Source organism: Cydia splendana, chromosome 24 (genome assembly GCF_910591565.1).
Source record: "Cydia splendana chromosome 24, ilCydSple1.2, whole genome shotgun sequence".
NCBI lineage: Eukaryota > Metazoa > Arthropoda > Insecta > Lepidoptera > Tortricidae > Cydia > Cydia splendana.
Window position 1 is genome coordinate 10,784,615 of NC_085983.1, and position 129,664 is coordinate 10,914,278.

A 129,664-nucleotide genomic window follows, 5' to 3' on the forward strand; every position below is an offset into this window, starting at 1 on the left:
ATTGTTTACACGTTTGTATAATGCATTTTGCCAGAGCTACACTCTGGAGATGCATTGTCATAACAATAAGTTTTAATTTACAGTTAAGTTATGTCGTGTGAACGATTTGCCAGGGCTGCTCCCTGGAATTGTTTACACGTTTGTATAATGCATTTTGCCAGAGCTACACTCTGGAGATGCATTGTCATAACAATAAGTTTTAATTTACAGTTAAGTTATGCCGTGTAAACGATTTGCCAGGGCTGCTCCCTGGAATTGTTTACACGTTTGTATAATGCATTTTGCCAGAGCTACTCTCTGGAGATGCATTGTCATAACAATAATTTTTATTAACAGTTAAGTAATGTCGTGTAAACTATTTGCCAGGGCTGCTCCCTGGAATTGTTTACACGTTTGTATAATGCATTTTGCCAGAGCTACTCTGGAGATGCATTGTCATTACAATAATTTTAATTAACAGTTAACTAAGGTCGTGTAAACTATTTGCCAGGGCTGCTCCCTGGAATTGTTTACGCGTATATATAATGCATTTTGCCAGAGCTACACTCTGGAAATGCATTGTATACATAATAACTTGCTCTAACCATTTATTTAATTCCCTAAATCGGTTAACTGATATAAAAACATAACTATTCACTATGTGTAACTTTGCGACTACAGATCATGAACAATCGGGGCGAAAGCCCGTGCGGCAGCGTCAGCAGTAACGCGGAGGGTGAGCCAGTCAGCGTGGGTCGCCGCAGTCGCGACCCAGCAAGGCAGACTCCGCGGCGACGCAGCATTCAGAGCGAGGGAGCGGATGGGAGTCTGATTACCAGGCAAGTCCGCAAACGCTCAACTAATAATTCAAGGAGTAGGGAGCCGTCGAAGGTCATCTCGAGGACCACTCGTTCACGACGGCAAAGCTCCAAGATAAATTATGACAATCAAACTGTTAGGAGTCGATCACGGATTCGCAGACAAGAAACTCCGCAACGGTCTAGGAAACGATACCGCGATCGCCGTAGCAGATCATGTGCAAGCTCCTCAGATAATGCGTACGAGGCGAGAGGTGCGCGACGTCGCCGACGTAGTAGTACCAGCAGTTACGACAGCCCGGTCAAAAGGTTGTTAAAACGGAGACGATCACGTGCACCCTCGCGTCGTTCGCATCGTAGGTTATCTAGTGGCTGCGAGGATATACCAAATTATGATAAAAACATTCTTCATAAGTTCTTAGATGTATTAGCAAATGTAAAGGGGAATTCGACCTCTAAGCTTTCTTTAACAAACGTTGTCCCGGAATTTGACCCCATGTGCAAAGATCAAACTATTATAACCTGGCTTACCAAAGTAGAAGAATGCGCAGAAATTTATAATTGGAATGAACGTGAAACTATACACTTTGCTATACCAAAATTGACAGGCGTTGCAAAACTGTGGTATCAGGGCTTAAACTCTGTGCTTTATAGTTGGACCGAGTGGAAAAGAAAGCTTATCGAGTCGTTTCCTTGTAGGCAAGATTATGCAGACTTATTAGGTGATATGCTGGCTAAGCGTGCGCGTTATGGAGAGTCTCTAGAGCAGTATTATTACTCCAAAATAAACTTGATAAATAGGTGCGGTATAAGTGGTCGTAATGCTGTAGATTGTTTGTTACATGGCATAGACGATCGCGCGGTTAGAGTAGGTGCTCAGGCAGCACGTTTCCGGGCGCCTGAAGATGTACTAAAATATTTTAAAACTGTTAAAGCGAGTAGCAGTAAAGAACAGAATGACAAACTAACCCGAGATAGGAGATTCGATCGTAATAATGACAAGAATAGACCTGAAGGTTTAAGAAAAGTAGGTATGAGTAGTATCACAATAAAGTGCCATAATTGCAACGAAGAAGGCCATAAAAGTTTTCAATGTAAAAAACCACCCAGCAAGTGTACTGGATGTAATAAATCAGGACACCTGGACACATACTGCAGACTTAAATCTGCCACTAGGCCACAGAATGTCGAAAGTTCCAATAATGGCACTCCAGCTGAGAAACATGTAGCCGTAGTAGACGGGGCGTCCGGATCCAATCGCAAATACGTGATTGAAATATATGTGAACGACACCCCTATAACTTGCTTAGTGGACTGTGGTAGCGAATGCACTCTTATACGACAATCCGAAGCCAAACCAGGGGTGCGAAACTCCTGACTTCGGTCAAACTCGGCTCCGCTCGGCTCATCATTGCTCCGAGCAATTATTAGGGTTGGCACCACTTGACTTCCTTTTGCGTGCACGACCACAGATAAGATAATCACTTGATTTTTGACAACCCTAAATAGCCGAAAGGGATAGTGCCATATATTAGAAAGGGACAGCATGATTCGACCCTGAACCGCTGTCAAACTTCGTTTTTGTAGGAAGTTTCCTTTCTGTACGGTAGTACTATTAATTATTCTGTGGCCAAACGTTTAGGGCTAATCATAACAGACGACGAGTTGCCGTCTTTAGTAGGCATCGGCGGTGTCACTAGGGCATTAGGTAGATGTTTCACACACGTAACAGTTCAAGGCATACGAGAAAACATCGAGGTTATGATTGTAGAAGATGCCGCCATAAGATACCCTGTTCTCTTGGGTCATACGTTCACTGAATTACCTCACATCACAATTATTAAGACCCCCGATCAAATCTTCTTTGAAAAAGACAGTCAAACAAAAATATATCTAACGGTTCTCAATGATGTAATCATTCAATCGGGACAGATATCCATTATCCCAGTAGAATCTGTAAATATGTATACAGGGCAGGTATTTGTCAATGGTACTATTAGAGGCACAGATGATAATAAACACTATTTGCTCCCCGGCGAATACAAAGTAGTAAATGGAGTAGGGCACTTACTTGTTCAAAATATTTGTAGCTACTCCATCTCTTTTAAGAAGGGTTCTCTACTAACCCGTTCTATCCCAATTATAAAGGAGCGTAATGTTTGTTCGGTGTCTTTCGATGAGAACGGTTTTGACGAGAGTGTTCAATGTGGAAGCCAAATGACCAACCCAGAACGGCAGCAACTAAAAGAGTTGCTTTCCGAATTTGCAGACTGCTTCTCATCCGGGTTGAAGGACATAGGGTTCACTAAGGCAGGCGAGATGGTGATAGAACTTAATAATTCTGAGCCGGTAGTCTATAGACCATATCGAATGTCATATAGCGAGAGAACATTAGTTAATGATATGGTCCAAGAAATGGTTGATGCCGGTATCGTAAAGGAGTCCTCTTCTCCATACGCCAGTCCAATTGTGTTGGTCAAGAAGAAGACAGGCGAAAAACGTTTGTGCGTAGATTATAGGGCTCTTAATAAATGCACAAAAAAGGACCATTACCCTTTACCGTTGATATACGACCAACTTGACAGATTAGCCGGAAATAGCGTATTCATATCATTAGACCTCGCATCCGGTTACTACCAAATCCCCATAGAACCAGCTTCGCAAGAAAAAACTGCTTTCATTACACCCGATGGTCAGTTTCAGTTTACTAGGATGCCTTTTGGCCTTGTTAATGCCCCATCTGTTTTTCAACGAACAATAAATAAAATCTTAGCAGAGGCCAAAATAAAGTATGCCCTTGTATATATGGATGATATTTTAATCCCAGCACACTCTTTTGAAGAAGGGCTAGACCGACTGAGGGAAGTCCTCTCTCTGCTTCGGCAGGGGGGGCTCACCCTAAAGTTGACAAAATGCCACTTTTTCATGGATAGCGTAGAGTTCCTTGGATTTGAGATTAACGCAGACGGCATCAAACCAGGACAGAGGAAGACTGAGGCGGTCTCAAAATTTCCTGTTCCGAAAAATCCACGTGAGTTACAGCAGTTCCTTGGCCTCGCCAGTTTCTTTAGGAGATTTGTCCAAGGGTTTGCGACATTAGCACGACCTTTAACAGACCTTCTAAAAAAAAATGTTGATTTTACTTGGGGGCCCGAACAAGACAAGGCTTTCGAAGCCATAAAATTGCATTTAACCCAAAGGCCACTCTTAGCCCTCTATGACCCCAAGAGAGAAACGCAAGTCCATACTGATGCTAGTAAATTTGGGGTAGGCGGCATTTTATTGCAAAAGGATGACTCGGGAGTATTTAGACCAGTCTCGTATTTCAGTAAGAAAACTACACCAGATGAACGTAAATTCCATTCGTTCGAACTGGAAACCCTCGCAGTAGTCGCATCTCTTAATAGGTTTCGAGTTTACTTACTGGGTATCCCTTTTAAAATCATAACGGATTGTAACGCGTTGAGGACGACTTTGTCTAAGCGAGACCTTGTACCTAGAATAGCGCGTTGGTGGGTGCAATTACAAGAATTTGACTGCGACATTGAGTATCGACCCGGATCAAGAATGTTGCACGCCGACGCTTTAAGTAGGAACCCGGTAGGGGAAGCCAGGGAAGAGCCGCATGTTTTAGAAGTACTTACAGTTGGTACGGAGGACTGGATCACCACTGTTCAAAATAGTGATGACGAAATATTACGTATTAAAGAAATACTTAGCGATCCAGCTTCTAATAGGGTCAAAGAAACCGTTAATAATTATAAAATAAAGAATGGCAAGGTGTACCGTATTGTAGGTAAAGAGGACAGTGATATTAGATGGGTCGTTCCTAAGGGCGTGCGATGGCAAATTGCCAAAATGTATCACGACGATATAGGACATTTCGGGTTCGACAAGACTTTAGGACGTATACAACAAACTTATTGGTTTCCGAAAATGAGTAAATTCGTAAAAAAATATGTAAGATCATGTTTAGAATGCGCTCGAAACAAAGATACGACCGGCAAAAAACAAGGGGAATTGCATCCAATTCCAAAACCAGAAGTACCCTTTCACACAATACATGCGGATCATTTGGGTCCGTTTGTACGAAGCAAAAGGGGAAACTGTTATCTTTTAGTAATTGTTGACGGGTTCACCAAATACACTAATATTAAACCAGTAAGGGATACTAAAACTTCTACTACTATTTGGGCTCTAAAAGAACATATAAGTTGCTTTGGGGCACCAACAAGACTAATAACGGATAGAGGAACGTCATTTACTAGTAACAAATTTCGCTCGTTCGTAAAAGAAAAAAATATTAAACACATATTAAATGCAGTAGCGACCCCTAGAGCTAACGGACAATGTGAACGGTACAACAGGACCATCCTCAGTGCGTTATCCACAAAAGCAAGTGACAAAGATGATAAAAACTGGGATGAGTACATATGTGATATTCAAGTGGGACTTAATACTACTTTACACAAAACAACAGGGAAAAGCCCCTCAGAGCTCCTCTTTGCTTTTAACGTTAACTGCAGCTCTGAAAATGTTTTGAGTGAAGTAATAGACGATACTAGAGAGGGTACAGTAGAGGACGTACAGGAGATTAGGATAGAGGCAGGAAAACGTATAGCACAGCAACAAGAAAAAGACAAAGCAAGGTTCGACTCTAGGCGAAGAGTAGATCTCATTTACTCAGAAAATGACTTAGTTAGTGTAAGACGTGAGGTTCCTAGCGATGGTACATCAAAAAAATTGGCTGCTAAATTTCAAGGCCCGTACCGAATTTCGAAAGTATTACCTAACGATCGTTTCTTGATATAAGACACTCCATTAACACGTAAGCGTGGTCATCGTAAATATGAAAATATAGTCGCAATAGATAAGCTAAAACCTTGGCTAGCATTTAGTAGGGATCTTGAAACTTCAGAATCTGAGTCTGAAGATCGCACAGATTCGGATAATATATCAGCTCCCAACGTTCAATAAACCTATAAACCTGTATACTTCAAAGGGTTATGATTGAATCATAATTATTTTAGATTCAATTATACATATATATCGCAACTTCAATTTTCATGTATTGATCAACTATTAGGTACTAGATGGTTAATTTGATAAAGTAATTACATAAATATGAAAGGTTATAGATTACACTGTGAACATCTTTAAAGAAAAGTAGAGTATATCAGAACTTATATCACGACATATATATGATTGAAGCGAAAATAATTTTATTTTAAGTATGTAGTATAGAGCTTATGAAAATGGTTGTATTGTTAATTTATCAAGTAATAATTTAGTTTCCAGAGCCTGTTAATTTGGTGTTTAGTAATATATTTATATAAATAGAAAATTGATTATTACAACAATTAATCGAATTTATAGCCGCGAAGGGACTCGCTTGGGTAGGACGGCCGAGCTGTTAGCGTTTATTTTTGTATAAGTAGATTATTACTTAAATAATAATTGTTTTTTTAATATAGGAAGATTTTTCGCTTTAGCAACATTTATTGTACTATTTGGCAACACTACCTCTCACCTCATTGGCTGTCGCTCCTGATTGGTCGAATAACAGCCAATCATGATTCACTAAGCAGGTAGTCGGTAAAATGGCGGGAACGGTAGTTAATAAAAAGGCAAAGAGGCCGTTCGTGCGGCATTCTGTCATGGTGCGTCAAGCAGTCATAACAAGAGTGGTGAAAGATAGTGTTGCCTGATATTAACTAAGGTAAGAGGTAATTGTTTTGAATTAAAGTGCATAATTTAAAAGTGTCTGTAAAATTATTACATTTATTATGGAAATAAAATATTTTAACTAACTTGGTGTTCCCTTTTAGCTGTACATTGTAGGCACCTTGACTTTGCTTAAGTGCATGCACAATCTTATTTAATATATTGGTATTTAATAGTGACAGCAGAAACTTTTGAAATAGCAACGATTCAGAATGTAAACAAACAAGATGGCTGTCATTGACGATCCACATTCCACAGATACAACACAGATGACACGCGATTTTGGAATTATTCGAAAACAGTGTTGCTAACCCGCGATTTTTCAAATTTGCCGCCTTTTGCTAACTGACACGCTTTGCTTGAAGTATAATCAATAGAGTCAGACCAAGAAAAGTCTGCAGCGGATTTGATAGCCCACGCAGTGCAAGTGTTATTTAGGTATACGTCATAATTTCATAGAAGCTTGGCGTTTAAAATAACACTTGCACTGCGTGGGCTATCAAATCCGCTGCAGTCTTTTCTTGGTCTGACTCTAACTGTGTCATGTTTTTTTTTGGTAAAAATCTGTGATATTTTGATAAAGAAAGATAGCAACAGCTAGTACTTCCAGTTTTATTACCAAAAGGGTCCCGTATAATACGGCGGGGTCTGAAAGGATTTTACTCCCAATACTGTAATGCATATCCTATGTACGCTAAGAGGTAGGTTTCTATTCTAGGCATACTTTTCAGACAGACCTAAGATGGCATTCGGACGACGTTTTTTGCGGCAGCCATGCAGCAAAGAGATTGGTAGTAGCATCGAACTTGTTAACTTTAAAGGTAACATTCGGATGTATCATTTATTATACACTATATTGACATGATATCTAAACTCAAATGTTTTTAATCGTGTATTTCATGCAAAAACCAAAACTTTTCACAGTGAAACTCAGAAGCTTCATAGCTTCAAGAGACATTTTAGACCTGGGAATTTGGAATTACATAGTTTCAACTCGATATCTTATTGGGTAGGATTTGAGAAAAAGAGTCTTAACATACAGACCGGCGGACGGACAAAAATTTGAATCTACACACACTGAGAAGCGTGTATAGTTCATAAATAAATAAGTAAATATTTTAGGACATTCTAACACAAATTGACTCTCCCACGCTAAGCTCAAGAAGGCTTGTGATGTGGGTACTAGGGTGTTTCATTTTTCCGAATTTACGATTTTCATCTGACTTTGCTCGAATTCTTGTTCTAACTGATAAAAATATTATACGTTAAAAAAAATTAAAATCGGTCAACATTTAGAGGTTGCACAACATCAACAAAGATTTTTCAAATAACCAACGACTCTACATCGGAGGGTAGAAAATGGTTTAAGCGGCTACCATCAAAGCGGAGAGTAGTGTGATACTGAACCTTCTACATATAAATAAATTTTAAAATTAGTAGTAAACTAAACATGACGTATATTGATTTATTTAGGTTCGCCAACAGGTGCAATACAAAAAATACTTATAATAAGTGACAAGTAAAAACGACCTAAAATTAAAAACTAACTAAAATTAAAAACTACCTAAAATTAAAAACTAAACTAATCTAAACTAAAGTAAATCTAAAAAAGGCCCCCGCGGCATTGTGCCAAAGATGCTGGCAGCATTCCCTCGCTGAATGGCAATACTAATGCGTTGCGAGAGAAAGCTGCCAGCTCTCTGGTCACCGGTGGTATCGGCCAGCTTTTTCGACAGTTCTTTAAAAAGAACATGAGCGCTTGGACCCCACGGCCCCAGTGTCTCGACACCGAATGCCACAAAATGGTATTGGGGGCCGAGACCTTGATACTTTGAAAACTTTTTGTTTTCAGCCGCCTCGGCAGCCGCCCCAGCCCTGGTCGAAGTTCTTGGTAGATGGGACGGTGCCAGTGTATCGACGCATGTGGCGTCCCAGACTAGCACTAGTAAACTTGGATTTTGGTTATACCTACTCGAAAAATGATCTAAATAAGATGTTTCAGTTTTTCCACCTGTTTCCAAAGGAAAAGTGTTTTTATCGTGTTTTAGACGCAAAATTCAGTTTTCTCATTCGATTTTAGTATCAGTTCATTATATTTTGTCATTTTAGAACATACATAGTTCATTTTCACGCAATGTATGGGGTTCTCACTCTACCTTTTCAACTTGTGCAACCTCTAAACGTTATTCGATTCTTTTGAAAATTGAAATAGATAGTTTTTAGTGTGGGGAGACTCCATTGGTGAGCAAGGTCAGGAAAAATATTACAACTTTTTTTTCTCCATACAAAAGTGAATCACCTAGTGGGTACCCAGACAACGATATATATGATATATAAATACATAGAACACATCCATGATTCAGGAACAAATATCAGTGCTCATCACACAAATAAATGCCCTTATATATATATATATATATAATATATATATATATATATATATACCAGGATTCGAACCCATGACCATCTGCTTCATAGAATAAAATAAAATATAATCAATGTATTTGATTCAAATGTGCCACATACATAAAATGTAGGTAAGAATTGAATACGTAATTCCGACGCAAGCTCTTAGACTACTATATCTTATCTTGATCCTTGCATTATCTGACACATATTCTCTCTATAGATAAGTATAGAATATCCTCTCTAGAATAGAATTACAAACTTCAACCTAGGTATATGGATAGTTAAGGTGACAGTCCATTTCCAACGATAGCAGCACTACCTGCACTACCATTCATTTTACTATGGAAATTGACAATAACACCGACGCGTTCGTACTAGTAGTGCAGCTGCGGTCAGAAATGGAATGTTACCCTTAAGGTGACGTTCGGTTTCCGACCGCAGCTGCACTACTGCGGCAGTGTTGCAGCGAGACATTACTGCCTCAAATGTCACAAATTTTGGCAGCGACATCATTTTGTCGCCTAAATAGTGTTTAGTTTTTAAGTTTATAAAATGCGTAGTTAGATTTTATTTTTTTATAAAATAAACGAAATAGAGCAAAAACAAGTTTTGTATGAAAAACTTAAATTCGATGCCGTAAAGTCGGGCTACTTTAGCCCTAGAGGGTAACTTTGGCCATTGAGATTTACTCGGTCCAGGCCGCGTAGCCAAGATGCCAATCGCTTACGCTCCGTAGCGATCGAAACACAACTGTCAGTGTCACGCTAATATGGAAGAGTGATAGAGAGACATAATGCTTTTCGTTGTCGAAGCGATAGCGATTGTAACCTTGGCTAGGCCGGCAGGTTATATTATTGCACTGTAATTATGGAAAAATGCCATGAGCTAGGTTTTAGCTAGCCTTTGACATTTTTATGTTTTTTATTAGACCCTTTTAAATGAGGTTTTCATGTGGGTCAAAGTTACCCTCCATTGGGTCAAAGTAACCCGAGTTTACGGTGTATTTTTTAACTGTGGTTTCTGAAGTTTCAGAGCAATCTAGCAAGTAATTTTAAAATGAAAGCGTAATAACGTTTGTATGGAGAACCGAGCTTGCTGCGGACTCTTAAGTATTTATTAGTAATAATAGCTAATTGCCAAACAGACGGAGGTACCAATAAATTAATCAAGGAATCCGTACACTAATATTTAATTATGTTACTGTTCGTGTTACTCGTCAGGACATTTATGAAACGACCAATTATGTATCTCTGTATCATCATATTCATCATCTTCCTCGCGTTGTCCCGGCATTTTGCCACGGCTCATGGGAGCCTCGGGTTCGATTGGCCACTAATCCCGAGAATTGGCGTGGGCACTATACGAAAGCGACTGCTATCTGACCTTCCAACCCAGAGGGAAACTAGGACTTATTAGGATTAGTCCGCTTTCCTCACGATGTTTTCCTTCACCGAAAAGACACTGGTAAATATCAAATGATACGTATAAGTTCTGAAAAACTCATTGGGAGCCGGGGTTTGAACCCCCGACCTCCGGTTTACAAGTCGCACGCTCTTACTGCTAGGCCACCAGCGCTTACAAAATACTAATTATTATAAACTAAACTGTTAGCTTAAACCAGTCATTTTTCAAAAACACTGTTTTCCAAAAATACCCGCAACACGTTGAATGTATAAATGAACGGTATCGGCGTCGCTAAGGCCCGATTTACGTGCAAATTATCCCGGGCATTACGAGCAATGTCGGATAATCACGGTGACAGCGTTCGATAGTTTTACCGTGGCTTAAACTTCATAATTTATCTCTTTATACAGGGTGATTCATGAGACGTGAGCAGGACTAATTCTGTACACTCAGGAACTGATAATTGATCGATCACCGTCGTATTTAGGTGAAACAACCACACTTTTTCCAATTTTTTAACTTTTTGGTGAGGGCAAATTTAATTCTCTACAATCATGGTCACCCTACAAGACCTAATTAATAAACATAAAACCTCTTTAACCGTAATGACATCATTTTGATTACGAAGAAAATAAACTGTCAAACTTGAGTGAGATACCAGTTTTCAAAAGTAACCATAGACCGCGATGACTGTGATGACATTCAATTTGACACAGAATATCGGTAGTTTAGTATTCTAATTTTAGGGTGACCATTAGTTGAGTGTGCTCAGAGCATAAAAAGGTCAACCACGGCGTTGCATGAACAAGAGATTTCCTTTGGCAGGATTGGTCCTTAGGACCCAAGGATGGATTTAAGAAGTGGAGCCACCCAGATTTTTGATGTAGGTGGGGGGTGGGGGAGTTTTAAGCGTCGGCGACGTCTCATGTTAATAATTGTTTAAGTTTAGGTTCTATGTCAAGTTTAGTATCATTTTCAAGTAAATCGAAGATGTAGACATAGATTTCATCTAAATCGGTTCAGCCGTTATTGATTTCCCATACAATCTTACACCTTCCTTTTCACTTTTAAGAGATTTTTTTGAATAAAAACTATCCTTTCTTCTTCCCCGGGACTCAAACTATCTCTAAACCAAATTTTATCTAAATCGGTTCAGCGGTTATTGAATCTCCATACAAATTTCCACCTCCCTTTTCACACCCTTAAAGGACAAAAATCATCCTTTAAGGGTGTGAAGATTTAAAGTAGGCTATGTTATTCCCTGGAACTCAAACTATCTCTGTACCAAATTTTAACTAAATTGGTTTAGCGGTTTAAGCGTGAAAAGGAATTAAAAAAAAAAAGTATTTTTTTCATATTTTATGTGTTTTTACTTCGGAATGGTGTCATTATGATATCAGAAATGAATTCGGCATCCCCGATTTATACGAAAACGATACCAAACTTGGCCTAGTAGCTTAAATGATATAGATATCAAGATCAAGTTGAGAGCCCCCCCTCTAAAAATTTACATCAAAAATCTCGGTGGCTCCACTTCTTAAATCCATCCTTGGGTCCTAAGGACCAATCCTGCCAAAGGAAATCTCTTGTTCACGCAACGCCGTATTTTAGGCCCAGCACCTTCCGCTACATGTCGTAAAAAAATTATTAACTTTTTTTTTCAACACTACTAGAAAATTAACGTTAACCTCACTAATACTGATACGAAACAGTTGCTTATAATTAACGATATGAGCAGTGTTAGTCCTGCTCACGTGTCCTGAATCACCCTGTATATACGTATTCTGACAATTCATACAACCAAATTCAATTGTTACCCTGAAATTAAATTCGGTTAAAATTCGACACACAGAGCCAGAATATCTCAACAACTTTCAACCCTATTCCTTTGTGAAAACGCGATGTATGTGTAGATATTATTGACGCTGTAAACGCTGAGTCACATACATGTTCAAGCTTCGTAATCATTTCAACAATAGAACAAAAGGGTGGGGGTGGGGGGTGAAATGGATATTCGATGTACCGGTATTTTTGGGGAGGTGTAGGAAAAAGGTCGCTTGGGGCACTATGGAGCATGAACCCTTGTTTTCCAAAATTTGTCTAATTTTCAAGTGGCTGGCAATGAATGTGTTAAAGTTCATCAGTTGTTTAGGCTGTAAAACATGCCATAAAATAGGTAAACATACAATCGAACATTAACTTAGCTTAGCCATATATAAGAAATAGTGCTATATATAAGAAAGGGATAGCATGATTCGACCCTGAATCGCTGTCAAACTTCGCTTTTGTAGGAAGTGTCCTTTCTGTAGGTTCTATTATTTATTCTGTGGTAACCTTCGAGCAACACCGGCTTCCGACACATCGGAAGGGAAGGGCCCAAGCGATATCTCACCGTACAAATCTTTCTGCCATTTTTTGCGGGGGGGAAGGTGCACACAGTCGCACTTCTCACACACTTACATACAAAATCCAATCTGTAATGACGACACAAATACATAGAAAATGACACACGTCAAAGACAAATCTTGCAAACCTCGATCTCTTTTTGTGTACGGACGAGTCACAAGTGTCACAACACGCACACTAACACATTTTCGTCGAAGTATTTTAGTAGTAGTAGTAGTAGTAGTAAAATACTTTATTGTACAAAAAGAAACATAAAACATGAAAGAACACAATTATTAGTACAAAGGCGAACTTATCCCTTTCAGGGATCTCTTCCAGTTAACCCTTGAGCAATTTTTTGTATTGTATTTTATTGTATTCTGACAGATGAGAAGTCGTATTTGTCGCTCGACCGATCCGCAATTTGTACTGGGCGAGCAAAATCGATAAATCCAACAATTACATGAGACTAAAATATAATAATTGTGTTTAAATGTAATTAAACGTATGATATGTAAAAAAAATATTACATGTGAAATGTAACACCTTCTTTTTGTAAATCTGATTTCTCTGACCTCTTTTTACGACAAAAAACCGAGCAATTAGGCATTTTTTCTGCTGCTGTGTTCACGCGCGCGTCTGGAGTCGGTCTAGTGAAAAATCTGAGCGCAACTAGTTCTATTACCCGCGCTAGATCAGTTGATCTTGTAGCTAGGCAGAGGGGAAATAGTGCGAATGCCGCCTCCCTTCCGTGTTGCTCGAAAGTGGTAAAACTTATTTACGCTGAACCAAATTTAACAGCGTCAAAAGTACCAGGGGATAAGAAACTATAAAAGTTCCAACCAAGTATTATTTCTTATAATCCGCGAGGGAAACCAACAGAAAATAATATCTTACATAAACTTACTAAAAAACGCCTCAACTAGACATTGTCTCAAACGAAATTGAACCATAAATACAATAAATAAAGATTAAAACAAGAAAACACGTTAAAGTCGATAAAAAGATCTATTTAATTCCGAATTTCCCTGTTAATATTTTAATTCGATAATTGAAAATGAACTTTATTAAGTTGACTTAAGATTAATTTTAATTTGCTGTAACTCCCAATGCTACGTTCTTTTATTAGCTCGTATTTCAGGCTTTCTTAAAAGTGTACTAACGAAAAAGGACTTTAATGCTTTAAGTTAAAGTTCAAATTTGAATGGAGGGTTGTGATGGAATAGTTTCCAAATTTGAAATGGCAGCACGCAAGCGCGTTTTCGCGCGTGGGGCGTTGTTATGTTTAGGAGGATTGTCAGGATTCATAATGTACAAGTGAACCATGTTTTCCTATTACTTTTTTAACCCCCGACGCAAAAAGCGGTAATGAATTACGATTACGATACTAATAGTTCTTAGAGGGTCATTGCGCTAATTTTCGTCCGGCTCTAGTTTTCGTCCCATTGACGAAATTGGAATATAAACCTTCATTGCTGCACAAATTTGGACTGATTGCATTCCTTAATATTTAAACAATTTATCTATCTACATAAAAAATATTTCGCAAGTAACAAATTATAAATGAAATGTAACAATAATACATTGCTAATCCGTCAAGTGGATGGAAACTGACACCGGACGGTAAACTGACGCAATTACCCTATGTTTGGAGTAAATAAAAGCAGTCGTTTTAAAGATATTCATTGGATCCAGTGAAATGACTTCATTGACTTCATCCAATGTGAGCTGAGTTGTGTTAAGGTATTAATTTATTAAATCATAAAAATGATAAATCATAAATTATTTCGACGCTGGAAAGGAGAAATTGGATAAGCGACATTTTCAGAGATATTGAGTTATATACATCGTTGGAATCGCCAGATTTTTCTGCATCGAATGGACTAGGTTTCGTACACATCTGACGACTTTAGTGTCGCTTATCCCGTCGGTGATTTGGAGAATCACTGGTACATTTAAGTTACTAAACGACTTTGTTTTCAACAATTTTTTGAAAAGTGGAGATTAGATGAAAAGTTATTCAATGTAATGAACCTTAGAGTTTTTTACTTATTTGCCAGTTCAGCTTAACCTTAACTTGGATAATTTTGCCTTATGACAACTAACCTTTCAATGTCGGTTAACTATTTGTACTTGGCCGGATAATAGGTTTTAATGTCATATAGATAAATTTACTTGCCTGTCAAATGTGAACTATTCGCGTTTATGATCATTTACCTAATTTCAGATGTAAAACTTTTGTCGTTTATTCCATTTTACCTAAATTTTGTTGGAAGTTACCTAGTAAAATTTTGAACTTACTTTCTTTTTGTTATTATTTTTCATACTATCAGAATATGCCAAGTTAGGGAAATAAACAGACAAAATAACATTACATATTTTAATCTAAGCTATACACGAGATAATATTTTTTCCTATTTTGGTTTCAAATACAAAGTTCCCATTCTTACTGGTACCTTGTAATTAAGTTGGCACTTGTTATCTTAAGACTCGTTACATAGCTTCTTATTTGAAATAAAGCTATATATACAAATTCCTTAAAGGGTATTTTTTATTATGCGTAGGTATGACAACCCTTTCCTTGTGGTCGATAACTATAAAACTCATAGAATCTAGATGTATCATAGGTTGAATGTGTCGCATAAGCAACTTATCGAGTTTGAAATTGCTTCTTAAAAAGTGATTAAATAATTTATCTTGATTTGTTTCATGTCAAATTGTACGTATATACTTTTTTGCTTGACTATAAAATAAGCATATTTTGCAATAAGATAGTTTTTACTCGATCAATTCTGACGACAAATTAAGCTTGGACTTTTTTACCTGACTAATTTCTTGTGAAACATGTTGGTAAGATAATTTTACCAAAATTTATTTATACGATCATTTTGCTTAAGCGACACTAAATTCTAAAATAACTCATTTGAAGGTAAAATAATAATAGGATAATGTAGAATACATCACTATAACCATATAAAGTTTCTCATTTAAGAAATTAGTCATGATAATGAATTTTAATGTTTTTTTTTTGGAGGGTTGCAGTTTTTTGGCTCCCCCGTAAAGTTAGCTGCGTGTCGCTTATCCAATTTCTCCTTTCCAGCGTCGATTTATTTGCGTGAATGGGGTCAGATTACAGTTATTATATATATGACGGAGGCACGGGCGACGGCAGTGGGCATAGTACCTCAATGTATTACTTCACAGCTAAATTAGTATGCTACCAGTGCATGAAATAAACATTCGAACTCGTTAACCATACTAGTGCCTACTTTATCTCAGTACTAAATGATAAAATATCTAGTCGCTATTGGGATGCACTCAAATAAAAGGATCACATAGAATCGTTCAAGTCTTTATTCAAGTCAAGCTAGGCCGGCTCCAACCGTACACCTCTGACCCGAGAAGATTTAGCCCTATTTGGGACCGGCAACAAACTCGGCGGGACACATCTTTTCAAAACAACACTTCTTCTCTTTATTTTACAAAAGTAAGCTTCTAATGAAACATAAAAAATCAAAATAACACTTGGAATAAAACACTTAGCTAAATGGATAAAGAACGTTGGATTCTAATAAGCTTTCAGAATAATCCTTCAGGTATAAGCCATCAGGAACGTGGCGAGTTAGGCACGAGGTTGGCTAACGAGTACGTCCGATCTCTAGCGCGGTCCGATCAAGAAGAAACACCAGCTGCTGCTCCAGTGCTCCCGCCTCAACGTCAAGTTGGTCAACCTGCTTGACCAGTCTACAAACATAACGACAAAAATGCCAACTCGTGCCTACGTTCACCCAAGAGAAACCTCTTGACGTTCCAAAGCCTTCTACCTGTCATCTTAGTTCAACAACACGCCAATAGATGGCGTTACTCTCTACGTTATGAATTTTGTTACAACTTCCAAACAGCAAACATTGCTAGTAGCCAAACATTGCTAATCAATTGTATACAGGCGTCTAAAACTATGAACTGTAACGCTGCAATACGTCCTTCTAGAGTCTCGCCCCGACATATACATAAAGTTTCTCCTAATTCAACCGTCCACAAACAGCATGCAAATATTTGTTGTATTTAGTCTAATAAGTATCAGGAGTATTACTTGTCTAAGGCTGCGTTCCCACCAGAGATGCTACGCATCCTTGCATATCTCTGGTGAAAACGCAGCCTAATCGAAAGAGAATCGCATTTGGGCACCTACAGTCCTACATAACATGCAATTGTCTCGGCGCCACTCGGGCGTATCCAGAATGTATTATACTTTTCATATTGCTTTCACGGGTGTCTCAATAGCTTTATTTTAGATACAGAAAGTTGGTATTCTTTTTATAAAATGGAACATCAAAATATGACGTAGAAGAACGTTTATTTGTTCGTTCCTAACAAAATACTGTATTTGCACCTAAAAATATAAAAGTGATTCTTGCCATCTAATTTCATAGACGTTTGACGTTCTAAATAACACTTGCACTGCGTGGGCTATAAAATCGTTGCAAACTTATCTTGGTCTAACTCTTATACATTCCATTTCACTCAATACATAATTATGCACAAAATTTAATATAAAAATTTATATATAAATTTAAGATACAGACGCCAAAAATTTCACCCGTACCTTGCCACACCCTGTATAAACCATCTCTTTCCCACATCAATCCAGTCACAAAACCTACCCGTCAACGTTGGACCCTCAGTCCGAAGCCAACTCCACGCGGGGCGGTCGCGCGCTCGCCCGCCACGCGAAAACCACTTGTTTGAGCATAAGTTTAAAGCTCATTTTACATCAACAAGTCTGCGAACCAGGTTGGTGCGAGTACAATTTGAAAATGGAATGTCTTGGGCGTTTTTGAACGTTTAAAACGTTCGATGTCTGAATTTCGCCTGTTGCTTTTTGGGTAAACGTTGAAGTATTGATGTAATAAATCAATAATTTTAGTGACGAAATTGAAATTTTCACGCTTAATAAGAAAATCTTTAATAAAAATCTTCATCTTAAATGTTGGATGAGTAGGTATTCATTTTGTACAAATTACCAGTAGGTTACGTTAGGTCTACGTTAATTTCTTAAATAATTAATATTCTTTTCACCACACCAGCTCGGAAAGGCATACTTTGCACTTTAAAAACGGATAGCAAAGTTGCACTTTGCTATCAGTAATTCACATGTGAGGCAAAGTAATCAAATGCAAATTCTGAGTTGTTTTCTTATGTTTGCTGGTAGAATTGACTTTTAAATGATGACTTTGGATGATAAATATTTAATAACATTCATTTAAATTTGATTTTGTTTGATATTTTACATTTAATATTTGCTTCGGGTTGGTGTGGTGAAAAATTTTGTGTTTCACTCGGGGCCCTCGGGGGCAAAGTTTGTTTAACCCTCGTGCTTTGAAACCCTTGCAACGCTCAAGATACCATTTTAGAATTTCATTTTTGGAATCTTACGCTTACTCGGGTATCAATATTAGCACGAGCGTTAAACAACAACTTTGCCCCCGTGTAAAACAAATAACTATTACTATTCCAATTTTTATAATATAATATTTCATTACCATTTTTATATCGTCATTACTAGAGTTACACCACGAAAAGTCTGCAGCGATTTTGATAGCCCACGCAGTGCAAGTGTTATTTTAAACGTCAAACATCTATGAAATGATGATGTATAAATAACAGTTGCACTTCGTGGGCTATCAAAATCGCTGCAGACTTTTCTTGGTCTAACTCTAATGTCATTACTTACTAAAGAGTACCTAATGTTATTCTTACCGTGTCTGATTCGCATTTCACTCAAAAAACATGAATACTCTAGCCACCCAGGGACCTATTAAACGACCTTTTATCCCACTGTATTTGAAATATTTAATTTGACAAATCATAATTGCATTTGTCTCGTCAAGTTGTGATTTCTGGGTGGCTAGGCTGGGTGGCTAGGCTGGGTGGCTAGGCTTGGTGGCTAGAAGTTAAAAAGCTTCATTTATATATCATTATGATGTCTCAATGTACGTTTGAATGGGCCTCCAAGTACTAAAGTAAGTGGCGCAGTCGGTAGGATAGAATAAGAATTTTACGAAATAATCTATCACAAATCGATCTTTTTTTTATTATGAATGGGCTTACTCATGGCCACAGACTAGCCGAGGCGTAGACGTGTCCTACGACTCCTACGATGGAGCGAGCTCGCCCAGAAGATCTTATCTTGGATCTTATTAACCCATTAGATAAAAACACAGATACGGCACGATTCGGGAAATGAATTACAGATTCACTAGATATGAAATAGTAAAGATATGTGACGTTCCACGGCAAAAGGTACCATTGCCCCGGCTGAATATTGGAGCGGCGTTAATAATAGCGTAAGCGCCAGCCTCCATAAGGTATCTTTTGCCGTGGAACGTCACATATCTTTACTATTTCATATCTAGTGAATCTCTAATTCATTTCCCGAATCGCGCCGGTAGTTTATTATTCAAATAGGCATATTACAATGCGCTTATGAACGTCAAATAAAGCTACACCGGCTCCAACCCTACACCTCTGCTTCGAGAAGATTTAAGTCCCCCCTCAATTGGAGGAGGGTATCCCAATATGGGACCGGCAACAAACTCGGCGGGACACATCTTTTCAAAACATTACATCTTTAATTATTGCACAAAGTAGATACAAAAATGTACAAATGGCGGACTTAATGCCAAATGGCATTCTCTACCAGTCAACCATAGGGCCAAACAGACATCTACAATTGGTGCAGAGAGAGAAATATACCTATTCAGTGAATAAAAAAAAGCAAACTATACATATAAACTACATAAATAAATAAAATATATATAAAGTACTACATATTTATACAATACATACTATAAATATAATAATGATGGATATTATTCGAACTTTTAGCAAATGCTTGCGCAACAACCGCTTAAAAGAAAACTTACTTCGAGCTTGTCTAATATTTAGAGGGAGTGAATTCCAAAGACTCTTTACACTGCATTCAGCACTAATCACTTGTCGTTTTGCTTCGACGAAGAATTTTCACTAAATACCGGGAAATCCATGTTATCGGCAACGATGTAGCGCTACTATTACACCTTATAAAACAAAGTCCCCCGCCGCGACTGTTTGTGTGTTTATATGTTCGCGATAAACTCAAAAACTACTGAACGGATTTTCATGCTGTTTTCAATTATCGATAGAGTGATTCTTGGGGAAAGTTTGTGTATAATTTGTTACCCCGTGCAAAGCCGGGGCGGGTCGTTAGTAGGTAGATAAATAAATATATAAGTACATAGATTAGAAGTACAAAATCTAATAAATTGCTCATTTTCTGTATGTTAGTGTACAAACGCTAAAAACACAAATATGGCACAGGATAGGCAGTACAGACGCGAACTTATCCCTTTAAGGGATTTCTTCCACCTTTGAGTAAGTGAGAATTGATAAAGAATGGTAGACAATATAGCACTGAGTACAATAAGTAGATTAGAGGAAAATAAAATAAAAAATAGAAGTAACAGTATAACAAATATATAGAATACCTACGTTACATATAATGAAGAGACCGAGCTCGGAAAACATATAAAAACTCAAAAATGCTCGTTTTCCCAGAGATAAGACCTAGCTAGATCGATTTGTCACCCCCGAAAACCCCATATAGCAAATTTAATCGAAATCGCTAGAGCCGTTTCCGAGATCCCCGAAATATATATGTAAATAAATATACATATAAATAAATAAACAAGAATTGCTCGTTTAAAGGTATTAGATAGATTTTCATTATTTAACTAGATTTTATTATAAAATTCAACATGTATTGTGTCGTCATCCCTACTCCACAATTAGGGTTGCATAGGAACCCGTACACGTTACCCTAATGGCCACCTCCGTAATGACTCAATTGGCATTCTGGTCGCAGGTAATCGCTGCATTTACATAATGTCCTCGTACAGTCACCTGCAATAATATGTTACACAACAAAGGCCGCAAAAATATCTGACACGATCTTATTTGTAGAGTCATAAGAGCGTGTCACATATTTTTGCGGCCTTCGAAGAGTAACATATTATTGCAGGTGACTGTACCAATGAGTTTTTAGGAACTTATTCGTCGCTACAACTGCATGCGGCCCGCACCAATTTTGGTGTCTAGCCATAGTAGTTGCCGCGCACCGCTACGGAACGGACGCCTGCTCGCGCTTGCGCCACCTAGCGGCCATATCTGTCGTAATAGACGCGTTTTGTTAGAGAGTGAACCTTCTATACCTATACTCTCTATCTTTAAGTATTTAAATAAAAGTAAACAAAATCTACCCTCAAATGGATTCTTAAGCCAGTTGAAGGTAGATGAAAACATTACATGAACAAATAATGTAGGTTAAAGTCAGGTCGTTCAGTGACTGGTCGGTCCAGGCGGTTTTGTATTTGGTCGGTTAACCAATAAATGTTATAACTACCCGAAAATTTACAAATTGTTTGTTTACTTTTATTTAAATACCTAAAGATACAGACTATAGTAAGTACAGTCGCCATCAGATATATCGGAGCGGCCAAGGTGCTCACAAATATCGGAACACGCCTCTATTGTCAGGGCGTTAGAGCGCGTGCTCAGATATTGTGAACACCTTGGCCGCTCCGATATATCTGATGGCGACTGTACTACTCGTATTATTCTGTGATGTAGTTAAATTTACCATGAATATTCCATGTCATGTGTTGGTGCAATTTAATGCTTTAATGTCAAATTCCCTCTACACCCTGTATGCCACGACTTAGCTAGTTGGGTCCCCTAGGATCCATGTAATGGCTAGACCGCCTCGTTCTAGGACATAACATTACACTGCAGATGGGAGACGTTAGGTATATTGTTAGCAGTTAGCTTTCATCTCAAAATGATCTCAATTTGAGATCAGTTGTAAGTTCGAATAGGGATCTTAACTATAATACTCGTATCCAAGATAAACCCTTAAAAATCGAGTGTGAAAGGATAAGTGCGAGTCGGACTCGCCCCGCCGAGGGTTCCGTACTTTTTAGGGTTCCGTACCCAGAGGGTAAAACGGGACCCTATTACTAAGACTCCGCTGTCCGTCCGTCCGTCTGTCTGTCACCAGGCTGTATCTCACGAACCGTGATAGCTAGACAGTTGAAATTTTCACAGATGATGTATTTCTGTTGCCGCTATAACAACAAATACTAAAAACAGAATAAAATAAAGATTTAAGTGGGGCTCCCATACAACAAACGTGATTTTTGACCGAAGTTAAGCAACGTCGGGCGGGGTCAGTACTTGGATGGGTGACCGTTTTCTATTTTCCGTTTTTTGCATTATGGTACGGAACCCTTCGTGCGCGAGTCCGACTCGCACTTGCCCGGTTTTTAGTATTTTTTGTTATAAAGGCAACAGACATATAGTGCGTCAAGCAAATCTTGTCAGTAGCAATGTAAAGCAAACTAAAGTAGGGCAACACTCAAAGAGCAGTATTGCGCTAAGAAAAGCAGCAATGTACATCGAACCAAAACGAATATGATTTTTTTTCCGCTGAGCGCGCCCTACGTACGTCAATTCAAATTGTCACTTGCGGCTTATTGAAAATTTTAGAAATTGTTATTTAATATGGACGGACAATTTAAAAGCCATGTTAGTCAAAATGATTAACAAATTTGAAGATATCAAATTACAATTAGAAACGGACTATGCCATTAAACCATTCTGAGAGAACTCAAAATCACCAAACGACAATCTGCCAGGAGAGGGCTCTTAGATTCTTTGGGCACATACTGCGGTCGCCACACCACAGCCTCGAACGTGACATCATACCGGGGCAAGTTGAAGGCAAGCGCGCTAGAGGAAGAGCCCCTGCAAGATTGTCGGATTCCATAAAACAAGCATGTGGTTCCATGCAGAGGGCAGCCCAAATAGCCCTTGTTCGCGATAAATGGAGGGACATAGTTATTGGTCACGATCCTCAGTCATGAGGGAACGACAAAGAAGAAGAGATGCCATTAAACTAGAATGTATGAATAAAATCATTGCTTCCGCAGGTAGATGTCCTACTGAATTTTAATATTTTATTAGATTTCTCAGTTGGAATTCAATTTTAATCATAGCAAAATGGAAATTGTGGAATATTTGATACTTACAATATAATATGCTACTTGTTAATGTAAATTAGTGTACTTTGCTGGATCAATATCACATACCTACCTGTGTAATATTTTGATTGGTATATATTGTACAATATACATAATAAAAATAAAACAAATGATATTTGGGTGCTTATTTAATTTAAATGTAAGAGAAGATAAGGGTCACTTTAACCTACCTACATTTTAATTCAGGGCATTCATTGAAAAAATATGAAGTTACCAAGGTTACCTGGTCACTTCAACCAAGCATCATAATACTCTGTAGTCATCTATTGCATCTTAAGCATAAAACAGATTTGTTACAAAATGTGTAATTTAAGTTTCCAAACATAAGGAGTTAACTCCTTTTATCTTCCCTATATAACTTTAATTAACTTACAATAAACATTTCTTGGGTAAACTAAATATTTTTAGTTTAGTTTAACAATAATTTGTCTAATTTAACCCTTGGTACCTATTTTATTTCATGGTCTAAGAAATACTGTTCTTCTATTCAATTTATAATTTGTAGGGTTCTGTGGCAGGCATAAAAAAGATTCTTTATGTAGTTTGGCCCAGGACTGACTGTCTAAAGACAGAGGGAATCATACTCTTTTTCTTATGCTAAAGCTATGAGTATAATTTTCTTGGATCTGACTAACTGGCTAGTTGTGTTTGCCCGGCTAAAGTTTAGGAAATATGTTTGAGAAATATAACACAATTATAATATTATATAATAAAAATAAAAAATACTGTTAGGAAATTTTATTAACTTGTACATTAGGCTATTCAAGACTTGTCATTTTGGAAATGTGAAAATACTTTTCTAAAATGATACCTACACTGCGTCTAGTGCTCCATATGAATGCTGACTACATTATTTTCTTTTATTGAACAAACAGGTATGTAAAGCGACTTAAAACTTCTTTTAAAAAGATACATAGGTACAGTCAGCAGCAAAAGTTACTAAGCGGGCCAGGTATTCAAAATTACCTTGACACACTCTTATTCTCTTAATAATAAAGTTGCGTCAAGATCATTTTGAACACCTGGCCCGCTTAGTAACTTTTGCTGCTGACTGTACCTGTTTCAGCAAGTATAAACTAGGATTTCCCATCGGTATATATGTGCAGTAGCTGAGAGCATGCAACAAATTAGCCTAAATAATATACTTTCTTAATGACTAACATAAGGACAACTTATACAAGAATAATCTATTCCATCAATATTTAAGCTCTCAATATTTTTGTTACATTTTTAAATTATAAATTTATTTTTCGTCTTGGTTGCACTGTACACGTATATAAACCGCCGTAGGTAAGTATTGTCTGACTGAACTTCTGAAGAGAAACTATCTACTACGAACGCCTCATATTGAGCGAGATTTAATCCTGCAACAAACATATGTAAGGATTAGGTAATGTTGCGAAAGAACGGCGATATAATCAAAGTTCTTAATACTGTTTTAAAAGTTTACCTTTGTAAATGATGTAGTCGAATCAGTCGCTGAAAATAGTAAGATATGTGGGCCTATGGACGGTTTCCAGGACACAATGTGTGGTCTTATTGGATAGATTTAGGCATACGTTTTAATTTTATTTATGCCTTTTAACCCTAAAACAAAAAAAACTGCACATAATCTTAAAAGTTCCCAAGTTCTTCCCATGTTCTTCCAGTACTTGTCATAACCTAAAATTTTAGTAATGTTTACTATGAACGAGTATGATTATACATTGCAGGCTTAGCTTTGCTTAAGGTAATGCACAATCTTATTAAATATCAGAAAATATCACAGGTCACAGCAGAAATATCTCTTGAAATAAAAACGATTCAGAATGTCAACAAACAAGTTGGCCACAGATAAAACACAGACGACAAGCGATTTTGGAATTATTCGAACACAGTGTTGCTAGCCCGCGATTTTTCAAATTTGCCGCCTTTTTCTACTGACAAGATTTGCTTGACGCAGTATACATCATCTGTGAAAATTTCAACCGTCTAGCTATCACGGTTCATGAGATACAGCCTGGTGATAGACAGACGGACAGTGGAGTCTTAGTAATAGGGTTCCGTTTTTACTCTTTGGGTACGGAACCCTAAAATATACACGATTGTTCGTGAGAAGTTTCGCTAGTTCTAATGCTTAAAATTAGTTCACATACGTGTGGAGGACCTATTTAACCCCCGGCACAAAATGAGGGTTGTTATATATTTGACGGCAATGTCTACCTGTGTGTATGTCTGTGGCATCGTAGCTCTCAAACAGATGGACCGATTTCGATGCGGTTTTTAGTTTAGTTGGTAGTTTTAGTTTCGTAGCTAGTTTTAATTTTTAGTTACATTTTATTCTAATAAAGTCGGACTCAGCTAACACTGCATGACATTTACAACAAATTGTTGCATTGTCGTCATGTCTAATTTCTATAAAAAATACCGTTTTTGCTCTGCCGATAGATAGGAAAAGTAAGTAGACATTCTCAATAAGTACTTCTAATATTGCTATTAGGTAATTAAGTATGTTTTTAATAAAATACATTTCAATTCAAAGCTCTCCGAAACATGTTGAAATTGTTGAACACGTTAAATAAATAATGAGCGTTTGATAAAATTACCAAACGTGCCGAGTTAGCCCTTGGGGGTAAGGGGTCATCCATTAATTACGTCACACGTTTAGGGGGAGGGAGGGGGTCAAGAAAATGTGACATATTGTGACATGGGGGAGGGGGGAGACACAAACTTTGTGACGTCACTTTAACTTCATCAGTAACCGAAATTTTTTTTTAAAATATTTCGCTGTACATTTAAATAACAAGTTTTTAAAACGATAATCGTTTTTATTCTTTTAATTTTCTTTCCTAAGCAGTTTTGGGTTATAAAATTACTAATATTTATATCGTCAAAAATATTTTGATAAAATATTAATAATACTTAGGTACTTACTTAATTCGATTTGGCGATTTCGTAGAAAAAATGTGACGTCACACTAGGGGGGAGGGGTTTGCCAAATGTGACCAAATGTGACAAGGGGGGGGGGGAGGGGTCAAAAAACTTAGAAATTCGTGTGACGTAATTAATGGATGACCCCTAAAGTGAGAGTTTACCCCCAAGGTACGTTATGATTGGGAAAGTTGCTAATTGTCGCACACTGTTTAAATATTTACACATGTTTTAGAATGTATGTACAATAACACTTTAAACTCTCGCGTTTTGTACACATAATTAATGTCATTATAGGGTTTAACGCGATTAATTAAGTATGTACAGTTAATTAATGAAAAGAGTTTAAAATGCTGCCATGACAGATTCAGTTCACCAAATGGTACCTACCGTTATTTTGGTGGTAATGGTATTTTCCGTGATAAAGCCGACCACTGACTAACAGGCCACCGGACGATATCGGCCTGTCAGTTAGAACAAAAATTTGACAGCTCCGAACAACTGACAGGCCGATATCGTCCGGCGGACTGGTAATCAGTGGGCCCCTTAAGATAAATAAAAAATAAAATTATTTTTACACAATTTTTTTTTTTCATTTTTAAAAATTTCAATTTTTTAAGGCGCTAGAGTTAGTTAAAAATATCTCAGATAACGTAACAAACACTCTCAAAGTCTTGCAACACATTGCAATATTTGGCATATTCAAACTGCACACAGTACCACAGAAGAAATAATAGTACTACCGTACAGAAAGGACACTTCCTACAAACCCGAAGTTTGACAGCAATTCAGGATCGAATCATGCTATCCCTTTCTAATCTAGCACTATCCCTTTCGGCTATTTAGGGTTGTCAAAATTCAAGTTATTATCTTATCTGTGGTCGTGCACGCACAAGGAAGTCAAGTGGTGCCAACCCTAATAATTGCTCGTAGCAATGCTGAGCCGAGCGGAGCCGAGTTCGACCGAAGTCAGGAGTGTCTCCCCACTGACAGTACCTACAGTATAGTGGCTCGCGGCACAATAGGTACCTACACGTGGGATCATTAGGGTTCCGTACCCAAAGGGTAAAAACGGGACCCTATTACTAAGACTACGCTGTCCGTCCGTCCGTCCGTCCCTCCGTCCGTCCGTCCGTCTGTCACCAGGCTGTATCTCATGAACTGTGATAGCTAGGCAGTTGAAATTTTCACAGATGATGTATTTCTGTTGCCGCTATAACAACAAAAGTACAGAACCCTCGGTGGGCGAGTCCGACTCGCACTTGTCCGGTTTTTTTTTAGCACTAAACGCTTAGTGTACATTTCATTCGACAGCGTGACTTGCATTCGCGTTGCGTTGTCTATTTTTGTATGAGATTTTGAACAGCGCGCCAAGCGGGATGTTTTGGAAACTCAAAATCCCATACAAAATGACTCTTAACGCAAACTGTTTACCAAAAGCTTGTAACTTGTAATACAAGTGGAAGTCCCTTTTTGACAGCTTTTGTTAGAAAGGGACTTCCACTTGTATTACAAGTTACAAGCTTTTGCTAAACAGGGCACAGGTCAGACTTTTGTAATAGTTAAGTCTAGTTCGTTTATGTTGTGGCTCATTGTTTATTTTCTACCGACATAACTATTAATACATTCACCGCTGAGCTACGGTCTTAGCTGATAACATGGGTTTCCCGGTATGTGGCTAAAATGCTTCGTAAAGGCAAAAGGACAACGTATCATCATTAGCGCTGAAAAAAATATATTAGGTACTTAATTCAACATGTATCATACTTCTTGCCTACGCTTTTATTTTAACACGACAGTTGGCATATCATATGCACTTGCACATTCCAAAGTGCCACAGATGTTCCAACATATTGCCATTTCGGATAAATGGCGAATATTTCGACGGCCGCTTATAGCTGCCATTTGTAAATACGAACGAATGGAGTGTAAATAGTGTTACATTTGAACCAGGGATGTTGCGAATATTCGCATCCGCATCCGCGGAACATCCGCATTATTTTCAACATCCGCATCTGCATCCGCATCCGCATAAAATCGATGCGGAGCTTATGCGGATGCGGATGTCGAACAAGTCGGTACAGGAACGTCTTAGCGGCGGCGTAATCGTCTAGATCTAGAAAAGTAGGCCAAGTTACTATTTATTAAATATAACGTACCTATATTCATGCTCAAATGCTAAACGTTTCTTTTTTTTAATAAAAAAATACCAAAAATTTAATATTTGACGTTTTTTAAGTACTTAACTTGACATCCGCATCCGCATCCGCGGATATCCAAAATATATGGATCCGCAACATTCCTGATTTGAACGGAACGGAACGGTTCGAAATTCAAAAACCGTGTTTCTTAGGGTTACAGCCTGGTGACCACGGAAGAAAGAATGAGCGTGCCGACAGGAGTCTTAGTAATAGGGTTCCGTTTTTACCCTTTGGGTACGGAACCCTATTACTAAGACTCCTGTCGGCACGCTCATTCTTTCTTCCGTGGTCACCAGGCTGTAACTCATGAACCGTGTTAGCTAGACAGTTGAAATTTTCACAGATGATGTATTTCTGTTGCCGCTTTAACAACAAATACTAAAAAGTACAGAACCCTCGGTGGGCGAGCGCGACTCGCACTTGGCCGGTTTTATTTGCCAAGCTGTAATAACAAAATTTCATTTAGTTAATACTCACTTTACCTAAAATTATAAGGCTTAGAAATACTCTGAAACTTTAGATTAACTGTAACTAGCGTATACTCTGTATCTTTAGGTATTTAAATAAAAGTAAACCAAAACCATCAAATGGCTCCTTAAGCCAGTTGAGGGTAAATGAAAACATTACACGATCAAATTTTAATAATGTAGGTTAAAGTCAGGTCGTTCAGTGACAGATCCAGGCGGTTTTGTATTTGGTTGGTTAACCAATAAATGTTATAACTACCCGAAAATGTACAAATTGTTTGTTAACTTTTATTTAAATACCTAAGCTATACAGTATAGTCTGTAGTTTAGGGGCTGTCCATAAATTACGTCATCGATTTTTAACGATTTTGGACCCCCCCCCCCCCCTATAATCATCCAAAAATCATGCTTCAAATGACCCCATTTCCTCCTACTTCATGCTACCGTCATCCGATGTCCAGACCCCCCCCCCCCCCTAATTTGAAATGACGTAATTATGAATAGCCCCTTATAGTTGCTACAAGAAGTGGTAGAAATTAAATACACGACATAATGATATTTGAATCTAGTTATTACTTGGTGTACTAGAGCCAAGGTATATACAACGCGCTTCCAGCTGATATGATAAACGATATATATATTCAGTTGTTCAAGTAAACTGACAATATAGAAAACCACAGACAAAACAAAATAGTCGCCAGCTCGTTGCGTAAGGTTTACAACCTGATAGGTTTATATGTTCTAACATAAACGCACCCACTGACTCAATCTTCGAAACCAAAGTTAAAAACGCTTTTCATCACACTTCCTCGAAAAATAACTTATTTTTTTGCAGGTGTATTGAACGACAAAGGCCTATATTGCTCCCGCAGGAGTTATCGATTATAAAAAAGCTATAACTCCCTGTGTAAGACACTATTGTTACATCCTATATTTTGTAAACAGAAACACGCATTGTTTATGATTGATTATTAAGCAGTAAAAAACAGAAGAAAGAGTAAACAACTGTCGACCGGCCGACCCTCGCTAATTAATATTTAATTAAATGTTCTAATTAATGTACATTTTTCATAAACTTCTCGGGATGATTTTATGCTCAATTAAACTGCGGAAAACAGCGTTTTGTACTCTCTTTTTTTTAATATTCCAGCTATTGTTTTATTCTTATTAGTTATATCAAGAATACAATTTAAAAAGTTATGGATATAAATGATATAATATGTGTGTAGATAAAGTAATATCATTGTCATAGTCTAATAAAACATGGTCTTCCCTTCCCTGAGTGACACAAGCCTACGTCACAATAACATTGCCACTTTATATAGCGCTATCGCATATTATCATATGGCGCTGTCGCATGATGTCGTAGGCTTGTGTCAGTCACGTGGCCACGAAAAGACGGGAAGAGAGTACCAGGCGGAGTATATTATTATACCATGATCATTGTTACTAAAAATACAGCTGTCACGGCGCCAACTACGAGTTCGTAGCTGTTGGCGTCGAGACGCTCGGGCTGTGGGGTAGAGGAGCGCGCGGGCTCCTTAAGGAGCCTGGAAAGCGGTTAAAGGAGGCAACATGGGGACTCTCGCGCAGGCAGCTTTCTCGCGCAAAGGATTGCCATCGCTATACAGCGCGGGAATGCTGCCTGCGCGATGGGCACCTTGCCGAGGGGCTTTTAGGGGTTTTTAGGGATTTTTATATTTTAGTTAGGTTTAGGTTTAGTTGGGACATGTTGCTAGGCAGAGTGATGGCAGGTGGACCAAAATGTTGACGGATTGGTGGCCGCTTTCGGATGAAAGAAGCGCCTGGCGTCCGTTGGCTCGATGTGTGAATGACATTCGGAAAATCGCGGGGCACTTTTGGATGAGACTAGCCCAGAGGGACTAGAGGGGGGGAAAACCGAAATTCGCAAATTGCGGGGATCTTTCTCTTTTACTCCAATGAAGGCGTAATAAGAGTGACAGAGAAAAATGCCCGCAATTTGCGAACTTCGATTTTCGCGGTTATAGCCCAGGACCGGGATAAGTGGCGTACACGAAGAGAGGCCTATGCTCAGCGGTGGGCGAATGAAGGCTAGAATGATGATAATGATGATGAGTTTTAGTTATTTTATTTTATAAGATACTTAAGTATTAAGTTTATTAAGTATTATTTACCTAAATTGTTAATCAAAATCAATATAAATTTGTTACTAAAAATATATCTGATCCCCATACCAGGCGTGGCTCACTCCGCGATTTAGTTGCGTCGCTACAAGTACATGCGGCCCACACCAATTTTGGAGTCTAGCCATAGCAGTTGCCGCACACCAGTGTTGGGCATTCAAGAATAAAATCATTATTTGAATAAGAATTCGTAGGAATAAAATCATCTCGATTTTATTCCCGTCAAAAATATTCAAATAATTTTGGTCGGGAATAATTCGTATGAGAAAAAATTGAATGAGAATAACTTATTCTTAATCAAATAAATATAATCATGATTTTTAATCGAAATAATATTCGACGAATAAAAATGTAGTCCGGGTACCGTATAGGTACTAATTACGTATATGTAGTTAGGTAGAATAGTAGTTAGTCTCTTGTCTAATTTATACCTATTTTATGGAATAAAATCTTACAAATTGACTGTCGCATAACGCATAGTTTCAGTAACCGTATTATTTTTAATTTCCTAACCAAATCATTAGGTTCAATTTAGCTGGTCTAGGGGCCTAGCCAAGATGCCAATCGTTTGCGCTCCGACAACGAAGCGCTTTGTCTCTATCACTATTACATATTAGTGCGATAGAGAGACGGAGGTAGCGTTTCGTTGACGTAGCGCAAACGATTGGCATATTGGCTACGAACCCAAAGTGCCTAGCCAAGATGACAATTTTTGTTTTTATTTTAATAACCAAATCATTAGGTAAATTTAGTTGTTCTGGAGGCCTAGCCAATATGCCAATCGCTTGCGCTCCAACAACGAAGCGCTTTCTGTCTCTATCACTCTTACATATTAGTGCGATAGAGAGACAAAGATAGTGTTTCGTTGTCGTAGCGCAAACGTTTGGCATGTTGGCTACGCTCCCAATGTGCCTAGCCAAGATGCCAATTTTTGTTTTTATTTTAATAACCGAATCATTAGGTAAATTTAGCTGTTCTGGGGGCCTAGCCAACATGCCAATCGCTTGCGCTCCAACAACGAAGCGCTTTCTGTCTCTATCACTCTTACATATTAGTGCGATAGAGAGACAAAGATAGCGTTTCGTTGTCGTAGCGTAAACGTTTGGCGTGTTGGCTACTAGTAGAGATGATATAGCCTTTGGGGTCAAAATAATTCCCACAAAGACGGGGTTTGATGTTTTTAGTTCTTTGGGTGTATCTTTTTGACATACTAAAAATATATCAAAATATATGCATGCAAAACGCATTTATTGACATTTCAAATTTGAAAAATCAAAAAAAATATTAAAAATCGTGTGTGGTATCAAATGACAGGAAATTACACGCTAAAAAAGGTCGTGAGGTTAACTTTACAAAATAAAAATAAAAAAAACAAAGTGGTGGCTGAAAAACTGTTTTTATTTCAATGTTGAAAATTATTTCCTACATTGAAAACTAAACTAAACGATTATAGTTTTACACATCAAAATACATTGTGTAAAAGAAAAGAATATTTAATTAAAGAATACCTATTTTTAATTATATTAATATAATATGAAAAATATAGGCTCTATATTAATTTAAAAAGTTTTATCAATAAACTAAACGAACGAATATATAAAAAAAAACTATTGTAAACTGGTCATATTTTTGTAAAACTCGATTTCGACTGGCAAATTATATAACTTTTTGGCAACCGGGTTTTTTACCCTAATTAGACCCCGCTGAATCCGAATTTGCTCGATCGAATTCTTGACCGGAAGTGCGATATTAGATATTAAAGATTCCTTTTTTTAGTGTGTCGTAAATAACTCTTAAACAGTGGCGCATAGCAAAAATGTTCTTATGCGTAAGTAATCTGCATAAAATTTCCTACAAGAAAGATTTCGTACAATTTTTCGCTAGGATCAATATTCAAAGAGATATTAACGCGGGAAAGTTTATTATAATGACTTCCAAGGTCGCTTTTTTTTTAGTTTTTCGTAAATAACTCGCAAACGGTGGCCAATATATTAAAATGTTGTTAAATGTTAATAATCTACACAAAATTTTCTACAAAAAAGATTCAGTACACTTTTCGCAGGGAATCATATTTAAAAAGATAATACAGAGGGAAAGTTAATTATAATAAATTCTAAGGTTCCTTGTTTTTATTTTTCGTTAATAATTTGAAGTATGACACAGCAAAAAATATCTTATACATAAATAATAAAAATGAAATTTCATACAAGAAACATATAGAACACTTTTCTCTAGGATCAATATTAAAAAAAAACAAAGAAGCGGGTAAGTATATATTATTAGTATTATAATAAATTTTAAAGTCCCTTTTTAGTTTTTCGTACATAACTCGTAAACGGTGTTCCATTGTAAAATAGGTTTTTATGAATAAATAATCTACATAAAATTTTTGTCCAAAAACATCTGAAACACTTTTCTCTGGGATCAATATTTGAAACGATATTAAAGGAAGAAAGTTCATTACAATCAATTCACGTCACTTTTTTTTTTAGTTTTTCGTAAATAATTTGTAAAGTATAACCTATTTTGCTATGGGCCACCGTTTACAAGTTATTTACGAAAAACTAAAAAGGGACTTTAAAATTGGACTCAGGCCTCTTTGCTAATCCTTCATGGCGGCCTGGGCATCCGGCTAGTTGTCAGCATCGCCCTCCCAGGTTTTTTGTCCTCTTTCCACAGCACGCAAGATCTCGCCAGTAAAATTTTTTGCCCTCCCGCCGACAATATCTGCATCCAAATACAGATCGAGGCCAAAAATGCTTGGACGCAAGCCTGCCCGGAAAATCCAATCCCAGCCTTCGTTCATTCTCAAAAACTTTGGGATGAGCCCCTCTGCAGAGCCACCTTAAAAGCTCTTATTGATAATGCTCAAAGCCCTGCAGAGCGCGCTCGTCTCTTAGCTGTATCGGAGCCAGAGTCGGGGCTCTCGCTCCATGCATTGCCATCCCCCAACATAGGCACTCTCCTAGAGAGAAAGGCCCTCGCACTCGCTACCAGTCTGCGATTGGGGGTCAAAACCAATGAGCCCCACCGCTGCCGCTGTGGTTCCAATGTTGACGAGCTGGGCCACCACGGCTTGCCCTGCCAGAGAAGCGCAGGCCGCATCTCTCGCCACACCTCCCTGAATGATGTCATCCGGAGGGCGCTTGCTTCCTTTAGCGTGCCGGCCATCCTAGAGCCGAACGGTATCGCACGCGACGACGGCAAGCGGCCCGACGGAACTTCACTTATTCCGTGAAGGCTGGGGAGGACGCTTGTGTGGGACGCCACCTGCGTTGACACGCTCGCGCCGTCCCACCTACAGGCGACCTCCGTCAAGGCGGGACCGGCGGCTACAACCGCTGAACACAACAAGCGGCGCAAATATGCTGTCCTCGGCGAGGGCTACATATTTGCGCCGTTTGGCGTAGAGACTCTGGGACCGTGGGGGCCTAGCACAAAAAGCTTATTTAAGGAATGTCCCAGCGCCTCATGGACATCTCAGGTGACCGGAGGGCTGGCAGCTATCTCGGCCAGAGGATAAGCCTGGCCATCCAAAAAGGTAACGCTGCCAGCCTTCTGGGCACCATAACTCATGAAGGTGACCTGGGGAGCATTTTTTACTTATAAGTTTAGTTTAAGATTTGTTATAATTTAGTTTTAATTTTAACGTTTAGTTTTTTTTTTCACTTTGTTATTAATAAATAATATCTTTAAAATTTATTATAATGAACTTACTCGCTGCTTTGTTTTTTCAAATTATTAACGAAAAAATAAAAACAAGGAACCTTAGAATTTATTATAATTCACTTTCCCTCTGTATTATCTTTTTAAATATTAATCCCTGCGAAAAGTGTACTGAATCTTTTTTGTAGAGAATTTTGTGTAGATTATTAACATTTAACAACATTTCAATATATTGGCCACCGTTTACGAGTTATTTACGAAAAACTAAAAAAAAAACCGACCTTTGAAGTGATTATAATTAACTTTCCCGCGTTAATATCTCTTTGAATATTGATCCTAGCGAAAAATTGTACGAAATCTTTCTTGTAGGAAATTTTATGCAGATTACTTACGTATAAGAACATTTTTGCTATGCGCCACCGTTTAAGAGTTATTTACGACATGCTAAAAAAAGGAACCTTTAATATCAAATATCTCACTTCCGGTCAAGAATTCGATCGAGCAAATTCGGATTCAGCGGGATCTAATTAGGGTAAAAAACCCGGTTGCCAAAAAGTAATATAATTTGCCAGTCGAAATCGAGTTTTACAAAAATATGACCAGTTTACAATAGTTTTTGTTCCATATATTCTGCCAAGCACCTCCTTTGAGGTGCGTTCAGTTTATTGATAAAACTTTTTAAATTAATATAGAGCCTATATTTTTCATATTATATTAATATAATTAAAAATAGGTATTCATTAATTAAATATTCTTTTCTTTTACACAATGTATTTTGATGTGTAAAACTATGATAGTTTAGTTTAGTTTTCAATGTAGGAAATAATTCTCAACATTGAAAAAAAAAACAGTCTTTCAGCCACCACTTTGTTTTTTATTTTTATTTTGTAAAATCAACTTCACAACCTTTTTTAGCGTGTAATTTCCTGTCATTTGATACCACACACGATTTTTAATATATTTTTTGATTTTTCAAATTTGAAATGTCAATAAATGCGTTTTGCATGCATATATTTTGATATATTTTTAGTATGTCAAAAAGATACACACAAAGAACTAAAAAAATCAAACCCCGTCTTTGTGGGAATTATTTTGACCCTTACATACAAATTTTCATACGACTCCTCTACTATACGCTCCCAATGTGCCTAGCCAAGATGCCAATTTTTGTTTTTATTTTTATAACCAAATCATTAGGTAAATTAAGCTGTTCTGGGGGCCTAGCCAACATGCCAATCGCTTGGGCTCCAACAACTAAGCGCTTTCTTTCTCTATCACTCTTACATATTAGTGCGATAGAGAGACAAAGATAGCGTTTCGTTGTGGTAGCGCGAACGTTTGGCATGTTGGCTACGCTCCCAATGTGGCTAGCCAAGATGCCAATTTTTGTTTTTATTTGAATAACCGAATCATTAGGTAAATTTAGCTGTTCTGGGGGCCTAGCCAACATGCCAATCGCTTGGGCTCCAACAACGAAGCGCTTTCTTTCTCTATCACTCTTACATATTAGTGCGATAGAGAGACAAAGATAGCGTTTCATTGTCGTAGCGCGAACGTTTGGCATGTTGGCTACGCTCCCAATGTGCCTAGCCAAGATGCCAATTTTTGTTTTTATTTTAATAACCAAATCATTAGGTAAATTTAGCTGTTCTGGGGGCCTAGCCAACATGCCAATCGCTTGGGCTCCAACAACGAAGCGCTTTCTTTCTCTATCACTCTTACATATTAGTGCGATAGAGAGACAAAGATAGCGTTTCATTGTCGTAGCGCGAACGTTTGGCATGTTGGCTACGCTCCCAATGTGCCTAGCCAAGATGCCAATTTTTGTTTTTATTTTAATAACCAAATCATTAGGTAAATTTAGCTGTTCTGGGGGCCTAGCCAACATGCCAATCGCTTGCGCTCCAACAACGAAGCGCTTTCTGTCTCTATCACTCTTACATATTAGTGCGATAGAGAGACAAAGATAGCGTTTCGTTGTCGTAGCGCAAACGTTTGGCATGTTGGCTACGCTCCCAATGTGCCTAGCCAAGATGCCAATTTTTGTTTTTATTTTAATAACCGAATCATTAGGTAAATTTAGCTGTTCTGGGGGCCTAGCCAACATGCCAATCGCTTGGGCTCCAACAACGAAGCGCTTTCTGTCTCTATCACTCTTACATATTAGTGCGATAGAGAGACAAAGATAGCGTTTCGTTGTCGTAGCGTAAACGTTTGGCGTGTTGGCTACGCTCCCAATGTGCCTAGCCAAGATGCCAATTTTTGTTTTTATTTGAATAACCGAATCATTAGGTAAATTTAGCTGTTCTGGGGGCCTAGCCAACATGCCAATCGCTTGCGCTCCAACAACGAAGCGCTTTCTGTCTCTATCACTCTTACATATTAGTGCGATAGAGAGACAAAGATAGCGTTTCGTTGTCGTAGCGTAAACGTTTGGCGTGTTGGCTACGCTCCCAATGTGCCTAGCCAAGATGCCAATTTTTGTTTTTATTTTTATAACCAAATCATTAGGTAAATTAAGCTGTTCTGGGGGCCTAGCCAACATGCCAATCGCTTGGGCTCCAACAACTAAGCGCTTTCTTTCTCTATCACTCTTACATATTAGTGCGATAGAGAGACAAAGATAGCGTTTCGTTGTGGTAGCGCGAACGTTTGGCATGTTGGCTACGCTCCCAATGTGCCTAGCCAAGATGCCAATTTTTGTTTTTATTTGAATAACCGAATCATTAGGTAAATTTAGCTGTTCTGGGGGCCTAGCCAACATGCCAATCGCTTGCGCTCCAACAACGAAGCGCTTTCTGTCTCTATCACTCTTACATATTAGTGCGATAGAGAGACAAAGATAGCGTTTCGTTGTCGTAGCGTAAACGTTTGGCGTGTTGGCTACGCTCCCAATGTGCCTAGCCAAGATGCCAATTTTTGTTTTTATTTTTATAACCAAATCATTAGGTAAATTAAGCTGTTCTGGGGGCCTAGCCAACATGCCAATCGCTTGGGCTCCAACAACTAAGCGCTTTCTTTCTCTATCACTCTTACATATTAGTGCGATAGAGAGACAAAGATAGCGTTTCGTTGTCGTAGCGCGAACGTTTGGCATGTTGGCTACGCTCCCAATGTGCCTAGCCAAGATGCCAATTTTTGTTTTTATTTGAATAACCGAATCATTAGGTAAATTTAGCTGTTCTGGGGGCCTAGCCAACATGCCAATCGCTTCCAACAACAAAGCGCTTATTTATTAGTGCGATAGAGAGACAGAGAGAGCGCTTCGTTGTCGGAGCGCAAACGATTGGCATAATGGCTAGGCCCCCAGAACAGCTAAATTGTAACCAAAGATTTGGTTATTAAATTAAAAACAAATATTGTCATCTTGGCTAGGCACATTGGGAGCGTAATATCCAACATGCCAAACGTTTGCGCTACGACAACGAAACGCTATCTTTGTCTGTCTATCGCACTATTTAATATGTAAGAGTGATAGAGACAGAAAGTGCTTCATTGTTGAAGCGCAAGCGATTGGCATATTGGCTAGGCCCCCTGAACAGCTAAATTGTACCCAAAGATTTGGTTATCAAATTAAAAACAAAAATTGACATCTTGGCTAGGCACCTTGGGTGCGTAGCCAATATGCCAATCGTTTGCGCTACGACAACGAAACGCTATCTCTGTCTCTCTATCGCACTAATATGTAAGAGTGATAGAGAAAGAAAGCGCTTCGTTGTTGGAGCCCAAGCGATTGGCATGTTGGCTAGGCCTCCAGAACAGCTTAATTTACCCAATGATTTGGTTATAAGAATAAAAACAAAAATTGGCATCTTGGCTAGGCACATTGGGAGCGTAGCCAACACGCCAAACGTTTGCGCTACGACAACGAAACGCTATCTTTGTCTCTCTATCGCACTAATATGTAAGAGTGATAGAGACAGAAAGCGCTTCGTTGTTGGAGCGCAAGCGATTGGCATGTTGGCTAGGCCCCCAGAACAGCTAAATTTACCTAATGATTCGGTTATTAAAATAAAAACAAAAATTGGCATCTTGGCTAGGCACATTGGGAGCGTAGCCAACATGCCAAACGTTTGCGGTACGACAACGAAACGCTATCTGTCTCTCTATCGCACTAATATGTAAGAGTGATAGAGAGAGACTATGCGCCACTCTACGGAGGGTCAACGTTTGGTATGTTGGCTAAGCACCCTGATCGGATGATAGAACTAGATAGTGTATAGCGGAACTCTTCAATGTGTACTATACCTAAACTATAGTAACAAATATCAAATCAATCCGACTTTTAAATAGAAGGGTGAAAATCAACTAACAAAATATAACCGATTTTACTACAAAAATTAACTTAATTCTAAATAACATTTTAATTGAATAAAACCTTAGTTAGAATAGGCCCACTTCTAGAATAATTATTCTGTTTTTTATTCCGCATTTAAAATAAGAGTCACATGATTTATTCACCTTAATTTTATTCTAAAATAACTATTGCAAGAATAATTCTAATTCAAATCGATTTGAATAAGAATAAAATTTCTGTTTTTATTCTTATTCTTATTCAAGTTAATTTTTGCCCAACTCTGCCGCACACCGCTACGTAAAGGACGCCTGCTCGCGCTTTCGCCATCTAGCGGTTATCTCTAGTAATAGACACGTTTTGTTAGAGAGTGAACTTACTGTACGTACTATTATTTATTCTGTGCCCATAGGAACTCATATTTAAGCAGTCCCAGTCCATTTTTGCGGACACACGAGCAATATTTGTTTTTGTCCGCCGCAGGACCACTGTGTGATGAATCGTCCACCCGTATTTACTGACACGTGTGATATGATGCACAGTGCTACATGCAGGGGACAAAATATTGAAACAAAATGTATAGGTATATTAAATATATTAAAAACGGGTCACTCACGTATTTTAAGTCGAAAAACGCTCGACATGTTTCACTCCGTACCGAGGAGTGTCATCAGGAGCTTGCGTTTACGGTGACGGACCGGCGCAGACTGCGGGCCGCAGCTCTCCGCGCCCGATGATTTAATATGTCTGTGTCTCACAGAAGTTTTGTTATTAAAATGTATAGGTACTTGGTTTGTTACGCAAAGCTGTCAAACTTTTTTTATTTATTGAGAAATTTATTTATATAGGTACCTAAGCATTCGATCACAATCTCATGGTGTGTTAGTATGTTAAGTGCATTTTATAAATAGTGTGACATCCGCCGAAAGCCTCAAACGCCGCAAATATGTAACACTAGGTAGTAGCTACATATTTGTGCCGTTTGGTGTGGAGACCTTGGGGCCGTGGGGACCTAGCGCGCGTCGCCTCTATGAAGAGCTGTCAAAGCGCGTCATAGAGGCTTCTGGTGACCAGAGAACTTGCCAATATTTTGCCCAACGGATCAGCATTGCCATCCAGCGGGGCAATGCGACCAGCCTCCTGGGTACCCTACCGAGCGACTACGACTTAGTTATTTTTTTTTATTTATAAGTGTTTTTATTATGTTATAAAAATATTATGAATAAATAAATTATTAACTTGAGTTAAATCTCTTCATTTCGTGTTCAAAAGTATCTATTACAATTTAATATACACACATCACATAATTAGAGTCCGACCAAGATAACTTCTGCAGCGATTTTTAAAGCACAGACGTGCAAGTATTATTTTAAACATCAAACTTCTATGAAGTTATGACGTTTATATAACACTTGCACGTACGTGCTATAAACTTGTCTGGAATCTTAATTGTTTCCCATAAAGTTTTAAGTCATAATGTATTGTTTGTCCGCATTTTCGTTAGTCATAATTTGATTTTTCTCACAAACACGTAACTTTTCAGGATTGCCATAAAACCAGCCTAACCTAACCTAACCTATCTATAGGATCCTTACGAAAATCCCGAAAAGTTACCGGTTTCAGAATTACGACTAACGATAATCTGACAATCATTAAAGAAAGAAAGAAAGAAAGAAAGAAAGAAAATACATTTATTTATGACAAACAAACACAGACGACAAAAACATGTTGACAAATATACAATGTATAACATTTAGTGAAAAATGCCATAAAACTCAGCATGTAGCTGGCAAAGCCAGCGCTGTTCTTCCGTTATGACATTACATTATGACTTTCAACAATTATGTCAAACAAAGGGATCCGAATTGTCTGACTCTATATATTTAGTTAAAAGCTGTTAGAAAATACTGCTACTTCTGATGCTGAGTGTACAGTGTACAGTCTCAACCAAAGTACAAATCGACCTAAATAAGTGTCAGAGTAACGGGACAGAGTGATTTATAAAGGGGAGTTTACAAATCGCGGGCCCAGAGCGTCCCTACACGACGTTTGTCAAGTTCTCTTACATCAATAAGGTGCAGCGGGTCAATTTCGACTGCGGGGTAATTTCAACTAATTGAAATATCTTCCATGTTTTACATTTTTAACTAGAGTGCCATATATGTCCAGATAGCGAAAAAAACCGGCCAAGTGCGAGTCGGACTCGCACACGAAGGGTTCCGTATCATTATCTATAAAAACGGTCACCCATCCAAGTACTGACCCTGCCCGACGTTGCTTAACTTCGGTCAAAAATCACGTTTATTGTATGGGAGCCCCACTTATATCTTTATTTTATTCTGTTTTTAGTATTTGTTGTTATAGCAGCAACAGAAATACATCATCTGTGAAAATTTCAACTGTCTAGCTATCACGGTTCGTGAGATACAGCCTGGTGACAGACAAACGGACGGACGGACGGACGGACGGACAGCGGAGTCTTAGTAATAGGGTCCCGTTTTACCCTTTGGGTACGGAACCCTAAAAAATACCGGTATTATTACGTTCTTTTTCGTTCTTTGGTTTATTTCATTTTTAATGGGACAATCTAATAATACGAAGTTGTTACCTAAACACATGATTCAATCCTACGTAAAGAGCATAAAACAATTAAAAATATTGGGCTATTTCGGGTTTTTCGAAACAAGTTCCGAGCCCTGATTTCAACTAATTGAAATATCTTCCATGCTTTACATTTTTAACTAGAGTGCCATATATGTCCAGATAGCGAAAAAATGTGTTGTGCGTGTTGTGTGTGACTCCAGTTAATAATGTAAAACATGGAAGATATTTCGATTAGTCGAAATTATCCTGCAGTCGAAATTGACCCGCTGCACCTTACCATTACTTAGACGTATTTTAATTTTATTTAGTATTAGTTTTTATTTTTTATTTAGTTTTTTTTATAGATAAGTTAGTTTATTTTTCTTTTTAATGTATCTACCATCTACCTGACACTGAAAATACCGCAAAAAAATCTTTATGCTTACTATATTTCTCTATGATAATGCTTAGAAATGTACGTTCGAATAGGCCTGTAAGTTTGCTAAGCAGGCTACATCATGATTATATCCTCTATATGACAAACGATCGATTATCCGTTATATTTAAAGAACGCTATATAACGTTACAGTTATAGATCATAACGTTGAACCATATCTTTTTTATGGCTATATTTAGTGTGTGTTACGGCGGCAGCGATAACCATAGGTTGGAGCGAAACACAGCGATCGAACCTTTGGTTCCCACCTATGGTTGTCGCTGCCGCCGTCGCAAGTCGCTCAATGTCGTGGCGGAGCGGTTACTGTTAATACTTAGCCAAGTCAAGTGTTTGGCGTTGTTTGATAAAAAATAATATCTGGGAGAGAAAACATATAAAAACTCAAAAATGCGCGTTTTCCCAGAGGTAAGACCTGGCTATATCGATTTATCGCAGAAAACCCCCATATAGCGAATTTCAACGAAATCGTTAGAGCCGTTTCCGAGATCCCCGTAATAAATGAACAAGAATTGCTCGTTTAAAAGTATGAGATAAATAGTAGGTTAAGGTTGACGAAATATAAAGTGAGCCGATCTCTCGAACAAGTTTGAACAAGATCGGCTCCGTACCCATTCCACCCGGTATACTTAAACATTCCGTCCCAGAATCCCCGATACCGGAACCGGATATTGACCGGCACCGGACGCGAGCCGGGTTTTATTCGGACGATGATATATTGGAGTAGACCCCGGTTTTGGGAATCCTTATTTACGTATCTAACGAGTATACAAAGTTACTTATTAAATTACCAAAATTACTATATAATCATATCATAGAGAAAAAAATACATAGAGTGCTCACTCCATACATCAGTTGTATAGTTCGTTTTTTTTAGCATTAGACAAAAGGTAAACAATCTTGATGTGTCTTTTACTTGAAAAACAGGTTTTAAAAATAAGTCACGGCAAATATGTAACAATTATGAATCTAATACGATCATTTATATTCTTCTGCTTTCATAAGTAACAGTTACTGATTTAAAAAAAAGTTTTTCAAGTAAAAGACATGTCAAGATCGCTTACCTTTTTTCTAATGATAAAAAAAAACGAACTATAGTTCGTTCGTTCGTCGTTCGTTAGTACAATAGTACCAAAACGACTATTATTTTCGTAGTCGACATCTAGCATCGAGCAGCGGAATTATCAGTACTGCTACTGATAATTCCAGTAGGTATGTATAAGTTACTCTATGGTTTACTAGCTAGCTTAGTGCTGCACTCTGGCGGCAGAACATTGCAGTAATATCCCCTATTGAGACAAGCATTAATTCATTTTAAGAAAGGCTGACTGGTGACCGAAGAGCTGGCGGCTACCTCGCACAACGTATCAGCATTGCAATACAGCGAGGAAATGCCGCCAGCATCCTTGGTACAATGCTTCACTCTACATTAGAATATAGAATATTTTTATTGACAAAAGGAAACGATCTTACAGACACATGGACACACTTCAAGGGCCTATTTTAGATTTAAGCTTGTTATTAATACTAATACCATATATATCAATGTTTTTTTTATTTTTGATAAAGAAAAAGAAAGTCTGTAGTTACGTTCAGTTACAAGCATAAACACACATCATTACATTTATAATTTAGTTATTTAAGAACAAAGTTATGATGAAAATGTACCTATATTATTTACAAAACTTTTGTTAGACAGCTGAAAAATAACCTCCATATTTGTCGCTATGAAACTTTTCTTTTTCAAGTTTGTCATCTGAAATTCAGGAGTTTTGTGTTTTCAGAACACGGACGGAAATAAAGTGAAACTGCTCTGGATAAAATTTCGGAGCAAAATTAGGATGTTTCTTGTCAAACTTTAAATGAAGTACTTAGCTATATACAGAACACAGGGTTATAATATTATGAATTTATTTTAGATTTTTAATAAAATATCCCAACAGACATTTCATTTTAAGACACATAATTGTATTACGCACCAATCTAACAAGTAATCAGTTAATAGTGAGATAAAATCAACCAAACCCACAGGATATTGCGACGTCGACCGTAACCAGACATGGGTGAGTACATTTACTATCTTATATACATATACATCTTTTATGTAGTATAAGAATGTTTACACCAGCTCGTCAAAGCTCTCTTTATTCTTTAGAAACTGATGTGAAGGTTGCATTTTATCCATAAGTGTGGCTAAAATAAAGTGTCATTCTATGGAACTTGCTAACTATGTAAACAAACCGCCATATTGAAATTGTCTCTGACTGATGAATTTACTATAAGATGGTCAAGCAGATCTTGTCAGTAGAAAAAGGCGGCAAATTTGAAAAATGTAGGCGCAAAGGGATATCGTCTCATAGAAAATTTGAATTTCGCGCCTTTTTCTACTGACAAGATTTGCTTGACCATCTATAGTAACTTTTGTTTACATAGTTAGCAAGTTCCATAGAATGACACTTTACATGTAAATTTTGAGTTCTTTCATCATGTGAGTGATAAATATTTAATAACTGTCAAACCTATTTGATTTATAATTTGTAATTGTGATGTTTTATAGTTAATATTACCCTCGTGTTGGTGTGTGTGGAGCAAAGTTTCTTCTCATGTTTTAAATTTTTCGCTTGCTCGGGTGTCAATATTAGCGCAAGTAGTTAAACAACAACTTTGCCCACTTGTAAAACAAATACTTAACTATTATTTTCTTTTTTTCTTTTTTTAAATACTTGTGTATTAGGTACTCATTCTGTGCATTTTTATAAACTAATTTCGGGTAGTTTAGTGGTGTTTTATTATTAATATTATTATCTCCGTTGACATTTGTTGGAACGTCAGTCTTTCTGGTGCAACTCAGCTGAAACTTCGGAATTAAAGGTAAAAACAATGAAATTATATCGCGGTAGACCCGTTTGTGTACTTAAATATGTGTAATTCTGTGCCTACACTGTACTCTGTAGGCTGGTTGTTACTCAATGATTTATCTCTGTCAACAAACTTGCCGTAACTCATTTGCGGTCTCTGAAACAGTGTGTTGCTCAAACTATAAAATAATAATACCTATATACTGCTCAAGACAAAATAGAGGCCACTAAACGCCGCTTCTACGATCCCACTAACCCGGGATTAACCGGTTAAACCGTTAACCCTGTGTCAAATTGTACTGGTAACCATAGTAACTCCTGGTTTAACCAGTTATCCCCGGGTTAGTGAATGGGGAAAGTGGCGGATTTTCTTTTGGGGACCTAGTATGACATATCCCAGTATGCCTCTCCCGTGTTGGCTTCTGCTCCGCGCACGTCTCCCAAATGTCCGGAACACCAATAGGGTATTATACTGTATTTAAAATAAATGATTTTACACCATGCATGAAATAAAGCACCAGATAATTATTAGAAAAACACAGATAGGAGTTATTTTTAAACACAAGCTCTATTTAATAAATCGGATAGAAATATAAAAAGTAGTTATTTGACCGTGACGTCACGATGTAATGTTTCATATAAATTCCATATTAGCAAATCGTTTTGACAGTTCTAAAAAAGTAACTGATTTGACTAGTAGGAAAATACCCTATTGATTGAACCGTGATGGAAAAAATATAGTACTGAAAACATTACAATACATATTATTTATCTTGTAGAAGACATCCATGCACTGAAAGCAGCCCACAGTGGCTTTATTACCCCTTGATTGCCTAACTTAATTACCGCATGAATACCGCAGGGTTATTCTGATTCTAAAGGCACGAAACATCCTTTATTTTGTGGTCGATTTTATAGTCAGATTTCGATAAAATTAGGTGGACCTATACATATGTAGTGTATAATTTTTTTCCATAGTATTTTCACGGAAAAGTACGAACGTGTCTTGCTATTTCAGTCTGTCTCGGTACAAAAAGTACTGACATTGACTGAAGTAGCATGACAAATACGAACGTTTCCGAGAAAATACGATAGAAAACAATTATGCACTACATCTATAGATAGATTTTCCTATTCTGAACAATATATCATAAAAATATACATATATTTATTCAGCGAATGTTCTAAAAAATCTTCGTTACTCAACGGAAAATTGCTAAGTTTTTTTTTGGGGCGAGATTTAGTTTCGTATTTATTCCGCCTAGAATGAGGAGGCTTCAAACCAGCCGTGTTATTTAATTATTTATTTAAACTTTTGTGCACAAACAAAGAGAAATGCACAAATGGCGGACTTAATGCCAAAAGGCATTCTCTACCAGTCAACCATTGTGTCAAACTGAGACATAAAAGTTGGCGCAGGCCAAATTTTATGAAAAACGAAAAAGAACGCATTTGACTGATTTGCAAGACCGAAGTGATCCCATAAGTGTTCCGTGGACATACGGCTCGATTCGGGAAATGAATTATAGATTCACTAGATATGAAATAGTAAAGATATGTGACATTCCACTGAAAAACGTATCTTATGGCGGTTGGCGCCGCGATTCGGGAAATGAATTGATTCACTAGATATGAAATAGTAAAGATATGTGACGTTCCACGGCAAAAAGTACCTTATAGCGGCTGGCGCTTACGTCGCATAGCGCCGCAATAATATTGAGTGGCGTTAATAACAGCGTAAGCGTCAACCGCCATAAGGTACCGTTACCCGTCGGACGTCACATATCTTTACTATATCGTATCTAGTTAATCTCTAATTCATTTCCCGAATTGCGCCGATAGCTTTACACGGAACAGGAACACTAAAAATCGACAACCTATTAAAAATCGGCCCTCATTCTCATTTCGTGGACTTTTGCTACCAGTTACGAAATGAGAAATATTAATTCCCATTTTAAGCATCAAAATGTGAATGGTGATTCCTGATGGTTACATTTAGAAAGATTTATTAATATACATTATTAAAGGACAAGAACAGAAATATAAAACAAATCTATCTACAATAGGTAAAATATCTTGAAAACGAATGATTCCATTCCATTCCATGATTATTAATTTCATCGTTTAACTAGCGAACCATTCATCTAGAATGGATTTTTGAATAAGTATAACCACTCACTTGCTTTTGGTAACTGTAGCTACCAGCTGTCACCCTTATTTTATTATAATAATAGAGGTCACTGAAAAATATCAAGCATGTGAGTGGATAAGCACCTACCAAATTTCATCTAAATCGGTTTAGCGGTTTAAGTGTGAAGAGGTAACATAAGCACACTTTCGCATTTATAATATTAGTAAGGACAAGGATTAATTCTAGAAATTTCTTAAAAAAAAAACTTATCTAAATAAAGAAGAAGTGGACGAACTTGAAGTTCGCAAAGCATTCTTGTATAGTTAGTTGAATAAAGTTGGAACACAACTTTCCATGTAATATGTAAGTTGAGTTGAGGTTATTACGTAAACGCGTAATGGTCTGTATTTTATTTGCAGTTAATTTTATTTCATTGGGATTTGATAACATGTTTGCTAAGTTTGAAGGGCTCCTCAGTCTGGGCGGAATAAATACGAAATCCCAATTTGAGATAAAAAAATGTAGGTAAGATCGATGTAGATAATTCCATTCCAAAGTCATAGGGGCTATTCCGTCCACGAGCGTATATTTCTTTGATTTTGAATCGTAAGAAAAAAACCACTTTCTGTTGAATGCTGAAACTAAAAGCAATCGCTGTTTTGTCGATGAAATTATCAATATTGTTAATTGTTCGAGAAAAACGCTAGTGGACGGAATAGACCCTATGATGGAATTACATCATCTTTGAAAATTTCAACTGTCTAGCTATTACGGTTCATGAGATACAGCCTGGTGACAGACAGACGGACAGACGGACAGACGGACAGACGGACAGACGGATTGTGGAGTCTCAGTAATAGGGTCCCGTTTTTTGCCCTTTAGGTACGTCCTAAAAAGGTAATATTATTACGCCTTTAGACCATGTTTACATGACCACATTAACATGGGAGACACTAGCTGGTGACCGTCCACAGTGGAGACATATTGTGCAGACGCAAGTGCGTGAATTTGAAGCCAGGCGACGCACAGAGCTCGACGTTAAGCGTGACGAGCTAAAGGCCAGACCACCTGTGGCCATCACGTATAATTCCGTCGGAGGGGTGCTGACCTGCAGCGAATGTGGCCGCACATTTGCTGCAAAGATTGGCTACGTCAGTCACCTGAGAGCGCATTAGCGACGCTCTCAGCTGTAGCAAAGCAGTCGCTGTAGCCGAAAACGGCTAGGAGATGATGATGATTTTAAAGATCTATAGTATACCTATATCCAATTAAGCATAACTAACTAGTGACTTTAAAATCCAACTCACATAAAAACTCACTGGGATAACCCCAATACACCTTATGTCTAGTTACTCGGGCATTATATTTTCCTAGTTTATGAAGTTTCTTATCTACTTTGACTGTACTTTGTAATGTGGATAGTTTCTAAACTTGCTATAATACTTTACTCTTTTAATTCAGGAAATATTTAGCGAGTCAAAATAATAATCATTAATACATAAATTGTATAATATGGTCTTCAAGTATTCTTGTCATGTTCAGAATAGGGAGCACATAGGGCGAACAATATTGGGGTATAAAGTATGTATCAGAACGAAAGGCAAAGAAAGAGACCCATTAATGTTTAGGTCATACTGAGCAACTTTTACTATGGGAAAAACCCCGAAAACGCGAAAAAAATGACTCTCCCATATGAAATTTCAACATCAAACCAGCAAACTATACTACCATACCATCTATACTAATATAAACGTCAAATATCTGTCCGTATTCCATTTCAATTCTTATTCGTCCAAAATAAAATATCTATTCTATACCCCAGATAGAAAGGATATAATTGAAAAAGTTGGTCAGTTACTGCATTTTACTTTTGCAGCCAAGCTCTTTGGACATGAAGAGGGTTGGGAGACTTGCGGGATACATTCTTATCGCTCAGAGAGTTTGAGCGATGTATTAACAGGGTTCGGTGGGGTTCAGGGAAGCAATGGTGGCCGAGTGGATATGACGTCTGACTTTCAATCTGGAGGTCGCGGGGTCAAATCCTGGCTCGTACCAATGTGTTTTTCGAAACTTATGTACGAAATATCATTTGATATTTACCACTAGCTTTTCGGTGAAGGAAAACATCGTGAGGAAACCTGCATACATCTGCGAAGAAATTCAAAGGTGTATGTGAAGTCCCCAATCCGCATTGGGCTAGCGTGGGGACTATAGCCCAAGCCCTCTCGCGCATGAGAGGAGGCCTGTGCCCAGCAGTGGGACGTATATAGGCTGAGATGATGATGATGATGATGATTAACAGGGTTCGATATATACAAACAGCAATACTCCTATCCATCGGTGGACCTTATTACCAAAGAGAATAGATAGTATAGAGGGCTATTGTCATGGTAAATTTTACATACACACGATTAAAACTAAAAACCGGAGAAGTGCGAGTCGGACTCGCCCACCGAGGGTTCCGTACTTTTTAGTATTTGTTGTTATAGCGGCAACAGAAATACATCATCTGTGAAAATTTCAACTGCCTAGCTATCACGGTTCATGAGATACAGCCTGCTGACAGACGGACGGACGGACGGACGGACGGACGGACAGCGGAGTCTTAGTAATAGGGTCCCGTTTTTACCCTTTGGGTACGGAACCCTAAAAAAAGTATTAAAAAATCAAAAAAATTATATATAATGGATACATGATTTTTTATTTCTAAATATATTTTTTTAGAACGCCATATGACTTTGACTCATGTTCTTTCACTGATATGAGTTAAAATTCTAAATATCAAAAGGTGTCAACGCCATCTAGCCGAGCATAGGCCAAAGGTGTGGCGCCATCTATTCGAGGTTGCTTTTTCTTGATTTCCGAGGCTCGTTTTTTTCTTAGACTTCATTTATCTTATACGGAGTTACATATACAGGATGATTCATGAGACGTGAGCAGGACTAATCCTGCACACTCAGTAACTGATAATTGATCGATCACCGTCGTATTTAGGAGAAACAACAACACTTTTTCCTATTTTTTAACTTTTACGTGAGGGCAAATTTAATCCTCTACAATCATGGTCACCCTACAGGACCTAAATAATAAACATAAAACCTCTTTAACCGAAATGACAGCATTTTGATTACGAAGAAAATAAACTGTCAAACTTGAGTGAGATACGAGTTTTCAAAAGTAACCAGACCGTGATGACAGTGGTGACATTCAATTTGACACAGAATATCGGTAGTTTAGTATTCTAATTTTAGGGTGACCATGCATGTCGTAAAAAAAAAAATTTTTTTTTGAACACGACTAGAAAATTAACGTTAACCTTACTAATACTGATACGAAACAGTTGCTTATAATGAACGATATGCGCAGTGTTAGTCCTGCTCACGTCTCCTGAATCACCCTGTATGTTTGTTAATACAAAAGGCATAAGATCCACCGATGTACAGTTAACAGTGTGGGCGATCGTACAGTCAGCCAAGAAAGTGGTCTACAACTTTTCGACTCTATCATCTGATTGATAGTCGAAAAGTGGTAGACCACTTTCTTGGCTGACCGTACAGGGTTATTTATTTCTAGGTCGTGATCCAGAACCAGTCAGAAATGACTCTGTATATGATCCATATTAGGTATCATGTATAATAAATATTTGATTAAAATAATTCGTTATTTTTTTCTTATTTTTAAATAAAAAATAATCTTAAACTAAATAATCACGGTCACCCTATGACTTTTGACATACGCTCTATGGAAAGCGACAAGACGTCACATTGAGTAGGGTGACCAAATTATATGCAAAAATGTTTTCTTCCTATTTGTCATCTGTAGAATAAACATCATTATTGGTGGAAATCGGCCTGTATAACGGGTTGACTCATAAGGCATCTCGCTGGCACTTACCAAAATGTGCTCATCGGCCATTTTATTTAAAGTCACCTACACTTTTTTTTTCAATTTGTGAATTTTTATGTTATTTCTACTCAGAATCAAGAGCTCTTTCTATCCTCATAGGAGAAAAAAAAGTGTCCAAGGTTTTTGTTTCCTTTCCGTTACCATTTTTCATAGACTTTGTATGGCGGTCACAGAATGGAAAGATCGAAAAATGTATGGTAATTTTGAGACAGTTTTTTCCCCTATCAGGATCAAAAGAGCTCGTTATTCTGAGTAGAAATAACATAAAAAATCCCAAATTTGAAAAAAAGTGTAGGGGACAACTTTAAATAAAATGGCCCTCATACCTACCAACATGTTAACAAATCGTGAAATCTGAATACTGTTTTTAGCAATTAAAAAGCGGCCAAGTGCGAGTCGGACTCGCCCATGAAGGGTTCCGTAGCAACAAGTAACATAATAAAATTGCGGTTTACGATTTATGACGTATTAAAAAAAAACTACTTACTAGATCTCGTTCAAACCAATTTTCGGTGGAAGATTGCATGGTAATGTACATCTTATATTTTTTTTAGTTTAGCATTCTCTTATTTTAGAAGTTACAGGTGGGGGGGGGGGGGGCACATTTTACCACTTTGGAAGTGTCTCTCGCGCAAACTATTCAGTTTAGAAAAAAATGATTTTAATAACCTCAATATCATTTTTGAAGGCCTATCCATAGATACCCAACACGTATGGGTTTGATGAAAAAAAAATTTTGATTTTCGGGAACCCCATAAATTTATAGTTTTTTTTCTATTTTTGTGTGAAAATCTTAATGCGGTTCACAGAATACATCTACTTACCAAGTTTCAACAGTATAGTTCTTATAGTTTCGGAAAAAAGTGGCTGTGACATACGGACGGACAGACAGACAGACAGACAGACATGACGAATCCATAAGGGTTCCGGTTTTTGCAATTTGGCTACGGAACCCTAAAAACGGTATAGTGGACCTCAAGACACAACAGTTGTATCTCGAGGTCTGTAATAATGGTCCTGAATATTCTGAGGCCTTAACTCGCCTAAAATAGGAACAAGAGTCCTTATCAAAGGAAGGGTTTTGTCTAAGACGTTCTTGTAAAGAATCACAATATTCCCACCTAAAAATATTCTGTGAAAAGGATATTTTGAATATTTTCCATTTATTATTTTAGGTTTGTTTAGTTAATGGCAAAGGGAAAATATTTTTTTCCAATTAAATGGTTTTTTCCATATTTTAGGTTTCCGTACCTCAAAAGGAAAAAGGGCAGCCTACCTATGTACGTATGTCTACACTATCCGTCTGTCTGTTACAGTCAATTTACTCAGAAACTACTTTGACATTTGGTAAATACACATACTTGGTTGACTGGTAGAGAATGCCTCATGGCATTAAATCCGCCTTTTGTACTGTAAGGTTTTTTTTGTGCAATAAAGGTTGCATAATAAATAAATAAATACTTATTTGTAAAATTTCAACAATTTTCGAAGACAACATTATGGCACAGCTAGTACAGTCACCTGCAATAATATGTTGCTCTTCGAAGAACGCAAAAATATGTACACGCTAGAGTCTACAAATAAGATCGTGTCAGACATTTTTGCGGTCATTGTTGTGTTATTGCAGGTGACTGTACCAAGTAAACAAATAAAAAAACCGGCCAAGTGCGAGTCGGACTCGCACACGAAGGGTTCCGTACCATTATCTATAAAAACGGCCACCCATCCAAGTACTGACCGCGCCCGACGTTGCTTAACTTCGGTCAAAAATCACGTTTGTTGTATGGGAGCCCCACTTAAATCTTTATTTTATTCTGTTTTTAGTATTTGTTGTTATAGCGGCAACAGAAATACATCATCTGTGAAAATTTCAACTGTCTAGGTTCGTGAGATAAAGCCTGGTGACGGACGGACGGACAGACGGACGGACGGACGGACGGACAGCGGAGTCTTAGTAATAGGGTCCCGTTTTACCCTTTGGGTACGGAACCCTAAAAACAGTTTCCTAAGTTTAGTGACATTACTGAACAGTGAACACCCTAAATAACCCTTGTAAGTCAACATGAAAAACAATATCATCCTTCTTCTTTTAGTAACTAAAATCAATAAGATCTAAAAACAAACCTATTTTTTATACAAAACAGCCTACTATTCTTTTATTGCTGAGCAAATTTGGTCTGTTTTTAAACAAGATAAAGTCTATATTGGGTCGTGGATGTAATCCATTAGGATGAATCGTTAGGCTGCATGCATATTGTATGAGACGCCTGAAATATGTACAGTCGGGGACAATTGTAGTTCGTATCGCACAATTATGTCGCTTAACTTCAAACTCGGGTAAATCCATTCGATCCTCTCAGCAAATATTATAATATAATAATATTAACAAAAGTCGCATAATCTGACAGATGGACCCGAGTTTGAAGTTAAGCAACTCAATTGTAATAGGGGATATTACTGCAATGTTCTGCCGCCAGAGTGCAGCACTACCGACTCAGTAAATTCATAGACTAACTTATACATACTGTGCCTTAAACTGTTTTTTGACAAGTTTTCACAGACAATAAATTATGACATTGGTGCATCAAGGCGGTTTGTTAACAAGGGCCTACCGGTAAACGCGAAAATCGAAATTTAGTTATCTGCCTCTTTATCGCTCGAATATGCAAGAGTGATAGAGAGATTAGATAACGAAATTTCGATTTTCTTGTTTCGCGGTAGGCCATGACGTGTGATGTGTCAATGTGGTTTGTTTACTGTATGTGCCACAAAGGTGCCACATGCGCAGAGCTTTGCCTAATATTCCCTATTCGTATAGAGTTACAACAAGAAAAGTCTGCACGTCTGCAGCGGCTTTGATAGCACACGCAGTGCAAGTGTTATTTGAAACGTAAAACTTCTATGAAATTATGACATATAAATGACACTTGCACTGTGTATGGTATCAAAATCGCTGCAGACTTTTCTTGGTCTAACTCTAGCAAATCTGGCTCTCTTCATTCATACGGGAAGTATATGACTCGTCACTGGCAGTAAGTTTGAGTTTTGCCCTGCGTCACCGAATGGTCTTCGAATGAATGAATGAATGAATGGAATGATCTGGTCGAATGGACTTACCTCGGTCTCTTTTACGGTTTTGGCACCTTGACGATCTTGTTGTTGATTGGCGAACTAAAAAAATCTCATACTAAATTGTTGCCATGTTAAAGCATTTTACATCAAAAATGCGACAGTTACTTAGGAAGTGGCGACCTCAATATCGTAGAAAATGAAATATCGTATCATTTAGCATTTTATTTTTTTCTAGTTAATAATATGATGATATGATTTAATTTATAAGGTTCGATAAAAATAATACAGTATAATGAGTAACATAAAAAGATTAAAAACTAAAATTAAAAACTACCTAAAATTAAAAGCTAACTAAAATTAAAAACTACCTAAAATTAAAAACTAAACTAATCTAAATTAAAGTAAATCTAAAAAAGGCCCCCGCGGCATTGTGCCAAAGATGCTGGCAGCATTCCCTCGCTGAATGGCAATACTAATGCGTTGCGAGAGAAAGCTGCCAGCTCTCTGGTCACCGGTGGTATCGGCCAGCTTTTTCGACAGTTCTTTAAAAAGAACATGAGCGCTTGGACCCCACGGCCCCAGTGTCTCGACACCGAATGCCACAAAATGGTATTGGGGGCCGAGACCGTAAAAAACCGGGCAAGTGCGAGTCGGACTCGCGCACGAAGGGTTCCGTACCATAATGCAAAAAAAAAACGAAAAAAAAGCAAAAAAAAAACGGTCACCCATCCAAGTACTGACCACTCCCGACGTTGCTTAACTTTGGTCAAAAATCACGTTTGTTGTATGGGAGCCCCATTTAAATCTTTATTTTATTCTGTTTTTAGTATTTGTTGTTATAGCGGCAACAGAAATACATCATCTGTGAAAATTTCAACTGTCTAGCTATCACGGTTCGTGAGATACAGCCTGGTGACAGACGGACGGACGGACGGACGGACAGCGAAGTCTTAGTAATAGGGTCCCGTTTTACCCTTTGGGTACGGAACCCTAAAAATTGCCAACTTAAGTTTCATTTCACCCTAAATGAGTATCCAGTAATGTTGACCCAAAACTTGGGTGTTTGCCCAATGTAAATGTGCACTTGCGACCGCGAGTGTACCTCATCTAATATTAATGTTTGTCCGCTTGCCCGTCCAGTTGTATTTGGAATTGGTTTTTAAGCTCAGGATTAGGTTATAAGGTTTACATTTCCGGTTCAAAGCACTAATGATGTAAACTTACTGTACCTAGCAGTGGCGGCGCGTGGAATTTTTCGCTAGACAACTCGGAGCAAAAAAAACACCTACATTATGTACTTATTTTTTCATGATAAGCGAAGGTAAAGTAAAGCGCTAGGTGTGTCCTTGGGTGCGTTCTTTTGCAGTTAGTGTATAACCACCTTTGCCATACTTGTCATCACTGACGTCACATGAACAGTGTATGTCGAGTATGACAAAAGCGGATTCCTACTCCTAAATTCCTAACAATCCTAACTAATAAGTTTTTTGCAAAAATTTCATTTTTGGTACAAGCTTTTATCGCTGACTATACTTTTCTTACGACAGACAACTAATACTCATCGAGTCAATTCTAAAAACCCCTAACACAATTAGGTTGCGTTGTTTCATCACAGAGTTCTTATGGCGACCTCCTGTCTCCATCATCAGATCAGTTCGACAGTATCATATTATTGTATTGTCATCAGAACTACATACAGCTGTCAATTTTCATGACGCTACGATCCTTGAAAGATGGTTAAATTAGTTACCTTAGATTCCATTACATAGTTACATACAGGTCGACCTAATAAAAGCTTGTTAAAAACAAGGACTGACCTTGAAACACCTGCACGAACAATACGCAACACTTATGACACTCAAAAATTCACTGCTTTAGTCTTTATATATAAATATATGCACAAAACTAAGTAAAATCTCATTAAAACCTATAAAACTCTAATAAAAACAACAATAACAACAAATCTTGGCAACAACCGGAATTGTGTGTTGTCATAATATTATTCCATTTTCACCCACGACTTCCAAAACCTATTACTACAAATTTATAAACAGTACTTTCTTTGAAGAAACCCTCGTTATCAAATTACCTTAACTAAACTTGCGACTCCATAATATTCTTGGATTTTGTAATAAAATTTCTTTTTTTAAAGGTTTTTGAAAATTTGGTATTAATGATAGCAAAATACAATAAAATTTTACCCATTAATTCAATTCAATGTTGGTATGGCAACATTAACAACACGAGCGGCAAACGCGACTCGATTCAAAATTGTGAAACATTACAGTCCAATATAAATCTTACCTCTTTGTATTTAAGGTTTAAATTCAAATGAAGCAGCAAGTGAATACACTTGCGCCACTCGCGGACTTTGACTGTGTGCGTGCATTTTTCCAATATAAACCTTATATTGTTACGTTTAAGGTTTTTATTTAAATGAATAACTCGATACAAAACCGTGTTATTTTGAAGCGTAAATACGCGGACTTTCTTTAGCGAACTTTATCAGCGTGTGCGTGAGTTTTCGTATGTTGTGGTGGCTCATGAATGAATATTCAAGCTTAAACTTAGTTGCCCGCGCGCCCGCTATGATTAGTTGAAATTTAATCAATAGTGAAGCTTTAGTAAATCGTGTTATCGATGCCAAGGTAATACGTAGTGTTTTCCTTATGGATATATATGTAGCAATATATTTTAGGCAAGCCGGTGGGAATCGGGTTGTATGAAGCCGCCGCTACTGGTACCTAGTGTAAATTTCATACGTGACGTGAAGTACGCATTTGCGTTATTTTTCATTTTGTATGGAATTTTGAGTTTCCAAAACGTCCCGCTTGGCGCGCTGTTCATAATCCCATACAAAAATAAACACATAACGCAACGCAAACGCTTTTCATGCTATCGAATGAAATTTACGTTTAGCATCTTATGTTAACCTTATTCATTTAAGAGCCCATCAACGTGCACACTAGCGCCACTGCTAAATAATCGTCATTATTTAAATTTAATGATAGGTATTTAAAAAAGGGGGCCGCTACGGACTGTATTGTGTATTTAAGTACCTTTTGAATATATCAAACTAGGTTTTATGTTGCTGGATTCGTCGATCTATGAGCTCAAAACAAAAACGGCCGTTTTAACTTTGGACGCGTAGATTGACGAATCCAGTAACATAAAAACTAGTTTCATGTATTCAAAAGGTACTTAAATACACAATACCGTCCGTAGCGGCTCCCTTTTTTAAATACCTATCATTAAATTTAAATAATCACGATTATTTAGCAGTAGCGCTAGTGTGCACGTTTATGGGGGTATACATCCACTTGCCAGAATTTCAATTGCCATAATTTCATTTGCCATAATAGTCAAAAGCCATTATATTGTTTCCCATAATTACATATGCAATACTTATTGTTTACTATATTAGTCACGTGCCAGAAACTTTGTTTCCCATAAAATCAATTTCAATAATATCATTTGTCATCATCATTGTAAGCCATAATTATCACTAGCCATAATATAATTTTTTTACAGAAACCAAATGCTACTAGAAAAATGGGTTAGGTTAGGTTTGAGCTGCGACCTTTACAGAAAAGTAATGCTACTGGAAAAGTGGGTTAGGTTAGGTTTGAACTGCGACCCTTACAGAAAAGAAATGCTACTAGAAAAGTAGGTTAGGTTAGGTTTGAACTGCGACCCTTACAGAAAAGAAATGCTATCAGAAAAGTGGGTTAGGTTAGGTTTGAATCGCGACCCTTACAGAAACCAAATGCTACTAGAAAAATGGGTTAGGTTAGGTTTGAACTGCGACCCTTAAAGAAAAGAAATGCTACCAGAAAAGTGGGTTAGGTTAGGTTTGAATTGCGACCCTTACAGAAACCAAATGCTACTAGAAAAATGGGTTAGGTTAGGTTTGAACTGCGACCCTTACAGAAAAGAAATACTACTGGAAAAGTGGGTTAGGTGAGGTTAAATATTCTATTAAATAATATTATTACAATTAATAATATGGACAACAACACGTATGGCACTCGTACGTTCTGGAATCTAATAATCGGGTAAACAAAGAGTATGTCACATCATTTTTATGGTAAACAAACAATTCGGGCAAATGAAATTCGGGCAAATAAAATTCGGGCATATGAGTATTATTTTATATAATTTTCGGACAAACAATAGACAACCGTTTATGGGCTCTTTAGTATTTAAACTTGTTGCACTGTAAAAAATATACAGTAACAAAAGGCGAACTTAATGCCATCTGACACTCTCTACCTGTCAACTTTAGGGCAAAGGAGAATAGGTTGTAGAGTTGTGTATGTCATTCGGTAGAAAAGTTTCTTCAAACCGCGTTCTTTAAGGGGCCCACAGATTACCAGTTGGCCGGACGATATCAGCCTGTCAGTTTAGTCGCAAAAGGTGACAGTTCCGAACAACTGACAGGCTGATATCGCCCGGTAAACCGTACGGATATGATGGTCGTTCTTGTCTACGTGACAGCGTGATAAAACGGTGTCCGTCACTTTCTATCCCACGGTGTTAAAAAGTGACGGATATTTTGTCACGGCGATAAAGCTATCCATAATAGGCTTTCTAGTAATCTGTGGACCCCTTTAAGATCATACATGCCGGTACCAGTGGGGAGACACACCTGACTTCGGGCAAACTCGGCTCCGTTCAGCTCAGCATTGCTCCGAGAATTTATTAGGGTTGACACAACTTGAAGTCCCTTTGCGTGCACGACCACAGATAAGATAATGACTTGAATTATGACAACCCTAAATAGCCGTTAGGGATAGTGACCATACATTAGAAAGGGGTAGCATTTCGTCCCTGAATCGCTGTCAAACTTCGGTTTTGTAGGAAATTTCTTTTTCACATCACCTATTCGAAAAAGGGCTTTTTCTTCCCCGCTAGGAGGGATCAAAGTGGCACTTTTCTTCCCTGCTAGGAGGGATCAAAGTTGTAGGTACTTTTCTGTTCTAGGACACGATTTTTTCTTTCTTGGTCAAACAATACATATTTTGGAACAAAACAATTTCGTCATAGTTGATGTGAAAAGCAGTATGTGTCACACGGTATCAAAATTATTTCGTCTTGGGCGACACACTTGAATCCCTCATTACGCTCAGGATTCAATGTACGCCCTTGTCGGAAATATATCATTTTGATCCCTTGTAACACAAACTACTATTCTGAACGTACTATTATTTCACTATTACTTATTCTGTGCCGGTACTTATACGAGTAGCACAACGTAAAATATGAAGTCAGATATAAATTTAAATAATATGAAAGGAAAACTTACAAATGTCTGCTCAAATTTGGAATCAAGTCACGTACAGTCCACTGCAGCGTGAGACGTGTTGCTATTACACATGTCTGAACATGATAGGACATAGTATATGATAGGATATGTTATTTTAAAGCTCAGAATATAGATATGAGTAAGCTATTCGAACGTTGACATCAAAACTATATTAGAATCATATTGAAATCATATTAGTTGGCTGTCATTCGCGCGTTCATTTCGTTCGGACTTGTCCGTACCTGGTAGTCCGTAAGTTAGGTTAAATGGAAGGAGGTCTCGGATTCGAATCCTGGTAATGCCTTTGTGTGATGAACACGAATATTTGTTCCCGAGTTAAGGATGACTCACGTTAGACCGGGCCGTGTCCGGGCCGGAGCTTCCGGTGCTTACTTTTCTATGACATGACAAGCGATCACGTGACGCTTTCCATAAAAAACGATGCGCCGGAAGCTCCGGCCCCGACACGGCCCGAAAAAGTACTGAGGTAGACTGACGTAGCATGGCTAATACGAACGTTTCCGAGAAAATACGATGGAAAACAATCACGCACTACATCTTTAAGTGGCATTTAAAATTCCTTATCTATACTACAAATATATAGTTAGAAGTATATATAGTTTTAAAACAAAGCTCAAACAGTATATGCTCAATCACCAGCTTAACCAGGAAACCTGCAGATTAGAAACCAGCTGCCTGTAGTCAAGACTCTTGCTATTGTTGTATTGTATTGTAAATTTTGTTACTTACCACAATGTTCTTGTTCCTTCCGCATAGGAGTCGACACCATTCCCGACACGCCATCCTTTTTATCTGTGTCATTTCATTATGTTTCTATTTGTTTAACTTTGGTGTTGTTTTTGTTTATGTATTTTAGCCAACTTTGTAACATTGTTTTCATGACTAAAAAGTTAAAACTGATTGAGATTTTACATAATATTATATTAGATTCACTCACTTTATTGTTTGACAAATCTGTCATCGAATTTAATTTCGTGTAGCTACCGCTGGCGCTAGTTATGCGCGCCTAATGCCGCGCCACGATGTGACCCGACCGGATGGTACAAGTTCGATCGGTTAATCCGTGTACTTAATTCATCTCTTTTTTGTATTAGCTGTGTAAAATGTGTGTAATCAATTTTTAGGTTTATTTTATGTTTCTTTACTTATTTTTTTGTCTGTTACCTTCCGTGATTATTTCTCACTTGATGGTCTAATCGGAAGATCAGCGCTGGAAGTCGCCAGCAACATGCTGAGATGGGACCATTTCGTGACACTTTATTTTTCACTATGTTTTTTCAATGTATGTCTGTTGTCTGTGTGTTTACGAATAAAAAACTATTCTATTCTATTCTAAATACAGTATATACGAGATGGTCCACTCAACAGTCACGTCACGTACGCGATGTTACCACGTATAAACAAAGCCATAAGCCATAACATACAAGACTGATGGCTTGTACTTTCGGGTAAGAATATAATCCATATGGAGTAACAGGCCGTCGCCATTTTGGAAATTGTTCCCGAATTATATTATTTAGCTAACAATATGCTGGCTGTATTACGTGTAACATAATATATTTGAGTTACAAATCATTTAAAATACAAGGTAAATATCCATAACTCAGAAATAAAATATTTTAAATATACATACAAATTACCAGGATTCGAACCCGGGACCTCAAGCTTCGTAGACAGGATCTTAGCCGACTACATATATTAGAAGGTTAACAATTACTTTTTTTTTGTACGACTGGTCTGGCCTAGTGGGTAGTGACCCTGCCTGTGAAGCCGACGGTTCTGGGTTCGTATCCCGGTAAGGGCATATATTTGTGTGTTAAACACAAGTCATGGATGTTTTCTATGTAGGTATACAATACAACTATGTATTTATCTATATAAGTACTTTTATTTAAAACCATAAACATAATTAAAATCAAACTTACAATAAAAGGTAACCTAAAATTAAAACTACCTACAAAACTAAAACTAATACCTAAAAAAATAAATAAAAATAATACATAGCATGGGTGACCTAGCCCAATATGTATATATTAGGCTAGATCACCCAGGTCCGATCCCTGTGGAAGGGTTCCCATAAGGCTGGCTGCGTTCCCCCTTTGGATGTTTTCTATGTATGTATATAATTATGTATTTATCTAATAAGTATGTATATCATCGCCTAGCACCCATAGTACAAGCTTTCCTTAGTTTGGGGCTAGGTTGATATGTGCAAAGACATATGTAACTTCGTATAAGACGAATAAAGTCTAAGGAAAAAACGTGCCTCGGAATTCAAGTAAAAGTCATTCTCGAATAGATGCCGCACACACCTTTAGCCTATCCTCGGCTAGATGGCGTGACGACACCGTTTCATATTTAATAATTTTAACACATAGATATCAATGAATGAACATGGATCAAAATGATATAAAAATAATAAAATAATTTATCCATATACACGGTGTGGCCTGCAACATGAGCAAAGAATTAAAACATAGATTGTACTCCTCAAACGGTGACACTTTTGTTCAACAACTTTTAAAAATTATGAAGTATTTAGACTCCCTATTTTTCATACAAAATAAATATTATCTTCAATGGACGCCATCGCCACGCCATATTATTGTGATTGACGTTGCTTGTCACGCCTTAAACATAACAAAATTCGCAATACATTGCGTCTTAGAATAAACTTTAAAGTGTATTAAAAATCAAACCACAAGTTATTTTTAAAAGTCGCTGAACAAATGTTGGTCACCCATATAACCATTCCAGTCGCAGAATCACAAAGTGGTAACTAAATGTCAGATGTGTCGTAACAGAGTCCACACAATGTGTCTAGAATTGTTTCGAAACAAAGTGTCGTCGCCGTGTCTACACTTTTCCGTAACAAGGTGTCGACACATTTGTGTGCACTTTGCGTGCGGTTTGCGACTAAATCTGACAGCAAATTTGTGACAGCAAATGTCAATATAAAATACCTCTTGAAAACCAAGGTTTGTCAAACTACTATTAGTGTCTCGTGTGCTCGTAATTCTAGTAAGTCATCATGGGCAATGCAAATGATAATAATCGACCGAAACCATATAAACACCCAACACCCGTCAACCTTTTACAGAAAAGTTTTTAAAGAAATTCAATAAGCTACTTAGGTCAGGCAACGAATGCTCCAAAAGTTGTAGAGGGAAATGCTCGGAACACAATTTTTGACTCCGTAACTCGGTTTGACAAGTTAGGAGATGAACATATCAAAAGTCCCCGGCCGTAGCCCTTGAGCGGGGGGGAGAGAGGGGGCTTTGAAGGTCCCATTTTCCCGTTTTTCGATTATATCTCGGAAACTATGCATCTCAGCGACATGGCCACTTATACAAAATGAAAGTTAATTTAATTTGTTACAAGTTTATTCAGTCAATTTTTTCGATATGTTGAATAGTTTTTGAGATATCCGCTCTTGAAAGTTTATTTAGGGCTCTAAATTTTATCTTGATATATCTATATCAGTGAAGGTGCTAGGCCGTGTTTGGTATCGTTTTCGTATAAATCTGGGGTGCTGAATCCATTTAAGATATCACATTGACACCATTCCACAAAATAAAAATACTTAAATCTTTTTAGGGTTCCGTACCTCAAAAGGAAAAAACGGAACCCTTATAGGATCACTCGTGCGTCTGTATGTATGTCCGTCTGAATACACAAAATAGTTCTTTACCTATAGATGACAGGAAAACCTATTAGAAATGTGCAGTCAAGCGCGAGTCGGACTTAATGTACGGAACCCTTAATACGCGAGTCCGACTCGCACTTGGCCGGTTTTTTTGAAACTCTTCTTGACGCTTAACCGCTGAACCGATTTCGTTGAAATTTGGTATAGAAATAGTTTGCGTCCCGGAACAGGACATAGGATAGATCTTATAACCAAAATCATCTTTTGAAGGTGTGAAAAGTGGCGTGGAAAATTGTACGGGAAATCAATAACCGCTGAACCGATTTATATGAAATTTGGGATGGTCTACATCTTTGATTTAGTTAAAAATGATGAAAAAACATGACTTCAAACCTAAACTTAAACAGTATTAACTTGAACTTGAAGTCAATTCTGAATTCCCCCTTACACCTCATTTCACACCTTTAAAGGATGATTTTTGAGATAACTTATTATATCCTGTCTCGGGACTCAAAATATATGTGTACCAAATTTAAATTAAAACTGTTCAGCAGTTTAAGCGTGAAGAGGAGTTTAAAAGAAAGTATTTTAATAAGTTTATATGTTTTTACTTCGGAATGGTGTCAATGTGATACCTTAACTAAATTTGGTACTGCGAATTTATACGAAAACGATACCAAACATGGCCTCGTAGCTTTACTGTTGTAGAAGTCAAAATAAAATTGAGAGCCCTAAATTCTTATTACTTGGCCAAACTTGTGTAGAAGGAAAAGGTAAAATAAAAGTCTTCGGCGGGAATATAAGACACAAATATATTTTTTTTTTGCGTTACTATTTCATTCATCAAATATAAACATACCTTGATTATACTATTCTAGTGAGATCCTCATCGATAAACAAAAACATTTTCTTAAAAAATTACAAGGTCGAAATGTCACGGAACTTGTGAGAGTAATATGTGAAAAATATAAACTTTTATGACAAAAAAAATCTGGACACAATTTAAGAATCACCCAATTACGTCGAGGAATCATCTGTATTTTTGCTTGTTTCATTACCTCCTCGCTTCTTTTTTGTCCTTTGTATTCTGTAGCAATTTGTTAGATCTGAAAATAAAGATAACTTGCGTCGTCACGGATGTCGATTTATAGGTTTTAGGGAGTGCAGAATTCGAAAACGATGATCATTTTATAATCCAAGATGGCGGCTACGTATTTTGTCATAAAAGTGGAATCCAAAATAGTCATCATTTTCGAAATCTGCGCCCCCTAAAACCTATAAAACGACATCCATGACGACTTTTATGACATAGTGCATGGCCGCCATCTTGGAATCCAAAATAGTCATCATTTTCGAAATCTGCGCCCCCTAAAACCTATAAAACGATATCCATGACGACTTTTATGACATAGTGCATTGCCGCCATTTTTAAATTGAAAATGTTATCATTTTCGAAATCTGCGCCCCCCAAAACCTATAAAACGACACCCATGACGACTTTTATGACATAGTGCATGGCCGCCATTTTGGATTCCAAAATGGTCATCATTTTCGAAAGCGGGGCCCCCTAAAACCTATAAAACGACATCCATGACGACTTTTATGACATAGTGCATGGCCGCCATCTTGGAATCCAAAATGGTTATCATTTTCGAAATCTGCGCCCCCTAAAACCTATAAAACGACACCCATGACGACTTTTATGGCATAGTGCATGGCCGCCATTTTGGATTCCAAAATGGTCATCATTTTCAAAATTGGGGCCCCCTAAAACGTATAAAACGACATCCATGACGACTTTTATGACACAGTGCATTGCCGCCATTTCGGATTCCAAAATGGTCATTATTTTCGAAATCGGCACTCCCTAAAACCTATATATCGACACCCATCTCGACTTTTATGACAAAGTGTTTTGCTACCATCTGCATGTAAGACATTTCTATTATTTTTACGTACAAAAATGGCCCCCTGTCAACTTTCAATCGAGATTTAATCGATAATTTATTCGATTAATATTCAGATTAATTCAATTTCAATCTATGTTAGGTCGACTAAACTAATCGCGATTAAAATTTGAGAATTAACTTTTTTTATTCCATTAATTAGTCGAATAAACAGTTAATCGATTAATGCCCATCTCTGACCACGGCATTTTTACACTTTGAGTATATCTGAAAACAAATCAACACAAGGAGCCATTTTGCAAATCCAGTAACATACCAGTAACTTTGTTATTACTTTTGACAGCGCGTGTCATGTGTCAACACAGAGTCGACACAAAGTCGAAACATTGCAACTACTTTGTGACTGCAATATTTCTCAGCCTTAAACCATATTTATACATCATAATTAACAAGTTTCGTAGTATGTAAAGCGTTATTTCTGTTATTTAAGTATAGTATACGCATCGAAGTACTAAAAATGCTTCAAATAATATAGTTATGAACACAGGCACTGAGAAGTAAACAATTTCATTTCCGGCTAAACTAAAACAATGTGGTGGCGCGTTGATTATATTACACTTAGTTTATCAAATCACTCGAGCAGTTTAATTCCCCATAATAATTTAGGTCATATTGTAATATAAATGCAAACAATATATAATTACGTCTTGTAATCCGTTTTAGAGATGGCGTATTAATGTCACTTATTTTTATTTAAGTATTTTTCCATCTGACAGTTTCCATTTGACAGGAACAAAATGAACGAATGAACGAATGATTTTGGCATAAAGTAGTCGCAAACCCGAAACAATGTGTGCACACGGCGACCACACTTTATGTCACTTTGTGTCATGTGTCGACCCTTCCCCATTTCTGGTAACTGTGTCGACACGGCGACGACTCTGCGACTGGAATTGTGACCGAAACAGACGGTGTCGACACAAGATGTGTCAACACCGCGTCGTAACGGCGACTGGATATGGTTGTATGGGCAGTATGAGGAGTACAGCCTACAGTTTAATTTTTTGCTCATGTTACAGGCCACACCCGGTATATACATTTTTTGATAACTTTATACGTTTTCATTTTGAGTTTTAGTCGTGTGTCGATAGATGGCAGTAAATTTACAGTGACTACAAAATTTAGAATGACAGGACCCCTCTATACTATCCATTCTTTTTGATATGTGTAAGACGTCCTCTATTATTTATTTATTTTATTATTTATTTTTATGCGCAAATTACGTCTAAATATAAAATAGTGATAGAAGTAGCGATGTTTTCGCCGCGCCGTTTCTTTGTTCTCTCTCGGCTGTCATTCCGTGTCATCTTTGAGTGACAATTGACATGACAAAGCGCTTAGTGTGTAGAATACATGTCAGCCATTGTATACGCAAGATGGAGGCACACAAGACACATATGCATGGAGTATAGAGTAAAAGGAGCGAAATCTCTTATGGTAGAACAGTTGTAAAAGTGTCCAGGCTCCAATTTCACCACGGTGACAGATGCGACAATTGTAAAACATCACTGTTGCTGACGTCACAGGCATCCATGGGCTACGGTTACCGCTTACCATCGGGCAGGCCGTATTCCTGTTTGCCACCATCATTGTTTTATTTAAAAAAACCTTATTATATCGAAAAAAAAACAGATATTTCTCTTGCAATGTTTATGACAATTGTCACAAGAAACACTACAATTGTCACGAAATTCCGACATATAACTCATTACCTGTCAAGAATTACCTACAATTCTTCTAAATCTTGACAATTGTCAGAAACTTCGCAAAAGAAATATCTGTTTTTTTCCGATATAATAAAGTTTTTTTTAATAAAACTATGATGGTGGCAAACAGGAATACGGGCCGCCCGATGGTAAGTGGTAACCGTAGCTCATGGATGCCTGTGACGTCAGCAACAGTGATTTTACAATTGTCGCACCTGTCACCGTGGTGAAATTGGGGCCAGCAGTCAGCTGTCAATAATAGTTCCAAGGCATTAGGCGAATCTGACTTTTACGAATCTGACATTCTGCTAATCTGGCATCCTGCTAATCTGACAATTCAGATTAGCAGTAGCTAATCTAACATTTTGATTATTTAAAATAAACCCCTTATAAACCGCAAACAATTTGAATGAATGACATAAATTGACAACTGACTTTTAGCTTTTTTTTAATCATTGACAATTGGTGATACAACAACGAAATGTCTGTCAACAATTTTTGGCTACCCAGACTATATTTATAAGGTAAACGTCCTAGTACCCGACGCTGTACCAGTATTGGTAAATCATCGTTTTAAACAGTATTTCAATAAGATAAAATTAACCACCGCCGCATTTTGCCGATACACAATTATTGTAGCTTAAATCGTATAATTAATTAATGACCCAACCCAACTAGAGCTGGTAGGCTAGACAAACTGCTTATAAGCCGAGTTGCCAATTAGACCAGTTGCTAAATAGGCAACTTGCTAATTAGACGATTTGCTACTCAAAAAAAGTAGACCAGGGGCCCGATTTTTGAATTTCGACCGCTCGATTTCCTGTATTTCGTTCAATAATATCTCCACTACTAGGCATTTAAATTATAGTAGTCATCGAAATTCAAAAATGGACCCCTTGGGGCCGATTTTTGAAGGGGGAACTTCGAACGCTCGATTTCGTGACTCGAAAATCGGTGGAAAACGGCGAAATGCACATTTTTGAAATACGAGCGATAGAAATTGGGAATCTAGTGGTATTGACCACTCGTTTTCATTTCTATTAGTAAAATTTAAATGCCTAGTAGTGGAGATATTATTGAACGAAATACACGAAATCGTGCGGTCGAATTTCAAAAATCAGCCCCCAGATGCTTTTTAGACGAAATGCGAAGTAGACCATTCGCGAATTAGACGGGCAGCTCCATAGACGAATTGCGAAATAGACCCCATGCTACTAACCCCGCCGGCAGTACGTATCGTTCTGTAATTCGGTTGCAAGTAATAACTTCCAACCCGGCTGCCACAATGCAAAATTATTCGTAAAAACTTCGTAGCACTGCTACGGCGTAGCTGCTACGCGCTACGAGTTAGCTACGTAGTCTCTGCAGTATCCATTAGATGGAGCATTGGAGACGGAACATATTCACCCGGGGGCGTAGCCAATATATCAATCGTTCTGTCTGTCAGCTGTCAAAGCGCCTCATAGAGGCTTCCGGTGACCAGAGGGCTGGCCAATATTTTGCCCAACGGATCAGCATTGCCATCCAGCGGGGCATTGCGGCCAGCCTTCTGGGCACCCTACCGAGCGACTACGACTTAGGGCATTTTTTTTATTTATAAGTTTTAGTGTTTTTATTATGTTGTAAAAATGTTACTGAATAAATAAAACATAAAAAAAAACGTTTTAACTATAAAACTCCCGAGAGATTTAAACATATTATCAGAATCGGAATATTTAATGTGTAAACGAAAGTAATATTTAATGTGTAAACGAAAGTAATATTTAATGTGTAAACGAAAGTAATATTTAATGTGTAAACCGTGTAGTGTACAAGAAGTACTAGGTACATTTTTTGATGAGTAATAACAGTTTTACCCATTTCGGGCATACAATTTATTTTATCTTAAACTAAGTTTTAATATTTTATATTAAACTAAATTATTATTTTTAACGAGTTACTCACGTATTATGAAGTATAAATAAACGCTCGACAAGTTTCGACCCAATTTTCGAAGATCGTCGTAGGTATCTTCTTACTTTATTATAAGATAATCTTTATTGGTACAATACAGGTACACGTCGGATACAATTTTGTACAAAATACAAAAATATAGGGTAACTTGTTGATCAATGTAACACAAAAGTTCAAACCATCTTATCTCTGGTGTTTTTAAAGTTATGAGTGTGATATTTCGTATGAAGATAAACAATTTAGTTGGTATATTGAAGTAAGCTACATTTCGCTGCGTAACTAAGTAACTAGACCTATATTTTTGATGTATCAAATATTTTTATATTTTATTTTGCTAAGCACTTGCTTTTTTCTGGAAAATTGTATGCTACACACAAAACTATGTATAAGAAATTACACATTTTAAAAGACAATTGCACACAAAACACACAAAAATTACACATTTTAATTTTTTACACAGTTTAAAAGAAAAATTTCAGCGCTTCGATCGTTTATTGCTAAGTAAATACTTAAGCCTGATGACAACTCGGTGCTATGTCGCATTATGATCTCATTTTATTCATGCACAGAAGCACCCATTGCTCTGAGGTATCTAGTGAGAGGTAATCCATGGTTCGCAGTTCGGCAGTTTTCGCGCTGCGGTCGCAAGTGCTTACAAACTCTTCTCATTAAGCGAACCGCTTAATAAACGGTTCAATTGAAATTCGAGTACTTTTAGCACTAGAACTGTAATGGGGAGGAAAAATATTCATTAAGGGCTCATTTAGACAATGCGAGAACTCGCATGCGAGTTTCATTACATTGCGGTTTTTGATCGGTCGGTTGAACAGTCCGCAATGTAACTAAAATCGCATGCGAGTTCGCGCGCCGTCTAAATCAGCAAAAAGGAAATTACACAGAACGTAAAAGAAAATGTGTCGCTTTGGCATAGAGAAATATACTAAGCATCTATAGAGTGCTCACTCCATACATCAGTTTTAGAACCAAAACGACTATTATTTTCGTAGTCGACATCTAGCATCGAGTAGCGGAATTATCAGTAAGCACCGCTACTTGATATTAAATAGATGTCTCGAGTGTCGCGACTCACGAAAATTGTATTAATAATAATAAATAATAAGCCGGCCGGCCAGAGTGGAGTCGTTAGAGCTATAAGCTCCAGGGGTGGAAGTGAAATATGCATAAGACGCGAGTTGGCACAGTGGCTGTTAACAGCCACTGGGTAGAAAGCGGCGCACACCTCTCGACACCCCTGAGCCGCTCACACCGGTGTTGCCCTTGAGCCATCCTAGATGTCGCTTTTTGTGGGGGCCCATCTTGTGAGGGCGAGTCACCGTCTGCCGGAAATAAAATTGCATACCGTTTTATTAGGCAGGCGTCCGGTTTTTTTACCCCATAGCTCAGTACTTAGTCCATCGCTTTCACCCAATAACCTAGTTCATTTTAGATTCCATCAACTCTCAATAGCCCTTACACCCTAGCGGGTGCTGCCTCTGCGTGCGTCCCATGGCACGGGCAAGGGCAGCATCCGCTCGGTGTACCCCTTACATTTCATTAAAGTGTCAAAAGGGCCTCTACGTGTTGGCTTCGGCTCCGCGCATGCCTCCCAAAGGTCCGGAACACCATTGTTCCGTGATGGGAAAGACATATAAATAATAATAGTCGTTTCAGTGAACGGTCTAATAGCGAAGAGTCTCGACCAACATCTTGAGAGACTCTCGCTAGGTGGTTGGATCAAGGGTCAGATGCAGAAGGCGGTGATCTTGGACACGGCGCGGATAGTCCGCCGGTTCCTCTCTCTGCGGCCCTGACCACCGGTGGCTTGGGCCTTGCCCCGCTGCTGGCGGCACCCTAGGTTAGGTTTTTTATAATGTGTTTATATGTATTTTTTATTGTTTTTTATATGTTTTTGTATTTTACTTTTATATTCATGTTATAAAGAACCTAACTTATGAAGAAAAATAAATATAGAAAAAAAAAATTAGACCTAGTCCCACAGTAAGCTCAATAAGGCCTGTGTTGTGGGTACTAGACGACGATTCTATGAGTTTTTCGAAACATCATTTGATATTTACCAGTTGCTTTTCGGTGAAGGAAATCATCGTGAGGAAACCGGACTAATCCCAATAAAGCCTAGTTTCTCCTTTGGGTTGGAAGGTCCAATGGCAGTCGTTTTCGTAAAAACTAGTGCGTGTCAATTCTTGGGATTAGTTGTCAAGCGGACCCCAGGCTCCCTACCCATGTGCCGTGGCAAAACGCCGGGACAACGCAAGGAAGAAGAAGATAGAGTTTTGTGAATATTGTTCAGCTATACATGAGATAGCCTTCAGCAACTATTCAATGTTGTGTTTCAGTAAAGTAAACAGTTTCAAAGAGCTGAATCAGGTTTTTCAGCTCTGAAAGCTCTTTTGAGACGTACTCGTAATACTCGTATAAAGCCGAATAGCTTGTAAAGGCGTAAAGAATATTTTGAAGTACTTCATCACTTTCAGCCCTGTAATACTGCTTTTGAAAACCGCAAAACCTACTTTTAGGCGTACCTAAAAGTATTTAGCTTAGAAACAAATTGGACGTGGAAAAACTCACTGTCTTGAGTGGGACTTGAACCCACGACCACCGGATCGCTAGCCCAATGCTCTTCCATCCGAGCTACCAAGATCACCGAGATAAAATCAGATGGCACAGCACCGGGCTAGCGATCCGGTGGTCGTGGGTTCAAGACCCACCCGAAACAGTGAATTTTTCCACTTTTAATTATTATTGAGCTATTTTTAGGGTTCCATACCCAAAGAGTGTCAAAGTAACTGTAGAAGGTAGAGAGGCAATAGAGAGTACTCTCTCCAGGCGGGTGTTTTGCCTGGGGACCGAAGTCCACTGAGAAATGGTCGGAAGTTATACAGGGTGATTCATGAGACGTGAGCAGGACTAATCCTGCACACTCAGTAACTGTTAATTGATCGATCACCGTCGTATTTAGGTGAAACAATCAAACTTTTTCCTATTTTTGAACTTTTTGGTGAGAGCAAATTTAATCCTCTACAATCATGGTCACCCTACAAGACCTAATTAATAAGCATAAAACCTCTTCAATTTTTGATTACGAAGAAAATAAACTGTCAAACTTGAGTGAGATACGAGTTTTCAAAAGTAACCAGACCGCGATGACAGTGGTGACATTCAATTTGACACAGGATATCGGTAGTTTAGTATTCTAATTTTAGGGTGACCACGCATGTCGTAAATAAATTAATAACTTTTTTTTTCAACACTACTAGAAAATTAACGTTAACCTCACTAATACTGATACGAAAGTGTTGCTTATAATCTACGAAATGCGCAGTATTAGTCCTGCTCACGTCTCCTGAATCATCCTGTATAGCAACTGACATTTAAAACTCCGTAAGCGCGATGTAGGTCTCTTACTAATTGCGTTCTAGCTCCCTAACGCCATCTGTTAGATTATTAATGGCACGACGTTGGCAGTGACAGAACCCTATTAGGCCCTCCTAATATTATTTATTTATTTATTTAAACTTTATTGCACAAAGTATATACAAAAATGTACAAATGGCGGACTTAATGCCAAATGGCATTCTCTACCAGTCAACCATAGGGCCAAACAGACATCTACAATTGGTGCAGAGAGAGAAATATACCTATTCAGTGAATAAAAAAAAGCAAACTATATATATAAACTACATAAATAAATAAAATATATATAAAGTACTACATATTTATACAATACATACTATAAATATAATAATGATGGATATTATTCGAACTCTTGTTTTAGCAAATGCTTACGCAACAACCGCTTAAAAGAAAACTTACTTGGAGCTTGTCTAATATTATATTATGTACAGATGTAATGCATAATTATTTTCCATCGTATTTTCACGGAAACGTCCGAACGTGTCTTTCTATTTCAGTCAGTCTCGGTACAAAAAGTACTGAGATTGATTGAAGTAGCATGACAAATACGAACGTTTCCGAGAAAATACGATGGAAAACAATTATTTATACACTACGCCCCTTATTCATAAACGCGCTACAAACCTCAATTAGCTAATAATCGTTTGTCCCTGTCTGTCATTTTGACTAATGTATTTGTAAGAAAGGGATAAAACATAATTCAACTAAATCAGGCCCGCAAAAGTTTTATGAAAAAGGGGTTACATCTATATAAAACGACAACGCAAAATTGCAGTTTAATCTTGAATTTTTACACGTATTAATTCGTGCGCGCCATATCTTCTCTTCTCTTCTAATTTCCTGACCTTATGCCGCTCTTAACCCTTTAGATTTTTTCCGTTAAAAAGGACATCTTATAAACATGACCACACCATTATTTCTAGAAACGCTAGCACAAATCTTGGAAGACGCGCGGCTTATAGGTATACAAATTTACCTTAATTAGTCCTTAATCAACGTAATAGTTATTTGTTTTACAAGGGGGGCAAAGTTGTTGTTTAACCGCTCGTGCTCATATCACGAGCGTAGCAAGTGGTTCGAAAAATGGAATCTAGAGCGTTGCGAGGGTTTCAAAGCACGAGGGTTAAACAAAATTTGGCCCAGAGTGAAACACAAAATTTTTCACCTCACCAACCCGAAGCAAATATTAAATGTAAAATATCAAACAAAATCAAATCATCCAAAACCATCATTTAAAAGTAAATTCTACCAGCAAACATAAGAAAACAACTCAAAATTTCCATTTGATTACTTTGCCTCACATGTGAATAAAATGCAACTTTGCTATCAGCTTTTGAAATGCAAAGTAAGCCTTTCCGAGCTGGTGTGGTGAAAAACTTATTGTTACTTTAAAAAGCCGGTGCTGTCGTAGCGCAACCTTGGGTTAACTGTTTTCTATTTGTTGACAGAGGAGGAGTGCGAAGAGGCCCCCTTGCCGGCGCGGCACCGCCCCGAGGGGCTAAAGGAGCTTGCCCGGGGCTCGAAGTTTACCGCGAGAGAGATTCAACTCATGTACCGGGGGTTCAAACAGGTATACCATTATCAACGTCTTTTTTATACTACGTCGGTGGCAAACAAGTATACGGCCCGTCTGATGATAAGCAGTCTCCGTAGCCTATGGACGCCTGCAACTCCAGAGGTGTTACATGCGCGTTGCCGACCCTAATACTCCGCACCCTCGTTGAGGTCTGGCATACCTACTGACCGGCAGGAATACAACACTATGAGTAGGGTCTAGTGTTATTTAGCTGCGGATTACTTAAATGTGCACGATAACTAAATAACATGTTTCTAATATCATTATTCGACGACCGGTCTGGCCTAGTGGGTAGTGACCCTGCCTGCGAATCCCATGGTCTTGGGTTCGAATCCCGGTAAAGGCATTTATTTGTGTGATGAACACTAATATTTGTTCCTGAGTCATTGGTGTTTTCTATTTTATTTATATCAGTATGTATATCGTCGCCTAGCACCCATAGTACAAGCTTTGCTTAGTTTGGGGCTAGGTTGATCTGTGTAAGATGTCCCCAATATTTATTTATTATTATTTATTTATTATGATATCAGTGTGCATTCGAATTAGCCTGTGTGATTGCGTAAAATAAACACGTTTTTCATTTATTCTCAGGAATGTCCGTCAGGAGTGGTCGATGAGGAATCCTTCAAGCATATCTTCTGTCAATTCTTTCCTCTGGGTGGTAAGTACTATTAATTTTAGCTCTGTAGGCTGTAACTCCCATGGTTGTGCTAAACTGAAAAATTACCGAAACTAACAGCCGTATTCGAACAATGAGATACGTCAAATACTAGATATTGAAACGATATGGATTGGATATGTCAGTGTCAAAAGTGTCGTTTTTGTTTGAAGAAACATGAGGCTGTAAATCGATAAAAAGTCCATAATGAATATCGAATCTGCTTACAAGTTTTCAAGAAAATCCAATGAACAACAACTTTCTATTCATTTTTTTTGCCAGTATCCAAGGTTATGACGCGATCGCTCGAAAACATTGCACCATACTATAGTATGAGTAAAATAAGCCTAAATATGGCCATTTGGCGGCAAAATATGTACATCGATTAAAATTAATTGGTTTATGACCTTTATCTTGGCACTAGAAATGAGGATCTGCCGAGTCTTATAAAAATTTAGGCGTCCTAACCCCTTTTCGGGGGGGGGGGGGATGGGGTATGTGCAAGGGGTTCATTTAAAAATAATCACATTTCACAAACTAGGCAAGTGAGGTATCATTTTCGTGTAATTTTGTGCGCTGAATCGAATGACACCACACTTATGTTTATAGGATCAGTATTTTGTGAGATATGTTAATTTTTGTTGAAAAAATGACAAACAGATATTTCTAGGCAAAAGTACGATTTAATCGTAGTTATTAATATTACTTACGTTTATTTTTCATCTTACCCCCATACCCCCCCTCCCCCGAAAAGGGGTTAGGATGCCTAAATTTTGATAGGACTCGGCATATCCTTATTTTTAGTGCCAAGATAAAGGTCATAAACAAAGGTTCATGGATGTACATATTTTCCCGCCAAAATATGCTACTTTTCCCTACCTATACCTTTTGCTATACCTTTGGCCTACTGTCGAATAGATGGCGTTAATTTCAATATTTAACAAATTAACACATATCAGTGACAGAATAAGGATCAATTACAAATGGCGATCTAACAGTTTTAATCATCTGTCGAAAGATGGCAGTAAGTTTACTGTGACATAATTTACTTTGACAGTCCGCCTCTATTTCAAATTCTCTTTGGTATAAGTAACATTTTTTTCAGATGCCACGCAGTACGCCCAGCTAGTGTTCAACACTGTCAAACACAAGCAGAGCGGGAAAATCAACTTTGAGGTCAGTATAATTATTAAAACAGAATTTTGCTTTAATTGTTTACTTATTTGTTACTATCGACCAGCCCCGGCTTAACAAATTATACACTTGAACCTTTCTCAAGAATCACTCTATTGATAGATGAAAACCCCATGAAAATCTGTTCAGTAGTTTCTGAGTTTAGGGGTCATCCATTAATTACGTCACACGTTTAGGGGGAGGGAGGGGTCAAGAAAATGTGACATGTTGTGACACGGGGGAGGGGGGAGTCACAAACATTGTGACGTCACTTTAACTTCATCAGTAACCGAAAATTAATTTATATTTTTTTTATCGCTGTACAGTTAAATAATGAGTTTTTGGAAGTAATTTTCGTTTCTAATTGGTTTTGTGTTATAAAATTACTAATATTTATTTACCAAAAATATATTTTCATTAAAAAAAATAATGCCGAGTTACTATTTCCGATTTCGTTGAAAACAAAATTGCCTAAAATGTGACGTCACACCAGGTGGGGAGGGATTTGCAAAATGTGACCAAGTGTGACAAGGAGGGGGGGAGGGGTAAAAAAACCTAGAAATTCGTGTGACGTAATTAATGGATGATCCCTTATCGCGAACAAACAAACACACAAACAGACCCTCCAGGACCACAAAGTTGAATTCCTAAAAAGACTCAGCGGGGGACTTTGTTTTATAAGGTGTACTGCCGGCGTATTATGGATGGCTTTATCCATCTTTATCCACGTGATAAAATAATTGTCACTTTTTAACACCGTGGGATAGAAAGTGACGGACACCGTTTTATCAAGCTGTCACGTAGACAAGAACGACCATCATACCCGTACTGGTGTATTGATGCCGGTCAGCCATTGGTCAGCAGAATATTATCATCGCTTGACGATCGCTTGACAGGGCTCGTAGCCAACGTGCCAATCGTTAAATTTGTAGTATCGCTCGCAGCTCGCAGACGTATCTATTTGTTAAAAATTCGTTATAAATAATTTTAAGAAGTTCCTAATACTTTCAAAAGGAGACGATTTAACATCAATATAACTTAACATTTAACATTATGGAACAGACAAAGACATGGTTTCCACTAGTAGGTACCGTAAAACGGGGTGAGTAGGTTTCGCGGGGAGAAGTGGGTTATGAATGGGGAGAGAAGGTTTGAGAGGGGGGTGAGATGGGATTTTAAGGCTACTGCTACAAAAATAATGTATTCCATTTTAAAATGGAGCTATAGTAATACGCATAATAATAAAAAATCGATCCAACAATCTTCCAAAACCACCTTTGTATGAAAACCCCTCTCACCCCAAATACGAGGCACTACGGGGTGAGGTGGCTTTTCCTCTTTATCGTCAAAGTTATGAAATGGAACTATCCAAAATAAAATAAAAACTAAAATACAAACGTCCGGAACACTTATTATATACACCATTGAGTTTTCATATGTAAAAATAAAATGTTATCGAGGTTTGAATTTCAGTTTTGACCCTACTCACCCCATTTTACGGTATTAAGTATTATTAGTTCCATTGTTGGGCTGAATAACGGCCTGGGCCGAGAATCAAACCCACGAAGCTGGCGGGCTCCCAACTATTGGAAAAAATGGTATTAAGTTTGTACGGCCCAGTGTGAGCGGATTTCACCGAAAATTTTGAAGGTTTTTAATTTGTCGGGAACTTATTTATTTCGATTTAGGAATGTTCTGTACTGTTATAAAAATGTAGACCAGCCGGCCTAGCCAAGGTTACAATCGCTATCGCTTCGACAACGAAAAGCTTTATGTCTCTCTATCACTCTTCCATATTAGTGCGACAGTGACAGTTGCGTTTCGATCGCTACGGAGCGTAAGCGATTGGCATCTTGGCTACGCGGCCAGGGCCTCTAGAACTATCTATATGTTTAGTTCTATGAGTTGTGTAATTAAAGTACAGTCAGCAGCAGAAGTTGCTAAGCGGGCGAGGTGTTCAAAATAATCTTGACGCGACTTTATTGTTAAGAGAATAAGAGCGCGTCAAGGTAATTATGAACACCTCGCCCGCTTATCAACTTCTGCTGCTGTCTGTACATACTTTGTTTTGTAATTAGATACATCATGATGTTGCATCGCCGACCAATTATCTGCTTTTCCCGAAGTTTGACTGGTAGAGAATGCCTTACAGCATTAAGTCCGCCTATCCACCGGTGAATCTCCGGAGTGGGTTAAGTGGGTAGGGAAGGAAAGGGGAAAAGAGCGGCGAGTCCCACACGTTTGTTTAAAATTCATTTGTTTACGTAAGATGTCCGTCTTTGGGCCACAAATTTACATATGTGTACCAAATTTCAATTTAATTGGTCCAGTACCTTTGGAAAAAATGGGCTGTGACAGACGAACAGACAGACATACAGACAGACAGATGCACGAGTGATCCTATGAGGGCTCCGTTTTTTGCTTTTGAGGTACGGAACCCTAAAAGTCAATACACAGCTTAGACGGACCCTAGTACAAAACCGCTTCCGCTCGCAGTGTCGCCGCACCTTCCGCTTATTGAATAGCTTGAGCGATTGCCTATGACTGCCATTTCCACTACCTCTTTGTTTTACGTGGACTATTCTTTTAAATTGCTGACGCTATAACGTTCTAGTTAATGGATACAGTCAGCATCAGGCCAATATTTATATTTGAAATACTTAAGTATTTTTTTAATTTTCACTCTTTATACTTAGACCATATGCGATGGAAGATCATACGCGCCAAAAATATTTACAGCGAGAGCAAATAGGCACGGAATAGCATATCGAGCATAGTGAGGTCTCTAAAATAAGAGCTGAGCGTATTGTAGGATTCAAGTGTTAACGCCTAGGGTGTTACTGTCATAGTGCATGAACTCTAGGACGCAGCATAGGAGCCGTCAGATTTTTGGCGCAAGGCGAAAATGTGACGTTTAAAAAATCTGACACGATCTTAATTAAAACCAAAATATTATTTTGCTAATCCGCGAAAAGATAACGTGCTAGTCAATCAGTGCTAACCCGTTATACTTACTTGCGTATTTTTACATGCAATTAATATTCCCACGCTCCCACCGCAAAAATAAATACGCAAATAAATATAACAAACCACCACCAAAAGAATAAACCTCGACACGTGTTTCGCCTCTCTACGAGGCATCCTCAGGAGTTGTTGACGGTCTGACGCCCGGCAACGGAATCCGTTTCCGTTATATTTACATATGTGTACCAAATTCCAATTTAATTGGTCCAGTACCTTTGGAAAAAATGGGCTGTGACAGACGAACAGACAGACATACAGACAGACAGATGCACGAGTGATCCTATAAGGGCTCCGTTTTTTGCTTTTGAGGTACGGAACCCTAAAAGTCAATACACAGCTTAGACGGACCCTAGTACAAAACCGCTTCCGCTCGCAGTGTCGCCGCACCTTCCGCTTATTGAATAGCTTGAGCGATTGCCTATGACTGCCATTTCCACTACCTCTTTGTTTTACGTGGACTATTCTTTTAAATTGCTGACGCTATAACGTTCTAGTTAATGGATACAGTCAGCATCAGGCCAATATTTATATTTGAAATACTTAAGTATTTTTTTCCTTTTCACTCTTTATACTTAGACCATATGCGATGGAAGATCATACGCGGCAAAAATATTTACAGCGAGAGCAAATAGGCACGGAATAGCATATCGAGCATAGTGAGGTCTCTAAAATAAGAGCTGAGCGTATTGTAGGATTCAAGTGTTAACGCCTAGGGTGTCACTGTCATAGTGCATGAACTCTAGGACGCAGCATAAGAGCCGTCAGATTTTTGGCGCAAGGCGAAAATGTGACGTTTAAAAAATCTGACACGATCTTATTTGTAGAGTCATAAGAGCGTGTCACATATTTTTGCGGCCTTCGAAGCGTAACATAGTATTGCAGGTGACTGTACTAGACGACGAACATATAGATATACAATAATAATATTATCAGATAAATACTTAAATACGTGACTGAATGACTAGTGTAATATTTTGTCTACATCGCAATTAGTCTACATCGCAAACGGTCTAGAACGCGAAATGCCCACTTTTTATATCACCACATTTTACATAGGTAGGTTAGGTTCGTTAGGTATCTTCAAATGGCCGAAGGCCAAACAGCACAGAATAGGAGCCCCGCTTCCGCGGGGCTCCGTCGACATCGCTTTAAAGTTAAGATAAAACGGAAAAAAATATGTGGGCATTTTGCGTTCTAGACCGTTTGCGATGTAGACTAATTGCGATATAGACAAAATATTACACTAGTCATTTTGCGTTCTAGACCATCCGCGAATAACACACATACAAATGCCCCTTACCAGGATACGAACCCGGCACTTCCTGCTTCGTAGGCATGGTCACTACCGACTAGACTAGACGCCGTTAGAAGTTTTTTGTAATTTTAATTTTTAACAAGCAGAAACGTCTGCGCACGATGCTATTAACCTTAGAATAAATTAAAAGTGGAAAAAAATACTGTCTTGTGTGAGACTTGAACTCACGGCGTCTGGATCGATACTCCAGCGTTCTGCCAACTGAGCCACAAAGACCTCATCTATAGCCAGCGAATCTTTCCACCATATTATGGGTCAAGACGACCGTAGCGACAGTGCCAGTGGTTTTTTCTGTAATTTCAGGAGTTCCTGGAGATCCTGTCCCGCGTGGCTCGAGGGTCGGAGCAGGAGAAGCTGGCGTGGGTCTTCAGGCTGTACGACGCTGATGGAGACGGCAGGGTCACCAGACAGGAGATGATCAAAGTTGTTCAGGTGACTGTTTTATGTTATCTTGCTAAACTTGCTTAAGGTCTACTAAGGTAAGAACTTATTAAGGTAAAATAAACTGAAAGGTTCCAGTGTCTGAAGATCCTGTAGCTGGCGAGGACCTGAGCAGTAGATTTTATTGGAAAGGTATTGAGAATTTTCCGATATTGGATGCCCTAATGACATATTAGACTGTCTTGTGAAGACGTTTTTTTTTGTAAATAGAATCTTCTTCTTCCTCGCGTTATCCCGGCATTTTGCCTCGGCTCAAGAGAGCCTGGGGTTCGCTTGACAACTAATCCTAAGAAATGTCGTAGTTTTTTTTTACGAAGGCGACTGCGGATTGACATTCCAACCCAGAGGGGAAACTAGGCCTTATTGGGATTAGTCGGGTTTCCTCGCGATGTTTTCCTTCACCGAAAAGCGACTGGTAAATGAACGTTTTCCAAAAAAAATGTACATTTCATTCATATCTTCAAAATATTGACTTCTTGGGCTCATTTTACTCAGAATCATTTGTAACGTACACCGCATACGTGACGCACTGGAAAAGTATTTTTTCCTACAAAATTTTGGAACACATTTTTTCATGTATGAGGCGTGAATGTACAAATGATTGTGAGTAAAATGAGCCCAAGAAGTCAATCTTTTGAAGACATGAATGAAATGTAATTTTTTTTAGGAAAACGCAATATAAAATGATATGAAATAGTATAATAAATATAGCTGGTCAAGCAGATCTTGTCAGTAGAAAAAGGCGGCAAATTTGAAAAATGTAGGCGCGAAGGGATATCGACCCATAGAAAATTTGAATTTCGCGCCTTTTTTTACTGACAAGATCTGCTTGACCAGCTATATATTGACATTGTGACTGTCCCAGGCCATTTACGAGTTGGTGGGGGCCGCGGCCCTCCCCCCCGCGCACGCCGCCGCTGCGCAGGACCACGTCGACAGGATCTTTCATGTAAGTCGTCACTGTCACACTCTGTAAGTACCTAGGCATGGTATAATAATATACTCCGCCTGGTACTCCATTCCCGTCTTTTCTAGGTCACCTAACTGACACGGGCCTACGTCATCATGCGACAGCGCTATATGATAATATGCGATAGTGCTATATATAGCGGCCATGTTGTTGTGACGTAGGCCCGTGTCACTCTGGGAATGGAAGACCATGTTTTATTAGACTATGTACCTAGGTACCTACGCCACTTAACGTGGCTGCGCACCGCGCGGCTGCTGGCAGCGCCGCCCGCGCGCAGCGGCCTGCTGCGCCAAGCGCCGCTGCACAACGCACTCACGCTGCTCAACTCTGTGCTTAATATGGCACCACACATTGATGTGTTCGCATCCAAGTGGTCACAGCTTGTAGAACAATGTAAACGAATATTTGAATCGCTGTATTAATTAAGTAGTGTAAAGTAGTAAATTTAAAAATTAGGTTAAGTAATGTAATGTTGGTTAAATAGTATTTAAGATTGTAATGTATTGGCGAACGCTGTAATTACAATTTTTGAATAATAATAAACAATAAAAAATAAACGTATTTGTGACGTCCCACGGGTAAAGGTACCTTATGGCGGTTGGCAATTACGCTATTATTAACGCCGATCCAATATTATTGCGGCGCTATGCGACGTAAGCGCCAGCCGCCATAAGGTAAGTTTTGCCGTGAAACGTCACATTTGTTCTATCCCTTCCTTTTTAGGGTTCCGTAGCCAAATGGCAAAAAACGGAACCCTTATGGATTCGTCATATCTGGCTGTCTGTCCGTCCGTATGTCACATCCACTTTTTTCCGAAACTATAAGAACTATAAGTACTGTTGAAACTTGGTAAGTAGATGTATTCTGTGAACGGCATTAAGATTTTCACACAAAAATAGAAAAAAATAACAATAAATTTTGGGGGTTCCCCATACTTAGAACGGAAACTCAAAAATTTGTTTTTCATCAAACCCATACGTGTGGGGTATCAATGGATAGGTCTTCAAAAATGATATTAACGTTTCTAATATATTTTTTTTCTTGCGCGAGAGACACTTCCAAAGTGGTAAAATGTGTCCCCCCCCCCCCCCTGTAACTTCTAAAATAAGAGAATGATAAAACTAAAAAAAATATATATGATGTACATTACCATGCAAACTTCCACCGAAAATTGGTTTGAACGAGAACTATAGTTCGTTTTTTTTAGCATTAGAAATAAGGTAAGCAATCTTGATGTAAGTATCTTTTAATTGAAAAATACATTTTAAAAATAAGTTACGGCAAAGATGTACCTAACAATTATGAATCTAATACGATCTTTTATATTCTTCTGCTTTCATAAGTAATAGTTATTGCTTTTTATAAAGCGTTTTTCAATTAAAAGACATGTCAAGATCGCTTACCTTCTTACAAGTTCTTTCTAATGCTAAAAAAACGAACTATACTATAGTAGTCGTTTTTTTTAATACGTGTTAAATCGTAAATCGCAATTTTATTATGTTACCTGCTGCTACGGAACCCTTCATGGGCGAGTCCGACTCGCACTTGCCCGCATTTTATAAGTACTTAATTAAAGTTAGGTTGGACTTTTTTTCCAAGCATGCTTGTATTCTGTTTTGTAGGTAATGTAGGTATATATACCCGTATTTATAAATAAAAAAATAAATAATTTAGCCTATATAAGTACGTCCCACTGCTGGGCACGGGCCTCCTCTCAAGCGGTTTGGGCTATAGTCCCCACGCTGGCCCAATGCGGGTTGGGGACTTCACATACACCTTTGGATTTCTTTGCGGATGTATGCAGGCCAGGTTTCCTCACGGTGTTTTCCTTTACCGGAAAGCTAGTGGTAAATATCCGAGTAAATATCAAATGAAATTTCGTACATAAGTTCCGAAAAACTCATTGGGTACTAGCCAGGATTTGATTCGCGACCTCCGGATTTAAAGTCGGATGTCAGATCCACTCGGCCACCACCATTTTTTTTTTTAATAATTATGATTATAAACATGTACTTCATCCGCAGCTGATAGACACGAACGCAGACGGAGTGGTGACCCCAGACGAGTTAGCCCGCTGGTGTGCGCGCGACCCCGCGCTGCGTCGCTCTCTGAACACCTTGGATACCGTGCTGTGACCCGCGGCCTCGGCGCATAACAGGTACACGATGTATAACAGGTACACGATGTATAACAGGTACACGATGTATAACAGGCACACTGTATAGGTACAGTCAACTGCAGAGATAGTTGACTGACCCCCCCCCCCCCCCCCCCCACCCTGCAAAAGAAACTTCTATGCAGGGGGGTCAGTTACATCTGCACTGTGTATAGACCAATACGTTGTAAATTGGTATCAGGGATCAAAATGATATATTTCCGTCAAGGGCGTACATTTAATCCTGAGGGTGATTAGGGATTCAATTGTTAACACATACTGCTTTTCACATCAACTATGAGGAAAATAAAAAAATCCTAGTGTTGACACTAACTAACTATTTTGGCTCAGCGATCCAAAGAGAATCTTAGCCTCCTAAACGAGAGCGTGCCACCTGTCCCGATCCTGCGCAACTTCCTGCCAGTTACTGACGCGAAGCTGAAGCAGATCCGCCGCCACACTGTCTTCCCAGCGAAACCTGGGCTGACCCACCGGACGGCTACCAGTCGGTCGTCCCAAGAACGCCCTCTTGACAGCCCGATCCTCTCCCATTCTGAGTAGGTGACCGAACCAGCGAAGTCTGTGCGCTTTCGTTTCGCCGACACAACGTTTCGAGTGTTGACACAAATTATTATATTTCAAAATATTATTCAAGCTAAAAAAAGAATGCAAAAAATAACAAAAACAGTATCCTAGAACTTTGATCCCCCCGAGCAGGGAGGAAAAGTGCCACTTTGATCCCTCCTAGCGGGTAGAAAAAGCCCTTTTCCGAATAGGTGATGTGAAAAAGCATATGTATCATTACGTTGACATTATATTTTAGACCGTGGTATAAATGTTATGTTACCCACAGTTGATATTCGTTCCAAAAATGTCAACCGGTAACTTTATATTTGTATGGAATGTTACTAACAATCAAAAACATTTTTGTAACTGTATGCCATATTGTAATTTAACTATGTATGTGCGAGTTTGGTGGCACTGGTTTTAATACTGTAAACTGTCATTTCTTATCCACTAGTTTATTAATTCGTGGTATACAGACCTAGTTTATCCATAACAATAAGTCTATAACAATAATTATATGTTTCAGTAACGAAGCGTGCTGTTCCGATGCGCCCGCCGAGCCTACAACCCCCTGCTGCACAACCCCCGCAACCCCCGTGACCCCCGTGAACCCCCCGAAGCGAGTACCCCCTCCGGTGCCCGCTAGAGCTGTGGCTTCAGTAAGTATTCTTCCATTTGATTTTATGCGTTATTAAACAATAAAATAAAGTCTAATATTTCAAACCATACTTTATGAACTACACATGATATAAATAAATATGAGGGGACATCTTACACAGATCAACCTAGCCCCAAACTAAGCAAAGCTTGTACTATGGGTGCTAGGCGACGATATACATACTTATACAGATAAATACATACATAGAAAACACCCATAACTCAGGAACAAATATTTGTGTTCATCACACAAATAAATGCCCTTACCGGGATTCGAACCCAGGACCATCGGCTTCACAGGCAGGGTCACTACCCAAGTACCCACTAGGCCAGACCGGTCGTCAAATATGTATTGTGACGGAGGAATAATGAACACACGAAAGTTCGTTGTAAAACTGATTCTTTATTCATCTACCCACACATATGAATCTATATATTATATGTCATCTCCCTTTTTATAAAAAAAATATATAATAAAACTTGACAAGCTAGATTCATGAGAAGATTTCTTAGCGCCACTTGCGGTGTCCTGCCATCTCGCCGAAATATTTTTCGCCTAATTTCACTTCCCAACCAACTTATTGCAGTACTTTTAGTTGGCAAACCAATGCTTAGCATATTATTATTTAGCATAATTTTTATTTGATCACAATTTTATTTATGTTCATTTTACCACGATTTATTTAGAAAAATAGTCACTAAGCAAATGTTTTATTATACCTAACTATTTATTGTTAAATAACGTTTGCCCAAATTGAAACTTCGCATACTTTTTATTTGATTACAATTATATTTAGCATTTTTTTATGACCCGTAAAACGAAACTGCTCCCAGAGATAGGTAGGTTCTTCACAATATTAGGCGAAAAATAATTTATGCTTATCAATACATTCGACATAACAATAAAAGACATTTTGAAACATGACCAACTAAATATTTTGCCATACAATAATATTGTAAATAATCATTTGCGACATGTTATATATGCGAAACATGGGTTTGCCATCTGATAGTTTTGCCAAATGATACTATGGGAAAAATAGTTTGGGAAGTGATTGCCATACAATTTTCGGCCACATACAATTTTTGACGACCGGTCTGGTCTAGTGGATAGTGACCCTGTCTGCTAAGCCGATGGTCCTGGGTTCGAATCCCAGTAAGGGCATTTATTTGTGTGATGAACACTAATATTTGTTCCTGAGTCATGGTTGTTTTCTATGTATATAAGTATGTATTTATCTATACAAGTATGTATATCGTCGCCTAGTACCCATAGTACAAGCTTTGCTTAGTTTGGGGCTAGGTTTGATCTGTGTAAGATGTCCCCTAATATTTATTTATTTATTTATTTATTTATTTACATATTTAACTCCGGGTTAGTGAATGGTGCGAGTGGCCCTTAGATGGTTTAATTAATGCAATTTTTATTACAAAATTATACATGCTGATTATTTGGACTACGATCCTACTGACTGCGCCATGTAAAGGATGACTCACGCTAGTCCAGGCCGGGGCCGGGCCGGAGCTTCCGGCGCTTCGTTTGCTATGGAACGCACCACGTGATCACCGATCAGCCGTCATAGAAAATGACGGACGCCTCGGCCCGAGCACGGCCCGGTAAAGGGTCTCTATTGTTTCCCAAAAAGTTTGAAGTCATAATGTATTCATCATCATTATTCTTAAGAGCCTACCTCTTGTCGGTGGAGTAATCGCCATTCCGTTCTTCTCTCTGCTACTCTTTTGAGCTCCTGATACGTCACTACGTTAATTTTCTCTTTGGCCTGGTCAATATATGCACGTCTTGGTCTTCCTAATGTATTGTTTGTCCGAGTTTTTGTTAGTCATAATTTGTTTGGTTCAGAAACGCGTTACTTTTCAGGATTGCCATATAACAGACCTACGGCCCGATTCGAATTTTAAGACACGTCAATTAATAGATCTAGAAACGATATGGATTAGATTCTTCAAACGAAAACGTCACTCTTGACACTGACACATCTAATCCATATCGTTTCTAGGTCTATTAATGGGGTTGGCCGGTGGAAGTTTTTAGCAGATGGCGCCATCATAGCTTGCCCCGTCAATCCCTAGAATTGTGTCAAATTTTAGTTTTTTTAATACCCTGGATGCCAGCTCTTTAAGCCAAATCTCATAGAAAAAGGGGCAAGCTTATGATGGCGCCATCTAGGCAAACCTTTGACAGTTGCCAACCCCATTGACGTATCTTAAAGTTCGAATCGGGCAGTTAATCTGTCTATAGGATAACCTTACGAAAATCCTAAAAAGATAACGGTTTTAGTTTTATGACTAATGGTAATATGACAAACAATACATTATGACTTAAAACTTTATGTGAAACAAAGGGACCCCCCCCCCCCCCCGGTCAAATATGTATTGTGATGGAGGAATAAAATAACTCTCGTAAACTCAGCTTAAAATGGTGCCCAGCTGTTTTGTGTAGTCTTGTTTTTTGTAAAGTTTACTTTCTTCCCCAAGCCCCAATCCGCATTGGGCTAGCGTGGGGACTATAGCCCCAAGCCCTCTCGCGCATGAGAGGAGGCCTGTGCCCAGTAGTGGGACTTATATAGGCTAAATTATTATTATTCTCTTTATTCATTTCTCATCTTAAGTTAGGTTATTTATAATATGAATATAAAAGTAAAATATAAAAAGGCCCAAGCTACCGGTGGTAGGCTGAATTATTATTATTATTTATATTTTCTTCGCTTTCAGGTAACTGAAGAAACTTCCCGCAAAGCGAAGCAAATCGCCCGAAGGAAGTCGACGCCTCAGTCGCGGTGAACGAAACACAACCTAAAGCTGTACGACTTATGGTTCAAATTTCTCTGCTCAGTTATATAATGAAGTATTACTATGATAGTAACGGAGTTAATTTTATTAAGGTGCTGTGTGGTAATTTCGGGTACGGAAATGCTTTAAACATTTTCGGGAAAAATGTTGTGATTATGGAAACAATATTTTATCAGTTAAAATCAATTTTGTTTTAAAAATATAAAAAAACTGCCCCCTGTTTTTCATATAAATTAAAGGATCATTTTTGTGACTTTCCTTACAATTTTTATTTTGAAGTTTCATGGCATCCCATGAAACTAAAAACAGTACATCTTGTTTTTTTTATCAAATTATTAGTAGGTATTATGGGTTACGTTTTTCTAAATATTCTAGTTAAATTAAAATTAACTTCGGTATTAACTATTACTGTAATATAAACCTTTTGACTGCTTAATTTTAACTTAATGGAAATTATGATTGTTTGAGTTGTTGTTGACTTTATGGTTACCAGATATTTGGTGGTTGTCAAAAAAATGCACATTTTATGGGTAACCATAAGGCTATAAATCACAGTGTAATTTTTAACGATCCTACCGTTGCCTATCTATCAAGTACTGGCAAATAGGTGTACAAAAGTATATTTAGTAGAAACTCATTTTTATTTAGTCTCTTAAACATAATTATTACGTTAAGTCTGGACTTAACGTCCATATCTCGCTCAATTTGTTATAAGTTGATGTAATGTGTTTTAATTTTAGTTACAAAAAAAATACAAGTATTATACAGAAGTTATTATTTCTTTATCATAATATTAACAGTCACTAAATAATAAAAAAAATCTTATTCTTGGTCAAGTAATATTTTAATGAAAAATACTACTAAATATTTTCTAAAATACTTTAGCATCTGAATTTTATATTTTAGCATCGGCATTTTCAAAGAAAATGCATGAAATATCTTCTATTAAATCTTTAAATCTCCTCTACATACTAAAATACGCTAGATTTCCTCCAAATTAAATTATAAGATACCTAAGATAAGTGAAGGTAAATTTACAAAATCTATTTAATTATTTTAAATAAGTATTAGGTATAACAATTAAATACTTCAAGCATGTTTCTTGAAGAGAATAATAAAAATGTTTTCACCACACCAGCTCGGAAAGGCTTACTTTGCACTTCAAAAATGATAGCAAAGTTGCATTTTATTCACATGTGAGGCAAAGTAACCAAATGAAAATTTTGAGTTGTTTTCTTATGTTTGCTGGTAGACTTTTAAATGATGATTTTGGATGATAAATATTTAATAACATTCATTTGGATTTCATTTTGTTTGATATTTTACATTTAATATTTGCTTCGGGTTGGTGTAGTGAAAAATTTTGTGTTTCACTCGGGGGCAAATTTTGTTTAACCCTCGTGCTTTGAAACCCTCGCAACGCTCAAGATTCCATTTTTCGCACCACTCGCTACGCTCGTGGTTCAATTTTGGAATCTTTCGCTTGCTCGGGTATCAATATTAGCACGAGCGGTTAAACAACAACTTTGCCCCCTTGTAAAACAAATAACTATTAATGTACGAGTATGTTTTAAAAATCCAAATGTAAAATTAACTTCAATATGCTTTTATTATTTCCTATTTCGTCACCTGGCTATATTTCCAGGCGCCCAGGTGTTCAAAAATATCTGAACACGCACTATGACGCTTTGTCAATACAGGATGGCCCAAGAATGTGGTCAGATATTTGTGACTTGATCTCTTCGATATAGGTATATGATGGTAACTGTAAAAACAACTATAAAAATATGGGTGTAGCCAACTTATTAAAAAATATGTCCCATAGTTCTTAATTCGCTGACATAAGAGCTATGTGACATATTTTTGAGATGATTCGTGCACCCATATTTTTACAGTTGATTGTACAACCTACTCCTTAGTTATATACTTAATATATGTATTTGTATTGATCAAAATAAAAATGTCAAAACCATTTGGATTTTTACAAACATATTGTTCATATTTATCTATGTGATGTGATTGTGGATCAAAAAGCGGCTGTCTGTCTGTCTTAAATATATTCTGTGCAATACAGAAGCAATACTTCAGTATTATTATATACTTATATTAGTATATTATATAAGTGTTATTAAGAGGCCTTGTCAAAACATTAAAAGGGGTCTCTATTGTTTCCTATAAAGTTTTAAGTCATAATGTAAAGTATGTCCACATTTTCGTTAGTCATAATGTAGTTTTTCTCAGAAACGCGTATTTTTCAGGATTGCCATATAAAACAAACCTAACCTAACCTATCTACATATAAGATAACCTTACAAAAATCCTGAAAAGTTAACGGTTTCAGAATTATGACTAATGATATTGATAATCTGACAATCATTAGGTACATTATGACTTTCAATAATTATATCAAACAAAGGAACCCCCATTAAAAGTATTTAAAATCCGTTTCTTAAGCAATTTCCTGTCTCTCACAGCTAAACTGTGGAATGAACTGTTGCCCGCGATATTTCCGGATCGATACGACCTTCAAACCTTCCAGAAATGAGTGTGCCTACTCCCATATTAAATGCCGGCAACGCTTTAAACCCCTCTGGTGCGGCAGGTCTCCATGGGCCACGGTAATTGCTTACCATCAGGCGACTCGTCTGCTTGTTTACCACGTTATAGGGTATTTGACTACTAGTCAAATCAGTTTCTTTTTCCGAACTGAAAAATCGATTTTCCTATTATGGAATTTATGTGAAACACTAACATGTGACGTCACAATCAATTACCTACCTACTCTTTATAGTTTTACACGGGTATTAAAATAGAAATTGTATCTAATAAAAAACCGGGCAAATGCCAGTCGGACTCGCGCACGAAGGGTTCCGTACCATAATGAAAAAAAAAAAACGGAAAAAAATGCAAAAAAAAAACGGTCACCCATCCAAGTACTGACCACGCCCGACGTTGCTTAACTTTGGTCAAAAATCACGTTTGTTGTATGGGAGCCCCATTTAAATCTTTATTTTATTCTGTTTTTAGTATTTGTTGTTATAGCGGCAACAGAAATACATCATCTGTGAAAATTTCAACTGTCTAGCTATCACGGTTCGTGAGATACAGCCTGGTGACAGACAGACGGACGGACAGCGAAGTCTTAGTAATAGGGTCCCGTTTTACCTTTTGGGTACGGAACCCTAAAAATGACTACTGCTGTCTACGTTTCTCTATTAATTATTTTAAATACAGTCCCCTACTCTGTTGTTATTGTGAGCCTAATGTGTCCCACTGCTGGACAAAGCCTACCCCCCCCTATTCTTCCATTCGTCCCGGTTTGGAGCCGGTTTGCCAAAGGTTGCTTTATAAAACAAAGTCCCCCGCCGCGTCTGTCTGTTTGTGTGTTTGTATGTTCGCGATAAACTCAAAATCTACTGAACGGATTTTCATGCGGTTTTCGCCTATCAATAGAGTGATTGTTCAGGAAGGTTTAGATGTATAATTTGTTACGATTGTGTAACCCGTGCAAAGCCGAGGCGGGTCGCTAATAATTAAAAGAATCTTTTGCGTCGGTGAGATTGCCAATTCCGTTATGTGCATTTATTCGATATTCTGTTTTTTGCAGATTTGACTTTAAAATTGAATTCCGCATCTAATGCAAAAATCAGTAAACGCAAATTTTACTTGGATCAAGTTTTAACAAAACACATTTGTGATTTTAGCCCTAAAAATAACTACACATGTGCTTCTAAACACATACGGGTTTTGGTAACCAAATAAAATCGAAGAAATTGATAACCATTGATGCACATATGTGGATTTAGTATCGAGTGACAGTTGCTTAGTGTGCCTATGAACTTCGGTCAGAAAACATCATTTCGAAAAGTTTTTATGGTTTTTGGTATACACAACAAAATATTTTAACCGGAATGTTTTCATAAAGTGTTGATATTGTGAACTATCTGTTTTTCGCTTATATGATTGGTAAGTTTTCATTATTTATAGCAAACTACTTTGCAACACAGTAAGTGGGTAGCTTCACTTAGTTTTAACGTAGGTACTTAACAGCATTGGTAAATGATAATAAAATATAATCAATTTAACTTAGATATTTCCTATTATAAAAATATAAGTTTATAAGGTGCCTACTTCTGTTCTATTTGGTCTATTAAATCTAGTTACCTATCAAAATACATTTAATACCACAATTAGTTTTCTATGTTTTTAATTTATTCGAAAGTATAGCAAGTAAATATATGCTGCTGAATAAATGGCTGATTGAAACCTTACTTGTTACTTACCTACCTACATCTACAAACAAGAAAGTACCTAATACAAACATAGTAAAATACTTTCAAACTTTTTTTGTTATTTTTATTATTCGATTATATATATTAACGTATTATGGCCTGTTTGTTGACAGATTGATCAAAAGTAAACTTAATCGGAAGGTTGGAGAAATGTCTAAAAGAGGCAAACATTGGCGATCTAAATTGTTGATTGACCTTAGCACAGGACAAATAAGTAGCCATGAACCTGACCCAACTTTTTCTTCTGACATATTCATACCTGATTCATATAATCCAACAAATAGTAATCCAAATGCCTATCAAAACACAACTGCTCCCTCAAATAATAATGAGAGTCTTATGTCGGTCATTGGATGTGGTATTGAAAACGTTTGCGATGAAACATTCGATCATATTTTTTCTTCTAGTATGATGGAATATTCGCAGTCACCTCAAACTGCTAGTTTGTCTGAAGTTACACAACCTGTAGATGAGATGAATACTCAGAGTGAGATGATTGAAATACCGTCTACGTCTAATGATTTAAGATCGTCATCACCAAGTACTCCTCCCTCAAATTGTAATTTAGTGCTTGATGAACAAACTGGAATATTTGTACCTTCCAATCAATCTGAATCGAGTATTGGCAATGGAACTTCAAATACAGCAGCATTGACTTTTCTTGATGAAATAACAGGTGAACTACGAGTAATGGAACAGCAAGTCGTACCTAGTGACAATGAAGATGACTCTGAGGTTTACAGTAAAAGAAAAAGTAGGGGTTTCAATAAGAATCGGAGACTAAATGGGAAAAACTATACCGGTAGGAAACGTTTAACTGATGAAAATGGACATTGCAGTTATGAGTTTGTTCAAAAAACCAAGAAATTAAAAAAAGATAAGCCTTGTCCTCACGGTGACATAGTTAAAACAGCGAGAAGTTTCATCTGTGGTGAAATGTCTGAGAATCAACGAGAGAGCATTTTTAGATACTTTTGGAGCCTAGATTCTTGGGATGCCAAAAAGGCCTATATAAAAAATTTGGTCAGTGTACGTCCGGTAATACGGCGAAGAAATCAAACACAAAAAGTATCTGCAAAACAAATCGGATATGACTACAAATTGCCTAATGAAAATAATGAGCTGATCAGAGTATGCAAGAAGTTCCTCACCAGTACTTTAGATATTAATTACGACACTCTATCTGATTGGATAAAGGCCTTAAACTCGGATCGTTTAGAGGCTGAAAACGTAATAACAGGATATAGTAGACAACAAAATATGCCTGAAAGGCAAGAAAGGCAACTGGCGAATCCAAAATCTAGTGTTGTGAAAGAATGGCTCAATTTGCTGCCTAAAGTACCTAGCCACTATTGTAGGAGCTCATCTAAACGTGTGTACGTTGAAGGTACCTTTCACAATAAATCCCATCTCTATCGAGTTTACAAAAAATGGTGCCTTAATCATGGGAAACGTCCAGCACATCGTACCCTTTTTTCTTCGGTTCTCAAGTCAGAAAAAATATCAATATACAAACCGAGGAAAGACCAATGCGACACTTGCACTTCCTTTAAAGAGAAAAATATTACCGAGGAAGTATACAACGAACACATTGTTAAGAAAGAGGAAGCCTATGCAGCAAAAAAACAGGCCTTAACTATGTGTTCTCCTGATGTTCTTGTTATTACAATGGACGTACAAGGCGTGTTATTGTGCCCCAGGCTAAAAGTATCTGTCCAATATTATAAGCAAAAACTCCAACTTCATAATTTCAGTATCTACTGCAATAACAATAAAGAAGTACAATTATATGTATGGCATGAAGGTGATGGCGAAGTAACTGCAAACGAATTTACCTCATGTCTGATTCATTTTCTCAAATCGAAAATTCCCGAGGGCTTTAAAAAAATTATCCTTATATCAGACCGATGCTCGTAGCAGAATAGAAACAGAGTCCTATCATCCGCCCTATTAAATTTGTCATCAGAAGCAAACGTCGAGCTTGAACAACTGATCCTTGAAAAAGGTCATACAATGATGGAGGTGGACAGCGTGCACTCGACACTAGAGGGTCTTTTTAAGGCTCCTATTTATACGGCTAATGATTACATCAATATAATGAGACATGCACGCCCTGCAAAACCTTATACCGTGCATCATTTAGATTATAACTTTTTTCACGATTATGAGAAAATATGCGAATTTCCTTCAATCAGGCCCGGGAAAAAAAAAGGTGAGCCGGTAGTGACCGATATAAGGGGCCTCCGTTACAAAAATGGAAACATTGATTACAAGTTGCGACATCCAGAAGAATGGAAACCTCTACCTCAACGTCAACGCATAAACAGTAATGCACTTACGAACTTATACGACTCACCACGAAAAATTGACAAGTCAAAGTTTGATAGCTTGCAATCTTTGAAAAAATACATGCATAGAGATCACCATCATTTTTATGATAGTCTTCATCACGACTGACATATTGATATCATTTGTCAACAACAAGTCGCAAGGCTATGATGGTCGACTGTATAAATGATATGGCTGGATAAATGATGATAAAACGGACATTTTATCCAGTTTTTATTGATTTGTCGTCTTTTCCACTTTTGACAGCGATAGTCGTTAAACGATTAACTGCATAACATGGTCGTTGGATAATATGTCATTTGTCTACATTTCCAACTTAAACTTAGTGGATAAGTGGATAAGTTAAATGATATAAATGTCACTTGTCTAGATTTATACAGTTTTATAACATTCATACCGTTTTGTCCACTTAGACAACAATACACGGTAAGTGGCTACAATTGTTGGATAAGTAGACATAAAGTCGATTTTTGACGGCTAGCCTTTGATTAATTTATCGTAGTGCTCACTGGGTCACGATAAGCGCAGTTAAGAAGCTGTGATTAGTCTTAACTTAATTGATTAATTTGTGTTACGAAAATTAACTATGTAAATTGTATTGTATTGTATTTATTGTACTTAAATCGTACACATATAAGTCTATAGCATTCGCTAACACACTTTCATGCATCTAACTTAAATATAAATGGCTTAACTGTGGTAACACAATGGAAGCAATTAACTTTGGACTAATTACAGGTGCTTAACTATGTACAATTTTTTTGCAATTCACTCATAAGTCATAAGTGCTCTTGTGGTATATAAGTGGTGAAAAATGCAATTTCTTGAAGTTTAAATATCAGTAGGTAAGTATCTGTTTTTTTTTTTCTTAAATATAATATATACAATTTGAACTTTGAATTAAATCTGAATTTACATATAACATTATCAATACGTACATTATTTTAAGGGATGGCAAGATTATAATATCATTTCTTCTTGGCAGCTGCTGCTAGTTATCGAAGAAAAATAGCATAGATAACTCCAACGACGGGCCATTAAGGGCTATACTACATGCAACCCATTTGATATGCCCAGCGAGGAGTTTCAGCACATATATATAGTGCGCAAAGAATTGGCACTCTATTTGTGTGCCAAACTCGAGGCTGACCTCAAGCCTCAACATGGCGATGGATTGCCGGCACATTTTAAAGTAAACATACTCGTATTATGTTGCACTATTCCTCAAATCATTCTTGTCACCTTATTTAATAACGACATACCAACTTACAACTCTTTGTTTTAGGTTCTAACATCACTGCATCTACTGGCTGACGGTAGTTACCAAAGAGGAACTGGACAAGACCATGGAGAAGAAGTAGGAATAGTTGAAGTTGAAGAAGTTAGAGAAGTTGAAGTTGAAGAAGTTGGAGAAATCGAAGTTGAAAAACTTGAAAAAGTTGGAGAATTTGAAGTTGAAGAAGTTAAATAAATTGGAGAAGTTTAAGTTGAAGAAGTTGAAGTTCAACAAGATGAAGATGTTGGAGAAGTTGAAGAAGGTTAGGAAGATAAAGAAGACGGAGAAGTTAATAGTTGCTTTTTATTTATTCTCCATACAAACTTCCACCCCCATGTCATCTCTTTTTCACCCTTAAAGGTAGGTATGGCTAATAAAATTGGTCACAAATACATAAACATTCTTTATCTCTTACGAACTTTTGAATGATAAAAGGCAAGTCCCATTTCAAGAAATTATTGAACCCCTATACAAATTTCTACCCCTTGTTTACACCCTTAGGGATGATTTCGGGGATTAAAACTATTCTATATCCTTCCCCACAACTCAAACTATCACCATTCCAAGTTTCATTTAAATCGGTTCAGCGGTTATTGATTGCCCATACAAAATTCCATCCCCCTTTTCGCCCCCTTAAGGGGTGAGTTCTGAGATAAAAAGTATCCTATGTCCTTCCCTGGGAGTCAAACTACCCCTATACCAAATTTCAACTAAATCGGTTCAGCGGTTTAAGCGTGAAGAGGTAACAGACAGACAGTCAGACAGACAGACAGACACACTTTCGCCTTTATAATACTAGCTTTTGCCCGCGACTTCGTCAGCGTGGAATTATTAATTTAGGTACGTAGCTATTATTTTATTCAATCTGCGTTTTGTTGATTTCCCATACAAACTTCAACCCCCCTTTTTCTTAAAGAGTGATTTCATGAATGAGTAGCAGTGGTTGCCGAGTGGAAATGACGTCCGGCTTTCAATCCGGAGGTTGCGGGTTCAAATCCTGGCTCGTACCAATGAGTTTTTCGGAACTTATGTACGAAATATCATTTGATATTTACCACTAGCTTTTCGGTGAAGGAAAACATCGTGAGGAAACCTGCATACATCTGCGAAGAAATTCAAAGGTGTATGTGAAGTCCCCAATCCGCGTTGGGCTAGCGTGGGGACTATAGCCTAAGCCCTCTTGCGCATGAGAGGAGGCCTGTGCCCAGCAGTGGGACGTATATAGGCTGAATTATTAAATTATTATTCTTGAATGAAAACTACCCTTTGTCCTTCCCCGGGACTCAAACTATCTCCATACCAAATTTCGACTAAATTCTGCACCAGCGCGGGTCCTACACCGCGCGGGCGGGACAGTTCCTATTGACAATGTTTGATGTGCAGTTGTTGTTAAGTCCCCATACAAAATTCCACCCCTTTAAGGCATGAAATGGTAGGCCCGTATTTTTTACGTTTATGCAAATAACTGACGGTCTTTCCACCGCTATACAACCGGCTGACGGTTTTTTTTATTTATAATAGCATCTAAACTATCATCTGGCAAAGTATCAGCAGGCGATGATTGAAAAAAAAATTTTTTTACATGTTTATATTTTTTTTTTATTTATTTATTTATTAACATAAAAGTATACAGCTTATACAAATACAATGTCCCACAAAACAGTTTACACGGTTTGACTGTGGGATGACGGCACAGCGATACAACCGGCTGACAATTTTTTAATTCACGATAGCATCTAAGAAACTATCATCTCAGACAAAGTATTAAGCGGGAGGCGATGACTGACGATATTTGCTCCTGCCGCAACATATAGGGCTAGTATAAGGTGACGCTTACGGGAAAGGGGCTGTGACCCTCGCTCTGGTTCTTTCCTTGTCCAACAAATATCACTGGCCATTTAGCGAGGTAATGCCGCCAGTATTTTTGGCACATTACGTCCGGGGTATAATCAGAGTGGGGGGTAATATTGTATTTGTTAAGTAATTTAGTTTTACTTATTACTAGAAGATGTACATATTATTCGCTGGGTCGGAGAACCACGAATCGATCGCAACGCGCACCGTGGCCCAAAAAGAAACTTTCGGCAGACCAACTGTCACTTTTTACTAGCGAGGTTTACCTACGTATCCGTGCATTTAAAGTAATAATAATAAATAAAGCACCAGCTTCCATTATTAACTTTAATGCTGACTCTCCCTTCAATTCCAACATGTAACGGCAAAGGATTACACCTAATTTTCTTTGCAGGTGCATACATTTCTTCAAAGTAGGTATTTCCCTTTTGAGTTATTTTCTTTGGCAAACTGTCTGGCACTAGGTCTGCCAATTGCTGCTCTTCCAAAACCAGTTTTGGGAAGTTTTCTTAGTAGTTGATGTAGTATATCAGAGCCGCGATATGTTTACTCCTAACGTACACACAATCACATTTTCCACTCGTAACATAACGACTAGAATCAATCTGTAAAAAATAAATTATTTCTTTATTTTCTATTACATTATTACATTAATGGATCATAATATTATGTATGTACTACGTCAAAGATCGCAAAAACAGAAAAAAACAGCTTACATTCAAGGATGTTTGTCACTGAAGTTTGACGAATTAGGTACACGAGCTTCAATGGTGTGGCCCTTATGATCTTCACATTTGATTTCTTTTAGGTACATCTTGCACATGTTAAGCCAAAACTTATTATTATCCTTTTGGAAAAACACGAAAAGTCTGCATTATTAACGACACTACAGTCATATCTAATACCTTTAAACGAGCAATTCTTGGATATTTATTTATTTATATGTATATATATTTCGGGGATCTCGGAAACGGCTCAAACGATTTCGATGAAATTTGCTATATGGGGGTTTTCGGGGGCGAAAAATTGATCTAGCTAGGTTTTTATATGTTTTCCGAGCATAGCTCGGTCTCCCAGATATTAGTTACCTATATGAAATGCGTTATTCGATTTTTATTTCTTTACTTCTCGTAAAGTCAGCCATGAGAAAGTCCGTGTGTGTGTACTACCTGAAATTTATTGATTGTGCCATTTGTGCCATTTTAGAGGGGAAATGAAGATTTACATGTTCGAATAGAATATATGTAAATTACAATATTTCATTGAAATTATTTGTTCTCTTCGTAATGACAGCCAGCTATTTGACATTTCAAAGTCCGCTGTCATATCGCACCCAGCGAATAGGTTATGTTTTATTTTCAAATAAACGATTTCTTTTTCTAAACTGCAACATTCCTAACTGTAGGTACATCGGTGGACCTTATTTCAAGAGGCATACAGTCCACCGATGTGCAGTTAACAGTGTGGGTGATTGTACAATTCTGCCGTGCTTATAACAAGAGCAGTAGAGTCAGACCAAGAAAAGTCTGCAGCGGATTTGATAGCCCACGCAGTGCAAGTGTTATTTAAAACGTCAATCTTCTATGAAATTATGACGTATAAATAACACTTGCACTGCGTGGGCTATCAAATCCGCTGCAGACTTTTCTTGGTCCGACTCTAACTCATTTTGAAGTGTCATTCAATTGGATACTTTGTACTTGTACAATATGTTCTACAATTGAAAGAGATTTCAAAATGAGTTACTGCTCTTAATAAGCACGGCAGAATTATTTATTTGATTTTGTCAGATCACCGTATTTTAGGTTATAAGGTCGACTACTGTCCTTAAAATTTTGTATGACATTACAAGCAAATATCAGCAATCGTGAATTAAGTATTATAGCCGAGTCTACTTTAGTCCGATAATGTAGCTTATTTCAAAGACTATGAACTCTAAGTACTAGAAATAAAGTAGATTTTGCGACATGATAAAGACGGTTAAATTTGAGGCGATGGAATAAAAGATTCATTTTAAAAAAACCTTATATAAACTCAATTAGAATCTATATTTCAAAATCTTAAACCATGGATAACTTTTAACTATCAATGCCACATGTGCATAAGTGGTGATAGCATGTCATTTAGCCAACTATTCATTAAAATACGCTTTTAAGTAAACTTGTTTAGAATTGATTTTTCAAAAGCTCAAACTATAGATAAATTTAACTGTCAATGACATATCTAGATAAGTGGTAGAATGTGGTTTAAACATCTTTTCTTTAAAATACACCTTAAGTCGTCGAGTATAAATATGACTTTTCAAAACCTCAAAACATGTCACGTTATCATTAGTCACATATACGTTATCCTCGCGAACTATTCATTAAAATACGCTTTAAGTAAACTTGTTTAGAATTGATTTTTCAAAAGCTCAAATCATGGATAAGTTTTAACTCTCAATGACATATGTGGATAAGTGGTAGAATGTGATTTAACCATCTTTTCTTTAAAATACACCTTAAGTCATCGAGTTTAAAATTGATTTTTATAAACCTCAAAACATATCACGCTATCATTAGCCAGTTATACGTTATCCTCGCGACTTTTTACCGAATTATATCATTTATCAGATAGTCGTCATATCATGCATTAAATGATTAATGATATGGTGACAAAACCATCATAGCCGTCCTGATTAGTTATATACCTAAGGAATCAAATACTGATTACATTTTTTATATTTCTTAGTTGTCATAAAACTATGAGTTATTATTGTGACAAGAATTTACATGATAATTAAAAAAAATTAAGAAACTAAATAAAACTTCTTTAGTTACGTTTATTTCGATGATTACGTTCTTATTTTTAGAAAAATAAATAATTCAAGCGAATTAGATACTTTTTTAGTTATTGAGTATGTAGGTGCATACAGTATTTTTGTTTGACGCTAAAATGTTCCTTCTGATAATTTCATTTCTCTGTAATACAAGTGATTGTTCTCAGATATTATTGTGTTTTTATTTATAAACACATAACTTACTGTAAAAAAAATCTTAAACTAATATGAATTAAAATCCCTATGTGCATGGCTTACACATACGTGTTTAGTAAGCTCAAAAGTAATACCCGTATGTGCACAAAATTTATAAAAAAATAAATATCTTCATCTGTAGTGATTTAATCCCCATTTTTTCTTAAACAAAATATTTCTTGTTATTTTTGACAGTCTTTGGACGTAGATTTAAGTCACTTTTTGCCCAACTATTTAATAAATCGATTTTTTGTCTCTCCTGAAAAGTTGCTAAAATGCACATAGCGGAATTGGCAATCTCACCGACAGTAGACAGGCAGTATCTGATACTGCTTAGAGATTTAAACTAAAAGTTTGATTTGAAAAGTTTTGGCGGGGTGTGGCGTGACACACGGCCGTCGTGAACGCTGCTCGCGCTGTTAGTGCTTGAGAAAGGAGACCTAGGCTCTCCGAAACATGTCGCGCGAGTGACTTAATACAAGTGAGTCTAAACCGTAAAATTATTCAAAGTTTTGACAAGGTCCTTTTTACTCTAAATGCATGCTTTAATCTTAAAATCGACCATTTCTTGACAATCTAGATTTAGACATAAGATCGTGGCACCAATAATTAGCTTATAGAATACTTGTTTAAGTTTACAGCACAATGAACCCAAAAACATACCTAATTTAAATTCAATTACTGTTTCACCACACCAGCTCTGAAAGGCTCTCTTTATACTTCAAAAACGGATTAGAAAGTTGCATTTTATCCACATGTGAGGCAAAGTAACCTGATGCAAATTTTGAGTATTTTGCTCATCATGGCTGATAGATTTGACTTTTAAGCGATGATTTTGAATGATAATTATTTAATAACGTTCATTTGAATTTGATTTGTAATGTTTAACAGTTAGTATTTTCCTCTCGTTGGTGTGGTGAAAATTTTTGTGTGTCACTCGGGAGCAAAGTTCGTTTAACCTTAACCGTTTCGCCTTAAAACCCTCGCAATGCTCAAGATTCCACTTTTCGACACGTTCGTACGCTTCCCAGAAAATACAAAGGAAAATAAATAAAATTATGCACTACTTACATCTGTATCCGCGTAAGCGTAAGATTCCAAAATTGAACCACGAGCGTAGCGAGGGTTTCAAGGCACTACATCTGTATCAATATTAGCACGAGGGGTTAAACAACAACTTTACCCTCTTGTAAAACAAATAGCTTCTTTCTGATTGACGGGAAGTCTTTTTTACTTTACATTTTGCTGATTTCGCGTACTTGTCAATGTTACATAATTTTAAAAATAAATTTTACATAGATTAAAAAAAAATGTTAACCTTGCGGAACACTTAAGGCAATACTAAATAAGAGATAACTACTATTTACTATATTAATAACTACTATTTACTATATTAATCGTTAAATATTCTCTCGTTGAACTATGAACCTTCTATCTTCCAATTAGAGTATATTTTTCCCTAAAGCCTTATTCTATCTTAGAAACATGGTAGAATTAGTAAATTGCTTATATTATATGTAATTATACTTGATTTTATTATTTTAATCTAAATTGAAACTTATGAATTGCCTACGTATTTTTATTATACATACAATTCAATACAAATCTCTTAAAGTCTTAAGTCTCTTTATTGCACACCTCAATAAAAGAAAACAATATCTAGATTACCTAGGTATTGTTGGTATACCTATACGTAAAATAATTAACGTTAAATATCGTTTATTTTGAATACCTAATTGCCTATGAAACAATTATATTATTGATTAATTATATAAATTTATAAGCAATTTATTAATCATAATCCACATTAGAATTTAAGTCGTTCTGGTGTAAATTCCAAAAATTAATAATGACAATTCATAAAAAAAAAATTAAGGACGATAAATTATGTTTACATTTAATAGTGAACATTTAGCGAGCGTACACCGGAACACACCCTAACTTATAGCGTTCGACCAATCGCCTCTCGACTACGCTTGTGTGAGTGAATGTACGTGTAGCACACATTTGTAAACGTAGGATTCCTGTTGTGAACTGCAAATATTTACTGGAGATATTCTGCACTTTGAATGCGGACTGTACACACTCGTTAGAGACCCCGAGACAGGCCGAGAACGAGTGTGTACATGCTGCTCCCTTCTCGTCTCGCTCTTCTTTGTCTCGTCTCGCGCTTCTCTCAACGAGTGTATACAGCCGACATTATGATTTAAACTGAATATGCACATATCTGATTTATAATCCTTACAAAAGCAAGAACTATTTTATATTTTATGTTTTTAATTAAATGTGCTACATGGTACGATGTCTAAATGTGTGTAAAACTGGTAGTATTTATAATTGTATTGTATTTAAGAAACAGGAATTTAGGTTTTTTTTTGTTTTTATGAATTACGTACTAATAAGTAAAATTATAACAACATTCACAACTATTCATAAAATATATAAAGTACTAAATCATAACATTCATAACTTTTTCTCTAACATACAAAATGTTATGTTCAATTGTATTGAAGCACTGGCAGGTTTCCGTGATTAGACTGGCGCCTAATATTTAACCTATTTTGCGTGTTAAATGTTATGTTATGTTTTAGAGTTACCTTTGTTATATTAAATGTTATCCTTGTTATATTAAATGTCATCGCTGTGGCTAAGCCAAATTAAAACAAAACATTGTAAAGTGTTTATTATATTTTCCGGTTTTATTTATAATATGATTGTAAATAAACCTATGTAATACTTATTTACATAGGATACTACCAGATTACATAGTAACTTCTAAGATTATATTGGTTGTTTTATTTTACCCCATTATTACCAACTAATAAATTCTAAATCAACTTTTTAAACACGCAGATACGTCTGCGAGCGATATTCCAAATTTTATATTAAAGGAATAATAGGAAAAATTACGCTTCCGGCAGGACTTGAACCCGCAACCTCCGTAATCCGTGAAGATTCGCGAGATGCTGGTAGGCATCCGTAGCTCAATTGGGAGAGCTCACGCACGGATTGCGGTGGTTGCGGGTTCAAGTCCTGCCGGAAGCGTAATAAATTCTAGTACATTCAACATCAGATATATCGGAGCGGCCGAGATTTTCACAAATATCAAAGCCCCTATTTTCAAGTGCATGTTCAGATATTTTTGAGCACCTCGGCCGCTCCGATATATCTTTTTTTTATTTTATTGAAAATAACATGGAAATATAAAATATGCGTACCACAATACAAAAATTCGCCAAACTGCGGGGCAGTTTGTTGGCGATGAGCTCGCTCTTTTTATAAGTACATCAAAAGCAGGTACATAATTTTGCACTGTCCTACCGTCCCAGCGTAGCCCTTTCTTACTATGTACCTATAGGTATCTTACAAGTGAACATAGGATGACTTCACTGGTGGCGCGGGCGCGGGACAGGAGTACAGCGGTGCTTAAAAACTACCTTAACGCTAATAAATATGTTTTTAACAACTTTTAAAAATACAGGTGACTAGAGCCACTGTGACTATGTTGGTTTATCTTTAGTACACTCTGATACTAGCATACATTATAAGTACTTAGGTTCTTACTACTATTGTTTTATGGAGTTATCGAATTTGTCTAACAATATTTCTTTAAATTTTTCTTTTAAGGTACCTATTTTCAATTTAGGGTTACCTAGTAATATTGGATTCTCATTGTACATTTTGGGGATTAAGTATTCTTGGGTTCTCCGTCCATAATAGTTTTTTGCTGGAGGTTGATACAATTTTACTATTTTAGAAGATCGAGTTACATGTTTATATTTCTTTTGTACTTTAATATCATCTGTGTAATACGTATTAATAACATTTAGGTACGTAACTTTACAATGCACTGGAAGAATTTTACAAATTGAGAACAATGAGTCATACTGATGTTTATACCTATTCCTAGTGTTTCGTCCAACTAAATATTTAACTAATCTAATTTTAGGTTGTTTTATTTGATACAAATATGTTTTGAAGGTACATCTGACGGCGACTGTATTGTAATTAATCAACGGTATTGAACATAATAAGCGTCAACTACTTAATTAACTAATGAAGTGAACTGCTAATCACCTTAATTAAAATCAGGAGCGAGTTAGATCGCGATTTAGGGTCCCTCAACTTAATTGTATAATGATGGCAGATTTTCGGTTGATGAATGGCAAATGACGAAATTTAATAATCTCGAGAACATTTTCTTTGTTTTTGCACATTAATGTTGTAATAAGTGTAATATTGATAGTTTATATTATACAGTGAACTAACGCAGAAGTGTCCCAATTGGCCAATTTTGCAAAGTTATCAGGTAATTCAATGGGATAATCTCTGCCGCTACACCTGCTTGATGTACAGTCAAGTGTAAAAATATGAGTGCATTAAACTTACTCAAAAATATGTTCCATAGTGTGCACCTATATTTTACACTAGACTGTACTGGGTCAGTCAGAAAAGATGAGATTAAGTTTTCTTAATTTTCTCAGTTTCGTTACGAATGTTACAAATACAAATTTGCATTTTTGTATGGTTAATTTTCGTTACGAAACTGAGAATGTTAAGAAAAAATTAGAGAAAGGTACAAACAAATTGCAAATGACCCTACTACGCTTTATGAGCAAGTGTGATGATGAAAATCGTACAAAGTGACTTTTTACAGAATCGGGAAATAAATTTGACGGAACCCATTTATATTTTGTAACTTGAACTATGATAGTCATGCATATCGGCCGTTGAAGTGAAAATCCTATATAAGATCAACGTATTCTATGGTTCATCAAATATGGAGTTGGCGCTAGGTAAGTTAACTTTAACTAAGAAAGTTGTTTTAAGAGTCCCCAGCAAGCTTGGTTCTCCATACAAAAATTTTAAAACGACTCGCTATACTCTGTATCTTTAGGTGTTTAAATAAATGTAAACAAACAATTTGTACATTTTCGGGTAGTTTTAACATTTATTGGTTAACCAACCAAATACAAAACCGCCTGGATCTGTCAATGAACAACCTGACTTTAACCTTAGAGAAATATAGTAAGAATAAAGTGCTCACTCCATACATCAGTTCCGGTACCAAAACGACTATTTTCAGTCGACATCTATCATCGAGTAGCGGAATTATCAGTACCGCTACTTGATACTAGAATTCTCTAGTGTCGCGACTCACGAAAACTGTATTGAACAATAATTTATTTACAACTAATATTAAAAGCAGAAGGAGTTGAAAATAGAGTTCCGGTTAATCGGGTTATAATATTAGCTGAAAATTGTTGGGCATTAAACTTTTCGGTCGTTGCGACATCTATTGTCAAGTAGCAGTACTGATAAATCCGCTTCTCGATGCTAGATGTCGACTACGAAAATAATAGTCGTTTTGGGACTAAAGCTGATGTATCGAGTGAGCACTGTGTATTTTTTCTCTATGCTTTAACTAAGTTGTTTTAAGAGTCCCCAGAAAACTTTTTTTTTTAATATTTATAATATATGCAAGCTTGGTTCTCCATACAAACATTTTTAAAACAACTGGCTAGATTGCTCTAAAACTTTGTATTTATAATAGGGGAAAATATATCTAGTCCTGTAATTAGTTTATGTAGCTTCAATTACCATAGGGTTTTAAAAAAATACATCCAATTTTAAGTTATTCGTATTACACTTGTTTTTGCTATATTTCCTTTGTTATAAACTGGAGCCATATATGTAAACTAATTACAGCATAGATATACCTCATGTCATTGTATGTGCAAAGTTTCATTACAATCCAACACTTAGTTTTAAAATTAGAACGAAGTTCCGTTTTTATGGGAAGGTACAATTCGGCCGAGCTTGCAGGGGGCTCTTGGTAACATTGCCATTTCTTGATACTGTAAACTTTCTCAGCATTAGATTTTATGCGGAAAGAGAAGAGTCGTAGAAGGTATGGGTCCCCTTACATTCCACGACTCTTCTCTTTCCTCACTGACTCTACCTACAATGCTTTAGAGGGGGCTAACGCAAAATTGTAGTATTTAATATTTATATTGAATTTTTATATGCTTTATTTAAACAATCGCAAATGCCATAAAAAAAATCACTCGGAAACTGGATATATTTGGGAAACTCTAAGCTAAACTTTAAAGGTTATAGTTAGCTCGATAGAAACAAATCACGAAAACGTCTTATTTTCATTTATTTTCAATTGTATATCGTTAGTAGGATTCCGTTCACTGTTAGTAGGCATCAATTCATTCAAATACGAAATCAAACCGAGGGATTTGACAAGCGAAATTTTAAACAGTAGGTATACTTTCAGAGATATTGAGGAACTTCGTCAAATTGCGAAATCTTCCGTCGCAAGTTTCTTATCTTTTGTAATTTCCTTTCTAATTTCATCATTCAATATATTTTTAATTCGACTTGTAGCAGTGTTACTGTTGTCCGCCCTTTGCGGCGTCCACTCCGCGTCCATTCCATCCAACTCGGACGAGCTGGACAAGTCGGACGGCACGCTGGAAACACCACTGGTCAGTGCGCTGGAAAGCAAGCTGGACAGCATGCTGGAAAGCAAGTTGGAGAGTGAGCTAGACACAGACAATCTAAAACAATCCGTGCTGGAGGGTGTGAAGAAACTGCTGGACTCTAAGCTTTCATCTTTGGCTAAGAATGGAGATCGAAATGGTTCGGATGGTAAGTTTTAATGCCAAAACCTTCTTACAGTTAGTTTCGATTTCTGTTGTATTGTTCTTTATTTGCTTTTATAAGATACAAGTATCATGCAAAATTGTATACAATAAAATAAAATAAACGTAGCTTAAAACATGCATAACATTCAAAATGAAATTCAGAATAACATAAATTAACAAAAGGCTGATAAATGTCCTAACCTAAAGATGTCATATTTAAAAGTTTAAAATTTAATAACTGTACCTATAGGAATTATATTTTATTAAATGCCAAGAGCAGTAATTAGTCATATAATTTATGATACAATACAATACAATACAGTACAATACTACATTACTATACAAGTGCGAAAAAGAGGAGATTCGAAACAAGTGGCGATAAATTAAAGCACGACCGAAGGGAGTGTTTTAAATTGGCATGAACTTGCGAATTAGAGTCGGACCAAAAAAGTCAGCAGCGGATTTGATAGCCCACGCAGTGCAAGTGTCATTTATACGTCATAATTTCATACAAGTTTGACGTTTAAAATAACACTTTCACTGCGTGGGCTATCAAATCCGCTGCAGACTATTCTTGGTCTGACTCTACCTATTTTCACAGAATATATCGTAAAACGTTTTACAGTACACATGGCCCTTTAAATTTTCGTCATAGTCACGTAATGTGCTCATTTTCGCACTAGCGCTGTAAAATAGCACTATATGTACTGTAAATACTCTTTAATTATTGCACAGATCAATAAAAGAAAACAAATATAGATATAGGTTAACTGAAAGAGATCCTTCTTAGGGATAAGTTCGCCTTAGTACTACACATTTTTGTCTTACCTGATGTAACAATTGATCCTTTATTTTCGTACAATAAAGTGTTTACTTACTTACTTACAAAATTATTAACAAGTCATTGTGAATTTTTAGGTATTCCAAAACAACGACTCTTCAAACCGAAAAGCAGGATGCGTCCGATTTCAAATCGAAAAGTCAAGACACATCAGGAGTCAAACAGTTCAGAAGAAGATTCACAGAACTCCGAATTCGTCAAAGTTTTGACAGACGACTCTAATCAAGGTATGTTTTATATTATTCCATATATACTGTAAAGGGGACGGCCTATATGGGAGGACGCTGTGGGCACAGTTAAACAGGAGATCACTTCTTTTTAGTTATATATTTTCTCAGCTAGTTTACAATTAAATATCTAATACACTCGATGGCTGCCTCTAATCGAATGCCGATTGCGCACCGCGTTCCATTTGACAGCGGGCTTAAAATTCTAAATTTGAATATCGTGACTAGCCAGTCACAGATTAAAAAAGACTGTAAAGGTTGTAAACCTTTACAATACCTATTTTTTTTAATGTCCCACTGCTGGGCAAAGGCCTCCCCTGTCTTCCGCCGCTCGTCACGGCTTTGGTCGATTTGCCATCTCGTTTTTGATCTTCCTCTGCCTCGGGTGATCTGTGGTCTTTCATAATTTGGTTCATTACAATTTTCATAGATTAATGTTAGTTAATCCATTAGTAGCTTAGCACATTAAAGGATGACTCACGTTAGAACGGCTGGGGTCCGGGCCGAGGCATCCGACACTTTGTTTTCTATACAAATACAAATACAAATACAAATATTTATTGATAACACCAATGTTACATGTCAAAGGAATTAGGTATACATTGTATAACTATAACATAATTATGTTGTTACATAATTTAAATTAATCATTAATTATTAGAAAATAATCCAATGTCAATAGTAATTTATTACATAATTTATGTGCATGGTAACTCAAAAAAGTCTCCCACGCTGTACAAAGTTAAATCAAGCAGCCACTTGCGTAGCCTAGTTCTAAATGCTGCGGTGGAAGCTGCATCTCGGATATACTGAGGTAGCCTATTGTACACCGGCGGGCCCATTATGTAGACTGACCGTATCGACTTCGACAGCTTGTGATTCGGCGTTATGAGGCGGTAGTGGTACTTGTCTTTACGGAGAGGACGGCTAGCATTTCGACCTTGACGCTTAAATAAATGAATATTTAAGTGTGTGAATAATGCCACTTGGTATATGAGCTCGCCAGGCAATGTTAGAATTCCTAGGTCCCTGAAAACGTTCCTACAGGAAGTGTCGCTGGATATTCCCACTACTGCTCTTACTGCCCGCTTTTGCATACGGAACACACGTAGAGAGTCTGCGGCACGGGCCCATAGTTCCGCACCATAAGTCAGTAGGCTGTGGACGGTCGGTATAGAAAGCATCACGTGATAACCTGTCACCTGTCATAGAAAATTAAGTGTCGGTAGCCTCGGCCCGGGACCGGCCCGTTCTAGGGTGAGTCATCCTTAAAAAAATTGATTTATCGGAAGATTTGTTTCACTCTAAAATATATTTAATTTAAAGATTAAAAAAAAACGTTTATTTCAGGTCTTAAAACCCATATTACTTTACAAAATAAAAGGAAAAAATATAAAAACAACATTGATAAAAAAAAAAAATATACAAATACTATATAGTCCAGTGTAATATTCTTAAGTAATAAAACACTTTCGTATAAACTTTAGAGTAGAGTAAAACTTATATTTCAGTTTGTAACCCTTATTCCTTTTTCTGACTTTTGTAACAAATGACTTAAATAAAGTTAAAATATTAATTACAGACCCTGGTGATGAAGAGTTAAGAGATGCTGTAGATGAGCTGCTAGAAGAAAACAAAAACAACGATGAGGTGATTTTAGATGAGAGAACACCAGATGCAGAACAATTAACAGATTATAATAGTGATGAAAAAATTAGCAAAGATTCTTATGATGATATTACTACACAAGTCGTGAAAAACAGTAAAAGATATAGAAAAGGAAATAAAATAGACCACAGAAAAAATAGTAATAGTGTGATCGTAGAATCATTAAGAAAAATTTATAAAAAGGATGATGATGGTAATAATTTTAAGGTTATCTCAGATAAAAAGTTGAAATCTACGTTAAAAGATACCAATGGTTATGGCCTAGAACATGCAAATGACGCCGACGGTATAAGCGCAAAGTGGAAAACTAAGCAAGTTAGAAATAACATTTTTTCAAATAGACGAAACAAATATTTTAAAAGCAGGCCATATATCACAAAATACTCACAAAAACCACACAAAGTTGATAATTTAAAAGTTGGTGAAGGCAGTAAAGTTGATGGCATAAATTACGTCAGTTATGACGAAAATGTGTCAGAAATGGAAACACCTACAAGCAGTCATCAGGATAAAAACGGCAACAATGATGAAATAAACACACTAAGAAACTCGACTGATAAAAACTTTGGTTTTAGAAGAAAATTATTGAAAAATAACCTTAAACAATCCAGTAAAAAAGGAAAGGACCTACTCGATTTCAGTGAATCAGAAAAACAAGATGACAGCTATGAAGATATCCTAGATAAATTAATAAAAGAGGATATCGAAACAGAAATTAATGAAAACCAAAACCAGGAACTAATCGATCACAAAGAAAAACCTAAACGAAAACTTGGCAAACATCACAATAATTATCGCCGTATTGGCCGTGATAAACTCGAGAAAAACTATAATGATAAATATGAGCGAATCTCGAAACCAAAACTTACTGATTTAACAGTTACTAATGATCTTATTGATAGTAAAGAATCCTGGCTGGATAGTATATTAAATAAAAAAGAGACTCAAAAAGAAACTCATCACAACATACCCTTAAAATTAGGAAAACTAGACGGAGAAAATCAGAAACAAGCCGAGAGTTATGACTCACGTTCGTCAATATCAAAAGAAAACAGTTACAATGAAGAATTAAATGATACCATCAATGGCAATAACTTTGATGAAGATAACGGTATAATCAAAGATATCGCTTATGAAGAGAAAGAACATGACTTTCAGTACAAAGATTTTGTAAATAATAAAAAGAAAGCAAATAAGGTTCGACCAGATGAAAGAAAAGATGACAAACGTATTCAAGAAGATATTAAGTTTAGAAATGAAGAAGATTTAACTAAATCAGATAATGATGTAACTTCAAGGGGTGAAAGTGTTATGGGAAAATATTTGAAAGATGGTGAAGATGATATATTTGAAAACGAAGATGATATAACTGAAAGGGATAGTGATGTAACATATATAAACCAAATAAATAGCACTGGCAAGAAAAAACATATTACGAAAAACAAACCAAACACAGAAGAGGGTATAAGTGTCTCTAAAAAGGGTAAAAATAATTGTCGTGAGAAAAAAGTCGAAAGTGACGAAACTAAAATAATACGTGATTTGATCGAAAATAAGGAAGTTAAAAAGTCCTTTTCTTTTTCGCTGAATTTCATATCTCAGTAAAACAAAATATACCTACATGATCTCAATTAGCTTAGTAGAATATTAATCCTGTAAAGAATTACAAGAATGTTAAGGCAAATATTGAAACTGACTTATGCTATTACCTGCTATTACTGAACCAGTGTGATTCATCATATTCTCCTCATTTACGTACGATCATGTGAGAGTAAATAAAAATAAATTTATTATTCCTTTGCATATATCGAAGCATTTATTTGTGCCTTCATCACAAATATTTGTTCCAAAGTTATGTATGTTTTCTACGTATTTAAGTATATATCTGTCTATTTATATATGTCGTCGTCTAGTACCCACAACACAAGCCTTTTGAGCTTACTGTGGGACTAGGTCGATTTGTATAAGATTATCCCACAATATTTATTTATTTTCATTTATACATATAGTGGATATTTTAAATACTACTGCTGGATTTTGATCCTGGATAGAAATGGGATCGATGGGGCGACGAAAACTTTTTTGAAAAAATGATAATTTTGACGTTGACTACTTTTTCTAAAATTTGTAAATGCCAATTGATGTTAATTAAAATGTTAGGAAAGGTCTCACTAAGATCATTTTCGCGTAGCAGGACGAGATCAGGGGGCTTATTCTGATTACATTAAGAAGGAAATGAGTTTGACCTTAAATTGTTATAGATAGATAATAGAATAGAATAGAAATCATTTATTCAGACAACACATCAATACAAATAACACATCTATACAAGTACAGGGCAAAGATAAACAAAACAGTGTAAATAGAGATGTGAAGCCGAAATGGTCTCCACTCAGCAATGCAGCTGGCACGACTAGCGTGGTCAACGGCGCTGGTTTTCTGTGGAGCCAGCGGAGTGTGCGGGACAGCAGATATGATCTGTAAGATCTGTAGATTGACGAGAAAAGACGCAGAGGAAGGTTGGGCTCACATATCTCAGCCAAATAAAAGATAGAGTTTCTGTCGTGTCGTACGAGGTAGTTAAAAGGCTGGCCCAGCAAAAAGAAGAGTGGCGATTACTCCACCGACAAGAGCATAGCTCTTAAATACTGATGATGATAATGATGACGATGATCTGTAAGCTGTCAACAGTGACAATACATTTTCAACCAGAAAGCAGAAGTAAGCTTTGCTTAGTCCCAAACTAAAGGGGCCCACTGATTAACAGTCCGCCGGACGGTATCGGCCTGTCAGTTGTTCGGAACTGTCCAAATTTTGTTCTAACACCAGAATACCTTTTTCTTGATGTGAAGTTGCATCATAGAAGTGTTCTTTTAGGAGTTTTTTACAGCCCCTCTTCTATGGTCAATTATTTCGACATCCTTGAAAATGCTTTAGTCGATTTGTCTCCACGTTACGATCATCGCATTATTATGGGGGACTTCAATACGTGCCTTTTAAAAAACGACCACCGTTCGCGCAAACTTAATTCCCTAGCATCTTCCGTAAATCTTGAAGTCTTACCCCTCGGCCCCACTCACTTTCCACATAATGGTCCTCCCTCTCTTCTAGATTTAATTCTAACGTCTTCCCCGGAAATCGTGGCCTGTCATGGCCAATTTAATGCAGCAGCCTTTTCAAATCACGACCTTATTTTCGCCTCATTCAAAATTCGAGCCCCCAAAAGGCGTCATAAGATAGTTTTGCGCCGAAACCTACATGACGTTGATCTACAGGCTCTCCAAGATGATTTGCGGAATGCTGACTGGTCATCCTTGGAGTTGACAGATGATATTGAAGTTAAGCTGGGGACCTTCAATGACGTTTTGCTCGCGGCTTTTGATAAGCATGCTCCATTGAAACCTACTCGAGTCAAGCACTACCCCGCGCCATGGCTTACACCTGAGATTAAGTCACTCATGGCTAAGCGGAATCGTGCTCGCGTCAAACTCCGTAAAGACCCTACCGATGAAAACCTGCGTGCTTTTACTTCTTTGCGCAACCGGTGCAACAAAGCGTGTCGAAATGCAAGGCGTAATTATATTCACCAGTCCATTAACGATTGTCCTCCCGCAAAGCTGTGGAAATTTCTTAAATCTCTTGGGGTGGGCAAGAGTCATCAAGGTCACACGGGTGTACTCGATTTAGAAGCTATCAATCGGCACTTTAGTTCTTCCCCGGTTGAGCTTGACCCTTCTGTAAAGCAACGTACGTTATCCATTCTAGCCAATACTCCTCGGCCCGATACGTCCTTGTTCCACTTTCGCTCTATCTCACCGCAGGAGGTCCTTGCAATTCTTAAAACAATTAAAACTAATGCCGTTGGTGAAGATGCCCTGAGCTTGGGCATGATTGTGCTCGTGGCGGAAATTATCGCACCCGTTCTGGCCCAAATCATTAATTTCTCTTTCTCGTCTGGCTCCTTCCCCTCTTCTTGGAAACTTGCACATGTAATTCCTTTGCCAAAAGTATCTAATCCTTCATCCCTTTCCCAGTACCGTCCCATTTCTATTCTTCCAATCCTCTCAAAAGTAATCGAACACTTTGTACACAAACTTCTCTCCTCCTTTCTAAATAACTATAACCTCTTGAATCCCCTACAGTCTGGTTTTCGCCCCGGACACAGTACTGTCTCGGCTTTGGTCAAGGTTACCGACGACATTCGGCTCAATATAGAGAAAAAAGAGCTAACGGCTTTGGTTCTTTTAGATTTCAGCAGTGCTTTCAACACCGTGGATTTTGACGTACTTCTAGGTATTTTACGTAATTACAATCTGTCCCCCTTAGCACTTTCTTGGTTCCGCGATTACCTATTTGGAAGGCGCCAGCGGGTCATGGTCGAGGACACTGTTTCTTCGTGGTGTGAATTGACCGCGGGGGTCCCTCAGGGTGGGGTCCTGTCGCCTCTACTTTTTTCTCTATTTATTAACGGGATCACGAAGTCACTTGTTTCTTCCTACCACCTTTATGCAGATGACTTGCAAATTTACTCGGCGGCTAGTATAGATAATTTAGGACCACTAATAAGCCAAATTAACGGGGATCTTGACTCTATTCGCGACTGGGCAACATCTTTTGGCCTCATGGTTAACGCGAAAAAGTCGCAGGCAATTCTCATTGGGAGTCCTCACTTTATCTCTAAGTTGTCTGAAGTGACAATGCCTAAAATTCTCTTCGATGGAACACACATTCCTTTCTCAGCCACTGTAAGAAATTTAGGCATTGTCATGGATCAGACTCTTTCTTGGTCATCCCACGTGACTGAAACCAGTAGGAGGCTTTTTGCTTCCCTGCACTCGCTTCGTCGGCTGCAGAGTTTCCTCCCTGTCCACACGAAAGTCATGCTTGCACGTTCTCTGCTAATTCCCCTTCTTGATTATGCGGACATTGCTGTTCTGGATCTCACGGAGGAACTACTTGACAAGCTTGAACGTTTGCAAAATGTTTGCATCAGATACATTTTTGGCTTACGCAAATTTGATCACATTTCATCTTTCCGCTCCCAACTCAAATGGCTGCCCATTCGGCGTCGTAGAGACATTCATGTACTTTCCCTTCTATTTAACGTCCTTTTCTCTCCCTCTTCTCCCCCTTATCTCTCGGAGAGGTTTAAATTTTTAGCAGACGGCAGCGGGCACCGGCTCCGTTCCAGTGCAGATCTCTCTCTGGCTATCCCGCCACACAAACACCGATCCTATGACAAGTCTTTTACTGTGTACTCTGTCAAATTATGGAATTCCTTACCGTCTTCTCTTCGTAAGTGTCAATCGGTCGCATCGCTAAAGGCGAATTTAAAAAAGTTATGGCTTTCTGACGGAACTTGAAATCTAAAAGATGTATGCGGTTAGGTAGTTTTAGTATATATGTATTGTATCATATACAATGTATTATATGTATTATATATTTTAAATATATATAGTTGTTTACATATTTGTTATATTTCATATCCCATACTTTGTATATAGGTACATAATTATAGTAGGATATAGGTTTACCTATCTTGTAGGATATTAAATATTTTATCTTTATGCCGTTTAGTACAGCTTTTATGTCTACCGTTCTCCAATTTTCCCTCAACTGCTCAAGGGTTAACTGGAAGAGATCCCTGAAAGGGATAAGTTCGCCTTTGTACTAATGATGTGTGTTCTTTCATGTTTTATGTTTCTTTTTGTACAATAAAGTATTTTACTACTACTACTACTACTAACTGACAGGCCGATACCGTCCGGCGGACTGTTAATCAGTGGGCCCCTTAACCAAGATTGTCCGCAAATATTTAAGTATTTATTGAAAGATTACGTGTTAAAATATATGGGCAAAAATGGTATTTTGGGCATTATTTTATACCTTTAAATTAGCAATTCTTGTATATTTATTTATTTATATATTTCGGGCTATTATTTTATTATATATTACCATACCGACTAAAACTGACCAGGCCTATGAATTTAAGGACTTGAATGATTATAGGTTAAGTTTGCAAATTAAGAAAATTACAAAAAAATGGGTGTTTATGATACTAGTACTCGTAGGAATGTTGCGACATAATTTTTTTTGGCAATACATTTTTATAATATTACGGGGATTATCTATGAAATTGGGCAAATAAAAATGTTGTACATGCTTAACTTTTTTTTTCTTATACCTTAACATCTTCTTCTTTGCTCATTCCCACATTAGGTGGGATCGGCTCTCCTAATTTTTCTGCGCCATGACATTCTGTCTAGGGTTGTCGGATCAGGAAGCTCCTCCTTCTTTAATAGGCTGGTCATGCTGGTCCACCACGTCGTTGGGGGCCTGCCTCTGCCTCTTTCTATACCTTAACATACAGTGTGTAAATCTAACGGGCAATAAATCAAACCCGACTTACCTATAGAATTTCACAACGTATTCCTCTAGCGATACAGAGAGGTAACGCCGTCAGTGTCATGGGGTCCATGCCGCAGTCCGACCTGTTAGAAGGGATATTCTTTTTGTAATTGGTCTGTATTGTTTTTTTTAGGTAAGTATATTTTATAGTTTGTATTTTTATTTTTATTCTAGTTTATATTTTAGTTTTAATAATATATTGTTATGTAACTATTTCTCTCTTCCGTACAATAAAGTAAATCCGTACAGTAAAGTAATATAGTAAGTTTTGTAATCGTCATTTTACAAAAAGAAAAGAAATTAACCCGTGTTATCCTGAAATGAGACGTTTTTTTTTAGTAAAATGATGACCCCGTTATTATTTTTTGAAATTTTACCGAGCAGCAATGTACTGCAAACATTAGCCTTGATATATATGCCTATCTAATACCTTTAAACAAGCAATTCTTGTTTATTTATTTATAAATATATACTTATATATATATCGGGGACCTCGGAAACGGCTCTAACGATTTCGATGAAATTTGCTATATGGGGGTTTTCGGGGGCGGTAAATCGATCTAGCTAGGTCTTATCTCTGGGAAAACGTACATTTTTGAGTTTTTATGTTTTCCGAGCAAAGCTCGGTCTCCCAGATATTGTCTACAATATTTGATGACAATGAGATGTTGAGAACTTAAGTAAAGTAATAAGAATGTGAAGTTAATTCATACAAAGGTTGAAATAATAAAAAATATTGTTTCAATTAACACTGCACGTTGCAGAAGACGCCATGTGTGTCAACAGTAATTATTTATAAGTAATTTACTAAGAAATATATTATTGCTTATGATCATTCGTTATGACGCGAAAGATGATATTGACGTCATTGCAGTATATGAGTAACATATGAATGCATATGAAAAATTACAAAAAAAAATGTGTTCATGATATGTTTGGTTGTCACGCCAACTAGTGATTTATAAAAAAAATACTATACTCCCATCTTAAAGGCCGGCAAGGCGCTTACAACCCCTCTTTTATTGCGGGTGTCCATGGGAAGCGGTAATCACTTACCATCATGCGATTCTACTTATATTCATCACTACACCTTATAAAACAAAGTCCCCCGCCGCGTCTGTCTGTTTGTGTTTGTTCGCGATAAACTCAAAAACCGGGCAAGTGCGAGTCGGACTCGCGCACGAAGGGTTCCGTACCATAATGCAAAAAAAAAAAAAAGAAAAAAAATGCAAAAAGAAAACGGTCACCCATCCAAGTACTGACCACGCCCGACGTTGCTTAACTTTGGTAAAAAATCACGTTTGCTGTATGGGAGCCACTTAAATCTTTATTTTATTCTATTTTTACTATTTGTTGTTATAGCGGCAACAGAAATACATCATCTGTGAAAATTTCAACTGTCTAGCTATCACGGTTCGTGAGATACAGCCTGGTGACAGACAGACGGACGGACGGACGGACGGACGGACAGCGAAGTCTTAGTAATAGGGTCCCGTTTTACCCTTTGGGTACGGAACCCTAAAAACTACTGAACGGATTTTCATGCGGTTTTCACCTTTCAATAGAGTGATTCTTGAGGAAGGTTTGAGTGTATAATTTGTTAACCCGTGCGAAGCCGGGGCGGGTCAAGAGTTAAAAATATTCTGTTATAGTAAAACCAAGTAAAACCACTAGTTAATACTTAACCTTACATTAACCTTTGTAAAAAGTGAGTAATAGTTTTGTTTTCATACATTTATTTTCAGCCACACTAATGGTTGTTTTAAGTCTATTAACAGCATTTATGTAAATAAATCGTAAATCAACCTGCAGCTATAAAAACCAGCTGATTATGAAGTTGGTATCAGATCTTGAAGGCATTCGAGGTAACAACATTGAAAATGAATTTCTTCTATATTTTTCTTCTGATAGCCACTATATTGGTAAGTTTTTATTTTTATTTTACTATTTTAAAACTAATTTATAAATAATCGATAGTTGTCAGTAACAAACTTACAAATAGACTTAAATTACTATGTTAGTACCTAAACCAAGATATTGGTAGGTCTAGTGCCTAACTAATGATACCTACTGATATATATTTTGTAGGTACAGTCAACGGGAAAAATATGGGTCTAGACAACTTACTCAAAAATATGTCCCATAGTTCTTAATTCACTGACATAAGAGTTATGGGACATATTTTTGAAATGATTTGTACACCCATATTTTTACCGTTGACTGTACTTATCTATTATATGAGAACATATGTAATTGTTTTCAATAACAAAACTTATACAAAGTATTATTAAAATTATGTATAAACTAAATAAATTAAAACTAAAACTAATAAAATAAATAAATAAAACTTACTCACCTACCTTAGGTCCCCCATTATATTGTATAAGGTATGTTTAAGTTTCACATTTTTTTACGGTTAGAATTATTTATTCATCAATAATCAATCAATATAACAGGCAAATATTTTTAAACAACACTTATACACAAAAACTAAGTTTCACGTGAGTTTTATACTACAACTTTATTAGCTTTAACACATATAGATTATTACAATAAGTAGGTACACATAAATCTACTAAAACTAAAGATACAATATACAATATTAAAACTAAAGTTAAAACTAGAAATAAAATAAAATACTTAGTTAAAATGTTTATTTGTAAAAGTTACATAGCAAAGTTTAATGAAATTTTTACATAATAGGACTTATTTTGAGAGAAGCATAAAAATCTATTAGTTTTAGGGTATATCATAAGTATACGTAAGTATCAATGAATCGCTGTGACGGAGTGTGGCAATTCCTCAATCCGTCACTTGCCAAGTCGTTTTAGTAACTTGGACTTTAAATTTGTTTGACTTTCACAGATGGCGTTTACGTCGGTCCAGGGTTGTAAGCTTCCATCTAAAGGATGTGATCAAAAAGGTGAGTTCAAAAAAACCGGAGCAGTGCAAGTCGGACTCGCCCACCTAAGGTTCCGTACTGTTATAGCGGCAACAGAAATACATCACCTCTGAAAATTTCAACTGCCTAGCTATCACGGTTCATGAGATATCTGCCTGGTGACAGACAGATTGACAGTGGAGTCTTAGTAGGAGGGTCCCGTTTTTACCCTTTGGGTACGGAACCCTAAAAACTGACACTGAAATGACATCCAACGCAAAAATAGGGGTGATATACGTTTAACGCCAATGTCTGTCTGTGTGTCTGTCGGTGGCATCGTAACTCTCGAACGGATCGACCAATTTCGATGCGGTTCTTTTTACTTGAAAGCGAGTTTCCTTACGGTGGTTAATAGCTATGTTTGAGAAAAATCGATCCAGCAGTTTGAAGAGTATCAGCTTTTTTTGAAAATGATGTAAGGACTTTTTGGTATAAAATGGTTTAACTATGATAAGTGTAGGGTTTTTTTGCAAGCTTTTTTTAACATGCCTTTGTTAGTATGTAGGTATGTATGTTAGTTAGTATGGGTCAAATCTTGGAAGCCACATTTGACCCACTTTTTGATTTCCGATTGAGCAGAAATATTGCATGCCTACATGTGTAAATTGGATGACAATGCAATATTATGATGATATGGAGCTGAGCTGATGATGGAGACAGGAGGTGACCATGGGCACTTGGTGATAAAACAACGAAAACTAATTGTGCCTGTGGAAAGAAAATACAGTCAGCGATAAAAGCTTGTACAGTCAACTGTAATAATATGGGTGTAGCCAAATTATTCAAAAATATGTCCCATAGATCTTAATTCGCTGACATAAGAGCTATGGGACATATTTTTGAGATGATTTGTGCACCCATATTTTTGAGATGATTTGTGCACCCATATTTTTGAGATGATTTGTGCACCCATATTTTTGAGATGATTTGTGCACCCATATTTTTGAGATGATTTGTGCACCCATATTTTTATAGTTGACTGTACCAAAAATGAAATTTTTGCCAAATACTTATTTACCTACCTATAATTAAGTTTTTTTTTATTTTCACAGATAAAGACTGCAGCTGTGAAAAACCGAAGCCCAAGAAAGTCAAAAAGTACGAGTATTGCTGAATGTAGAATATAATAACAAAAATTGTGTATTAAACTAATTTTACTGTTTAATAAACTCCAATAATATTTATAACTCAATGTTTTAACTGTTTCATTTTAAAAAAATAAGTCCATCGGAGGTGATACTTGGAAGTAATACTTCTAGCGTTTACCTATAGCAACCTGTAGTTGGCGAGATATAGACGCAACAATTTATTTCAAGGTTTCAAGTACTCCAAACCACTCTGAAAATAAATTTCAGGTCATATTATTATGGTAATTAAAACCCGTACCTACGGGTATCGACTTCCATTCGATTTTCCCATACAATGTATGAAAAGGTCTATTTTTTTCCATAAGTATCACATTAATCAACAGGAGCTCGATTTTTTAATTTCGATCGCTCGATTTCGTCACTCGAAAATCGGTAGAAAACGGCGAAATGCTAATTTTTGAAATACGAGCGATAGAAATCTAGTAGTATTGACCATTCGTTTACAATACTATTAGTAGCATTTAAATGCCTAGTAGTAGAGATATTATTGAACGAAATACACGAAATCGAGCGAACGAAATTCGGAATATGGCGCCCAGCATATAAACATCACTTCTAAAAAAAAACTCTACACAAACAGAGACACTATAAAAAATATAGTATAGCTAATACTTATGTTCTTCATAACCATATTTTTTCATACCATACATATATTTGTTATTCTGACAATGTTCTTGTAAATATGTTATCTTTTCTACATGTTTTGCCAATAAATACAGTGTTTTTATTCTATGGAAATTTCAGATGTAAGTCGGCTAAGATTAGGTATATTTGGAGGATATATGTAGGTATATACGTGACTAAAATTCAAAATAAGGGACCTTATTAATATTTACCTACAACCATAATTTAATAATTATACATCGTTTATTTTATACAACTTGAGTTCGATTCAGACTAAAAAGTTTGTAAATTTTATCTCATTTTGGACATCATACAATCGCAAATCTTATATCTATTTAGAGCGAGCACGATTCCGAGTCATCAAAACCAATTCAATAATAATATATTTTTTTAATTTCGAAAGCTGCTTTTTAGGGTTCCGTACCCAAAGGGTAAAAACGAGACTCTATTACTAAGACTCCTCTGTCCGTCCGTCTGTCTGTCTGTCACCAGGCTGTATCTCATGAACCGGCTAGCTATCAGACGAGAAATTTTCACGGATGATATATTTCTGCTGCCGCTATAACAACAAATACTAAAAAGTACGGAACCCTCGGTGGCCGAGTCCGACTCGCACTTGTCCAGTTTTTTTACATTTAGCGCATGTTTATTTATTCGGGTGGAAGTTGTTTACAAACATTTATCACGCATTTTCTCTAACAATCGACAAATATTATAGACCGCGGGCCAGGAGCATATATCGGCCTCATTCGCCTCCCGGCTATCATTTGTCAGATGATAGTTTAGATGTCATCATGAATTAACATATTCGACGCCGTGTTAAACACAAAAGCACGCGGACGCCACGTCACCGAAGTGTCAGAACTGAAATTGAACTTTATGCATATGCACGTAGGTCTAACTATGTTGCTCTGTGGTCTGTGACCGATTAATTAGTCTTTGGCGTTGAATCTGCGGTGCGGATATATCGGTCATTGGCGTCCAAAAGGTAAAAAAATAGCCAGCCGGCTGTATCGCGGTGGAAAGACCTGAACATGTAAAAACTTTTTTTTTCAATCATCGCCTCCCTATTGATATTGTGTCAGATGATAGTTTATAAGGTATTTTAAATTAAAAAAAAACCGTCAGCTGGTCGCGGTGGAAAGACCGTCAGTTGGTCACATGAACACGTTAAAAATACTAGCCTTACCACTTATGTCCGCAAAGTAGTCGTAATGCGTAATCAGTTTATTGGATCTATATCTGAATCCCTAAAATCTTTTCTCCTATCTTTGCATTCCCTAATATTGTTTGTCATAATGATCAGATGTCCTAACGCGCGTATTCCCTAATTTTGGTTTCCCTATTATTGAATGGGCGATTTTTTTTTGTCCTAATATCTTTTTCCCTAATGACACTTTCCATATTGAGTATTTATCCTAATGTTATGTAGCATAATTATTTTTTTGCCTAATTATTGTTAGGCCTAAAAATTATATATCCTAACCATCATGTTACCTAATTTCACTTAGCCTATCGTTGCTTGACCTAACACTCGTATGCCCTAATTTTGATTTCCCTATTGCGTTTCGTTTTTACAATGGTCGCAGTTCTAACCTAACCTAACCCACTTTTGTGACAGCAGTTCGTTTTTGCGAGGATCACAGTTCTAACCTAACCTAACCCACTTTTGTGGCAACATTTCGTTTTTACAATGGTCGCAGTTCTAACCTAACCTAACCCACTTTTGTGGCAGCAGTTCGTTTTTGCGAGGGTCACGGTTCTAACCTAACCTAACCCACTTTTGTGGCAACAGTTCGTTACCATTCATTATGGAAAGTAATTGTTATGATAATTGATCAATAGGAAAAGTAACTGTTATGACGATTGATCATTAGGGTAATAGCCATTAGGTCAAAACAGTTAGAACATGTTATTTTATGCCAAACATTGTTAGGGATTTCGAAGAATATGGTAAAAAACATTAGGGATCTTGATAGTTATGGTACAAATGCTTAGGGCAAATGAGTCTTAGGCTAACCATTACATTATGGAAAATAATCGTTATGACAATTGATCGTTAGGGCATGTGCCCATTAGGACAAACCAGTTAGGGCAAGTGACTTTAGGACAAACGTTGTTAGGGATTCAGAATGACACCCAGTTTATTGAAACGCCTGATGAAATGCTACATACAAAGTTTCATATTTTGGTTATTACTATCATAAAAAGGTAAAACGGTTTTTTACATGTTCATGCGACCAACTGAGGTTTTTTCCACCACAATACAACTGGCTGACGATATTTTTTATTCAGTATCAAACGGGAGGCGATGACTAAATTTATTAATTTTTTTACGTGTTCCTCAATCCACCAACGGAGCGACAGCTGACGTCCACGAGGGTTCATCATACAAAGCCGTAAACCACTATACGAGTTATCGCCCGGGAGGCGATTGGTCATGCAAATCTGTTCATGACTCGCGGTCTAATTATTTACATTCTTGTATTCCAAAACAAACAGACAAACACCATCCTCTGCTATTAGTAAACAGTTTACATTTAAGGTATGATGGAACAATAAATGTTTTGTTTCAAGCTTCTTTAAATAGCGAAGGCTGTTAATTGAATCTTCATTCGTGTGAGAGAGCATGTTCAGTATAGAACTGTGTTCAGATTACATTTAACTTTGTAATTTTATACCGGGTGTGGCCTGTAATATGAGCAAAAATTTAAACTGTAGGCTGTACTCCTCATACTGACCAACATTTGTTCAACGACTTTTAAAAATAACTTGTGGTTTGATTTTTAATACACTTTAAAGTTTATTCTAAGACGCAATGTATTGCGAAATTTGTTATGTTTAAGGCGTGACAAGCAACGTCAATCACAATAATATGGCGTAGCGATGGCGTCCATTGAAGATAATATTTATTTTGTATGAAAAATAGGGAGTCTAAATAATTCATAATTTTTAAAAGTTGTTGAACAAAAGTGTCACCTTTTGAGGAGTACAATCTATGTTTTAATTATTTGCTCGTGTTACAGGCCACACCCGGTATACTATAATTTTATAGTTTTTTATTTAAGTAAATAATATGCCTAAAGGGGCCCACTGATTAACAGTCCGCCGGACGGTATCGGCCTGTCAGTTAGAACAAAATTTGGACAGTTCCGAACAACTGACAGGCCGATACCGTCCGGCGGACTGTTAATCAGTGGGCCCCTTTAGTCACGTTCAACACAAGTGACATTGTCGCAGCAAACTTAACGCAGTAAAGGAACCGACTGAATTTGTACATTGAACATACATTGTTAAATTTAACTACTATACAAATATTTATATATTTCGACAAAACTAGTTATGATCATGCTTACGATTGCGTTACTAGTAAACTTTACATTACTAGTAACGCAATCGTAAGCATGATCATAATTACTTTCATTTTGTCGAAATATATAAATATTTATATAGTAGTTAAACTTAACAATGTATGTTCAATGTTCAGTCTCGGTCTTACGCTTGTAAGTTTTTAATTTATTTTACAGTACATATGGGGCTACTTTACCGCACTCGTGCGATAATTAGCACCCACATTAAGCAACTATGTCGAAAATTTAAAGGGTGTACGATACATGTGCGAATAGGCAATTTGCAGCGTGTTAATATAAACACTCCGTTCGGTCCATTTTCAATTTATCGCCACTTTTCGCACTTGTATCTTAATGTACTATTACAAAAGATATGGTGCAACTTTACCTCCCTAGTGCGGTATTAGCGACTACGTCGAAAATTTTAAGGGTCATATTCGACGAGAGTCAAGAATATCGTACTGTAACGTAAAATTGCCAAAAGGAGGGTGGGAAAATTGGCTCTTATAGCCAATAAGGACAAGCGATATATCAGTGCACTGTACAGATGAAGTGTACTTATATTCCATCGTATTTTCACGAAAACGTACGAACCTGTCTTGCTATTTCGGTCAGTCTCGGTACAAAAAGTAGTGAGGTTGACTGAAGCAAAAAGAATAGATAGTATAGAGGGGTCCTGTCATTGTAAATTTTGTAGTCACAGTAAATTAACTGCCATCTATCGACACACGACTAAAACTCAAAATGAAAACGTATAAAGTTATCAAAAAATGTATATATATGGATAAATGATTTTATTATTTTTATATCATTTTGATCCATGTTCATTCAACTAATATCTTTGTTAAAATTGTTAAATATGAAACGGTGTCGTCACGCCATCTAGCCGAGGATAGGCTAAAGGTGTGTGCGCCATCTATTCGAGAATGACTTTTGCTTCAATTCCGAGGCACGTTTTTTCCTTAGACTTTATTCGTCTTATACGAAGTTAGATATGTCTTTGACTGAAGTTATGAAGTAGCATGACAAATACGATGGAAAACAATTAATGCACTACATCTGGTTGTAAATCTTTTACTATGGCAGGTAGTCCCAAATGTTTGTGTAAAAAACCGGCCAAGTGCGAGTCGGACTCGCAAACGAAGGGTTCCGTACCATTATCTATAAAAACGGTCACCCATCCAAGTACTGACCCCGCCCGACGTTGCTTAATAACTTCGGTCAAAAATCACGTTTGTTGTATGGGAGCCCCACTTAAATATTTATTTTATTCTGTTTTTAGTATTTGTTGTTATAGCGGCAACAGAAATACATCATCTGTGTAAATTTCAACTGTCTAGCTATCACGGTTCGTGAGATACAGCCTGGTGACAGACAGACGGACGGACGGACGGACGGACGGACAGCGGAGTCTTAGTAATAGGGTCCCGTTTTACCCTTTGGGTAGTTGGGTACGGAACCCTAAAAAAGTTATCGTCGCATAAAAGTAGTGTGAGTTGAAACGTGACTCAGGGTATTTATTTTTAGGACCTATTAAGTAGGTATCTTTTGTTCTTCTTCTTCTTCGTCGTTCCCTCATGACTGAGGATCGTGACCAGCAACTATGTCCCTCCATTTATCGCGAACACAAGGGCTATGTGGGCTGCCCTCTGCATGGAACCACATGCTTGTTTTATGGAATCCGACCATCTTGCAGGGGCTCTTCCTCTAGCGCGCTTGCCTTCAACTTGCCCCAGTATGATGTCACGTTCGAGGCTGTGGTATGGCGACCGCATTATGTGCCCAAAGGATCTAAGAGCCCTCTCCTGGCAGATTTTTGAGAGTCGTTTGATGATTTTGAGTTATCTCAGAATGTTTGTTCTCATTGCTGTCCATGGTATACTTAACATCTTCCTCCAATCTATCTTTTGTTACAGGTCTCTAATGGCGTATTCCCATGGTGGCTCATGCCGAAGAACCAAGTATGTATACACGATGGCTAAAAAATAACTGCATTCCCATTGCCAGGTTTTGGGATTATACTGAGCAACTTTTACTATGGGACCAACCCCAAAATCGCGAAAAAAATTGTGAAAATACATTTTAGCTGGTCCATTTTCTATGGGGGGGGGGGGGGTAAGTAATTTTTTTAGTAAAAGTTGCTCTGTATAATCCCATAACCTCCTGGCAAAAAATATTGATACCCCAGCAAGAGAAAATTCTAAAATTTTGAGCGTTGCGAGGGTTTCAAGGCACGAGGGTTAAACAAATATTGCCACCGATTGAAACAAACTTTTTTATCTGGCTTTATAGCTACAGTTGGTCAAGCAGATCTTGTCAGTAGAAAAAGGCGGCAAATTTGAAAAATGTTGGCGTGAAGGGATATCGACTCAGAAAATTTTAATTTCGCGCCTTTTTCTACTGACAAGATTTGCTTGACCATCTATATTAGCCTTTTCAACATTAAGTCACTTTCGAATTTACCCCAATGCATGTTAAAGTTTTTTTTTGCCTGGTTTAGTGTCTCTCCTCTAGGTAGGCCTCCCCTCCTTTCCTCCACTCAACCCTGTCGTTTGTACGAATATTATTATAATAAAAAAAAATGCATTTATTTCAGACAAACAGTCCATATTTTGTTAGTAAGTACATTTTACACTTTAAAACTTATAGCTAAGGTTAACTTAAAATAAACTTAAATAACTATCTTAGGTACTAAAGATAAGTGCAGAGAGGACCAGTGCCTTATCAGGCCGCTGTCCCATCTGTCAGCCACGACGGCCAGGAGACTGTGGCGGCTGTAACGCACCTTGCGGAGCGTCGCGGCGCAGCGCTTGCGCAGCGTCGCGTGAAATCCGTCCACATGCGCGTCGGCAAACATACCCGAAGCGCTACAGTACCGCGGCAGCCGCAACAGTACCCTGAACGATTCATTGTATTGTACACGCATGGCGTTAAAAGCCTTTTGCGTGTACCTAGTCCATAAGCTGCAGGCATACAGCGAAGTACAGTAGGTATGCTCGAAAGAGTGTTATTTTAACTTGCGCTGTACACCTGCTGAACCTCCGGGCTATCATGTTGGCCCTGACGGCCAGTGCCCTACGCTCGCGTTCCATGTCCGCGTCGTCACGCAAGTCATCGGTAACCAGGTGCCCGAGATATTTAAATAGGTATTTTTTTCTTGTATCCAGCCCTGGTACAACTTCTGGCGTCCGGAACGGCATATCTGGACAAATATCGAGGTACATGATATCATGTAGAGAAGCCTACAACTACCACCACCTCTGGCAGTACAACAATCAAGAACTAATGGCCTATGACCGTTTCACCGGGAACAAATGACTGGGATTAAATGAATGCCTTATGGCATTAAGTCCGCCTTTTGTAAGGTTTTTCTTTTGTGCAATAAGGATTAATTGATTAAAGGTTGATTTTTATCTTTCTGTATTATTTGTATTGTAAAGAGTATTTATATTGTATTGTATTGTAATCATATTTTATTGTATTGTATTGTATTGCATTGTATTGTATTGTATTGTATTGTATTGTATTGTATTGTATTGTATTGTATTGTATTGTATTGTATTGCATTGCATTGCATTGCATTGTATTCTATTAAATATATAAGTAAATAAAATAACTGACGAGTATCGCTATACAACAGGGGACACCAGTTCAAGTTCTGTAACGGCATTACTGGGCAAATACCTAGGTACATGATACCTCGCTACCTCGGTACCTCGGTATTTGTCCCGAAAAGCCCACGACTACCACCACCCCTGGCAGAACCCCAATCAAGAACTAATGCGCCCTATGACCGTTTCACCGGTAACAAATGACTAGGATTGGATGAATGCCTTATGGGCAAATGCCGAGGTACATGATACCTTGTAAGGTTTTTCTTTTGTGCAATAAAGATTAATTGATTAATGGTTGATTTATATCTTTCTATTTTTTGTAGGTACCCATTGTTTTATGTAATGAGGTGTGCAATACAGAGTATTTGTATTGTATTGTATTGTATTGCATTGGATTGCAGTGCATTGCTTTGCATTGCATTGTCAAATAAATGATTTATCTATCTATCTATCTATCATTGCATTGCAGTAAATTGCATTGCATTGCATTGCATTACCTCGGTATTTGTCCAGAGATGCCCACGACTACCACCACCCATGACAGTACCACAATCAAGAACTAATGCGCCCTATGACCGTTTCACCGGTAACAAATGACTAGGATTGAATGAATGCCTTATGGGCAAATGCCGAGGTACATGATACCTTGTAAGGTTTTTCTTTTGTGCAATAAAGATTAATTGATTAATGGTTGATTTATATCTTTCTATTTTTTGTAGGTACCCATTGTTTTATGTAATGAGGTGTGCAATACAGAGTATTTGTATTGTATTGTATTGTATTGCATTGGATTGCAGTGCAATGCTTTGCATTGCATTGTCAAATAAATGATTTATCTATCTATCTATCTATCTATCTATCTATCTATCTATCTATCTATCATTGCATTGCAGTAAATTGCATTGCATTGCATTGCATTACCTCGGTATTTGTCCAGAGATGCCCACGACTACCACCACCCATGACAGTACCACAATCAAGAACTAATGCGCCCTATGACCGTTTCACCGGTAACAAATTACTGAGATTAAGGCCATTTTCACTAACTGTGCACCTTTAACGGCCGGTTAGCAATCGTTACAAAACTGACGGTCAATGTCAAATCCCATACATTTTGTCAGGAATGTAACGGTTAGACATTACTGAAACACGACTTAAGTCGCGCTTTAAAGTGCAGTTAAAATGAAAATGCCCTTATATATTCATTTAAGGGCATTTTCATTATGGGCGTATTATATTATTTTTATTAAGGGCGTTATGGCATTAAGTCCGCCTTTGTAAGGTTTTTCTTTTGTGCAATAAAGATTAATTTGATTAAAGGTTGATTTTTATCTTTCTGTATTATTTGTATTGTATTGTATTGTACTGTACTGTACTGCACTGCTCTGCACTGCTCTGCACTGCACTGCACTGCGCTGTACTGTATTGTATTGTATTAAATATGAAAAAAACAACGGGCTGCACTCCGGGAGTGCCGGCGGAAGTGAAAACTCAATGACTTTGTAACTCAAAATATTAATAACAGCGCCATCTAGTGCAAAATGTCTGCAGCACTATGTATAATTGAGGTTAACGCCATCTAGCGTTATTTCGTCGCATTACTTGAAACCCCTAAGTACATCACTGTGAGTACTAGAGTTATAATAGTACCAGTTTGAGGGAAACTCACTAGGTGGCATTTAAATCAAAAAAGAAAAACTTAATGACTTTGTAACAGTGTCCGACACACGTGACGTCACGTCTTACGTCTTACGCTCTCGCGAGTTTAACATTTTTTCCCCATCACAAAAAGTGCTCAGCTCCGCTAAAGACGTTTTCACTTCAATAAAACGATTGTAACGGATTATATACCCGGTGACCACGAACGCTGTAAAGGGTTCGAAACGTCGAGATGAATTCAATATAGGTACGCGATATAATCCGTTTTTCAATAGTTTTATTTCATGAGTAACTATCGCGGTAACCGAAGACAATATTTTGTATTAAATAAATAAAATAAAATGACGAGTATCTCTAATCCTTTAATATAAAAGTTAACTTCGTTTAACGTTAAAACGTTACATTTCGGACGAGTTAACGGAAGTTAACGTATTAACGTTAACATGTAACTAAAATTGTTTTTTTTTTTTTAAATATTGGTGCCTCTTCAACAATGTAAGTAATAATTGTTGATTCTTTTATCGTCTTAATTATATTTCCACATAACAATAAAGATAAAAAATGCAAGTGTTAGAAAAAACAGATATAATAAATATCTATAGATTACATTCGATAAAACTCGTCAGGTGTTCTGATTTTACAGCATTTATACAGATTAGGGAAACTTTATTGATAAAAACAAAGAAAGAAATAAACAAACATAATAAAACTTAAAAACCTACAGAAAAAAAATTGGCCTAGATCGCCGTCAATGGGCAACGTGCCCAGAACGCTGGCCGCATTTCTCCGCTGTATGGCGATACTA

General features: G+C 37.3%; 2 protein-coding genes and 1 long non-coding RNA gene across 4 annotated transcripts; all 3 read left to right on the top strand.

Moving 5' to 3' along the window:
* The first annotated feature begins 17,340 nt into the window (after positions 1-17,340).
* Positions 17,341-84,125, top strand: LOC134802454 (Kv channel-interacting protein 4-like). 2 transcript variants are annotated; one of them, XM_063775123.1, is made up of 9 exons: positions 17,341-17,513; positions 43,594-43,658; positions 73,041-73,162; positions 73,760-73,829; positions 74,932-75,002; positions 79,642-79,770; positions 80,645-80,728; positions 82,774-82,907; positions 83,998-84,125. In XM_063775123.1, exons 2-8 carry the CDS (start codon positions 43,655-43,657, stop codon positions 82,882-82,884), a joined length of 591 nt encoding a protein of 196 aa, XP_063631193.1. In that variant the 5' UTR covers positions 17,341-17,513; positions 43,594-43,654; the 3' UTR covers positions 82,885-82,907; positions 83,998-84,125. The 2 variants fall into 2 exon arrangements, with proteins under 2 accessions (XP_063631193.1, XP_063631194.1); XM_063775124.1 differs by having other exon boundaries at positions 43,601-43,658.
* A 21,806-nt stretch (positions 84,126-105,931) lies between these two features.
* On the top strand, positions 105,932-110,729 carry LOC134802236 (myb-like protein F). Its single transcript, XM_063774825.1, has 3 exons — positions 105,932-106,383; positions 107,298-107,447; positions 109,030-110,729. Exons 1-3 carry the CDS (start codon positions 106,251-106,253, stop codon positions 110,718-110,720), a joined length of 1,974 nt encoding a protein of 657 aa, XP_063630895.1. The 5' UTR covers positions 105,932-106,250; the 3' UTR covers positions 110,721-110,729.
* Positions 110,730-123,450: 12,721 nt separating this feature from the next.
* On the top strand, positions 123,451-128,055 carry LOC134802229 (uncharacterized). Its single transcript, XR_010145813.1, has 3 exons — positions 123,451-123,739; positions 125,503-125,547; positions 126,754-128,055. It is a non-coding gene; the product is annotated as an uncharacterized LOC134802229 (long non-coding RNA).
* The last annotated feature ends 1,609 nt before the right edge of the window (positions 128,056-129,664 follow it).

Coding starts and splice junctions, on each gene's coding strand:
- LOC134802236 (XM_063774825.1), top strand. CDS start 106,251: ATGCTGGAAAGCAAGTTGGAGAGTGAGCTAGACACAGACAATCTAAAA. Junction 106,384..107,297: donor AGATCGAAATGGTTCGGATG/GTAAGTTTTAAT, acceptor GTGAATTTTTAG/GTATTCCAAAACAACGACTC. Junction 107,448..109,029: donor GACAGACGACTCTAATCAAG/GTATGTTTTATA, acceptor TATTAATTACAG/ACCCTGGTGATGAAGAGTTA.
- LOC134802454 (XM_063775123.1), top strand. Junction 75,003..79,641: donor GCGGGAAAATCAACTTTGAG/GTCAGTATAATT, acceptor CTGTAATTTCAG/GAGTTCCTGGAGATCCTGTC. Junction 79,771..80,644: donor AGATGATCAAAGTTGTTCAG/GTGACTGTTTTA, acceptor TGACTGTCCCAG/GCCATTTACGAGTTGGTGGG.